This window comes from Pelodiscus sinensis, chromosome 24 (assembly GCF_052426305.1).
Source record: "Pelodiscus sinensis isolate ZL-2025 chromosome 24, ASM5242630v1, whole genome shotgun sequence".
NCBI classification, from domain to species: Eukaryota; Metazoa; Chordata; order Testudines; family Trionychidae; genus Pelodiscus; species Pelodiscus sinensis.
Genome location: NC_143075.1, coordinates 1,891,900 through 2,018,893, shown reverse-complemented (window position 1 = coordinate 2,018,893; position 126,994 = coordinate 1,891,900). Strand labels below are relative to the sequence as shown.

Here is a 126,994-nt window from a genome sequence, read left to right as displayed (position 1 = left end):
GCGCTGCCCGTGCCCTGCTCTGCGCTGGGGGCGTCCCGGAGGCGGGCGCTGGCCTGTTTGAAAGGGCTCCCGGCTGGAGGCAGCGCCAGGCCGCGCGCCCGTGGGGAGGGGCGGCTACGCGCTGAGGAGCGACGTGGCAGGACCGTGGGGTTGCCAGGTGTCACGTTATTGGATTGTGAGGGGAGCAGCCGGGTCACTGCTGCACCCATGGGGGGTGTTCGCCTCAAAAGTGGTACAAAGGGGCCATGTGAGGGGTCAAACAAAAGCTTATTTTCTTCTGCTTCTGTATCGGCTCTTCGTGTACCTGCACAACGTCTGTGTGCGGCGTTAGGGATCTGTACGCTGTATGTCTCTCTGGATGAGCTTGAGTAATGGGCTAGAAGGTTCGCCCTATGGACATGCTATTTAGCAAGGCTCCAGGGACAATAGGTCCCTTAAGTACCCAAGACCCACCTATGAAGGAATCTAGGTGCCTGGTCAGAGACCATGTGACTCTAGCCAGCTTGGAACAGACCAGGAAGAGGGGTAAATAGGCCATGTGGTCAACTCCATATAGTTACTCAGATCTGCTCCCGACCCCAGAGGCAGCCTCGCAGGGAACCAGGAGCCGGGAAGAACTGTGGACCCATCCTGGCATAGGATGAGCACCAAGGACTTTTAAGCCAGCAGTTATAACATCTTTGCTGCAAACCTGCATCGAGGACTGGGAGATTCGATGCATGTAACGTATGATACTTTAGCAACCTCACTCTCAGGCTTTTCTTTCTGTAGTAATAAGCCTTTAGACTGTAAATGCTAAAGGATTGGCCCAGCGTGATTTGTGGGTAAGGTCCAGAGGGTAAATTGACCAGGGATCTGTGGCTGGTTTCTTGGGACCGGACAGAACTTGTTTGGGGTAGGTGGGATTGGGTGCTAGGACCCCCCACCTGTGTATGAGGCCCGGGGCCATCTGGGGCACGGATATTGCTGGGGTGTCGGAGGGGTTTTGCTTGGGAGGCTTCAGGCAGGCAGCTGAAGCGCTCTGTGGGACTGGTTTGTGGCCTGTTTGGGGAGGTCTCCAGTCTGGGGGCTGTAAGGAGCCCCGGATTCGAGCAATTCGCCCTGAGCGGACGCCCTCAGCTGTGCCCAGACACGGCCCGGTCCGTCACACCAGGTGACACCTGAGCGATTCTCTGGGAGCCCCCGGCAGGTGGCCCCGGCCCCTGGCCTGAGCAGGACGTGGACAGGTCACGTCGCCATGTGACACTCCAGTTTGGGGGCCCATCCCACCGCAGGAGGGCGGGTTCCCCGCCACATGGGCCGGGGGCAAAAGGATCCTGAGGGCGCCTCCATCGCTTCACCCGCCCTCCGCGCCACATGCCCCTTTGCCGGGGACAGAGGCCGGGAAGGATTCCCTGACCCGTCCCGCACCGGACGGGCCCAGAGACTGCTCAGCCGGCAGCGTGTCCCCCCCCGCTCAGAGCCTGCGCCGAGCCCTGGGGACGGGGGGATGCGCTTTCCCCAGCCCGCTACCCTCAGCCGCGTCTGCTGTTAATAACCCTTTGGATGCCATAGGCAGGCCCAGCGAGCTCCTTGGGGTGAGATCTGGGGTGTGAATCGCCCTGGGACTGTGGCTGCTCCCTTGGGACTGGGAGAGCCTGTTGGGAGGTGGGGGATGGGCTATAACCTCTCCCCTGTGTGAGGTGGGGCTTGGGGGGGCACAGGGAGCACTGGGGTGTGTGGGGGAGGTGGGGGATGGGTTAGAACCTCTCCCCTGTGGGGTGGGGGCTGGGGGGCACAGGGAGCACTGGGGTGTGTGAGGGGAGGTGGGGGATGGGTTATACCCTCTCCCCTGTGGGGTGGGGGCTGGGGGGCACAGGGAGCTCTGGGGTGTCCGAGGGGATTTGCTGGGGAGGCTCCCTGCTGGCCGGGTGGCGGCTGAGGTGCTCGGTGCTGTACAGGGCAGGGCTCCGGGCGTGGGATGGAAGTAGCCCTGGGTCTGAGCAATTTGCCCTGCCTGGACCCTGCGGCCCCCCCGTTATTTTCCACGGCCCCTCCCAGCCCACGCGGGATCCAGGGACCCAGGCCTGGTGCGCTGGAGCTGGCGAGCCCCAGGAGCGGGGGCGATGAGGAGACCCCGGTCACCCTCTGGCAGCTCCAGGGGGTGGGAACAGCCTGGCAGTCGCCCTGGGCAAGGCAGGCGCTTGGCAGGCAAGGCCAGGAGGGACCCGCTGTCACGTTGCTGAATTGGAGGGAAGCAGCCAGATCGCTGCTGCACCCCTAGGTGGGGGTGTTGGCCCCAGAAATTGGTGTGGGGGGAGCCATGTGGGGTATTGAATGGGAGCTTATTGTTTGTTGATCTTATGTACACTATTTATGTGAGTGTATAATGTCTGTGTGTAGGTAGGAATCTGTAATCTGTGTGGAAGCTGAATATTTCTGTGAATGTGGTTAAGCATGGCTATGGACAGGCTGATTAGTGAGGCCCTGTGGGACAATGGCACTTGATGGCCCAAGGACACACCTAAAGCAGGAGGGCGGAGACCCAAGAGCTGCCAGCAGAGAGAGGCTGAGGACCAGGTGACCGGCTGAGACCAGAAGAGGCCAGGAAGGAGGTATAAAGAGGCCATGTGGTCGATGCCATTTTGTTCTCAGCTCAGCACTTCATCCCAGAGGCAGCACTGCAGGGATCGAAGAGCCCGGAAGACCTGTGAACCCATCCTGATGCTAGGATGTGCAACAAGAACTTTTAAACCAGCAGCTGTAACATCTCTGCTAGAGCCTGCATCGAGGACTGGGAGATTCGGTGCATGTAACGTACTGTACTTTAATAACCTTACTCTCAGGCTTTTCTTTCCTGTAATAATAACCCTTTAGATATAGATTGTAAAGGATTGGCCCAGCGTGATTTGTGGGTACGGTCCAGAGGGTAAATTGACCAGGGATCTGTGGCTGGTTTCTTGGGACCGGACAGAACTTGTTCGGGGTAGGTGGGATTGGGTGCTAGGACCCCCCACCTGTGTATGAGGCCCGGGGCCATCTGGGGCACGGATATTGCTGGGGTGTCGGAGGGGTTTTGCTCGTGAGGCTTCAGGCAGGCTGCTGGAGCGCTCTGTGGGACTGGTTTGTGGCCTGTGTGGAGAGGTCACCAGTCGGGGGCTGTAAGAAGCCCCAGATTTGAGCAATTCGCCCTGAGCGGACGCCCTCAGCTGTGCCCAGACTCGGCCCGGTCCGTCACACCCGCAATGGCTGCTCCGCCTTCCCAGGGACCGGGTGGGCTGCTCTGAGCGGGACTGGGCCCGACGCCCGAGCCTCAAGTAGCTGCCAGCCTGCAGCTGCAGGCCCCCCACCGGGATCCTGTTCTACGCCCAAGGTGGCTGAGTCCCAGAGCCAAGAGAGGGACTCATGGGGCACAACCCAGCGCACAGCCGGGGGGCAGAGAGGGACACAACCCAGGGCACAGCCGGGGGGCAGAGAGGGACACAACCCAGGGCACAGCCGGGGGGCAGAGAGGGACACAACCCAGGGCACAGCCGGGGGGCAGAGAGGGACACAACCCAGGGCACAGCCGGGGGGCAGAGAGGGACACAACCCAGGGCACAGCCGGGGGGCAGAGAGGGACACAGCCTCTCCCCTGCCGCAGGCCCGGCAGACACAGCACCAGGAACACAACACAACGCTCAATAAATATGCAGCTTTATGTACACAGGCCGGTGGGCTGGGAACTGCAGGGTGAAGGAATCTGCCACACGGCCCACGCCCCTTCCCACTCTCCGCCGTGCCAGCCCCGGCTGAGAGCAGGGAGCCCAGCCAGGACCAGCCCCCCGCTGCAGTGGGGCTCAGCTTGTTGCACTGGCCGCGGGGCGCGCGCTCTGCAGGAGCTGCCTGCTGCTGCTCCAGAGCCCGGCTTGGGCGCCACGTCTGTGCACAGCGTCCTGGCAGTGCCCCCTCCCCGCACAGCGTGCTCTGCCCAGCATGGGGGAGACACAGGACCCTCCCCTCCCGCGGGAACGCTGGCCAGCACAGGCCCCCCATGCGCCCTGGTCCACAGGGCTCCCTGGGTCCGCCCCACACCCGCCCCACAGCCTCCCAGAGCCCTGCCACATCTTCCTGCCAACAGGCCAGGCTGCTGGGAGTCGGGAGCCACGGGGCTGGCGGGCCCCTCCCTGCCCACATCCGACCGCCCCCCGTCAGAGTGACGCCCCAGCTTCCCCACCTGCCTAGCCCTGCGACCCCGCCATGCCCACGACCGGCGGGCACAGCACCCACTGCCCCGCCTCTCCCTGCAGCCCTCCCGCTGCACCTCTGCCACCATTCTCCTCCCACCTCAGGACCCAGCGCACGTCCCTGGTGCCAGCCCCCATGTCCCCGCACAGCCTGGAGGCCAGGGGGCGGGCGCCTGGCTCGGGCCTTGCAGCCACTCCGGGGTAGCGCGGTGCTGCCGGACGGGGGCGTATGCTCTTGCGGGACGCTCGCCCGAGCAAGGATTTGTGGGGCCACGGCTGCCACCTCCGGGAGAGCTGCTGGTGGGGCCAGGCCAGCAGAGGGGCGGGGGCGCGGGGCCTTAGAGGAAGGGACAAGCTTGGCTGCTCCCCTCGGCCCTTTGCGACGGGCTGGGCGGATGCAGCGTGCCCCTCGGCTCCCCCGCGCCGGGCCCTCGGGCAGGGCTGGCCCCGCTAGAGCCGGCTCCGCGCCGTGGGGACTCGGCCGGGGGTCCCGGCCCGGGGAAGGTCGCTGCTCTCTGCTGCAGCCCCGCCCCGCTCACACGGCCCAGCCGGGGACCCAGCCCGCCCAGCAGGGCTCTCCGAGGGCTCGCTGCATCGTCCGGCCGGGACTCGCCATAGCCAGCGGCGCCAGAGCAGCAGGGGCCCATCAGACGTTCTCGGGCGCGGCGCCGGGGCCCCGTGCAACCTGGCGCCGGGGATTCAGAGGGCAAAGGAGCAAACGGGGCCAGCCCCAGGCGGGACAGTTCCCTGCCAGCCCCAGGTTCCTGCCTCCAGTGAGTCTGCCCCAGGCCCACGCACACCTCCCACAGCACACATGCTCTCACTCCCCAGGCGTGCACACTCACTCCCCAGGCGTGCACACTCACGCACACTCACTCCCCAGGCGTGCACACGCACGCACACTCACTCCCCAGGGGTGCACACTCACGCACACTCACTCCCCAGGGGTGCACACTCACTCCCCAGGGGTGCACACTCACGCACACTCACTCCCCAGGCGTGCACACTCACGCACACTCACTCCCCAGGCATGCACACTCACTCCCCAGGCATGCACACTCACGCACACTCACTCCCCAGGCGTGCACACTCACTCCCCAGGGGTGCACACTCTCGCACACTCACTCCCCAGGCGTGCACACACACTCCCCAGGCGTGCACACTCACTCCCCAGGCGTGCACACTCACGCACACTCACTCCCCAGGCGTGCACACTCACTCCCCAGGCGTGCACACTCACGCACACTCACTCCCCAGGCGTGCACACTCACTCCCCAGGCGTGCACACTCACGCACACTCACTCCCCAGGCGTGCACCCTCACTCCTAAGGTGTGCACATGCACACGCTCTCCATACGCCCACATGCACTCCCGATACGTGCACACACGCACATGCCCATATGTGTACATGCACAAACATGCACACGCTCCCCATATGTGCACACACGTGCACAAACGAACACTCCCCATGTGTGCGCACACGCTCCCCGTGGAGACGTGCACACACCCTGCGCCGTCTCGCCCCTGTCCACACACAGCTGACAGGCTGCTGCCTTCGGGGCCTGCCCACTCGCCTCTCCCCGTGGGGCAGCCGCTCGGCTCCATGGTGGGGGCAGCAGCCCGGCCCGCCCTGGCAGCCCCGCTGCTGCTCTCAGACCTCCCTGCAAGAGAAGAGGGGCAGAGAGGCGCTCTGAACCGCGGGCCCTCGGGGCGCCCCCCGGCTCTCTCTGCGCAGGGACGGAGGGGAGGGGACGTGAGACTGGGCCCAGAGGCTGGCCGGCCCCCCGGCCCGGGGCACTCACGAGGCGGTCAGCGTGGAGTTGAGCAGCAGCGTGGTCCTGATCCTGTACAGCTGGGCCAGGGTCAGCTTGCGGTGCTGGGCCGCCTGCGGGTCCGACAGGGTCCGGTGGGCCAGGGGGGTGCCAGGAGCCTGGCTGGGGGGGGCCGGGGATGTCGCGCGGCTGTCGGGGGGGCGGGCAGAGCCCTTGGCACATCCCATCTCGCCGGGCGCTGAGAGCTCTGCGCTGGAGCCGCTGCTGCTGCTGCCGGTGCTGGCGCAGAGGCTGGCGCGGCGCGAGCGGGTGGCCCCGCGAGTCCTCGGCGAGCCGGCCCGGACGTCCCGCCGCGAGCGCCTGCGGCCGGGGGCCGAGACCAGGTCGCAGAGGCTCTTGCTCTGGGCGAGGGGGGGCGAGGCCGGGACCAGCTGCAGCAGGCTGGCCTCCGACTTGGACTTGAGCACTTTCGCCTTGCAGGGCAGGCGCTGCACGGGCGTCCTGCGGCGCAGCCGGGGTGAGGGGGGGCGCTGTGCGTGGGGGGGGCCCGCCTCCGCCGCCGGCTCCAGCTGCTGCCCCGCAGCAAACTCCTGGAGGGAGGTGGGGGAGAGGGTGCCGTAGGCGCTGTCGATGGACGCCGACCGGCAGCCGCTGGGGTCCAGCGTCAGGCCACTGGAGCCAAGTGGGGGGTGGGGCTCGGTCAGCTCCCCGCCCCCCTCCAGGAGCTCCCGGGTGGGGGTGCTGGAGGATGCGGTGGTGCTGACGGAGGTCTCGTCCGACTGCGAGCTGAACGGCCCCACCTCCAGGTCCGGGAAGGAGAGCTCCTCGCCCGCGTCCACCGCCACCGCGATGGTCTCCGTGGAGCCGTCTGAGGGGCTGCAAGAGGAGTGCGTCAGCGGGGGGCCAAAGGGTGGGAGCAGGGCAGGAGTGAGTCTGGGGGGAGGGAGCGGGGCAGGAGTGAGTCGGGGGGCAGGGAGCAGGGCAGGAGTGAGTCTGGGGGGAGGGAACGGGGCAGGAGTGAGTCGGGGGGGCAGGGAGCGGGGCAGGAGTGAGTCGGGGGCAGGGGGCAGGGCAGGAGTGAGTCTGGGGGGAGGGAACGGGGCAGGAGTGAGTCGGGGGGGCAGGGAGCGGGGCAGGAGTGAGTCGGGGGCAGGGGGCAGGGCAGGAGTGAGTCTGGGGGGAGGGAACGGGGCAGGAGTGAGTCGGGGGGCAGGGAGCAGGGCAGGAGTGAGTTGGGGGGAGGGAGCGGGGCAGGAGTGAGTCGGGGGGAGCGGGGCAGGAGTGAGTCGGGGGGCAGGGAGCAGGGCAGGAGTGAGTTGGGGGGAGGGAGCGGGGCAGGAGTGAGTCGGGGGGCAGGGAGCAGGGCAGGAGTGAGTTGGGGGGAGGGAGCGGGGCAGGAGTGAGTCGGGGGAGCGGGGCAGGAGTGAGTCGGGGGGCAGGGAGCAGGGCAGGAGTGAGTTGGGGGGAGGGAACGGGGCAGGAGTGAGTCGGGGGGAGCGGGGCAGGAGTGAGTTGGGGGGAGGGAGCGGGGCAGGAGTGAGTCGGGGGCAGGGAGCAGGGCAGGAGTGAGTTGGGGGGAGGGAGCGGGGCAGGAGTGAGTTGGGGGGAGGGAGCGGGGCAGGAGTGAGTCGGGGGCAGGGAGCAGGGCAGGAGTGAGTTGGGGGGAGGGAACGGGGCAGGAGTGAGTCGGGGGGAGCGGGGCAGGAGTGAGTCGGGGGCAGGGGGCAGGGCAGGAGTGAGTTGGGGGGAGGGAGCGGGGCAGGAGTGAGTCGGGGGGGTGCAGGGAGCAGGGCAGGAGTGAGTTGGGGGGAGGGAGCGGGGCAGGAGTGAGTCGGGGGGGTGCAGGGAGCAGGGCAGGAGTGAGTCGGGGGGGTGCAGGGAGCGGGGCAGGAGTGAGTCGGGGGGGTGCAGGGAGCAGGGCAGGGCGAGCAGAGCGGCCTGGGGCCATGACGGCGCCATGTGCCATCGTGCCCCGCGAGCGGCCCCGTGCCGGCCAGGGCGGGGCCCGTACCAGCGCTGCGAGTCCAGGCTGTTGCTGCTCCGGCGCAGGACGGTGGGCGAGCTGGCAGTGGAGGCCCCGCTCTCCCCGCTCTCCCCGTCCTCCTCCGCCAGGCTCCGGTGCCGCTGGCTCCGCTGCCGCTCCTGCTCCTGGTCCCGCAGGCGCTGCAGCAGGTTCTGTGGGCAGGGGCAGGGCTCAGCGTCGCCCAGGTGCCCGGACAGGCAGCTCCCGTCCCCGCCCCGGCTCCAGGCGGGGCACTGCCCAGGCCACGGCCCAGGTCCAGGCAGCACGCGCTCAGCCCGAGACACGCTGCCCTCGCCCACCCGGCTCGCTGGCACCGGGGGAAGGGAGCCGTCTGCGTGGCTGACTGGTCAGATGGCAGCGAGAGGAGCGACTGCCCTAGCCTGCTCCGGGGGACACAGGCAGCGCGGGGGGGCCATGGGGGCCGTGCTCACACGGCCTGTGTCTCCCGTGCACCCGTCCCCACGCGCTGCAGGCAGAGCTAGGAGTGCCCGGGCGGGGGCATGATGCTGGGCTGTGCTGCCGCGTGGGCCCAGATCTGAGCAGGCTGGGCCAGGGGAGGCGTCTGGGGAAGGCCGGTGCCCTGCTCCGCGCTGGGGGCGTCCCGGAGGCGGGCGCCGGCCTGTCTGAAAGGGCTCCCAGCTGGAGGCAGCGCCAGGCCGCGCCCGTGGGGAGGGGCGACGCGGCAGGACCGTGGGGTTGCCAGGTGACACCTGAGCGATTCTCTGGGAGCCCCTGGCAGGTGGCCCCGGCCCCTGGCCTGAGCGGGACGTGGACAGGTCACGTCGCCATGTGACACTCCAGTTTGGGGGCCCATCCCACCGCAGGAGGGCGGGTTCCCCGCCGCGTGGGCCGGGGGCAAAAGGATCCTGAGGCGCCTCCATCGCTTCGCCCGCCCTCCGCGCCACACGCCCCTTCGCCGGGGACAGAGGCCGGTTCCAGGCATTTGGCCCCGACTGGACCCTCCGCGGTGCCCCCGGCCTTTGCTGCGTCTCCGCTTCCGCTCCTGGCCCATCTCTAAGCAGGCTCCGACCCTGAGCTGCTAGCGGAAGCCCCGGGCTGGTGCCTGCACCGGGATGGGCCGGCAGGCTCAGGCCGGTCTCAGCCCAGGCGCGGCGGAGGGGCCTGTCTGCTCACCTGGGCGTTGCAGAGGGCCTCGACCCAGCCGCGGCACAGGGCCTGCCCGCTGGCCTGGAAGGTGAAGGCGCCCACGGCGCTGCGCAGCTCGTTCAGATAGATCAGGAGGAAGGAGCCTGCGGGGACAGGAGGAGCAGCCAGTGTGAGCAAAGGCAGCAGCGGCCGCCCGGGAGCACGCGCTGACGCGGGGCCCAGCGCGGAGCCGTGCGCCTCAGGGGGGGCTGGGGCTCCGGACGCAGCCGGGAAGGCCCCGGAGCTGCAGAAGGAGCAGGACTCAGGCTCTGGCGCCGCCCCAGCAGAAGGGAGCCGGCGCCTGGGGCAAACGCAGCAGCGTCTGGCGGGGGGCAGGGGGGCAGGGCAGAGCGGTGGGGGCCAGCGGTGCTGAGGGAACCTGTGCAACTTCCTGAGGAGGCGCAGGCAGGAGCAGAGCACTTGGGGGCGAGTCCCTGTGGAGATGGAGGGAGAGCCCTGTGCCGGGCCTTAGTCTGCTGGCAGGGAGGGGCCGTGGGGCAGGCGGCAGGGCGGTGGGGGCGAGGAGCAGGCCGGCAGGGCAGGGAGGGGCCGAGGGGCAGGCGGCAGGGCAGGGAGGGGCCGAGGGGCAGGTGGCGTGGCAGGGCAGGGAGGGGCCGAGGGGCAGGCCGGCAGGGCAGGGAGGGGCCGAGGGGCAGGTGGCAGGGCAGGGAGGGGCCGAGGGGCAGGTGGCAGGACAGGGAGGGGCCGAGGGGCAGGCCAGCAGGGCAGGGAGGGGCCGAGGGGCAGGTGGCAGGGCAGGGAGGGGCCGAGGGGCAGGTGGCAGGGCAGGGAGGGGCCGAGGAGCAGGCCGGCAGGGCAGGGAGGGGCCGAGGGGCAGGCGGCAGGGCAGGGAGGGGCCGAGGGGCAGGCCGGCAGGGCAGGGAGGGGCCGAGGGGCAGGCCGGCAGGGCAGGGAGGGGCCGAGGGGCAGGTGGCAGGGCAGGGAGGGGCCGAGGGGCAGGTGGCAGGGCAGGGAGGGGCCGAGGAGCAGGCCGGCAGGGCAGGGAGGGGCCGAGGGGCAGGCGGCAGGGCAGGGAGGGGCCGAGGGGCAGGCCGGCAGGGCAGGGAGGGGCCGAGGGGCAGGCCGGCAGGGCAGGGAGGGGCCGAGGGGCAGGCGGCAGGGCAGGGAGGGGCCGAGGGGCAGGCCGGCAGGGCAGGGAGGGGCCGAGGGGCAGGTGGCAGGGCAGGGAGGGGCTGAGGAGCAGGCCGGCAGGGCAGGGAGGGGCCGAGGGGCAGGTGGTAGGGCAGGGAGGGGCCGAGGGGCAGGTGGCAGGGCAGGGAGGGGCCGAGGGGCAGGTGGCAGGGCAGGGAGGGGCTGAGGAGCAGGCCGGCAGGGCAGGGAGGGGCTGAGGGGCAGGTGGCAGGGCAGGGAGGGGCTGAGGAGCAGGCCGGCAGGGCAGGGAGGGGCCGAGGGGCAGGTGGCAGGGCAGGGAGGGGCTGAGGGGCAGGTGGCAGGGCAGGGAGGGGCCGAGGGGCAGGTGGTAGGGCAGGGAGGGGCCGAGGGGCAGGTGGCAGGGCAGGGAGGGGCCGAGGGGCAGGTGGCAGGGCAGGGAGGGGCTGAGGAGCAGGCCGGCAGGGCAGGGAGGGGCCGAGGGGCAGGTGGTAGGGCAGGGAGGGGCCGAGGGGCAGGTGGCAGGGCAGGGAGGGGCCGAGGGGCAGGTGGCAGGGCAGGGAGGGGCTGAGGAGCAGGCCGGCAGGGCAGGGAGGGGCTGAGGGGCAGGTGGCAGGGCAGGGAGGGGCTGAGGAGCAGGCCGGCAGGGCAGGGAGGGGCCGAGGGGCAGGTGGCAGGGCAGGGAGGGGCTGAGGGGCAGGTGGCAGGGCAGGGAGGGGCTGAGGAGCAGGCCGGCAGGGCAGGGAGGGGCCGAGGGGCAGGTGGCAGGGCAGGGAGGGGCCGAGGGGCAGGTGGCAGGGCAGGGAGGGGCCGAGGGGCAGGTGGCAGGGCAGGGAGGGGCCGTGGGGCAGGCTCTGAGGAGAGGAGTCCGGGGCCCGGGGCCCGGCACGGCCAAGGCCCCGCGCTAGGAGCCAGGCCTGGGGGCTCCTCACCGGGGTCCTTGAGCTCCCGGCAGATGATCTTGTCCACGAGCAGGGGCTGCCGGACGACCTTGGCGCGCTCGGCCTTCTTCACCGGCTTGGTGATGAGGAACAGGTCCGTGAAGAGGAAGCAGTAAACGTCCATCTGGGGGGGCGAGAGCAGAGGCCGTGGGCCTGCCGGGCAGGGGGCGCTGGGCGGCTGCGAGGGGGCCAGGCCGGATGCCTGCCCGCCCCTCCTCCGGCCAAGGAGGCCCAGCCGAGGGATCGGCAGCTGCCCCGGCTCTCCCCGGCCGTGCTGCTCACCTTGCTGTCCTTCCCTTCCTTCATCTTCAGGGCCCCCTCCAGGAGCAGCTGGCGCGTGTCCTCGGGGGAGGTGCCTGGGATGGGGGCCGTCAGGTCCAGGCGCAGGAACTCCTTCAGCAGCTGGGCAAGAGAACGGACACGGGCACGGCCAGGCACTGCCCACCCCTCCTCCACCTGCTCCCTGCCGCTGCCAGCCCAGAGCCCCCATTATCCACCTCCTCCGTGCCACGGCCCCTACCTCCTCCACCTGCTCCGTGCCACGGCCCCTGCCTCCTCCACCTCCTCCGTGCCACGGCCCCTACCTCCTCCACCTGCTCCGTGCCACGGCACCTGCCTCCTCCACCTCCTCCGTGCCACGGCCCCTACCTCATCCACCTCCTCCGTGCAATGGCCCCTACCTCCTCCACCTCCTCCGTGCCACGGCACCTGCCTCCTCCACCTCCTCCGTGCCACGGCCCCTACCTCATCCACCTCCTCCGTTCCACGGCCCCTACCTCTTCCACCTCCTCCGTGCCATGGCCTCTACCTCATCCACCTCCTCCGTGCCATGGCCTCTGCCTCCTCCACCTCCTCCGTGCCACGGCACCTGCCTCCTCCACCTCCTCCGTGCCACGGCCCCTACCTCATCCACCTCCTCCGTTCCACAGCCCCTACCTCTTCCACCTCCTCCGTGCCACGGCCCCTACCTCCTCCACCTCCTCCGTGCCACGGCCCCTACCTCATCCACCTCCTCCATGCTACGGCCCCTACCTCCTCCACCTCCTCCGTGCCACAGCCCCTACCTCCTCCACCTCCTCCGTGCCACAGCCCCAACCTCCTCCACCTCCTCCGTGCCACGGCCCCTACCTCCTCCACCTCCTCCGTGCCACGGCCCCTACCTCATCCACCTCCTCCATGCTACGGCCCCAACCTCCTCCACCTCCTCCGTGCCACAGCCCCTACCTCCTCCACCTCCTCCGTGCCACGGCCCCTACCTCCTCCACCTCCTCTGTGCCACAGACCCTACCTCATCCACCTCCTCCATCCTGCTGCCCACGCAGCCCCTACCTTATCCACCTCCTCCGTGCCACCATCCACCACCTCATAGGAGTCGATCCGGCTGAGAATAGCCACCAGCCTCTGCTGCTCTTGCCGCTGGCGCATCCGCGAGTTCACGTGGTTAATAAACCGCTCCACGGAATTGATCTGCCATAAGGGGAGCTGTCAGAGGCGCCTCAGGGGAAGCCCCCGCCCAGTTGGCATGGTGCGGAACCACGCCCCGTGCCCTGGCCCAGCCGGCGCAGCGAGGAGCCGTGCCCTGTGCCCTGGCGAGGAGCCCCGTGGCAGTGGAGGCTGGAGACCCTGCCTGACCCGGCAGCCCCTCCGTGGGCACATTCGCCGTGGCACTGCATGCACCCAGCCCTGCGGGGGGCCCATGGGAGCCGGCGGCCAGCCCCGAGCCAGGGACAGGGCTGCACGGCCGGGATGGGGCTCACCCGGCTGCCCAAAGAAGCAAGGCCCCGCCCCCGCACGCCCGGGCAGGTTACCATGGTGATGATGGCGTCGCGGGTGCCAGGCTCGTCTGTTTTCTTCAGCACCGACTTGAGCAGCAGCGGGTACTTGGTGAGGCGCTGGTGCGGCTTCACCAGCATGTCGCTCAGCTTGAGGCGGCTGCACTGCTTGTGCCGCTCTGCCCACTGCAGGGAGACGGGCGGGGCACGCTGCTGGGTGGGGCTGGCACAGGCAGAGCCGGGTGGCCCCCGCGGCACATGCACCCCAGATCTGAGCAGGCTGGGCCAGGGGAGGCGTCTGGGGAAAGCCGGTGCCCTGCCTGCGCTGCCCGTGTCCTGCTCCGCGCTGGGGGCGTCCCGGAGGCGGGCGCCGGCCTGTTTGAAAGGGCTCCCGGCTGGAGGCAGCGCCAGGCCACGCCCGTGGGGAGGGGCGGCTACGCGCTGAGGAGCGACGTGGCAGGACCGTGGGGTTGCCAGGTGACACCTGAGCGATTCTCTGGGAGCCCCCGGCAGGTGCCCCCGGCCCCTGGCCTGAGCAGGACGTGGACAGGTCACGTCGCCATGTGACACTCCAGTTTGGGGGCCCATCCCACCGCAGGAGGGCAAGTTCCCCGCCACATGGGCCGGGCGCAAAAGGATCCTGAGGCGCCTCCATCCCTTCACCCGCCCTCCGCGCCACACGCCCCTTTGCCGGGGACAGAGGCCGGGAAGGATTCCCTGACCCATCCCGCACCGGACGGGCCCAGAGACTGCTCAGCCGGCAGCGTGTCCCCCCCCCGCTCAGAGCCTGCGCCGAGCCCTGGGGACGGGGGGATGCGCTTTCCCCAGCCCGCTACCCTCAGCCGCGTCTGCTGTTAATAACCCTTTGGATGCCATAGGCAGGCCCAGCGAGCTCCTTGGGGTGAGATCTGGGGTGTGAATCGCCCTGGGACTGTGGCTGCTCCCTTGGGACTGGGAGAGCCTGTTGGGAGGTGGGGGATGGGTTATAACCTCTCCCCTGTGTGAGGGGGGGCTGGGGGGGCACAGGGAACACTGAGGTGTGTGAGGGGAGGTGGGGGGATGGGTTAGAACCTCTCCCCTGTGTGAGGGGGGCTGGGGGGGCACAGGGAGCATTGGGGTGTCTGAGGGGAGGTGGGGGATGGGTTAGAACCTCTCCCCTGTGTAAGGGGGGCTGGGGGGCACAGGGAGCACTGGGGTGTCTGAGGGGAGGTGGGGGATGGGTTATACCCTCTCCCCTGTGTGAGGGGGGGCTGGGGGGCACAGGGAGCACTGGGGTGTCTGATGGGAGGTGGGGCATGGGTTAGAACCTCTCCCCTGTGTAAGGGGGCTGGGGGGGCACAGGGAGCACTGGGGTGTGTGAGGGAAGGTGGGGGATGGGTTAGAACCTCTCCCCTGTGTAAGGTGGGGCTGGGGGGCACAGGGAGCACTGGGGTGTCTGAGGGGAGGTGGGGGATGGGTTATGACCTCTCCCCTGTGTGAGGGGGGACTGGGGGGCACAGGGAACACTGGGGTGTCTGATGAGAGGTGGGGGATGGGTTAGAACCTCTCCCCTCTGTAAGGAGGGCTGGGGGGCACAGGGACCACTGGGTGTGTGAGGGGAGGTGGGGGATGGGTTATAACCTCTCCCCTGTGTGAGGGAGGGTCTGGGGGGGCACAGGGAGCACTGGGGTGTGTGAGGGGAGGTGGGGGATGGGTTATAACCTCTCCCCTGTGTGAGGGGGGGCTGGGGGGGTACAGGGAGCACTGGGGTGTGTGAGGGGAGGTGGGGGATGGGGTATAACCTCTCCCCTGTGTGAGGGGGGGTTGGGGGGGTACAGGGAGCACTGGGGTGTGTGAGGGGATTTGCTTGTGTAACTTCTTGCTGTCCAGAGGGGCAAACAGCAGCGCTCGGTGGGGCTGGTTTGGGGCCGTACAGGGGGGACCCCAGTCCTGGGCTGTGCCCTGGTTCTAGGCAATTGGCCCTGATGTGCCCCCCCCCCCCCCAGCAGTGCCCCAGGCCACCCTGTTCTGTTGCCACGAGCAAGTGGGCGTGGCCCGGTCTGGCTCCGCCTACCGTCACGTAGGCCCGGAAGAGCTCGTTGTCCTGCAGCAGCGTGCGCATGTACTCCAGGCAGCCCTCCTCCTCCATGCAGTACCGGACGTAGGGCTGGAAGAGGGAGCCGAACTGCAAGGCAAGCCAAGGGCCAGTCAGAGCCGGGCGCCCCCCCGGCCCGGCCCGAGCCAGACACCGGGACCTCACACCCACCATTTTGAATCCCTTCAGGAAGCCCACAGGGTCCAGCAGCGTCTTGGTCTCCCTGGTCTTCTCCAGGACTGGGGCCATGACGCCGCCCCACAGGGCCCGGTGCAGCCGGATGATCTCCTGGATATTGCTGAACAGACGCTCCGCGTCCACCTGCAAGCACAGCGAGGAGTCACGTAGCTGGAATTAGAGAGCCTAGTCCGAACTACCTACTCCGTGCCGCGCGTAGCCGCGCGTAGCCGCGGGCCTGGAGTCCGCACTAACGGGGATTTAAAAATGGCGGCGCCCGGCAAGATGCAAATGAAGCCCGGGAAATTCAAATCCTGGGCTTCATTTGCAACTTCGACTGACCACATTAACCACCCTAGTTCGAACTAGAGGGCAGTGTAGACAGACCCTGAGTCTCTGCTGCAGCCCTGGGAGTCTCCCACCCCCCCACAGGACACCTCCCGCCCTGGGGCCCCACCTCAGCACCAGTCCCACAGCTGGGCAGAGCCTGCCAGCCAGGGAGCACTTCCCAGCAGGCAGCGGGGGAGTCTGCCCCAGGGAGCTCCTCCCAGTGTGGGGTCAGGGAGGGGGGGTCCAGGGAGCTCCTCCCAGTGCAGGAGGATGGGGGGGTCCGGGGAGCTCCTCCCAGTGCAGGGGGGGGTCTGGGGAGCTCTTCCTAGTGCGGGGGGGTGGGGGGGTCCAGGGAGCTCCTCCCACTGCGGGGAGGGGGCAGGGGGGTCCGGGGAGCTCCTCCCAGTGCGGGGGGGGGTGGGGGGGGTCCGGGGAGCTCCTCCCAGTGCGGGGGGGTGGGGGGGGTCCGGGGAGCTCCCCGTAGCTCAGGGGATGCGGCTGGCTGGGGGGCGGGTTGTGCCCACGAGGGGCCTGCAGGCAGTGGGTAGCTGGGCCCTCACCTCCCAGAGCAGCCCCGACTCCTGCAGGTTCAGCAGGCAGCAGAGGAAGAGCTGTGAAGAGAGCAGAGAGCAGGCAGTGCAGAGCAGCCACGTCCCCCCACGCACCCTCCTGCCTGGCCCCGGCCCACGGCGCACGCAGGCAGCAGCCCCGTCCCTCCCAGACCGTGTCCCCACGAAGCGCAGGCTGACGGACGCCGGGCCCGCCGGGGCTCTCACATCCGGCTCCGCTGTGCAGCCGAGAGACTCAGCTAACGGCCCCGGCGCAGGCGTGGGCCCGGCTCGGTCTCCTGGAGGCGGGGTACCACCTGCGAGCCCCCCGCCCGCCACGGGGCCCTGGCAGGCGCCACTCACGTCTGCGATCACGGTCAGTTTCCGGATGTAGGTGGCTTCCGTGTGCAGCAGCTCCCAGACAGCCTCCTGCTGGTGGCACTGCCGGCGCGTCAGGGCCTGGAGAGGGCAGGAGGGTGGCACCACGGGCAGAGGCCTTGCCCCGAGAGCCGGGCAGGGAGCGCCCAGCGCCTCCCCCGCCAGACACGTCGCATGGGCTCGGGGATCCCAGTCCCACCAAGGCAACATCCCAATGGCAGCAGAGGCCAAGGGCGCCGAAATGGATCTGGAGGACGAGGTCTGGCTCCCCCCTCCTCTGCCGAGCCACCCACTGGGGGCCCAGGAGCAGGGAGCCCTGGCCAACAGCCCATGGGTGGTATGGGGATCCCAGGAGCAGCGTAGCGCTCTGAGGGCTGCTCTACCCCAGGCTCCTGGGAAATCTCAGCCCTGGATCCCGTGCCCCACTGTCCCCAGCGTCACCTCCGTGCCCGGGACGATGTCCTGCCAGCTGCCCTCCAGGCACAGGCTGCTGTCGTCCTCCTCCTCCTCCCACGAGTCCTGGTGGAAGCGGAGCTGCTGGGGCAGCTTGGGGAGGCCGAAGAGGCTGTAGCTGTGCAGCTTGCTCTCCAGCTGCTCCATCTTGTCCAGTTCCTGGTGGGGAGGAGCAGCGCTGGCTAGGACGGCGCCCGGCGCCCAGAGCCCGGCGCCCAGAGCCCGGCGCCCAGAGCCCAGAGCCCAGAGCCCGTCGCCCAGAGCCCAGAGCCCGGTGCCCAGAGCCCGGCGCCCGGCGCCCAGAGCCCAGAGCCCGTCGCCCGTCGCCCGTCGCCCAGAGCCCGTCGCCCGTCGCCCGGCGCCCGGCGCCCAGAGCCCGTCGCCCGTCGCCCAGAGCCCGGCGCCCAGTGCCCAGCGCCCAGAGCCCGTCGCCCGTCGCCCAGAGCCCGGCGCCCAGAGCCCGGCGCCCGGCGCCCAGAGCCCGTCGCCCGTCGCCCAGAGCCCGGCGCCCAGTGCCCAGCGCCCAGAGCCCGGCGCCCAGCGCCCAGAGCCCAGAGCCCGGCGCCCAGCGCCCAGAGCCCAGAGCCCGTCACCCGTCGCCCAGAGCCCGGCGCCCAGTGCCCAGCGCCCAGAGCCCGTCGCCCGTCGCCCAGAGCCCGGCGCCCAGAGCCCGGCGCCCAGTGCCCAGCGCCCAGAGCCCAGCGCCCAGAGCCCAGAGCCCAGCGCCCGGCGCCCAGAGCCCAGCGCCCAGTGCCCAGCGCCCAGAGCCCGGTGCCCAGAGCCCGGCGCCCAGAGCCCGGCGCCCAGAGCCCAGAGCCCGGCGCCCAGAGCCCAGAGCCCGGCGCCCAGCGCCCAGAGCCCGGTGCCCAGCGCCCAGAGCCCAGCGCCCGGCGCCCAGAGCCCGGCGCCCAGAGCCCGGCGCCCAGAGCCCAGAGCCCGGTGCCCAGCGCCCAGAGCCCGGCGCCCGGCGCCCAGAGCCCAGAGCCCGGCGCCCAGCGCCCAGAGCCCGGTGCCCAGCGCCCAGAGCCCGGCGCCCAGAGCCCAGCGCCCGGCGCCCAGTGCCCAGCGCCCAGAGCCCGGCGCCCAGAGCCCAGCGCCCAGAGCCCAGCGCCCAGAGCCCGGCGCCCAGAGCCCAGCGCCCAGAGCCCGGCGCCCAGTGCCCAGCGCCCAGAGCCCGGCGCCCAGAGCCCAGAGCCCGGTGCCCAGCGCCCAGAGCCCGGTGCCCAGCGCCCAGAGCCCAGCGCCCGGCACCCAGAGCCCAGCGCCCAGAGCCCGGCGCCCAGAGCCCGGCGCCCAGTGCCCAGCGCCCAGAGCCCGGCGCCCAGCGCCCAGAGCCCGGTGCCCAGCGCCCAGCGCCCAGAGCCCGGCGCCCAGAGCCCGGCGCCCAGTGCCCAGCGCCGCAAGGGCTGCGGAGCTGCTGCCGGGCGGGAGAGGCGCTAAGGGGACGGGGCAGGTGGCTGAGGGGTGTTTTAGCTGTTACTGGGCCTGGTGCCGGGACGCTTGGCGCGGAGCCGGAGGCCAGGCCGTGGGCAGGCGGGGCAGGCCCCTGGGGAAGGCCTGATTGACTCCCTGTGGGGCCGGAGGCCAAGGGGCACTGGGAGCGGAGGGCCCTCTCCCCACCCGGCTCAGCTGCCTGCCCCAGCCGTAGGGAGGGGACTGAGCAGCCGCGTTACCTCGTGAGCTATCGTTAGTCCCCCGTTCTAGAGTCCCGGGGCAGGGCCCTGCCCTCCTGCTGCGTGGGGAGCCAGGTGGGCGTGGGTCTGCGAGGGGAACCGGGCCGGGCTGCCCCCCGCCTGGCTCCTAACACACTTTACATGCAGAGCCGCAGCGGGGGAGGGCCCAGACCCCTCGCAAGCCGGGACTGAGCCAGGCTGCTACAAAATGTCCCGGGGCGGGATGTGAGGAGCCTGGAGCAGTAACCTTGGAGCTACTGGCCTGCACTACTGCCCCCAGCCAGCCCCGGGGGCTGTGCCCCACTGCCGGTCTGCTGCCGAGAACAACTCCCCCGCCCCTTCCTGGGCCTCGGCAGCGCCCGGCCCGGCCCAGCTGAAGGAAGCTGGGTCGAGAGCCACCAAAGCCTCCTGCCAAGCGGTGGAGCCAGCTCCGGAGGCTGGCAGGATGCCTGGGGGGAGGCTATTTCTGCCCCCTGACCAGCAGGCTGCGACCTCCTGCTCCAGGACAGAGCTCGGGTCAGCCCTGCCCAGCGCGAGGGGCACTGACCACGCCAGCGGGGGCCTGGCCTGATGCTGCCCCCAGACACAGGCGTGGCAGGTGGCATCCCCCCAACCCGACCTGGCAGCTGGGAACTCCTCCCCGGGCAGCCAGAGCGCTCGGAGCGCGCTGGGCAGTGGGCGGAGCCAGGCCCGGCAGCGACATACCCGGCCGAAGGGGCCAGTGCCGGCGCCGGAGCCAAAGAAGCCGCTGAAGCGGCTGGCGGCCCGGTTCTTCCACGTCTCGGTGCCGTTGCTGGGCAGGGAGCAGCTGCAGTGCTGCAAGGGGTCCTGGCCCGGGATGCTGGCGTCGCCCAGAAACTCGCTCATGTTCTTCCGCCGCCGCCCTGGGGCCTGCAAGTCCAACCACAGACACAGATGGCAGATGAGCGGGGTGCACCCAACCCGCTGCCCCCGGCCCGGCCCTGCACCCAACCCGCTGCCCCCGGCCCGGCCCTGCACCCAACCCGCTGCCCCCGGCCCGGCCCTGCACCCAACCCGCTGCCCCCGGCCCGGCCCTGCACCCAACCCGCTGCCCCCGGCCCGGCCCTGCACCCAACCCGCTGCCCCCGGCCCGGCCCTGCACCCAACCCGCTGCCCCCGGCCTGGCCCGGCCCAGCCCTGCACCCAACCCGCTGCCCCCGGCCCGGCCCTGCACACAACCCGCTGCCCCCGGCCCGGCCCAGCCCTGCACCCAACCCGCTGCCCCCGGCCCGGCCCTGCACCCAACCCGCTGCCCCCGGCCCGGCCCAGCCCTGCACCCAACCCACTGCCCCCGGCCCGGCCCTGCACCCAACCCGCTGCCCCCGGCCCGGCCCAGCCCTGCACCCAACCCGCTGCCCCCGGCCCGGCCCTGCACCCAACCCGCTGCCCCCGGCCCGGCCCTGCACCCAACCCACTGCCCCTGCCCCTCCCCTAACACAGGCCAGGGTCAGACAGCCAGGCCAGCTGACGGGGAGCTGGGAAGAGCCAGCCGACGGGGAGCCGGGAAGAGCCAGCCGACGGGGAGCCGGGAAGAGCCAGCAACGGGGAGCTGGGAAGAGCCAGCCGACGGGGAGCTGGGCCAGGCGAGACCTGTGACTTCCTAAGTTCACAAGCATCTCTCTCTTCCCTCGCCCTGCAAAGCCAGCGCCCCCCTTGGCTGGTCTCTGCAGGGCTGACTCGAGTATGGCCATGGTGGGCAGTCACAGGGGTTCAGCCAAACTTCTCCCTGTGGGGGTCCGTTCACTCCCTCCTGGGGCTGCCCAAGCCTGCTCTCTGCCCCACTCCCATCTCCCCTTGCCAACCACAGGCCCGGCCCCAGGATGGCCAACCCAGGGCTAGCCTCCGACATGGGGCGTTCAGACCCCGGCGCTGCCCATCCAGGCGCTTTGCCCCACATGGCCCTGCAGCTGTAATGTGGCAGGGGCTCTGGGCTGCCGGCGAGGCCAGGCCCTGCCTGCTCCTGCTAGGCGGGGAGACGCCAGCGGCTGCATTTCCTCCCACTCCTGGGGCAGACACACACCCCCCTTGGCCAGCCCCAGGCGTGTGGCCGAGTGTCACCACAGCCAGCGCTGGGGAGCCAAGGCCCTGAGAGGTGGGGGGCGCCCCAGGTCAGAGGGAGTCCGGGACGGAACCAGGAAGAGCCGCATTGCGCGAGGGCCTGCCCCAGGCCCCACTGCCCCAGGCGCTGTACAGAGCCCCTCCCCCAAGAGGTTCCAGTCTAGGCCACCCTGCCGTGCCGTACCCAGGCGCCCACCCTCCCTCCTGGCCGTCCCTGAGCAGCCAGGGGTCCCACCAGGCTCTCCGCCGGGGTCGGGGACACACCGCCCCACACCCCGCTGAACGCTGAGCAGAGACCCAGAGCTGCAGCCCTGCCCGCCTCCGCCCGCCACTCACCTGGAAGCCCGCGTCCGTGGGGCAGACGGAGAGGACAGCCACGCCCCTCTTGCTCCCCGAACACAGGGGGGGCCAGCTCCTCCCGGTGCCAGAGGCCATGCTGATGCCCGGGGCTATTCTGCGCCCCGAGCAGCATGGGGCAGGGGGCCAGGCAGCACAGGAGACGAGCCCCTCTGGGGCCAGGGCTCCCTCCGGAGCTCCCACTGAGGTGGACTAGGCAGGCTCAGGGCGAACGACACAGCCACAGGTCCCAGCGCGTCCCCAGCAGCCCAAAGCGCCCGAAAGCAGCTGCTGGCCAGGCCAGGGCTGTGTCTGACCTGGGCCCTCCCCCTGTGCAGGGGAGCTGAAGAGATGGGACATGCAGCTGCTGGGAGGGGTTCAGGAGCCTGCTGGGTCCTGTCAATCAGCCGGCCAGGCAGGCGGGAGCCAGGCGCAAGCCCGGGCCTGCAGCTCGGGGCTCTCCAGGTGCTGCAGGAGCAGGGGGCCGGCCAGGGAGCTCCGGAAGGGCCCCGGGCGCCCCGCGACGGCAGCGCTAGGGGCCTGGCTGCCTGCCAGCGACCGCCCGGGCTGGGGGAGGAAGGATGCAGAGGGGAGGAAGTGGGGAGGCCGGGGCTGCCTTGGCGGGTGGGCGGGGGAGTAGTGAGAGCACGGCGGGGGCGGGGGGAGCACCGGGCGGGGGCGGGGAAGCCCGCAGGGAGCCCCATGCTGACTCAGGGAGCTCCCTGCCCAACTCATTCGGGGCGTGGCCTGCACCCACCGGCTCCCACGTGCCCCTCCCACACGGGCGCCGGGCTTTGCCGATGCCCCAGCCTGAGCCCCCCACCCCGCCAGGCGCTGCATTGTAGGGCCAGATCCTGGCCGCCACGGGCCCCAGCGACACAGCCAGCTCGGGAGGGACTCCTCTCTGGCGGCTGGCACGTCCTGGCCGGGGGCGGGGGGCCCGGTGCCGTTAGCCAGCTGAGAGGGCGTTTCGCTCCTGTGCTCTCAGAGGGGCAGGAGAGCCAGGCTGGGACGGGCGCTCGAGGGGCCTGCAGCCACCGGCCACGAGTGTCTGGCACGTGGGACCGGCGTCTCTGGGCGCGTCTCTGCGCCGGCGTCGGGGGCCGTTTCGCTGCCGGGCTGGGCCGGGGGCGCGCAGACTCAGTGCGCAAGACCCAACCCCTCAGTTCCTTCCCTGGACCGCGAGGGCCCCATAGCGTGGGGGGGGGGCAGAGCACCAACCAGGCCTCATGCCCTCGCTGCCACGGCGAGGGACTTCTTCACGTGGTGCCCGGGAGCAGCAGGGCGCCGAGTCTAGAGGGGGAGGGGCTGGGGGCCCTGGCAGGGCCATCTTAGGGGACAGGACCGTCAGCAGCTGTTGCCGTTTCCCCCGGGCTGCGGGGAGGGTCTCTGGGCCTGGTGGCAGCTCGGCAGAAGAGCTCCCGGGACGGGGCAGGGCATCGGCCGGGGGCGGAGGCGAGCCCTGAAATTGGCCCCGGGGTCCCACTGCATGGGAGACGGAGCGGTGGCAGAGCCAAGGCTGCCATAGCAGGGTTGCCGGCAGGAGGCTCGGGGTCTCCTCTGTGCTGGGAGCAGGCAGCCGGCGAGTCCATCTGCTTGCCCAGCACGGGGTCTGGAGCCAGGAGCCGGAGACAAGGCCGCCCAGGCTGGACTCGGGGATGGGTGGGTGCCGAGAAGCGGCCGTCGCGGTACCGAGGAAACTGCTGGGTCTGGCTGGCGGGGAACTTGCGCCGGTGCCCGGGTGCCCGGAGCCGCTTTCGAGCCGGGAGCACGGATGCGGGAGGCGGTGCCGGCGGCGGCGTCACTCTTGGCTGGGCTGTTTTCTGCACCAAGTTCCGCCTGGAGTTGCGGGCGCGGCGGCGGAGCGGACGTCTGACTCCCAGCAGCGCTTGGGGCCGGCGAGGGGAGAGGCCGGAGGCGCCGGGGGCCTCGGCGAGTCAGCAGCGAGGCACAGACCTCACCGGGCAGGCGAGCCGGGGCCTGGCGGTGGCCGGGAGGTTCCTGAGGAGGCCGCCGGGACTTGTCCAGGAGCGTCGTTCTCAAGGGAGGCCCGCGTCCCCGCTTGCCCTGGCTCCGGCAGTGGGGCAGCGTCCCGGCTCCCTCGCGGTGCCGCTGTCCCGGGGGGCCCTGCCCCCATCCGCAGCCGGCAGGGAGAACGGGACACGGCGTAGCTCAGCCGTGTCCCAGGAACCGGGAGCAGTCAGTACAACCCAGCTTGGAGGTGGGGGGGGACAGAGCCCCAGCTCTGAGCCTCTGCCCCCCCCACCTCCAGGCCAGCCAGGCTCCCTTCTCCCTCAGCCAGCAGAGAAACTAGCCCCCACTCCCAGCCACTGCTCCCAGCCCCCAGGCAGCCCCGCCCCCGCTTTGTCCTGCTCCCCGGACCAGGAGGTTTCTGCTGTCGCCTGGCCCTCAGGCCATGAGAGACTGAGCATACCTCCCCAGTGAGTCAGCCCGACCTTCCCTGCTAGTGCTGCAGTGCCCAGGGAAACTGAGGCACACACAGCGCTCCTCCAGAGCACAGGACAGTGGAATCTCACAGCACAGCAAGCAGGGCATGCAAAGCCAGAGAGCGCACGGCGACAGGAGTGGACGCATGCGCAGAGGGCTGTGCGGACGTGCACCACTGCCGGCTGGGGGCGCTCTGCTAATCAGCTGAGCGGCGCCTGAATCTCTCCCGGGCGGCCGCCCAAGCACCAGGCTTCCTGCCGCGCACACGGCCCTGGACGGGACAGGGAGGAGTGGCTGGCAGAGGCTGGCAGAGCTCACGGCAAGTCGAGCTCTTTAAAAGCAGGTGACTCTGGCCCAGCGCCCTCAGGGTCCCCGGGCCGAGGGACACAGTGCAGGAGTCGTCTCAAGAAGGGAGCCCTGCAATTGGCTGGACCCACTGAGGAGGACTGAGGGGTGGGGGCAGTTTGTTTTTGAAAAAGGCAGAACCAAGGAAACCAGGAAGCTGCCTGCCGGTCCCAGCCACCCTGCCAGCTCCATCCTGGCGGCGCTGCCCACCGCTCCATCTGCAGCCGAACCGAGAGGCTCAGGTCGTGCGTGGCATGCGGGGCACCCAGGCACCCTGAGACAGCACGCACGGGCGCCCCGCCCAGCCCTGCTGAGAGAGGCCGAGAGCTCAGTGCAGCGCCCACGGGGACGCCACGCGAAGCCGAAGATGCGTGGATGGGCAAAGGTGTCGCAGGGCCGAAGGCTGCACTGGGCCACTGTGTCCCAAGCCCGAGGGGCTGCCTGCCGACCCCTGCTGCTTCCCAGCCATGGCTGCCCCCCGTTCTCTCCTGGGACCCCGAGATCTCCCACGACACCCGTGGCTCTGTCACCGAACCCTGAGACAGGGCCTGGCCAGGCCGGCCAGAGAGGGACCAAGACGGCTCCCACTCGCGCCCCCGTACCCTGGGATCAGTGTCACTCCCAGCCCATCCTCGTGGAATGAGGAGTACAGCTAGTTAGGATTAGAAGCCTAGTCTGAACTAGCTACTCCGTGCCGCGTGTAGCCGCGCTGCACGGGGTTCGAACTAGCCGGGATTTAAAAATGGCAGCGCCGACTTTATGCAAATGAAGCCTGGGAAATTCAAATCCCGGGCTTCATTTGCAAGTGCGGTATGCCTCCATTACCACCCTAGTTCGAACTAGGAGGGTAGTGTAGACAGACCCTGCCTTTTGCCAGCTCCGCCCCTTGGGCGCCCATGGGAGCCAGGAACAGCAAAGGCCCAGGCCACCGGAGGCTGGAGGGAGTTGGCCTGGGCGTGGGGCGGGGGAGCAGGCCGTGGGCTGGGCCGGTGGCTTCCCAGGATGGATCAGCCAGAGCCCGGAGCTGCGCTGGGCTTTTCCCTCCCCTCCCGCCCTGTCTGCTTGGTCTTGTCGGACACGGGACCAAACCTGAACGGCGCTGCCAGCCCAGCCCATCCCCCACAGCTTCTCTGGAGCCTGGCTCCTCCTGGGACTCCGGCACCTGCCCCTCTGGTCCAAGCCAGCTCTGGCCCAGGGTCCCCGCCCAAGGCCCAGGCCCCAGGCCCTGCACACGTCCGCAGACACCCCCACGCCCGCGTGGCTGTCGCTGGCGAAAGGACCCTGCCCAGCAGTGCTGCTGCAGCCCCGCCCAGGGCTCGTGGGCCGCATGCCAGGGCTCGTGGGCCGCATGCCAGGGCTCGTGGGCCGCATGCCAGGGCTCGTGGGCTGCGTGCCAGGGCTCGTGGGCTGTCCAGCACTAGAAAACAAGCCAGCGTCCTTGTGATGTAGTGGGGGGCGCTGTCCACCCTGGCTGGCCATTCCAAAGGCCCCCTTGTCGAAAAAACCACGTCGAATCTGCAGGGTCGGTTTTGAAATGGCGCTTGTTTGAAAGAGCGCCATGACGCCATTGTGCACGTGAAGCGCGGGGTATTTAAATCTCCACTGCATTTGCACTTTCAAAACGCTTCATTTACATCCCTCGGCTGACAGAGGGGTGTAGCTTAGACATAGCCACAGAGGCCCATTGCGATCCTCCCGGACACCCGCCTTCCTGAGCTGTGGGCTGGGCCACGCCGGCGTTCCACGAGACCCTCCCCTCTCCACAGGCTGGGCCACGCCGGCGTTCCACGAGACCCTCCCCGCACCACAGGCTGGGCCACGCCGGCGTTCCACAAGACCCTCCCCTCTCCACAGGCTGGGCCACGCCGGCGTTCCACGAGACCCTCCCCTCTCCACAGGCTGGGCCACGCCGGCGTTCCACGAGACCCTCCCCTCTCCACAGGCTGGGCCACGCCGGCGTTCCACGAGACCCTCCCCTCTCCACAGGCTGGGCCACGCCGGCGTTCCACGAGACCCTCCCCGCACCACAGGCTGGGCCACGCCGGCGTTCCACGAGACCCTCCCCTCTCCACAGGCTGGGCCACACCGGCGTTCCACGAGACCCTCCCCGCACCACAGGCTGGGCCACGCCGGCGTTCCACGAGACCCTCCCCTCTCCACAGGCTGGGCCACGCCGGCGTTCCACGAGACCCTCCCCGCACCACAGGCTGGGCCACGCCGGCGTTCCACGAGACCCTCCCCTCTCCACAGGCTGGGCCACGCCGGCGTTCCACGAGACCCTCCCCGCTCCACAGGCTGGGCCATGCCGGCGTTCCACGAGACCCTCCCCTCTCCACAGGCTGAGCCACACCGGCGTTCCACGAGACCCTCCCCTCTCCACAAGCTGGGCCATGCCGGCGTTCCACGAGACCCTCCCCTCTCCACAGGCTGAGCCACGCCGGCGTTCCACGAGACCCTCCCCGCTCCACAGGCTGGGCCACGCCGGCGTTCCACGAGACCCTCCCCGCTCCACAGGCTGGGCCACGCCGGCGTTCCACGAGACCCTCCCCGCACCACAGGCTGGGCCACGCCGGCGTTCCACGAGACCCTCCCCGCACCACAGGCTGGGCCATGCCGGCGTTCCACGAGACCCTCCCCTCTCCACAGGCTGGGCCACGCCGGCGTTCCACGAGACCCTCCCCTCTCCACAGGCTGGGCCACGCCGGCGTTCCACGAGACCCTCCCCGCTCCACAGGCTGGGCCATGCCGGCGTTCCACGAGACCCTCCCCTCTCCACAGGCTGAGCCACACCGGCGTTCCACGAGACCCTCCCCGCTCCACAGGCTGGGCCATGCCAGTGTTCCACGAGACCCGCCCCACTCTATAGAGGCCATGGTGCCCATCGTGCCCTGCAGTGTCAGCTCCCAGGAGGCGTGCCCAGGACGGTGCTGGCTCAGCACTGCTTGGCACCCACAGCCCTACCCACCCACACTGGCCGTCCTTGCTGCCCAGCGGCGCCCCAGCTCACCACGGGCTCCGTGCTCTCCCGACGGAAGGGCAGCTGCTCCGGTCTCTCCCCGGCGGGGGAGCACCGCAGGATGGGCAGACTCAGCGATTTGAAATCTTTCACCGCCTGCTCCACCTTGAGCTCGTCGCCGGGCTTGGCTGTGAAGGGAGCAAGTGCAGGGCCAGGGCTCAGCCGACGGGCACCAGCCCAGTTCCCCGGGGACGGCTCCGCTCAGCCAGGAGGCTGCCAGCTCTCCAGGGACAGACGCTGCTGCTCTGCTCCGAGGGTGACCCCTGCTGGCCACAGCAGGAACACTGGGCCCTGCCTCCTGCAGACGGACTGGAGCCACTTTGGGCAAACTCCCCCCACCCCCACCCAGCCAAGGGAGCTCAGCACCCTCGTCCTTGAACCACGGCAGCCCTGAATGGGACTAGGCGGCCTGAGAGGGGAAGGTCCCAACCGACCCATTCCCTACGCAGCCCAGGACGCCACAGACCGAGGGGCCACAGCTGACACCCCCTCCCTCGAGCAACGTCCTGCAGGGCAGCAGGCAGGCTCTGTGCTGGGTGCGTCCCCTCCCGCCGAGCCATGGGGGGGGGCCGGCCAGGCGCACCTTTCACCCGCAGGTAGTGCCCCCCGAAGCGGTACGCCTCGAAGCCGAGCGACAGCGGCGTGTTGGACTGGTCCAGGTAAATATCCACCTTCGCCAGCTCGATGCCCTTCCTCTCAAACACCGGCAGCAGCACCTCCCTGCAGGGCAGAGGAGACGTCGGCCCGGCTCCCTCCCTGCCCGCTCGGAGTAGGGGTGCTGGCCCGGCTCTGTGCCAGCCCGGAGCTCGGCGGGCAGCGCTGGAGACACACGCAGGGCTCCCGCCGCCACGGCCAGCCTGCTGCAGGCCGACCAAAGCACCCCACAGCCAGCTCCGCTGTGGCTGGGGAGCGGCCACGCCGGACAGGGCAGGGGCACGGCAGGGCAGGGCAGCACGTCACTGCTCCCGGGCACGGGGCAGGGGAGAGGGCTCAGAGGTGATGCTTGGGGGCAGCAGGCAGGTGGCAGGGACCCGGGTGGGGCAGGCAGCTGGTGTCTCCGGGAGCACCCGGCAGAGTCACGTGCAGCAGCCTCCCCGGCGCTGGGTGACAGCTCTGGACACGCCCGGCAAAGCCCCATGCAGGGCAGTGTCAGTCCGGCCCCGCCAGGGCTGCCGTGCAGGGTGAGCCAGTGGGCACGGGGAAGGGCAGCCCAGGGAAGCAGGGAGGGGGAAGCGCCTGGGCACACCAGCTCTGAGTCTGGGTTGGAGCCCTCAGCAGCCCGCCCTGGGACCCGGCTGAGATGGCCTCTGTGGGGCGCCTGGAGTCCCTGGCAGGCTCCGTGCCCGCGCCCAGGAGCGGGCCCCACGCAAGCGCAGCCCAGTGCCAGCTCGGGGGCCATGACTCACCCCAGGGATCTCTTCTTCATGGCGGGGACGATCTCTGTTTCTACGTCCACGTTGAGATCGAACTTCAGGGTGAAGCACTCTTTGCTGGGGTCCTGGGGGAGGGGAGCACAGACATTCCCCATGTGCCTCGGCCAGGCGGCCGGCGCCCCCCCCTCCCCACTGGCCCGCACGCCGCAGGGGCCTAGCCACACAGCAAGAGCCGCTGGGGCTGGCCGAGGCACAGAGCCCTGCTAGAACCGGGCAGCCACCCTCTGCTCTCCTGGAGGAGCTGGGACAGACGGACAGACACGGGCAGCAGCGGAGCGAGGCCCCTGTGCTCCGGGCCCAGGCCCGTGCCCAGAGCCAGCTGCCAGGGCCGGCGCGTCACAAGGGGGGCTCCTTACATCAGTGTGTCTGCGCCGGGCTTTCTTCTTGGGGAGCTTCAGGGCCGGGCTCCTCTTGTCCCTGCAGGGAAAGCATGGGTACAGGGTGCGCCGGGCACACGGGGGTCAGAGCCCCACCGGCCACCCGCCGGGCACGCGGGGGTCAGAGAGCCCCACCGGCCACCCGCCGGGCACACGGGGGTCAGAGAGCCCCACTGGCCACCCGCCGGGCACACGGGGGTCAGAGAGCCCCACCGGCCACCCTCCGGGACCCAGTGGCTGAGCAGACTCAAAGCCACAGGTAAAGCGGCAGCGGCTGCTCCCATTCCTGCCCCTGCCGAGTTATGGCAGCACGTCACCCGCCACTGCCAGAGGGAACGGACGCCCTCGCCGGAAGGAGCCCCCCCCCGGTGCCAGCGCGGGCTCTGCCGGCTTCAGGGCTCCGTGGCAGCGAGGAGGGAGGGGGCGCGGGGCGGGTGGCAGTGGGGCTGGCGAAACGAGCCGAGGTCTCAGCCCCGCAGGGAGCCCGCCCGCAGCAACGGCTCATTCAGCCTTTTGCACGAGGCCCCGGAGCCCTAGAGCCAGTGTCACGATGGTGACGTGCAGCTGCCAGGCGCCTCCCCCCCCGGGACCCTGGGACACACTCACCCTTTCCCATCCGCCAGCCCCTCGTCCTCCTCCTCCACGTCGGAGGCAGGGCTGGTGCGGGGGGGGCAGGACCGCGTGGAGACGTTCCGAGCCAGAATGGAACCTGCAGCCAGCAGAGACGGAGGAGTCACCTCACCCAGCCACCGGGCCCAGATTGCCTCAGCGGCGCCGGGCTGGGAGCCGGGGGCCTTTGCAGCAGTGCAGGGCAGCCGCGCCGCCAACAGGCCCCTCAGCGTTCCCCCCACCCGCTGGCCGTTTCCCTCCCGCCTGGCGCTCTGCTCCGAGCAGCCCGTGTGACGTAGTGGGGGGGCCTTGCTGGTTGCTGTGCTGGGCAGTGGGTTGGGAGTGACCTCCACTGGCTGCAGCACGGCCCAGCAGGGCAGGGGATGAGTCAAGGGGCAAGGGGGCTCCGAACCTGTCTGACCAGTGATCTCCCAGGGAGTGGAACAATGGGGAGAAGGGGAGTGGAGCCCTGGCTGGGGGCAGGGCTGGAAGTGAGGGAATTTCTGTCTGGGATCATGGAGGAAGCAGCCTAGGCAATGGGCTGGATTTAGGGGCCCAGGCTCCCCCATCTCAAGGGGGGCTGAGGCATCCTAGGCCTGCCCTGGAACCAGATGACATCTGTGCTGTGCTGTATCCTGGAGGAGCAATAAACTCCCTCTGTTCTACCGGCTGGGGGAGTCTGTTTGTGCCACTATGGGGGTGCAGGAGACGGGAAAACCCCAACGCGCCATCACACCCGGCAAGGGGCATTCGGCCTGGGGGGGCTCTGGAGGGGGGGTTCTGGGAGGCTGAGGGAACAGGCCCCCCGAGAGGAGAATGGGGCGAATCCCCACCTTCTGGGGCATAAGGCCCGAAGGCAGGACGGACGCAGCCCGTCCCGCCCCGCCCTGCCCTGGCAGGAGGCGAGCCTGAGGGAGGAGGCAGGCCGAGGCGGGAGCCCCATGCCGCAGAGGAGGAGGGCTGCGTCGCCAGCGGAGCGGCCGCTCGCTCACCTTGGGGGGGCAGGTCGAAGCGGATGTGCCCGTCGAAGTGCATGGTGCTGTGGAAGGTGCGGTCGCAGGCCTCACACAGGCGGAGGGGCTGGCTGTGGTTCAGCTGCTGGCACTCGGCATGGTGACACACCTGCCAGGGGGAGAGGCCATCAGAGCCAGTGGGCCGGAGACAGGGGCTGCAGAGACCCGGCTGCCTGTGGGCGACGTTGGGCCCCCTGGGGCAGCGGGGCCAGCCACTGGGCCTGCCAGCAGGCAGGGAGCCAGACTCCCCGGCGGGCCCAGGCTGTGACCACAAGGCCACTGCGCTGTGTCCCCGTGGCTGGGCAGGCGGCCAGGCTTCGCCCGCAGGGACAGGGCTGGGACAAAGCATCCAGTGCCGGGGCTGGCAGTGAGAGGGGCTAAAGGCCCCTCTGGCTGGCGACTGGGGAAGGAGCAGGGGGGCAGACCACAGCCAGCCTGCCCCGGGCACGAGGAGCCACGCCTGGGAGAGGGCCGGGGATTTCCCTCCACAGATGGCCAGGAGCTGCAGCGAAGGGGGCGTGCCGGGGATTGGGGCTGCCAGGAGCAGCAGCGCTAGCCGAATCTCCTGGGAGTTAGGGCCCCGGGAGACGCCTTCGTTTGCCTGGGCTCGTGGGACCCGTCCAAGGGGGGAAACTGAGGCAGGTTGCCTGTAGCGGGAGCCAAGGGGACATTCAGGAGGCCCGTTGACACCAAGCCACAGGAGCTTTCTGTGGGTCTGTGGTCTCACCCGTCTGTTCCCAGCCACAGGTCCCCTCCCCCACACAATGCCTCCCCCGGGGTCAGGGCTGGCCGGCCACACCAGGCCGCCCGCAGCCGGGCACAGCTCAGCCCCGGGCAAGGGAACTTTGCGCCCTGCAGTCCGATCCCCGGAGCCGTTAGACACTGCCCCTCCCTAGGTCTGGGCATGGCCCGGGTGCTGAGCCTGAGACCCACAGAGGAGCTGCCTCCTGCAGCCTCTGGGCTAGGAAAGAGCACCGCCCGGTGCCTGCCCCTCTCTCGGAGACCCTGCCCCGGCTCCGCGCCAGCGGGTCCCCAGCTAACAAAGGGCTCGTCCCCCAGGTGACTGACGGAGCCGCAGATGGGCGTGAAAACGTTGCCGGGCGCTCACTGGAGACGAGAGGAAAGCGCAGGAGCGAACAGGGACGTGCTCCAGGGAGCTGCCTTGGACCCCTGCTGTTAACTCTCCGAAACGGGCGTGGACGAGGGGGAACCAGGGAGGCGGCAGCATTTGCAGATGACACAAAATTACTCAGAACTGTGCAGTCCAAAGCCGACTGCCGAGAGGTCCCCGGGGACCCCCCAGGACTGGGCCCGGCAGCTGGAATTCAGGGGTGAGAGGCGCAAAGCAAAGCACGTGGCAAAGTACAATCCCAGCTGCACATACAGCAACCATGGGGCTCAGGAAAGAGAGCGTGGAGTGTGGAGCGTTCCCTGAAAACACCCGCTCTGTGCGCAGCAGCAGCCCAAAGCTATCAGGCTGCTGGGAATCATTAGGAAAGGAATAGATACATAAGCACAGCCGGCTGGGTCAGACCAAGGCCCATCCAGCCCAGCGTCCTGGCTGCCCACAGTGGCTGATGCCAGGTGCCCCACAGGGAATCTTCCCGTGATCTGTCCCCCGTCGCCCATTCCCAGCCCCTGACACACAGAGACTAGGGACACCCTCCCTGCCCAGCCTGGCTAACGGCCATCGATGGACCCAACCTCCAGGAATCTCTCTAGCTCTTTTTGGAACCCTGTTAGAGTCCTGATCTTCACAACGTCCTCTGGCGAGGAGTTCCACAGGTTGACGGTGCGCTGAGGGAAAAAAAATTCCTTTTGTTTGTTTTAAACCTGCTGCCCATTAATTTCATTTGGTGACCTCCAGTTCTTATGTTGTGGGAACAAGTAAATAACTTTTCCTTAGTCACTTTCTCCATAGCTGTCATGATATTCTAGACCTCTATCACAGATAAGACAGAAAATATCATATTGCCTCTAGATAAAGTCATGGTGTGCCTATGTCTAAAGTACAATTTGCAGATCTGGTCACTCCATCTTAAAAAAGACATACTGAATTTGGAAAAGGTACAGACAGGGCAACAGAGATGACGAGGGGTAGGAACAGCTTCCATCTGAGGAGAGATTAACGAGACTGGGACTGTTCAGCTTGGAAAAGAAATGGTTAAAGGGTGGGGGCTATGTTAGAGGTCTGGACAACCAGGAACGGTGTGGGAAAATAGAATGAGGGAATGTCGTTCAGCCCTTCGCTACCTGAGCACAAGAAGCTGACCCAATGGAATTTATAGGCAGCAGATTTAACACAAACAAACCGAATTATCGCTTCACAGGCGGCTTGTGGAACTCGCCGGGAGATGGGGAAAGGCCCAAGCTCTACCGGGCGGGTCCGTCAGCGGGGAGGGGTCCCTAGTCTCTCTGCCAGAGGCTGCGAGTGGGCGACAGGGGAGGGATCATGGGATGACTCCGTGTTCTGTTCCCTCCCTCCGGGGCTCCTGGCCCAGACCCCTGTCGGCAACAGGACCCTGGGCCAATGGACCTTTGGTCTGGCCCAGTCTGGCCGTTCTGATGTTCTTATACGGAGCGGAAATGGACCTGTCCCAGCTGCAGCCCACTAGGCCCCCCCCCCCGCCCTCCTGCCCCCTCCCTCTGCAGGTTAGTAACAAGCAGACACGACACTTGTCAGGGTAACTTGCCCCAGGCTGTCAGTCCGTGTTAGTGTCAGGGCTCAGGGAGTCCGACGTTATCGAATCGTCCGTCTCTTCTACAGGACTTGGATGCCGTGCGCCTGCCCGCTCACCCTACGCTCTCCGCCGAACCCAGCGTTTCCCGGTGCCTACGTAGCCCCTGGACAGCGGTGACTGGGACGTAGTGGGGGGGCTGTAACCCGGTGTCCCTGCCGGCTGCATCGTGCGCTGTGTAATTCCCACTGACTCACCCCACGTGTGCATTGGCCCGGACACCTAAGTGCCAGCCTGGGGAGATAGCAACCCTGTTCCCAGAAGAGAGGCGGGGCCGGCCCCAGGCTGGGGGTAGGGCCGGGCGGTGAGTCAGTCCCGGCTGGGCTGGGGGGGGGTGAGGATGTTTTACCCTCCCCCCAAGAGGAACAAGGCTCTGCCCTGGCTCCCGTGTGAGCATCGCTCCTACGCTGAGCTGTGTCTGAGAAGCAAGAACCCTTCTCCTCTGCTGGCCGGCGGAGTCACCTCTGGCTGCGGAGGGGTGCAGGGTCGGGGGCTCCCCGACGCGCCGTCACAGTGATGTGGGGGGGGGGTCAGTCCTCCCAATTTGCTGGGTGGCTTGTTCTGAGCATGCTCAGTAACCCTGCTGAAGCCAGTGTCCTGTCTGCCCCCCATGCGCTCATTCTCCCCCCCAAAATCTGCAATGCTGCCCCGGCCCAGTGCTCTCCTGTACCCCGACTGCCCATCCGCATGACGCCAGGCCCTCCCTGCCCACAGCCCCTCGCGAGACCCACCCAGCCCTACTCACGGCCGCGGCAGGAGAGGCGCTCAGCCTCTGGTGGCCAGGCGCTGCCCCAGGCCGCTGGCTAGTGTATCCCCCGCCCGGAGCGGCTCTGGTTGGAAATAGCAGCGCCCCCATGGCTGGGCCACGGAAACAAGTGTCTGCAGTAAAACAATGCCCGCGCGCCGCTCCGTTTCCTGCCATTGTGCTGGGCCTGAGCCGCCGCGGGGGCCGCGTCACGGCGAGAGGGGCTATTTTTACACCCCCCCCGAGCCCTGAGCCCCGGGGCCGGCACTCACCTGGCCGCCCGCCGCAGAGAGAGGCTTCCCCTGAGGCCCAGGGGTCTCGGCAGCCCAGCCCCCCCGTCGGGAGGGCACCACACAGGGCTCAGGCCCAGGGACCCTCGGGGCGAGGTGCCTCCTGCCAGGGCCGGCCAGCAGTCCCCCAGCTGTCACGCTGCCTCAGGGAGCACTCCCCAGCCACAGGCAGCCTGGCCCAGCCCTACTGTCCCCCCCAAGCAGAGACCAGCCTGGGGGGTGGGAGCGCCCCCGGCCCTGCCCCCACAGTGGCTCTCATGGGCCCCCAGCCGCACGCCAGCCTCTTGGACCAGGGTACCCCCAGGAGAGAGGCGCAAGGCCGGGTGCCGTCTCGCCGCCCACTGCCAGCCCAGACAGCAGCCACGGCCCCCAGGGGCACCCGCTCGGAGTGTCAAACCCCCCAGCCCCTCGGCCATTGTGAATTAACACCCGGCAGAGGCCCCGTCCCAACCAGCTCGCTCCCCTTCCCCGGCGTAGCTCATCGGGGGCTCCCCGACAGGCCTCAGAGCCCCCCAGCTTTCACGCCACGAGGTTTCGCAGGCGCTGCCGTTTCCGCCCTTCGGACACCTGGGGCGAGGCCTCGGGGGCCAGGCGGCGCCTGCGACGGCTCATGCCCCTCGGGACGTTTTCCACCTCAACTGGTCCCGCCGGGGCTGGCAGGCGGCTCGGTCCCCCGGCCGGAGGCAGGACTCCTGCGGGGGGTCCTCTGGGTCTACGCGCTGAGGAAGGGGAAGGGTTCACCCCACACGCCTCCAGCCCCCCCACTTCCTGCCCCCGCCATGCACACGCTGACAGGGCTGCGTTCATCCTGTCCACTCCCTGCCGGCATGCTGGGGCAAGCCCAGGCCTTCCTGCACCCGCTGGGTGCGACTCAGGGCGGCCCCGCCCAGCGAGCCTCGGGCTGGGGGGTGCCAGGAAGAGCTGGGCCAGGCCAAAGCCATCTTCCCCAGTCCGGGCGCACAGCCAGCTGGCTCCCTCCCCCCCAGGCTGGGTGAGGCGGTACCATACCAAGCCGAGCCCAGCAGGAGCTGCCTCCCTCCCCGTCTGGGTTGGGCGGTGGAGCCGGACCAGACCGGACCGGGGGGAGCTGGGCTGGCTAGGAGCTGGGTTGGGCGGTGGAGCTCTAGTGGACCAGACCGGACCGAGCCTCTGGCCCCTCTCCCCGGGTCGCAGTGTTCGGACACACACGGCTCCGCAGCTGGGTTTCCTGAGCACCGTGTGGGGGCAGGGCCGGCAGGGAGCCCGACGGGGACCCGTTACCCGGAGGGTCCCTAGGAGAGCGGCTGGAAAGGGAGGGGGCGACGGGCCGTGCAGTGCAGACCCCCGGCCCCGGCCCACTCAGAGCGCGAGGGGACAGCACCTCTGCTCACGCTGAACCCTTGCGAATGCCGCTGGGGGGGCGCGACGTGAGCACGGCAGCGCACTGGAACGCACAAGCACGGAGCTGCTTCACCCACCCCGGGGGGCACGGTGCACACGGCCCCTTTCCTGGGGGCTGCGTCGTGCGCATCAGAGCGCTGCATTCGCGCCTCAGGGTCGTGTACAAACCCCCCCAGCGGGACGTGAATGCAAACGCCCCCAGCCACGCATGCCAAAAGCCTGCTGGGGAGCTGCCTCAGGGTGCCCGCGTTCACTCTGGAGCCTAATGATGGCTGCCCAAGGTCGGCATTGCTAACTCCGTCTCTGCTGATCCGAGCCAGAAAGGACAATCCCTGTGAGGTGAACGGGGCAGGCTGTTCTGCGCCTCCCCCACGCTGGCGCGCTCAGGGGTCTCCTGCCCCGGGGGGCACTGCAGGGTCGCAGTAGCAAGGTGGGTAGAGCGCAGGACTCCCGGGCGATAGTCTCAGCTTTGCCACAAATACCTTGTGTGCCCCAGGGAGGTGAGTCTGACTCCAGGGGACCGTCACCTGGCGCCCTGAGCTCCTGCAGCGAAGGCGTCGCCCTGGCTACCTCCCCCTCCCTGCCCAGCCCAGTGCACTGCCAAGCACCCTCCTCCCGCCGGGCTCTCGGGCCAGCCCCCCCTCCCGCCGGGCTCTCGGGCCAGCGCCCCCCCCGCCGGGCTCTCGGGCCAGCCCCCCCTCCCGCCGGGCTCTCTGGCCAGCGCCCCCCCCCCCCTCCCGCCGGGCTCTCGGGCCAGCCCCCCCTCCCGCCGGGCTCTCGGGATCTGTGGCTGGTTTCTTGGAACCGGACAGAACTTGTTTGGGGTAGGTGGGATTGGGTGCTAGGACCCCCCACCTGTGTATGAGGCCCGGGGCCATCTGAGGCACGGATATTGCTGGGGTGTCGGAGGGGTTTTGCTCGGGAGGCTTCAGGCAGGCAGCTGAAGCGCTCTGTGGGACTGGTTTGTGGCCTGTGTGGAGAGGTCGCCAGTCAGGGGGACTGTAAAGAGCCCCGGATTTGAGCAACTCGCCCTGAGCGGACGCCCTAAGCTGTGCCCAGACACGGCCTGGTCTGTCACACCAGGCTCTCGAGCCAGCGCCCCCCCTCCTGCCGGGCTCTCGGGCCAGCGCCCCCCCTCCCGCCGGGCTCTCGGACCATGGTTCCCCGTCCTCCCCTCACCCCAGATGTCACCCAACACCAGGCCAGGCCTCTGGTGGGGGCAGCAGTCAAGGGATCAGATCAGCCCAGCCAGCAGCTGGGAAGCCCCACAAGCCTGGATCTGGCTGACGGTTTGGCAGCCAGGGAGCTGGTCGCACTGCAGCGTACGAGATTCCATGCACAGCAAGGAGCCGGGCAGAGGGCTGGCTGGGTAAGGGCACAAATATGGCCTCAGAGCAGCTGAGGGGGGCCCACAGGCATCACCCCCCCCCCTCCAGCCACGTGAATACAGAGCATGGCACTGGCCCAGCTCACGGCTCTAGCTCACGGCTCCCACTCTAGGTGCTGGCCCAGCTCACGGCTCTAGCTCACAGCGCTGGCCCGGCTCACGGCTCCCACTCTAGGCGCTGGCCCAGCTCACGGCTCTAGCTCACGGCGCTGGCCCAGCTCACGGCTCCCACTCTAGGTGCTGGCCCAGCTCACAGCTCTAGCTCACGGCGCTGGCCCGGCTCACGGCTCCCACTCTAGGCGCTGGCCCAGCTCACGGCTCTAGCTCACGGCGCTGGCCCAGCTCACGGCTCCCACTCTAGGCGCTGGCCCAGCTCACGGCTCTAGCTCACGGCGCTGGCCCGGCTCACGGCTCCCACTCTAGGTGCTGGCCCAGCTCACGGCTCTAGCTCACGGCGCTGGCCCAGCTCACGGCTCTAGCTCACGGCGCTGGCCCGGCTCACGGCTCCCACTCTAGGTGCTGGCCCAGCTCACGGCTCTAGCTCACGGCGCTGGCCCGGCTCACGGCTCCCACTCTAGGTGCTGGCCCAGCTCACGGCTCTAGCTCACGGCGCTGGCCCAGCTCACGGCTCTAGCTCACGGCGCTGGCCCGGCTCAAGGCTCCCACTCTAGGTGCTGGCCCGGCTCACGGCTCTAGCTCACGGCGCTGGCCCAGCTCACGGCTCCCACTCTAGGTGCTGGCCCAGCTCACGGCTCTAGCTCACGGCGCTGGCCCAGCTCACGGCTCTAGCTCACGGCGCTTTGGCCCAGCTCACGGCTCTAGCTCACGGCGCTGGCCCGGCTCAAGGCTCCCACTCTAGGTGCTGGCCCGGCTCACGGCTCTAGCTCACGGCACTGGCCCGGCTCAAGGCTCCCACTCTAGGTGCAGGCCCGGCTCACGGCTCTAGCTCACGGCGCTGGCCCAGCTCACGGCTCCCACTCTAGGTGCTGGCCCGGCTCACGGCTCTAGCTCACGGCGCTGGCCCGGCTCACGGCTCTAGCTCACGGCGCTGGCCCAGCTCACGGCTCCCACTCTAGGTGCTGGCCCAGCTCACGGCTCTAGCTCACGGCACTGGCCCAGCTCACGGCTCTAGCTCACGGCGCTGGCCCAGCTCACGGCTCCCACTCTAGGTGCTGGCCCAGCTCACGGCTCTAGCTCACGGCGCTGGCCCGGCTCACGGCTCCCACTCTAGGTGCTGGCCCGGCTCACGGCTCTAGCTCACGGCGCTGGCCCAGCTCACGGCTCCCACTCTAGGTGCTGGCCCGGCTCACGGCTCTAGCTCACGGCACTGGCCCAGCTCACGGCTCTAGCTCACGGCGCTGGCCCAGCTCACGGCTCCCACTCTAGGTGCTGGCCCAGCTCACGGCTCTAGCTCACGGCGCTGGCCCGGCTCACGGCTCCCACTCTAGGTGCTGGCCCGGCTCATGGCTCTAGCTCACGGTACTGGCCCAGGTCATGGCTCCCACTCTAGGTGCTGGCCTGGCTTATGGCTCTAGCTCATGGTGCTGGCCCAGCTCACGGCTCCCACTCTAGGTGCTGGCCTGGCTCACGGCTCTAGCTCACGGCACTGGCCCGGCTCATAACTCCCACTCTAGGTGCTGGCCCGGCTCATGGCTCTAGCTCACGGCACTGGCCCAGGTCACGGCTCCCACTCTAGGTGCTGGCCCGGCTCACGGCTCTAGTTCACGGCACTGGCCCAGGTCACGGCTCCCACTCTAGGTGCTGGCCCGGCTCACGGCTCTAGCTCACGGCACTGGCCCAGGTCACGGCTCTAGCTCTAGGTGCTGGCCCGGCTCACAGCTCTAGCTCACTGCACTGGCCCGGCTCACGGCTCTAGCTCACTGCACTGGCCCGGCTCACGGCTCTAGCTCACGGCACTGGCCCGGCTCACGGCTCTAGCTCACGGCACTGGCCCGGCTCACGGCTCTAGCTCACTGCACTGGCCCGGCTCACGGCTCTAGCTCACGGCACTGGCCCGACTCACGGCTCCCACTCTAGGTGCTGGCCCGGCTCACGGCTCTAGCTCACGGCACTGGCCCAGGTCATGGCTCTAGCTCTAGGTGGTGGCCCGGCTCACGGCTCCGGCTCACGGTGCTGGCATAGAGGCAAACCCAAACCCTGCCTGGCTGAAGCAGGGGAACGAGGCAGCAGCTCCAGCTTGTTTAATTTTTAAAGCCTGCAGCGACCAGGAAACCCAACACCGACTGCCCATGGCCCGAGCAGCGGAGCCGGCCCCAGGGCCCATGGAAACAACCACCTCCCCGGCGCCGGACTCACCTCTGCTCACAGCAGCCAACCAGGAAAGCAGCAGCTTCCGCTCAGCCAGCAGCCCAGGGTGGCTCCACGGGCCCCAGGGCCGCTGGCTTCTCCCACCCGGAGGCGCGCGAGCCAGCTGGCCTGTGTCCCGCGCAAACCCACCGGCTCATCGCGCGGGGGCTCCCAGCCGGGCCCCGCGGTGACTCAGCAGGTGAGGCCGCTCCGGGGCCGGTGCGAGTGAGGTTTGCAACGTGCTCCTCCTCCCTGGCGCCCAGCCCAGCCCCGGCGCGGGGTCTGCCGCTCCCTGCCCCCCGGCTCTTCCCTGCCTCCCACCCGAGAGGCAGCCGGGAACTCAGCCTGCCGGGCTCCTGCCAGTCACGTCTCCCCGGCGAGCCGCGCCTCGGAGCGACCCCGGGAGCGTCGGGTTTCTGGCCACCCCTCAGCCCAGCCCCTGTGGCCACGTGTCTGGGGCGCGCCGGGCCGGAGCGTGGCCCCCGCCCGAGGGGCCATGGAGGGATCGGGTGACCCCAGGGCTCACGGCCTCGGTGCACGCGCAGCCGGGCGTCCAGGCCCCGAGGGAGCGTCGCGTGAGCCTCACTTTGCCCCGGCCTGAGCCTGCTCGGCAGCACAAGGGCACAAGCCGCCAGGGAAAGCAAATCTACCGGGGACCTCGCCTACCGGATTTCAGACAAAAACGCCGCGTCTGCCGCGTCTCCGAGCCTCGCACGCGCTGTGCTGAGCAGCCGGGCCTCGCTGCCCCCGCCAGCCCCCGGCCGGCCCCTCTGCGCAGCCAGAGCTCGCTGTGCCCCCCGCCCGCCCCTCTGCGCCCCCGGCCGGCCCCTCTGCGCAGCCAGAGCTCGCTGTGCCCCCCGCCCACCCCTCTGTGCCCCCCGCCCGCCCCTCTGCGCCCCCGGCCGGCCCCTCTGCGCAGCCAGAGCTCGCTGTGCCCCCCGCCCGCCCCTCTGCGCCCCCGGCCGGCCCCTCTGCGCAGCCAGAGCTCGCTGTGCCCCCCGCCCGCCCCTCTGTGCCCCCCGCCAACCCCTCTGTGCCCCCTGCCAGCCCCTCTGCGCAGCCAGAGCTCGCTGTGCCCCCCGCACGCCCCTCTGTGCCCCCTGCCCACCCCTCTGTGCCCCCTGCCAGCCCCTCTGCGCAGCCAGAGCTCGCTGTGCCCCCCGCCCGCCCCTCTGTGCCCCCTGCCCACCCCTCTGTGCCCCCTGCCAGCCCCTCTGCGCAGCCAGAGCTCGCTGTGCCCCCCGCACGCCCCTCTGTGCCCCCTGCCCACCCCTCTGTGCCCCCTGCCAGCCCCTCTGCGCAGCCAGAGCTCGCTGTGCCCCCGCCAACCCCTCTGTGCCCCCTGCCAGCCCCTCTGCGCAGCCAGAGCTCGCTGTGCCCCCCGCACGCCCCTCTGTGCCCCCTGCCAGCCCCTCTGCGCAGCCAGAGCTCGCTGTGCCCCCCGCACGCCCCTCTGTGCCCCCTGCCCACCCCTCTGTGCCCCCTGCCAGCCCCTCTGCGCAGCCAGAGCTCGCTGTGCCCCCCGCACGCCCCTCTGTGCCCCCTGCCCACCCCTCTGTGCCCCCTGCCAGCCCCTCTGCGCAGCCAGAGCTCGCTGTGCCCCCCGCCCGCCCCTCTGCGCCCCCGGCCGGCCCCTCTGCGCAGCCAGAGCTCGCTGTGCCCCCGCCAACCCCTCTGTGCCCCCTGCCAGCCCCTCTGCGCAGCCAGAGCTCGCTGTGCCCCCGCCAACCCCTCTGTGCCCCCTGCCAGCCCCTCTGCGCAGCCAGAGCTCGCTGTGCCCCCGCCCGCCCCTCTGTGCCCCCTGCCAGCCCCTCTGCGCAGCCAGAGCTCGCTGTGCCCCCCGCCCACCCCTCTGTGCCCCCTGCCAGCCCCTCTGCGCAGCCAGAGCTCGCTGTGCCCCCGCCAACCCCTCTGTGCCCCCCGCCCGCCCCTCTGTGCCCCCTGCCAGCCCCTCTGCGCAGCCAGAGCTCGCTGTGCCCCCCGCCCACCCCTCTGTGCCCCCTGCCAGCCCCTCTGCACAGCCAGAGCTCGCTGTGCCCCCGCCAACCCCTCTGTGCCCCCTGCCAGCCCCTCTGCGCAGCCAGAGCTCGCTGTGCCCCCGCCAACCCCTCTGTGCCCCCCGCCCGCCCCTCTGTGCCCCCTGCCAGCCCCTCTGCGCAGCCAGAGCTCGCTGTGCCCCCCGCCCACCCCTCTGTGCCCCCTGCCAGCCCCTCTGCGCAGCCAGAGCTCGCTGTGCCCCCCGCACGCCCCTCTGTGCCCCCTGCCCACCCCTCTGTGCCCCCTGCCAGCCCCTCTGCACAGCCAGAGCTCGCTGTGCCCCCGCCAACCCCTCTGTGCCCCCTGCCAGCCCCTCTGCGCAGCCAGAGCTCGCTGTGCCCCCCGCACGCCCCTCTGTGCCCCCTGCCCACCCCTCTGTGCCCCCTGCCAGCCCCTCTGCGCAGCCAGAGCTCGCTGTGCCCCCCGCCCGCCCCTCTGCGCCCCCGGCCGGCCCCTCTGCGCAGCCAGAGCTCGCTGTGCCCCCGCCAACCCCTCTGTGCCCCCTGCCAGCCCCTCTGCGCAGCCAGAGCTCGCTGTGCCCCCGCCCGCCCCTCTGTGCCCCCTGCCAGCCCCTCTGCACAGTCAGAGCTCACTGTGCCCCCCGCCCACGCCTCTGTGCCCCCTGCCAGCCCCTCTGCGCAGCCAGAGCTCACTGTGCCCCCGCCAACCCCTCTGTGCCCCCCGCCCGCCCCTCTGTGCCCCCTGCCAGCCCCTCTGCGCAGCCAGAGCTCGCTGTGCCCCCGCCCGCCCCTCTGTGCCCCCTGCCAGCCCCTCTGCGCAGCCAGAGCTCGCTGTGCCCCCCGCCCACCCCTCTGTGCCCCCTGCCAGCCCCTCTGCACAGCCAGAGCTCGCTGTGCCCCCCGCCCACCCCTCTGTGCCCCCTGCCAGCCCCTCTGCACAGCCAGAGCTCGCTGTGCCCCCGCCAACCCCTCTGTGCCCCCTGCCAGCCCCTCTGCGCAGCCAGAGCTCGCTGTGCCCCCGCCCGCCCCTCTGTGCCCCCTGCCAGCCCCTCTGTGCCCCCTGCCAGCCCCTCTGTGCCCCCAGCCAGCCCTCGGCCGGCCCCTCTGCGCAGCCAGAGCTCGCTGTGCCCCCCGCCAACCCCACTGTGCACTCTGAGCTCGCTGTGCCCCCCACCCGCCCCCTGTGCCCCCTGCCAGCCCCTCTGCGCAGTCAGAGCTCGCTGTGCCCCCGCCAACCCCTCTGTGCCCCCTGCCAGCCCCTCTGCGCAGCCAGAGCTCGCTGTGCCCCCCGCCAACCCCTGTGCCCCCTGCCGGCCCCTCTGCGCAGCCAGAGCTCGCTGTGCCCCCCGCCAACCCCTCTGTGCACTCTGAGCTCGCTGTGCCCCCCACCCGCCCCCTGTGCCCCCTGCCAGCCCCTCTGCGCAGTCAGAGCTCGCTGTGCCCCCGCCAACCCCTCTGTGCCCCCTGCCGGCCCCTCTGCGCAGCCAGAGCTCGCTGTGCCCCCCGCCCGCCCCTCTGTGCCCCCTGCCAGCCCCTCTGCGCAGCCAGAGCTCGCTGTGCCCCCCGCCCGCCCCTCTGTGCCCCCGGCCGGCCCCTCTGCGCAGCCAGAGCTCGCTGTGCCCCCCGCCAACCCCTCTGTGCCCCCTGCCAGCCCCTCTGCGCAGCCAGAGCTCGCTGTGCCCCCTGCCAGCCCCTCTGTGCCCCCCGCCCGCCCCTCTGTGCCCCCTGCCAGCCCCTCTGCGCAGCCAGAGCTCGCTGTGCCCCCGCCCACCCCTCTGTGCCCCCTGCCAGCCCCTCTGTGCCCCCCGCCCGCCCCTCTGCACAGTCAGAGCTCGCTGTGCCCCCCGCCTGCCCTCCACCAGCCCCTCTGCGCAGCCAGAGCTCGCTGTGCCCCCCACCCGCCCCTCTGTGCCCCCCGCCAACCCCTCTGTGCACTCTGAGCTCGTGGTGCCCCCCGCCTGCCCTCCACCAGCCCCTCTGTGCAGTCAGGCCTCACTGCCCCCCGCCAGCCCCTCTGCGCAGTCAGGCCTCACTGCCCCCCGCCAGCCCCTCTGTGCAGTCAGGGCTCGCTGGTCACAGGTGACGCCCACCCCGAGCGCAGGGGCTCTGCTAACCCTGGGCTAGCGCCGTACGCCAGGCCCCCACCGTGGTACTAGAGCCCGCGTAGGTACCCCCCCGCCAGCGGGAACCTCCGCCCCGCCCCCCCAGAGCTCACCCAGCAAACCCTGCGCAGGGCAGTGTCACCCGCCCTTCCCGCGCACTCCCTGTGCGGCGCGCACGCCCAGCCTGGCAGGGAGCCACAGCCCGGATTTCGGCCCCTCCTCACCAGGGGCCTTTCTCTCTCGGCTGTCGGCTTCCCTGCCCTGCACCAAGCTTTCCCCACGCCCCACAACCATGCCCAGCAGTGTCCCGTGGCAGCTGCCCTCTCGCCCCCAGCCCCCCCGCAGGACGTGGGGTGTCCCCCCGCCAAGGCCCGAGTGTTCCCCCTTCGGCCCTGCGCAGCCAGCAGAGCGGCCCTCAGTCCGTGTGGACTCCCCCCCCCCCATCGCAATGCCCGGACCTGCCCCTCTGGCCACGGCGCAGCCACTGGAATTCAGCCTCGACCCCAGCGGGTGCCTGCACTAGCCACGGCCAGGCAGACGTGCGGGGTGCTAAGGCCTGGGCAGCCCTTGTGGGCCCAGCCAAACGGGGAGACGGAGACGGCCTCCCCAGGCAGCAATGCCCAGCTGTGCCCCACGTCTGCAGCCCCCTGGCCCCTGTGAGCTCGGGGAGGAGTGGGCGCTTCCCCGCCCCAGCCCCGGGGGGGTGATTTCACACTGCGGGCTGGAGGCCTGGCTAATGCCCCCCACGGACACGGCCGCAGGCTCCTCGGGGCCTCCCGGAGACTCACCCCGACCCTCGGTTGCTAGTAACCGTGTTCCCGGGGCCGGCAGGGCCTGAGCCCCCCGGCTTGCTGCAGCCACCGGCTCTCCTGGGCCCCACAGCCCCGGCTCCCATGGGGCTAGGCAGAGACCAAGCTCCGGGCCTGGGAGCTCCTGGGTTCTTGCCCGGGGCAGCCTGCTCGGCAGGGACGTCATGGTCTGCTGGCGTGCCGGGGCCTGCCCCACCGCCTCACATCCGGAGCGGCGAGGGGGCGGCCGGGGCAGGGAGCAGCAGCCCCTCCCTGGCCGGTGGGGGGGAAACGCGCTCCTGGAAGCAAAGCCCTTGGGGGGGGGGGTCTCCCACAGGACAAGCCTCTCTGGCCGGCAGCGTGAGGAGAGGAGCCTGCGCCAGGGCAGCACGGGGGCCTCGGGCGAGCGCGCCATGCGCCAGGGCAACACGGGGGCCTCGGGCGAGCGCACCATGCGCCAGGGCAACACGGGGGCCTCGGGCGAGCGCGCCATGCGCCAGGGCGACACGGGGGCCTCGGGCGAGCGCACCATGCGCCAGGGCGACACGGGGGCCTCGGGCGAGCGCACCATGCGCCAGGGCAACACGGGGGCCTCGGGTGAGCGCGCCATGCGCCAGGGCAACACGGGGGCCTCGGGCGAGCGCGCCATGCGCCAGGGCAACATGGGGGCCTCGGGCGAGCACGCCATGCGCCAGGGCGACACGGGGGCCTCGGGCGAGCGCGCCATGCGCCAGGGCAACATGGGGGCCTCGGGCGAGCACGCCATGCGCCAGGGCAACACGGGGGCCTCGGGCGAGCGCACCATGCGCCAGGGCAACACGGGGGCCTCGGGTGAGCGCGCCATGCGCCAGGGCAACACGGGGGCCTCGGGCGAGCACGCCATGCGCCAGGGCGACACGGGGGCCTCGGGCGAGCGCGCCATGCGCCAGGGCAACATGGGGGCCTCGGGCGAGCACGCCATGCGCCAGGGCAACATGGGGGCCTCGGCTGAGCGCGCCATGCGCCAGGGCGACACGGGGGCCTCGGGCGAGCGCGCCATGCGCCAGGGCAACACGGGGGCCTCGGCTGAGCGCGCCATGCGCCAGGGCGACACGGGGGCCTCGGCTGAGCGCGCCATGCGCCAGGGCAACACGGGGGCCTCGGCTGAGCGCGCCATGCGCCAGGGCAACACGGGGGCCTCGGGCGAGCACGCCATGCGCCAGGGCAACACGGGGGCCTCGGGCGAGCGCACCATGCGCCAGGGCGACACGGGGGCCTCGGGCGAGCGCACCATGCGCCAGGGCGGCACGGGGGCCTCGGGTGAGCGCGCCATGCGCCAGGGCAACACGGGGGCCTCGGGCGAGCACGCCATGCGCCAGGGCGACACGGGGGCCTCGGGCGAGCGCGCCATGCGCCAGGGCAACATGGGGGCCTCGGGCGAGCACGCCATGCGCCAGGGCAACATGGGGGCCTCGGCTGAGCGCGCCATGCGCCAGGGCGACACGGGGGCCTCGGGCGAGCGCGCCATGCGCCAGGGCAACACGGGGGCCTCGGCTGAGCGCGCCATGCGCCAGGGCGACACGGGGGCCTCGGCTGAGCGCGCCATGCGCCAGGGCAACACGGGGGCCTCGGCTGAGCGCGCCATGCGCCAGGGCAACACGGGGGCCTCGGGCGAGCACGCCATGCGCCAGGGCAACACGGGGGCCTCGGGCGAGCGCACCATGCGCCAGGGCGACACGGGGGCCTCGGGCGAGCGCACCATGCGCCAGGGCGGCACGGGGGCCTCGGGCGAGCGCACCATGCGCCAGGGCGACACGGGGGCCTCGGGCGAGCGCGCCATGCGCCAGGGCAACACGGGGGCCTCGGGCGAGCGCACCATGCGCCAGGGCGGCACGGGGGCCTCGGGCGAGCGCACCATGCGCCAGGGCGACACGGGGGCCTCGGGCGAGCGCGCCATGCGCCAGGGCGACACGGGGGCCTCGGGCGAGCGCGCCATGCGCCAGGGCAACACGGGGGCCTCGGGCGAGCGCGCCATGCGCCAGGGCAACACGGGGGCCTCGGCTGAGCGCGCCATGCGCCAGGGCGACACGGGGGCCTCGGGCGAGCGCGCCATGCGCCAGGGCGACACGGGGGCCTCGGCTGAGCGCGCCATGCGCCAGGGCGACACGGGGGCCTCGGGCGAGCGCGCCATGCGCCAGGGCGACACGGGGGCCTCGGGCGAGCGCGCCATGCGCCAGGGCGACACGGGGGCCTCGGGCGAGCACGCCATGCGCCAGGGCGACACGGGGGCCTCGGCTGAGCGCGCCATGCGCCAGGGCGACACGGGGGCCTCGGGCGAGCGCGCCATGCGCCAGGGCAACACGGGGGCCTCGGCTGAGCGTGCCATGCGCCAGGGCGGCACGGGGGCCTCGGGCGAGCACGCCATGCGCCAGGGCAACACGGGGGCCTCGGGCGAGCGCACCATGCGCCAGGGCGACACGGGGGCCTCGGGCGAGCGCACCATGCGCCAGGGCGGCACGGGGGCCTCGGGCGAGCGCACCATGCGCCAGGGCGACACGGGGGCCTCGGGCGAGCGCGCCATGCGCCAGGGCAACACGGGGGCCTCGGGCGAGCGCACCATGCGCCAGGGCGGCACGGGGGCCTCGGGCGAGCGCACCATGCGCCAGGGCGACACGGGGGCCTCGGGCGAGCGCGCCATGCGCCAGGGCAACACGGGGGCCTCGGGCGAGCGCGCCATGCGCCAGGGCAACACGGGGGCCTCGGGCGAGCGCGCCATGCGCCAGGGCAACACGGGGGCCTCGGCTGAGCGCGCCATGCGCCAGGGCGACACGGGGGCCTCGGGCGAGCGCGCCATGCGCCAGGGCGACACGGGGGCCTCGGCTGAGCGCGCCATGCGCCAGGGCGACACGGGGGCCTCGGGCGAGCGCGCCATGCGCCAGGGCGACACGGGGGCCTCGGGCGAGCGCGCCATGCGCCAGGGCGACACGGGGGCCTCGGGCGAGCACGCCATGCGCCAGGGCGACACGGGGGCCTCGGCTGAGCGCGCCATGCGCCAGGGCGACACGGGGGCCTCGGGCGAGCGCGCCATGCGCCAGGGCAACACGGGGGCCTCGGCTGAGCGTGCCATGCGCCAGGGCGGCACGGGGGCCTCGGGCGAGCACGCCATGCGCCAGGGCGACACGGGGGCCTCGGGCGAGCGCACCATGCGCCAGGGCAACATGGGGGCCTCGGCTGAGCGCGCCATGCGCCAGGGCGACACGGGGGCCTCGGGCGAGCGCACCATTCGCCAGGGCAACACGGGGGCCTCGGCTGAGCGCGCCATGCGCCAGGGCGACACGGGGGCCTCGGGTGAGCGCGCCATGCGCCAGGGCGACACGGGGGCCTCGGCTGAGCGCGCCATGCGCCAGGACGGCACACGGGCCTCGGGCGAGCGCGCCATGCGCCAGGGCGACACGGGGGCCTCGGCTGAGCGCGCCATGCGCCAGGGCGACACGGGGGCCTCGGCTGAGCGCGCCATATGCCAGAGCGGCACCTGAGTCTCTGGCGAGCGCACCATGCGCCAGGACGGCACACGGGCCTCGGGCGAGCGCGCCATGCGCCAGGGCGGCACACGGGCCTCGGGCGAGCGCGCCATGCTCCAGGGCGGCACACGGGCATCGGGCGAGCGCGCCATGCGGCAGGGCGACACGGGGGCCTCGGGCGAGCGCGCCATGCGCCAGGGCGGCACGGGGGCCTCGAGCGAGCGCGCCATGCGCCAGGGCGGCACGGGGGCCTCGGGCGAGCGCGCCATGCGCCAGGGCGACAAGGGGGCCTCGGGCGAGCGTGCCATGCGCCAGGGCGGCACGGGGGCCTCGGGCGAGCGCGCCATGCGCCAGGGCGGCACGGGGGCCTCGGGCGAGCGCGCCATGCGCCAGGGCGGCACGGGGGCCTCGGGCGAGCGCGCCATGCGCCAGGGCGACACGGGGGCCTCGGGCGAGCGCGCCATGCGCCAGGGCGACACGGGGGCCTCGGGCGAGCGCGCCATGCGCCAGGGCGACACGGGGGCCTCGGGCGAGCGCGCCATGCGCCAGGGCGACACGGGGGCCTCGGGCGAGCGCGCCATGCGCCAGGGCAGCACGGGGGCCTCGGGCGAGCGCGCCATGCGCCAGGGCAGCACGGGGGCCTCGGGCGAGCGCGCCATGCGCCAGGGCGACACGGGGGCCTCGGGCGAGCGCGCCATGCGCCAGGGCAGCACGGGGGCCTCGGGTGAGCGCACCATGTGCCAGGGCAGCACGGGGGCCTTGGGCAGAGGGGACGCACGAGGAGAGGGCGTGCAGGCAAACGGGGCACGGCTCCAGCTGGCGGAGGAAAGCGCTGCCCCAGACCAAGGCGAGGAACGTCCGGGCCATGGAGAGCTGCACACGGGCCAGGCTCTCGTGCCCAATGGGCTGCTCTGCTTGAGGGTCGGCAGCCACCGCCGTGCTCTCACTATACAGAACCACCCCGAGCTGCGGCGCCGGCAGCGACTGCTCCCTCTGCCGCTGAGCTGGGCGCTCACCCACATGCCCTCGGGCCAGCCGGGACTAGCCCAGTGCCAGCCTGCCTTGCCCAGGCCAGCAGCTGGCACCTTTGGGCATGAACCCAGCACTCAGGAGCAGCTAAGGGGCCCACGCGATGGCCCCTGGGCAAGCTGGCGGGGGGGCACACGAGTGCCAAGGCCGAACCGTGGGCCAGGGCTGGGAACTAGTTGGCTGAGCCCTGCACAGGGGCAGAGGGATGCTGGGGGGGGGGGGGTGGCTATCCCTCCCCATTGCTCTGGCGGCGCTGTCCCAGTCCCTTGGCTCCGGCTCTCCATCTCCGGCTTCTGTGCCAGCGGCAGAGACACGCAGCCCCCAGGCGCCGGAAGCAGGGGAGTGGCACACGCGGGTGCCAGGTGCTAGTGGAACCCACACACCTAGCGTGGATAGTGAGCAATGCAAGTGGTACCTAGACCACAGCAGACCTCTACAGCATGGGCTGGACACCGGCTGGCTTTGAGCTCGGAGGGTAGAGGCGCCTGTACTCCGCTGCAGAGAGCCCAGGGTCAATCCGCCTGGCGGTGGTTACACCAGGAACGTCCCAGCAACAAGCCCAGCCAGTCTCCCCGGGGGTGAAACGCGCCACGGTTGGGCTGCATGGACAGTCGTGAACCCCAGGGAGCTGCAGGGCCCTTTGGGGAGCCCACCCCGGGCTGAATTCGGGGGGAACCAGCCATGGCACCGAGCAAGGTCCTGGTGGGACACCCCACACGCATTGCCCTGCTGCATCAGCCGCCCGGCAGCAGCCAGCACCAGCGGGCCAGAGCCACTTGGAAACGGGAGCTCGCCCGCCTCCAGAACGTGCTGGCAATCGGCTAAGAAAGGAGCCCCAGGAAACCTGACCAGGCACGCCCTGCCCGCTCCCGCCCGCCCCACGCAACGCGGGCCAGGCCCTGCCCTCCTGTCACGTTACTGGATTTTAGGGAAGCAACCAGATCACTGCTGCACCCATGGGGGGTCCCCAGAAGTGGTACAAAGGGGGTCATGTGAGGTGTCAAATGAAAGCTTACTTGCTTCTGATTCTGTACGTGCTCTTCACAGACCTGTACACTGTCTGGGTGTGACATTATCAATATGGACTCTGTGTCAATATTGGAACCTTCTCTTTGTGGCTGAGCAATAGACGAAGAATGCTCAGCCTATGGACATGCTAACGAGCAAGTCTCCATGGAACAACGGCCCTCTATAGGGCAAGGACACACCTCAAGAATGGGGACTGATACCTAAGAGCTACCAGCAGGGGACACAGGGTTAGGCCACTAGGCAGGTGACCTGCTGCAGCCAAGAAGAGACCAGGAAGGAGGGATATAGGGGCCATGTGGCATCCTCCATTTGGTGCTCAGCTCAGCCCTTCATCCCAGATGCAGGACTGCAGGGAACGAAGAGCCAGAAAGAACTGTGGACCCATCTGGACAAGGATTTTTAAGCCAGCAGTTATAACATCTCTGCTGCAAGCCTGCATCGAGGACTGGGAGATTCGGTGCATGTAACGTATGATACTTTAGCAACCTCACTCTCCTGCTTTTCTTTCTAGCAGTAATAAACCTTCAGATTTTAGATTCTAAAGGACTGGCCCAGCGTGATTTGTGGGTAAGGTCCAGAGGGTAAATTGACCAGGGATCTGTGGCTGGTTTCCTGGAACCGGACAGAACTTGTTCGGGGTAGGTGGGATTGGGTGCTAGGACCCCCCACCTGTGTATGAGGCCCGGGGCCATCTGGGGCACGGATATTGCTGGGGTGTCAGAGGGGTTTTGCTCGGGAGGCTTCAGGCAGGCAGCTGAAGCGCTCTGTGAGACTGGTTTGTGGCCTGTTTGGGAAGGTCTCCAGTCTGGGGGCTATAGAGAGCCCCGAATTTGAGCAATTCGCCCTGAGTGGACGCCCTCAGCTGTGCCCAGACACGGCCGGGTCCCTCACACCTCCCTCCGCCCGCACACAGCACGCCTTGCTAATGGCAGCGCGGCCTGCGAACCACGCACCCCGCCAGAGGCCCCTGGGGAGTCAGGGGCTGGGCCAGGCAGCTGGGGGCCTTGCAGACGGGTTCTTTCCCGCTAGCTGCCTTCCCAATGAACCGGTCTCTGCATGCGCTTGTTCCAGGAGAGCGCAATTGCCCAGCACACACCCGCTGCCTAGGCCGCAGGGGGTCCAGCCAGGGGTCCAGCCATGCCCATGGGAGCAGGGCGGAGCTGTACGGTTTGTGTCTGGAGGGCACCAGGGCTACGGCTCAGCTGTGACACACACTGGGCCACAGGCCCCTCCGGCCACCTCACTGAGAACACCCTGGCATGCCCGCCTGCCTGCGCCGGAGTCGGCCTGCCTGGTAAACCCAAGCGCCACCACAAGTTAGAAGAACAAGGAGCCGGCTGGAGCTTGTCCCTGCCAGCCGCAGGCCCTTGGAGTTGTTGCTGATTAGCCTGGCATGGCTGTGGAGAGGAAGGGGCAGCCTGGGTGCCCTGCGGCAATGCAGCTCCTGAAGCCGGCCTGCTGCCCCGCTCGCTGGCCGTCGCTGGCTGCTGCCCTGTTCTCTGCACAGCCTGGAGTCCAGCTCTGGGCGCCGGCGAGAGAAGCCACCGAGACAGCAGCTCAGCTGGTGGCTGCCCTGAAGCCGCTCGACTGAGCCTGCTTCACCCTCCGGCACAGCGTCTAGCGTCAGCTCTCGCCCAGCCGGGCTCCCCGCCGGGGGACGGGGCATTGGCCCTGAGCCCGGGGACAGGGGCTGCCGCATGTCAGAAGAGCCAGAGAGCCGGGAGGTCCCCTGCGTGCTGCCGGCTGCCTTAGGAACGCCCGCGACCCGCTCTCTGCCCTTCCCACGCACCAGCCACGGGGACCCCCGGGAGCCCCTGCTCCAGCCCTGAGATGCCGGAGCAAGACCGGAGACTCACCGATCCACGGGGGTCCCAGGGGGGCTGCTCCGGCCTGTGCGCCACTCGCGCTCTGCCTCATGCCAGCGCTGTGCTGTGCAGCGCCGAGCTGGGGGGGCAGGCACAGGCGGGGCCTCAGCCCCAGGGGCCCCCTCGCCCGGGGCGAGCGCTGCACCCCCCTGCAGCCCCCCGTCCCACGCAGCCCGGCGGCCGGCAGGGACAAAGCCATGCGAACAGCACGGCCGGAATCTACCACCTCCGCCCGGGAAGAGGCAGCCAGCTGGAATGTACCATTCCTCCAGCAGCGTCTGCCTGCGGGAACGGGAAGAGCCGCAGGCCGGGGGAGGCGGCGCAGGGCAGCTCGGAGCAGCCGCAGCCCCGACCCCCCTGTGCCCAGCCCCCCGAGGGCCGGTGGAGAAGACAGGGCGGGTCGTTACAAACTCCTCACTCCGGGACCTGGGGCTTTAGGGACACCGAGCCGGGCAACACGCTCCAGAGCTGCCCCCAGCTCTGCAGGGGCCTGGCGCCTCGATTTCCCGGCTCCACGCCCTCCAGCCTGGCCAGCCAGGAGCCGCTGGGCCCCACTGGCCAGCAGGGGACGCACCAGCCAAGGCCCCTCCAGGCGGAATGGCAGCTCGACCCGGCACGTCCCGCTGCCCGAGCGCACAGCTCCCTGCCCCTAGCCCCATGGCACAACGGCCTGGTCTCCAGGCGGCAGCCAAAGCCCCCAGCTCCCAGCCCTGCACTCAGCCACAAGGCTGGGCTCCCCCTCTCCGGACCATGGCCCATGTCCCAGATGGGCCCCGGGCCCCTGCCACCCCCTGCGGGAGCCTGGGAGAGGCAGGAGCTGCAGCCCCCAGCGGAAACCCTCAGCACCGCTCCCGGGCTTAACAGCTGCCAGGCCCATCACCCCACGGAGCAGGAAGCAGCGGGACGGGGGACGGGCCTGGGGCAGGCAGCGCCACATGAGCCCAGAGGCCCCGGGACTGACCCAGGCCCAGGGAGCAGGAGTCAGGCTCACGCCCCATCGCGCTGCAGCCGCTATCTGGGGGGAAGTGTCCCGAAGGGGCTCCCTGCAGCCGGGCCCGGGCCGGATCCTGCCGCACTGAAGGGCTGGGAAAGCCAGGCCCCCGGCCCACAGCCCACAGTTTGGGAAACGCTGAGCTACAGGATCCAACCCACGTCCCCACCCCGGAGCGGAGACCCCCTAGGAGAGCATGGCAGCCCAGACGCCAGCGCCTCCCGCCCCGGGCACCACTTCCCGCCCCAGCCCGCAGCCCGAGCAGACCTGTCCCAGAGCCTTTGCCTGCTGCTGGGCCACGCACCATCGGGCCTCCGGCCGCCCCGGGACAGACACAGCAGCTGGTGACTGACAGAACCCGGCCTGCCGGCCCAACACCCCAATGCTGCCATCACCCCCGGGCACCACCCTCGGCCAGAGAAGAGCCGCCTGCTCCCTGTGGCCGGCTGCTTTGGGGGCTGATTCGCAGCCTCCTGTGGGCAAAGGCTGTGCGGCGGAGCGGGGCTGGGCCGAGCGAGGGGCGTCCCGCACTGTGCGCCGACCGCCAGATCCAAGCGCAGCGCTGTCCAGTCACAGCCCGCTCTGGTCGCACCTACATCCCCTCCTGAGCCCCGCCGATGCAGCACTCACCCGGCACAGAGCGGCGAGCCGAGCGTGGGTCTGCCCGTGGCTCCCATTCCGGAGTACCTGAGCCCCTCAGACCCAGCGTGGGGGGAAGCCCTGATATCCCCATTATGCAGCTGGGAAACTGAGGCACAGACAAGCCGAACTGCGCCAAGTCCGTGGCGCAGCCAGGAATTGAACATAGTCTGCAAGGCCAAGTTCTCCCCCTAACCATTGGGCCATCCATCCTCTCGTTTCCCAGCCTGGGGCTCCACGCGCAGAAACAGCCAGGCCAGCCCTGGAGGCTGGGGCGAGGACAGAGGGGTCTGAAGCAAATGCTGGGGCGCGAAAGGCCAGGACCACCGGGCCCTCGTCCACATGCTGGGAGTGCAAACCTCAGAGATCGGCGCCCGGAGCCGTTCGGCTCGCCTGGCCCCTCGCAAGCCACGCAGCCAAGCCCAGCGACCGAGCCGCTCCGCCGCCTGTCTGGAAGCAGAGCTCCTAGTGGCGCTGCCCAGCCGCTAAGACTAAACAACAATCTCCCTTGTGGGGGGAGAATTCCCACCGCCCGGGCCAGGAGCCAGCGCACGGGAGAGCCAGCCCAGTGCCCGCCGCTCCCAGGCCTGGCTCTTCATTGTCTGAGCAGCCAACTCGCCCGTCGCCTTCGGGGGCGGCCGCCCACAATCCCTCCGCGGCCCCAGGCGATTTGGACGTGGAGCCCCGGGGGCGGCGCTCGTGCCCAGCAGGAGCAAGTGCTGCGGGTTGGCGGGAAGCATCCGCCAGGCTGATGAAACCTGCCCCGCTTACCTGGGCCACGGCCGGGGAAGAGCCAGCGCCTGGAAGGCCGGCAGAGTGCAGCTGCCTGCGGACTCAGCGCAGGGGCCCAGCGCTCCAGAGCAAGTCCCTGAACCAAGCCAGCTGCTTGATGAGCAGAGATAAGAGCCCTCAATCCACTCAAGCTTTACATTAAGGAGCAATTAGAGTAAGAGGAGAGCTCCTGGCAGACCTATTTCTGGGCTGGGCAGGTGGAGACAGAGGAGTGGCCGGGCCGGCCCCACCCGGCTGCGGGGTCCGTAACTCCCATGTGCCAGCAAGTGAACCATTCAATCAGCGACAGGCTCAGGGAGCCCAGCCCTGCCCGCCAGGCTGGGACCGGCGACCGCTCCCCCGAACGAGCCCCCAAGCGATGGCAGAGCTGCCGAGCCCTCGCCGCTCTGTGCCAGACACCCCCGCTAGCTCCGGCTCCCAGCATGCCCCGGCGCCCAGAGCCAGGACGGTCACACGTCCCAGACACGTGGGGAGAACTGCAATGGGGAGGACACGTGCTCGGGTCGTGCCCGCTGCCGCCCTTGGCCGCGGCCCTGCACCGCACAGGCTGCCTGGGAGCGGCCAGGGAGCCAGGCCCAGCCCTGCAGCCCCTGCCTCTCCTGGCCCGCAGCTCTGGGGCCCTGCCTCCATGTGGCTGCACCTCGCACACGGGGCTGAAAACTCCCGGAGACTTTCCGGAGGCGTGGGGCAGGCGTGACAGACCCCGGGGCAGGGTGCGGCTGGCTCCAAGGCTGGTGCTGGGTTTGGGGGCTTTTCACTCCCAGGCGCCACCCTCTGACGCCCCTTTCCTTCTCCCCACTGGGCACAGAGCCCGGCACGGCCACGGGAATCCCGCCAGAGGAACGGGACACAAATGGGGAAAGCAACAGGCCTCCACAGGCCACAGAGAGCCCATCGGCCGCTCTCCCGGCTCCCAGCCCGGGCCCTGCATCTCCACGCGCCGGTGGGGGCACGGACATGGGGCTGCTTTCGGCTGCCAGGACACTCTGGCGAACGGGTGCCAGCTGGCGGGGGCCAGGGGGGCTGGTACAGGTGGCACAGCGGGGAACCCCGGCATGGGGAGGTTGTTGCTGCTTCGAGCCAGGGGCTGCGGCAGGGCGCCCCGCACCGTAGTGCCAGCACCGCGGGGGGCAGTGTGATACCGTGGAGCAGAGTCCTGCACCCCGTGGCTGGTGTCCAGGGGTACCCCCCTCCCGGACGTCCCTCCTTCGCAGCCCGCGGCAACACGCAGCTGATCCCCTTCCGCAGCTAACCCGGCTGAACAGGCCCAATTGGATTAGCTTGAACTCTATCGGCTCAGGAACAGCTGCCGGGGGGGATGAAATCCCAGCTGGGCTCCGGCGGAGCTCTCGCACGCCTGCCTGCCCTCCAGGGGCTGCTGCCCAGGCATCTCCCCGGGCTCAGGCGGGAGCACAGACACGGCACCCAGCGCCTGTCCCAGGACCCTGCCCGGCCTGGCCTGATCTCCGCCCTGGCTGGGGCGCTGGCAGCCCGCTGGGCCGGGCACTGTCAGGATAAAGGCAGGCTTCCAGCACACGCCTGAGAGGAGCATTAGCTCATTGTCCGTCTCCTTGGCAGCAGCCTCTTGGGAACGCTCCAGCCAGCCCGAGGAAGGGGCCTGGCGCTCAGTGGCCCCATGGGGCCTGGCCGGTCGCCTGTGGCCCGGGCACTGCTCCCCGCACGGGCCGGGCAGGGAGCTCCGCACCCCGGCGCGTTCCCAGGCAGCTCTCCTGGGACTGGGAACAGGCTCCAGCCTGGCTGGTTTCCATGGCGGCCACAGAGCCAGAGGCCCGGGGCCGTGGCGACAGCAGGGATGTTAGATTTGATGACGTGGCTAATGGAAGAGCCAAGGCCATTTGCATCGACTGGTCGCCAGGCGCCTCTGCTGTGGGCTGTTCCTGCTCTTCAAAGGCGGAAGCGCTGCGGGAGCACGGGCCGGGGTCACTCAGGCAGCGCCCGCTGGCCCGTGCTCTGAGCGTTTCAGAGCGGCAGTGCCGCGTGGAGCCCGGGGTCCCCAGCTGCCGCTTTGAAGCCCCCTCCTCTTGGCCCCCCTTGAGAGAGGCAGCCGTGGGGGAGCAACTCGTCCACATCCCTAGTCAATAACCCGCCCGAGCCCGGGAACGTGGCCGCACTGCTATACCACGGAGGGCACGACCAGGCCTCGCTCCCCTGCCCGCTGCTCAGCCACAACGCTCACCCCAGCGCTGCTGCCCACAAGCCCCCTGCCAGGGGGTCGGGGGCCTGCATCCCCAGAGCAGGGACCCGTTTCCCCACACTGCCATGCCCCTGCGGCGCGCCGGAAAACGCTCCTGCGGAGGGGCTAGCGGGCTGACCCAAACCGTGCGCCGAGGGAGGGGCCGACGGGCCCGGGGCCTTCGAACTCTGCCCTGGGCAGCCCCCCACTCCCGCAGGGGAGGCGCGAGAGGCAGGGGTCTGCGGGCTGGAGGGGGCAGTGCTCCCGCGCAGAGCGCTGCTCCAGGCTGTCGCCCCGGCGCGTGGGAGGAAGGGACCACGAGCAGCCAAGAGCGCGCAGGCCTGCTCCTCGGGGCACTTCGCACGGCAGAGCGGCCGCCCGGCCCCAGACAGAGCAGCAGCCGGGCCAGCCCCTCTGGGCCCCAGGGAGGACGGCAGCGTCGTCCCAGCGCCTCCTGTCCTGTAACGTCCGCGCTGGAAGGGGGGCGCCAGGCTCGCGCTCCCCAGGCGCGGTCTGCACCCGGCTGTCAGCGGCACGACACGGGGCTGCTCACGCTGCCCTGGCCCCGCACCTGGCCTGCTGGCCGGTTCCAGTGCGAACGCGCCGCGAGCTGGGGGACGGGGCTGGCTGCGTCCTGCGCCTCACGAGGGGCTGCACTTTGCACCCGGCCTGCTGGCCCCTGCCTGGCCCCTGCCTCCAAGGCAAGGTGCGGGAAGGCGGGCGGCGGCCTCAGCAGCCTGGGCCCCAGCCAAGAGCTGGCTTAATGCTTCCAGCTAACCGGCTCCTGGGGAGGGGCTGGCTGCTGGCTGCCTCTCTGGCCGAGCGGGACTTCAAGGGGCCAGAAAGGAAGTGCAGGAATGAGTCGCTGCTGCCAAGCCCCTCTGGCCCCACCCGCGAGAGTTACGAACGGCCAAAGGCAGGGTTGCACCCCGGTCCCTGCAGCCGTCTGCCTAGCGAGTGCTCTGCAGACTCCGGCTCCCCCTGCCAGGCGCACGGAGGGCCACGCTCCACAGCCCTGGGCGTGGCACACGCACCCACCCAGCCAGCACCCAGGCTACGGCTGTCGACAGAGGGATGCAAATCAAGCACGTCAAAATTGCTAATGAAGCCAGGATTTAAATATCCCACGCCTCATTAGCATAAACATGGCCACCGCTTTTTTTCAAAACGGCTTTTTTCGAAATACAGCTGTGATCGACAGATCCTGTAAGCCTCATTTTTTGAGGAATACAGGATCTGTCGGGAAAGGGTTTATTTTTGACAGATCCACATCTAGACTGTGGGGTTTCTTTTTAAAAAAAAAAAAACAGTTTAAAAAAAAAGCAGCGGCCATGTTTATGCTAATGAGGCGTGGGATATTTAAATGCCGGCTTCATTAGCAATTTTGATTTGCCTAATCTACATCTCTCTGTCGACAGAGAGGTGTAATCTAGACGCACCCCCAGACGCCCTCAGCGCCTCCTGGCGCCCAGCCCCTCAGCAGCCTACTGCCCCCGGAGCCTGTCTCCTTGGCCACGGCCTGTCCCAGCAGAGAAGAGAGGCTGAAAAAATGGGGAAAACACGGTGGGAAAAAGTCCACGTTGTTGCTAGACTCGTTTTTCATTTTCCACATTTTCACAGTGTTTTAAGTGAATGTATCCAAAGGGTTTGAGATTGGATAAAGCAAAATGTCAGTTACAAAGTGCCCGATATCAGCAAATGAAACATTCCACAAGAGCTGAATAAAACAGAATGGAGAAACCACAGATGCGGCTGCCCACAGATATAAAGCACGTGGACAGCCGTGGATAGAAAGTGTGCAGACAGCCACGGATTTGCAAGGCTCAGACTCATAGACTCATAGACGTTAAGGTCAGAAGGGACCATTTTGATCATCTAGTCTGACCCCCTGCACAGTGCAGGCCACAGAATCTCGCCCACCCCTCCTAGAATAATCCTCTCACCTATGTCTCAGATATTGAAGCCTTCAAATACTTTGAAGGCCCCAACATGCAGAGAATCCTCCAGCTGTGATCTGTGCCCCATGCTACAGAGGAAGGCGAAAAACCTCCAGGGCCTCTGCCAATCTACCCTGGAGGAAAATTCCTTCCCGACCCCAAATATGGCGACCAGCTAAACCCTGAGCATGTGGGCAAGACTCACCAGCCAGACACCCAGACATCCTGCCCACATTCTCTGGGAGCCCTGGCTCTGCCCTCAGACCCAGCTACTCTCATGGGATCACAAAGCTCCATCAGGAATTTTGGAGACGGCCCCTTAAAAGCGAAAGCAAAGGGAACAGGCTGCCTGCCCCGGCAGGAACAGTCTCTGCTCGGCCGGCTCCAGCCAGAGGAGCCATCAAGCCCCTGCAACCAGTTTGAAATGACTCATTTGCCAGCGGCCAGCGCCCGGCTCCTGTGCCGTTCTGTGGGCAGCGGCCCCAGGGGAGAAGCACGGGACGCGATGGAACCTTGATTTGCAAGGCCGGGAGGGGGTGGGAAAGGGAGACCCCCTCCAGCTGGGCCCGGGCTTCTCTTGGCTCCCTGGCTGGCTGGCGAGACAGACACGACCCTCCCTCACGCTGCCGAGCGCACGAGCGCTGTGGGAACCCACCGCAGGGTCTGGCAGCCCTAACTCCAGGGAGAAGCCTCGAGCCCGGCTCGCCCTTGGGAGCTGTTCAGCCAGACACCACGGCGGTGGTGCCACGGCTCCGGGAACCCGAGTGCTGGCCACGCGCACAGCGCCCACCTCAGCCCACCTCCCCAGACGGCCTGTGGCTCCCCGCGCCCGGGGGCAGGAACAGGTGCCAGCCGTGTCCGTCACCCCCGTGAGCTAGAAATATCCCTGCCTCCCAGGGCCCCCCGTCCCCAGGGCCCCCCCATCCCCCGGGCCCCCCAGGGCCCCCCCGGGCCCCCCAGGGCCCCCCCGTCCCCAGGGCCCCCAGCCGTGGTACCTTGAGAGCCCTCCTGTGGGCAACGCAGCCGGGATTTTGGCAGCGCCGAGCCTCATCCTCGGTCAAGGTCGGATCGCCTGGAGGGGGAGGGGGAGGAGGGGGAGGGGGAGGTTAGCCGTGGCAGAGCGGGGGACGGGACGGCCAATGGGCAGTGCGGCGCCAGCATTCCGGCCCCCAAGCTGGACTAGAGCCGCCCCCCCCCCCGGTCACTGTCCTTGGAGCCAGCCAGCCCCAGGCCACAGGGCCACGTGCCCGCAGGGCTCCCTGGGAACAGCGGCAGCTTCGCCATGGGGCTCATCGAAAACCCAGCAAGAGCTGCTCCTACATGGACAGAGCTCTGGGGGGGTGGGGGTGGGGGTGGGGGTGGGGCCAGCTGGGAATCCCCCCCCGGTTCCCGCGGGGACAGAGCTCTGGGGGGTGGGGGTGGGGGTGGGGCCAGCTGGGAATCCCCCCCCGGTTCCCGCAGGGACAGAGCTCTGGGGGGGTGGGGGTGGGGGTGGGAGTGGGGGTGGGGCCAGCTGGGAATCCCCCCCCCGGTTCCCGTGGGGACAGAGCTCTGGGGGGTGGGGGTGGGGCCAGCTGGGAATCCCCCCCCGGTTCCCGCAGGGACAGAGCTCTGGGGGCGGGGGGGGAGGCGCTGGCTGGGAATCCCAACTCCCCGGTTCCCGCAGGGACAGAGCTCTGGGGGGGTGGGGGGAGGCGCTGGCTGGGAATCCCAGCTCCCCGGTTCCCGTGGGGACAGAGCTCTCGGGGGGTGGGGGTGGGGGTGGGGCCCGGCTGGGAATCCCCCCCCGGTTCCCGCGGGGACAGAGCTCTCGGGGGGTGGGGGGGAGGCGCTGGCTGGGAATCCCAGCTCCCCGGTTCCCGTGGGGACAGAGCTCTCGGGGGGTGGGGGTGGGGGTGGGGGTGGGGCCCGGCTGGGAATCCCCCCCCGGTTCCCGCGGGGACAGAGCTCTCGGGGGGTGGGGGGGAGGCGCTGGCTGGGAATCCCAGCTCCCCGGTTCCCGTGGGGACAGAGCTCTCGGGGGGTGGGGGTGGGGGTGGGGCCCGGCTGGGAATCCCCCCCCGGTTCCCGCGGGGACAGAGCTCTCGGGGGGTGGGGGGGAGGCGCTGGCTGGGAATCCCAGCTCCCCGGTTCCCGTGGGGACAGAGCTCTCGGGGGGTGGGGGTGGGGCCCGGCTGGGAATCCCCCCCCGGTTCCCGCGGGGACAGAGCTGTGTGTGTGTGGGGGGGGGGGGGGGGGAGGCGCTGGCTGGGAATCCCAGGTCCCTGGTTCCCGCGGGGCAGACGGCTTTACGAGCAGGCCGAGAGCAGACCGAGCTCACACACGAGTTCCAGCGGAGCCCAGCTCGCCAGCCCCCGGCAGGGGGAAGTGCCTCAGGCAGTGGAGCCAGGGCCCCGCGTGGGAAGAGCTGGACGCGTCTCCCTCCCTCCCAGCTCGGAGCAAGCGACCCGCAGGCCCCGCAGGGAGCGTGGGAAGCAGGGAGCCGCAGCTGAGCTGGCTGAGCAGAGAGGCCCATAAAGTCGCCCCCCCCAGGCCCCACATCCGGGGCATGGCAGGCGGGGAGGCTCGCGGGGGTGGGGAACGGCCCAAGCACTTTGCCTCGTGGGGCTGGGCCATGGAAATGAGCCTACGTTGTGAAGAGCCGCTCCCCGCCGTGCGGCGACGCTGGAGCCTGCGGAAACGGCTGGGGCAGCGGCTCCGGCATGCGGCGCTCAGGAGCTTTGGCGCTCCTAAGGTGGCCCAGAAAGTGCCCCCAGACCGCACGTGAGCCCCCAGGCTGGGCAGCTGTAACGGGGGACAGGGCTGAGCCCGGCACAGAGCCCACGGGGTGGGAGAGCTCAGCTAACCAGGTGCAGCCTGTGCCAGCCCCAGCCTCCCCCGCCGGCCCAGGGAACCCACGTGCCCAAAGCTGAGCTGCATGGTGCAGGGCTGGCAGGCTGCTCCCGGGCTGGGCCCTGGCGGCACCACCCAGTCCCGATTCAGAGCCTCTGGCTGCAGCCCTGCGCCCGAACGAGCCAAGATCCGGAGGAGAGAGCGTGTAAAAGGCCGCTAGCCCAGCCCTCGGACAGCGCCAGGCCGCAGCCCAGCTGCTCCGCAGGACCGACTTGCTGCAGCCCCGCCCGTCTGCTCTGAGCGCCAGCTCCCCAGGGCCGGCCCAGGCGCCCCGCGCTCTCTGGTGCCCCCTCCTCGTCCCCCCGCCCAGTGCCGGGCTGAGCCTGCCACGAGCCAGGCTGGGAGCAGCTTCCAGCAGACGCACGGGGCTCCCTGCTGGGCTTCCAGAAAGCCCTGGGTAGGGCCCGGCGGCTCGGCGCCCATCGGCTGTGCCCCCGTTAGCCCCGGCCCGGTGCCCTGCCGCCTGCCCCACCCTCCGCTTGGCTCCTGCGTCAGGCAGGGCTGGCCCTCGCCCCGCCCCCGAGAGATCTCATCCTGGCCGTGCCTGAGTCCCTGCTCCTCCACCCCCAGCCGCCGGGTCCCTCTGGGACGCTGACCAGGGCTCGGAAACATGCTCAGCAGGTCTCGGGCTGGGAGGGAGGCTGCACAGCCAGGTGCTCCAGCCGCCCCACACTCACCCCTGCCCCCAGCCCCTGCCCCTCTCTGCACACAGGGCTCCAGCGCAGCAAGGCCAGACCCCCGGGGCAGCCAGCGTCCCAGCCCAGCTGCAGACTGCTCGGGGCTGAGACTCGGGGCTGCATGGGCCTCAAACGGCCACGTTTCCCAATGCCACATGCTAGGCCCATCAGCTCCTGGGAGCACAGGGGAGTCAGACTGTCCCCGGCCCCTCCAGGTCACCCCGAGGGGCTAGCAGGCCGGGACGGATCCCGTACAGCCGCCGGGCGGTGCCGGGTCAGAGCCCCCCCGCACAGCCGCCGGGCAGTGCCGCGTCAGAACCCCCCCGCACAGCCGCCGGGCGGTGCCGCGTCAGAGCCCCCCCGCACAGCCGCCGGGCGGTGCCGCGTCAGGGCCCCCCCGCACAGCCGCCGGGCGGTGCCGCGTCAGAGCCCCCCCGCACAGCCGCCGGGCGGTGCCGCGTCAGGGCCCCCCCGCACAGCCGCCGGGCGGTGCCGCGTCAGAGCCCCCCCGCACAGCCGCCGGGCGGTGCCGCGTCAGAGCCCCCCCGCACAGCCGCCGGGCGGTGCCGCGTCAGAACCCCCCCGCACAGCCGCCGGGCGGTGCCGCGTCAGAGCCCCCCGCACAGCCGCCGGGCGGTGCCGCGTCAGAGCCCCCCCGCACAGCCGCCGGGCGGTGCCGCGTCAGAACCCCCCCGCACAGCCGCCGGGCGGTGCCGCGTCAGAGCCCCCCCCCCCCCCGCACAGCCGCCGGGCGGTGCCGCGTCAGAACCCCCCCGCACAGCCGCCGGGCGGTGCCGCGTCAGAGCCCCCCCGCACAGCCGCCGGGCGGTGCCGCGTCAGAGCCCCCCCGCACAGCCGCCGGGCGGTGCCGCGTCAGAGCCCCCCCGCACAGCCGCCGGGCGGTGCCGCGTCAGAGCCCCCCCGCACAGCCGCCGGGCGGTGCCGCGTCAGAGCCCCCCCGCACAGCCGCCGGGCGGTGCCGCGTCAGAGCCCCCCCGCACAGCCGCCGGGCGGTGCCGCGTCAGAGCCCCCCCGCACAGCCGCCGGGCGGTGCCGCGTCAGAACCCCCCCGCACAGCCGCCGGGCGGTGCCGCGTCAGAACCCCCCCGCACAGCCGCCGGGCGGTGCCGCGTCAGAGCCCCCCCCCACAGCCGCCGGGCGGTGCCGCGTCAGAGCCCCCCCACACAGCCGCCGGGCGGTGCCGCGTCAGAGCCCCCCCACACAGCCGCCGGGCGGTGCCGCGTCAGAGCCCCCCCACACAGCCGCCGGGCGGTGCCGCGTCAGAGCCCCCCGCACAGCCGCCGGGCGGTGCCGCGTCAGGGCCCCCCCGCACAGCCGCCGGGCGGTGCCGCGTCAGAGCCCCCCCGCACAGCCGCCGGGCGGTGCCGCGTCAGGGCCCCCCCGCACAGCCGCCGGGCGGTGCCGCGTCAGAGCCCCCCCGCACAGCCGCCGGGCGGTGCCGCGCCAGAGCCCCCCCGCACAGCCGCCAGGCGGTGCCGCGTCAGAAAGCCCCCCCCCACAGCCGCCGGGCGGTGCCGCGTCAGAACCCCCCCGCACAGCCGCCGGGCGGTGCCGCGTCAGAGCCCCCCCGCACAGCCGCCGGGCGGTGCCGCGTCAGAACCCCCCCGCACAGCCGCCGGGCGGTGCCGCGTCAGAGCCCCCCCCCACAGCCGCCGGGCGGTGCCGCGTCAGAGCCCCCCCGCACAGCCGCCGGGCGGTGCCGCGTCAGAACCCCCCCGCACAGCCGCCGGGCGGTGCCGCGTCAGAACCCCCCACACAGCCGCCGGGCGGTGCCGCGTCAGAGCCCCCCCGCACAGCCGCCGGGCGGTGCCGCGTCAGAGCCCCCCCGCACAGCCGCCGGGCGGTGCCGCGTCAGAACCCCCCCACACAGCCGCCGGGCGGTGCCGCGTCAGAGCCCCCCCCCACAGCCGCCGGGCGGTGCCGCGTCAGAACCCCCCCGCACAGCCGCCGGGCGGTGCCGCGTCAGAGCCCCCCACACAGCCGCCGGGCGGTGCCGCGTCAGAGCCCCCCCACACAGCCGCCGGGCGGTGCCGTGTCAGAGCCCCCCCACACAGCCGCCGGGCGGTGCCGCGTCAGAGCCCCCCCACACAGCCGCCGGGCGGTGCCGTGTCAGAGCCCCCCCACACAGCCGCCGGGCGGTGCCGTGTCAGAGCCCCCCGCACAGCCGCCGGGCGGTGCCGCGTCACAGCCCCCCACACAGCCGCCGGGCGGTGCCGCGTCAGAGCCCCCCCGCACAGCCGCCGGGCGGTGCCGTGTCAGGGCCCCCCCGCACAGCCGCCGGGCGGTGCCGCGCCAGAGCCCCCCCGCACAGCCGCCGGGCGGTGCCGCGCCAGAGCCCCCCCGCACAGCCGCCGGGCGGTGCCGCGCCAGAGCCCCCCCGCACAGCCGCCGGGCGGTGCCGCGCCAGAGCCCCCCCGCACAGCCGCCGGGCGGTGCCGCGCCAGAGCCCCCCCGCACAGCCGCCGGGCGGTGCCGCGTCAGAAAGCCCGTGACGTAGTGTTGGTACCTTGCTATTTGCTGGGCTTGGGCTGTGGGTGACCCCCACTGTTTACTGTCTGGACCACGGCCCAGCGGAGTAGCTGATGGGACAGGGAGGTGCCTGTCCGACCGGTTACCCCCCCAGGGAGAGGGACAAAGGAAGGTGGATGCCGCCCCTGGCTGGGGGCAGGGCTGGAAGGGACGGTCTTGTAGTGTCTGTCTAGGAAGCAGGGGAGAAGGGGCTAGGGAGGGGGGCTGGGATTGTAGGGCCCAGCCACCCCCCATCTCAAGGGGGGGCACTGAGTCCTCCTAGCCCCAGCTGGGACATCGATCTCGTACCCCGGGGCTGCGCTGCTGGGCCAGCCCGTCAGCTGGGATATTAAATGTAGATGAAATAACTAATGCAACAGCTGATGGGATTTCCGCCGACTATTCGATTAGCTGATAAGGCACCTCACCATTGAACTGTAGCAAGAGCCTGCTGGGCCCTGCCGGGCACTTGCTACAGTTCAAAAGCAGAAACTCCGCAGGGAGCGTCTGCAGGGAGCACGGGGCCGGCGGGGGACCGGCCCTGCAGGGAGCACGGGGCCGGCGGGGGACCGGCCCTGCAGGGAACACGGGGCCGGCGGGGGACCGGCCCTGCAGGGAGCACGGGGCAGGCGGGGGACCGGCCCTGCAGGGAACACGGGGCCGGCGGGGGACCGGCCCTGCAGGGAGCACGGGGCAGGCGGGGGACCGGCCCTGCAGGGAGCACGGGGCCGGCGGGGGACCGGCCCTGCAGGGAGCACGGGGCAGGCGGGGGACCGGCCCTGCAGGGAACACGGAGCCGGCGGGGGACCGGCCCTGCAGGGAGCACGGGGAAGGCGGGGGACCGGCCCTGCAGGGAACACGGGGCCGGCGGGGGACCGGCCCTGCAGGGAGCACGGGGAAGGCGGGGGACCGGCCCTGCAGGGAGCACGGGGCCGGCGGGGGACCGGCCCTGCAGGGAGCACGGGGCCGGCGGGGGACCGGCCCTGCAGGGAGCACGGGGCAGGCGGGGGACCGGCCCTGCAGGGAGCACGGGGCAGGCGGGGGACGGGCCCTGCAGGGAGCACGGAGCCGGCGGGGGACCGGCCCTGCAGGGAGCCCGGAGCCGGCGGGGGACCGGCCCTGCAGGGAGCCCGGAGCCGGCGGGGGACCGGCCCTGCAGGGAGCCCGGGGCCGGCGGGGGACCGGCCCTGCAGGGAGCCCGGGGCCGGCGGGGGACCGGCCCTGCAGGGAGCACGGAGCCGGCGGGGGACCGGCCCTGCAGGGAGCACGGAGCCGGCGGGGGACCGGCCCTGCAGGGAGCCCGGGGCCGGCGGGGGACCGGCCCTGCAGGGAGCACGGAGCCGGCGGGGGACCGGCCCTGCAGGGAGCCCGGGGCCGGCGGGGGACCGGCCCTGCAGGGAGCACGGAGCCGGCGGGGGACCGGCCCTGCAGGGAGCACGGAGCCGGCGGGGGACCGGCCCTGCAGGGAGCCCGGGGCCGGCGGGGGACCGGCCCTGCAGGGAGCACGGAGCCGGCGGGGGACCGGCCCTGCAGGGAGCACGGAGCCGGCGGGGGACCGGCCCTGCTCTCCTTGCAGCGCCTCAGCCTTTGAAATGTACAAGAGCCCCAGCGGGGAACCCCCCACCGGCCCTGGGGGCTTCTGCTTTGGAAAGGCGCAAGAGCCCCTCTGGGGCTGTACATTCTAACAGCAGAATCGCAGCAGAGGCGGCTTCAGTCCCAGTCGCGCTGTTTCCCGCTACCCCTCCTACCCCCGTGGAGACTGCCAGGGGAACCGGCTTTTAAGCCAGCTCCCCCCAGCACCAGCTCCTGCTCCCCGCTTGCTGGCTGGCAGCAGGAGGGGAAGCGACTGGTCGCAGCACTAGTTGACTATCCCATAAGGCTGGTGGACTAGTCCCTTCCACCCCTCCGGCCGGCCGGCAGGATGCGAGCGCTGGAGGCGGCTGGCGAGGGGCTGTGCTTTGGCCTGCGCTCTGGCACGGCTAAGCAGATGCAGACGGCGTCTCATTACTTGGCCAGACTGGGCTGCGCCTGCCCCGACTCCAGCCCGCAGCGCACACAGGCATGGCGGCGCTCAGGAAATACTCGGCGCTCACCTGCTGCCAAAGTCCTCGTTAAGTAAATAATGAAGCAGCCCCTTCCGAGGGCGGAAACAGCCGGTCTGGGCCTCCTTCCTTTCTCCCTCCGTCCCTTTCATCTCCCCCAGCCCGCGAACCTCCGCCCGGCAGGAATTAGGAGCCACCGAGCAATCGCCCAAGCCAGACAACTGCTGGTGCTGCTGGCTGAGCAGCCGCCGTTCGCTAGGTAACAGGCAAGGAAGAGGGTGGGGAGGCTGCAGCGGTTTGGTCTGGAAGACGCAGTAGGAATCAGCCCCCCCAGTGGAAATCTTTGTGGCGGGGAGATCCCAGGGGGCTCCCAGGTCCTTGGCTAGAACACACTTCCCAGCCACCGGCCCCGCAGCAGAGGACTGGCCCTGGAGGATGCCAGCACCCAAAGGTGACAGAGCTGGGTGCACGGGCCCTGCCAGGAAGGCTCAGCCCTAGGAGCTGGAGCGCGACCGGAGCAGGCGGTTGAATCGCCAGCCCAATTCACGCACTGCATCGGCGCCGATGGCTCTGGCCACCCCTTCCCTGGCGCAGCCTTGGGGCAGGGAGGAGCCTCCCTGGGCATCTAGGTCCTGTTGTCATGGCCGCGTCCCAGGCAGGGGCTCCTCGCAGGCCGCTCCCGGACGGCGCGGGACCAGCCAGCCCCTCACCTCAGCCAATGGCCCAGCGACCTCAGATCCTGGCACGGCGCCAGCACCCAACTCCGGAGGCCTCGCAGCCCTCGAGGTCGGTCAGACTGGCCACCAGCTTCACGGTGGCCCAGCCCTGCCGGTGGCAGCCCAGCTCAGAAGGGAAGGAGGAATGGCGGATGCCCAGGGCCGTTCCCAGGCTGCGCGGGCCAGGACTGCAGCGCCAGGAAGCCCCAGGCCAGCAGAGATGGGGCAAGCGGTACTCGGGCCAAAGGGGGCTGGGCGGAGCATGGCGCCGGTAGGGTTGCCAGATGGTTTGACAAAAAATACTGAACACTCCTCCCCTCCCCCCCATAAAAAAAAACCCTGGGAAAAAATTCTGTTGGAAAAAAAAAAGGGGGGGGAGACCGAAGTTGTTGAGCAAAAATAAAAGGGCCCCACGCTCCTCACTCCCCCGCCAGACGCGGCAGGGAAAAGTCTCCGTGCTGGGCTGCCGGCCGAGGGAAACAGGAAATACCGGACATTTCACATGTCCGATATTTCCTGTTTGTTTACCGGACGGGGTGTCAAGATATTGGATTTTAAAGATCACTGCTGCACCCATGGGGGGGTTGCCCCAAAAGTGTGTACAAAGGGGGCCATGTGCGGTGTCAAATGACAGCTCATGTTCTGCTGATTTTATGTGTGTGACTCTCGTACTTGTGCGATGTCTGCGTGTGGCGTTATAACTATGGACTCTGTGTCGACGCGGGACGATTCTCTGTCAGAGAGCACTGGGCCAGGAATGGTCAGTCAGTGACTGTGCTAATTAGCAAGGCTCCAGGGACGAGGCTCTCAGAGGCCAATACGCACCTGAGGAATGTGTCTGGGACCTGCAGACCAGCCAGAATATTGACTGCTGACTTGGGACACAGGGATAAGTCACTGGGCCATGCGACCCGCTCCAGGTTGGAAGAGACCAGGCTTGGATAGAAGATGCCATGAGGCAAACTCCATTTCATCTTCAATTTTGCTCCTGATTCCAGATGCAGCCTTGTGAGCAACAGAGAACTCATCCTGACGTAGGCTGTGCACCAGAGACTTTCAATAGAGCAGTTTGTAACACCTCCGCTAAGAGCCTGCATTGAGAACTGGGAGATTCGCTGCATGTAACGTGTTCTCCTTAACCTCACTCTCAGCCTTTTCTTTCTTTTGTTAATAAACCTTTAGGCTGTGTCGAGACTGGCAAGTTTTTCCGAAAAATCATCTGCTTTTCTGGAAAAACTTGCCAGCTGCCTACACTGGCCACTTGAATTTCCGGAAAAGCACTGACCATCTCATGTAAAATCATCAGTGCTTTTCCGGAAAAACTATGCTGCTCCCGTTTGGGCAGAAGTCTTCTTCCGAAAGACTTTTGCGCAAGAGGGCCAGTGTAGACAGCACAGGACTGTTTTCCACAAAAAAGCCCCGATCATGAAAAAGGCGATTGGGGCTTTTTTGCAGAAAACCACGTCTAGATTGGCCACGGACGCTTTTCTGCAAAAAGTGCTTTTGTGGAAAAGCATCCTGCCAATCTAGACGCGCTTTTCCGAAAATGCTTTTAACGGAAAACTTTTTGGACATATTCGGGGACCCGAATAACGGACAGTCCGAGCAGAAACTGGAACCTGGCAGCCCTAGGCACTGGCCCCGGCAGGTGCAGGGAGGCAGGCTCGGAGCACAGACCCAGGTGCTGTTGCTGGGAGAATTTCACCCCACAACAAAGCCCGGGGGAGGCCTGAGCCCGCCGGCAGGCTGGCCCCAGACAGGTTAATCCCCAGCACAAGCCCTACTGCGACGCTCCGCTGATGCGCCATGTCCGTAGCGCTGCCGCAGCCGCCCTTGGCCACTCGTTACAATCCAGGCAGCAGCGACGCCAAAGCACCGACCCGGCTCGACGGAGGCCTGGACCTGGCCGGGGGCGGGCGGGGGCGGGGGATGCCTGACGTCACTCAGACCCTACCGCTACGGAGCCCCAGTGCATTTGGCCGGCCGGTCAGGGCACCCGTCAGCAGCAGCCTCCCGGCTCCAGCTCAAGCGGAGGCTGGAAGAGCAGCACCGGCCGCTCACTCGACTCTCAAGGGAAGCGGCGCCCTCCGAGGCCCGGGCCTGAGCAGGGCCCATTCCCAGCGCCGCGGGCAGGGCAGGCTGAATTGGGAAGCAATGCCTGTGAGCTGAGCAGGCAGGGAATGAAGAGGCACGTCCCTGGGCCCGGCCCGTGCGCACGGAGTGCAGGGGGAGGCCCAGCGCGTGCAGCGCCACAGGCGGAGCAGGGCACGCCTGGCCACTAACCCCAGACAGAGCCCTGGCCGGGGGACCCAGCGAGGCCCATGGGCGCTCTGCTGGGACGCGCAAAGCAAGCGGGCACCCCTGAATGTACCCGGGCCTGACGGGGCTCCCTGTGTATGGTGGGGGGTGGGCCAGGTGGGGGCACTAGCCCTGCACATCCCTTCAGCTCTGCTCCGGGTGGCAGGCACCAATCTGACCGGCGTTTTCAGGGAGAGGCGCTGCCCGCCCCTCCCGCACGGGAAGAAAGGTGCCTGTCGCCTTCCACTGCTCCTCCCCGGACACAGGGCCCTCAGCGCTGGCCACTCGCTTCGCCCTCAAGGGACGTGCCGCCCCCCGAGGGCTGGGACTGGCCAGGGCCCCTGGCAGGGCAAGCTGACGCGGGTAGCAGTGTAGACGTTCCTTCTTGCGCAAGAGCCTCTTCTGAAAAAAATGGTGGCTCATTAGGTATGCAAATGATGCTCGGCGATATTCCACGCTTAGCCTCATTTGCATGTTACTTGCACAAGAAAGTTCGATTTATAACCGTGTGGGTATGTGGTGTGATTATAATCGGTCTGATGTTGTAACAGTCCCAAAGCAGGTATGGGGTTTATGAAGGAGGTACAGGCGACTCTGGGAAGTTTTCTGGGGCTAGTCAATCTTATTGCAACTGAAAAAAAAGTCTCTTAGGCTACGTCTAGACTACAGGCTTTTGTCGACAGATACTGTCGACAAGCTTCTGTTGGCAAAGAGTGTCTAGACCAGTGGTCCCCAACCTTTTGAGGTTGTCGGGCGCCAGGGGGGCGTGGCCATTTACCCGCCGGGCGCCAGGGGGCGGGGACACTTGCGCGCCCGGGGGGCAGGGCCCCCCCCAGCTGCGCGCCCGGGGGGCAGGGCCCCTTCCAAGGGCTGTGCGCCCAGGGCCGGCGCTCCCCTCCCCCCCTGGCCGAGTGCCGCGCGCCCAGGGCAGGCGCTCCCCCCCCCTCCCGCCGAGTGCCGCGCGCCCAGGGCAGGCGCTCCCCCCCCACCCCTTCCCGCCAAGTGCCGCGCGCCCAGGGCAGGCGCTCCCCCCCCCCTCCCGCCGAGTGCCGCGCGCCCAGGGCATGCGCTCCCCCCCCCCGCCGAGTGCCGCGCGCCCAGGGCAGGCGCTCCCCCCCACCCCTTCCCGCCAAGTGCTGCGCGCCCAGCGCTCCCCCCGCCAAGCGCGCTCCCCCCGCAAGCGCCCGTGCACCATGTGCCCGGGGCCAGGCCAGCCCCGAGCACCTGGCGGGCACATTGAAATGGCGCCCGCGGGCACCGTGTTGGGGACCACGGGTCTAGACTACATCCAGTTCTGTCGACAAAGCAAGCAGCTTTGTTGACATAACAGTGTAGACGCAAAGGACAGTACAGATGCAATAAAGCCTTCTGGCGACAGACTTCTGTTGAAAAAAGGTGTTATTCCTTGTAGAATGAGGTTTACAGCTGTTAACAAAACTGCTGAGTTCTGTCAACGTTCTGTCGACAGAACTCAGTGGCAGTGTAGACGCAGGTCTAGTTATCTCGACAAACGTCCACTTTTGTTGACAGAACCCTGTAATCTAGACACACCCTAAATGTTTGCCTGTAGCAGACAGCCGTGTGTCTGAGTGAGGCTTTTAGGGGCCTGTCTAGTGCCTCAAAGGTGAGGCTGAAATCCAAAAACAGGGTGGAAAAAGCCCGGAAGTCAGAGAAATGTTTCTCAGGGGCAGTCTGGAGTGGCTGGCCAGAGTGAAGTTTTAGTTGAGGAAAAAGATAAAGTTCTGGGGGATGAGGAGTTGTTGGCTGGTGAGGTTTGTAGAACTGAACCTGCACAAGGTGAGAAGGAGTGGTGTGAAGCACAGTGTGTGCAAGCTGGTAATTTGGCTGGTGGAAGTAGCTGTGGGGCAGTAAAGGAAGCTGTCTCAGTGTCTAGCTGTATGCCTGAAATTAGCCAGGGGTGTTGGGTCAAGGGAGAAACTCTCTCTCTGCTTGTCTGTGTGTGGGGAAGAGTTTCTTCCTTTGTCTGAGGAAGGTGCCCCACAGCCTGTGATGGCTGAGAGCAGGGCTGTTGTCCCAGAGTTGGGTCTGGATACAGCTAAGGCCCAGAAAGGAAGTGGCCCAAGGTGTGTGTCTGCTGGGGAGAAGGAGGCTGTGACCTGGGTAGATCCAGGCAGTGTTCTGCCAAGACCCCAGAGATCAGACAGTGGTGACACTGACGCTGCTGTGTTGCTCGAAGAGGGGGGGAAGCGACTCTGTGGGACCAGGGTGACCCCTTAGCCCGGACACAAGGAGAGGATGATGGCATGTTAACTCTGGTGCCTAATGACGGCAGGGAAGTTTACAGCCATCTAGAGAACTGCAAAGAGAGAGAAGGTCTCTGCCCTTGTATCTTGTGAGTCTGTGTGCCTGAGAGGGGATTGTCTGTGAATCCACCTGAGGGGTCAGAGATGACCCAGGGAGTAAGGGAATTGCAGGAGGAGTTGGTTGTGGCTCAGCAGGGCAATGCTACTGCAGAGCCAGAGAAGGGTGAACTGCTGCTTAAGGAAGCTCATAGGGAAGAGAGTCCTGGCAGTGCTTGTAGCAAGCAGTTTGCAGTAACAGAGAGAGGTGACGATGCCTGGCTTGGAGAAGGCATTCAGGAGAAAGCTCTGCCTGAAAAGGCAACAGCTTGTTGTGTGAGGCACTTGTGCATTGGGAGGAGCAGCGGATTGTACGAGGCAGCTGTTTCTTCAGTGCCGCCCAGCTGATTGGCCAGGCAAGGACCCCACGTCCGTCCGTGTCCCTGAACACAGGAGGAGCCAGTGGCAGCAGGAAGTGCCAGAATCCCACATTTGCCATTCCAGGAAATATGGGAGGCCCAAGAATCTCTGACTCTCAGCTTCCTCTCAGGCCACGCTCATCACTACGTAGAATCATAGAATCATAGGACTGGAAGGGACCTTGAGAGGTCATCGAGTCCAGCCCCCCGCCCTCAAGGCAGGACCAAGCTCCGTCTACACCATCCCTGACAGATGTCTGTCTAACCTGTTCTTAAATATCTCCAGAGAGGGAGATTCCACCACCTCCCTTGGCAATTTATTCCAATATTTGACCACCCTGACAGTTAGGAATTTTTTCCTAATGTCCAATCTAAACCTCCCCTGCTGCACTTTCAGCCCATTACTCCTTGTCCTGTCCTCAGAAACCAAGAGGAACAAATTTTCCCCTTCCTCCTTGTGACACCCTTTTAGATATTTGAAAACCGCTATCATGTCCCCCCTTAATCTTCTTTTTTCCAAACTAAACAAGCCCAGTTCATGAAGCCTGGCTTCATAGGTCATGTTCTCTAGACCTTTAATCATTCTTGTCGCTCTTCTCTGTACCCTTTCCAATTTCTCCACATCTTTCTTGAAATGTGGCGCCCAGAACTGGACACAGTACTCCAGCTGAGGCCTAACTAGTGCAGAGTAGAGCGGCAGAATGACTTCACGAGTTTTGCTTACAACACACCTGTTGCTTACAATACATGCCCCCTTGTCCCCGGGCGCCCCTCTCTCACACATGCCCCGCCCCTGCACTTGCCGTCAGTACCCAGGGAACCACCTTAGCCTTTGCTCAGATCCTGCCGTGCTCATGCCTTGGGCGGTGGCTTCTCAGCTGCCAAGTGGCACTGAATTGCTCCTTCATTTAGCCTTCAGCGGAATAGCACTAAGGTCAGGGGAATCCCTGCTAAAGCAGAAGAAACAAGGAATGTGTCGACGTGAGAGAGACAGGACTAGTCTCTCTCCAGCACAGCCGTGGGCGACCTAGTGACCGCACAAGTGGCCCTCCGACATCTCGGTGTCTGCACGATTGTCGTAAGCAACACTGCCTCCGGGACAGGGCCGTTTCACTAACAGCACTTGCCTACCTGGAGTTCGCGGGGGTGCCGAGTAAACAGTCGCCGCGCTGTGACTAGACGCAGAGGGAGCTCCCGGCTCTCACCGCCACCGCAGTGCGCAACCAACATGCGGCCCCCTGCACATGTGTGTCACTGACGAATACCGGCAGGGAAAACCGACATGCAGGGATGCCTGAGGAATCTGGCAACTCGGCATGTGGGCAACAGCAAACAAAGTCTGGCGGCCACACCGAGACCCTCGCTGGGCCACAGGGGGCCCGCCCCTGCTCCAGAAGCTGCTTGGAAAAGGGAGTGTGAACTGAACACAGAAGAGGGCGACTAGGCGAGGGCAGGGCCAGCAGCTCAGAAGCCAGCCGGCTTCTCGCTCTCCACTCGCCTCTGGCCATGGGAAGAGCTCGCTTAGGGGTTCCAGGCTGGACCGGCAGGTACCAGCTCAGGGAATCCTTCGGCTTGGTCTGGCTTTCAGGTTCCTTCCCCCCAGCCGAGAGGAGACGAATGCACACACACAACTAAGCACCACGTCTTCACGTCTTGTCAGAAGAGCAAAACCCAGACAAGGTGTCAGCTGCTGCCAGCAGAGGGGCTGAGGGCCCTGCCCCAGGTCACAGCCAGCCTGGCGGTTACGAGCCTTATAGAAACTGGAGAGGCAGCTAGGCCCAGGCTGGGGCGAGGTGAGTCACCAGGAAACACGTAAGGGCACGACGGGCCGTTTTCTGACAGCCCTGAGCAGCAGCAGGAAGCAGGGGCTGCGAACGGCACCGCACGGAGCCAGCGCTGCGCTGGAAGGCCGGTCCTGAGGGCCAGGGCAGACACGGTTCTGCAGGGGCTAGTGGCGGAGGCCTGGACTCCAGCAGGCGGGTTTGGGTCAGAGGCGCGGAAGCAGGGTGCTGAGCTGTAGCCCGCCCTGTAGTGGTTTCCATTACACGCCGGGGTCACAGCGCCACGAGCACCCCTCCACTAGCTGTCCCACGCTGGCGGGCGAGGGAGATTCTGCGCACAGGGAGGTGGGACTCCTTGTTTGGGGCAACGTGCCCGGGCCCACAACAGAGGCACAGCCTACAGGGAAGCTGCCCTGCTCCCTCCAGCCTCTAAGCTCTACCGCCTGGGAGCTGGGCCCAAACCTTCGTGCTGCCCCCAGGAGCCAGCGGCGGGAGGAGGGGACGCAACGTGCAGCGACAGGAAGCCGACAGGTACCGCCGTGGCCAAGCCAAGAGCCCTGGGTCTCTGGAGTCAGGCCAGGGCCCAGCAGGTGCGAAGGCCTCGGCACCGAGCAGACGCCAGCGAGCACCAGATGGGCCAGTCCCACGACCGTGGCAAAGGGACCAGAGAATTGTGCCGGCTGCGAAGCTTTGCTGCCCACACGGTGCAGCCACCCCGGAGAACACAACGATGGCTCTGTGCACGCGGCCTCGCTGGGGCCCTGCCAGCCTAGTAACGGCCTCCCCATTGGCCGGCCCCCGGGTTGGCATTTCCCTCGCCGTTAGGAACAGCGATGGGAGCAAGGCCGGGAAGGGAACGTGGCTCGCACAGGGAGGGCTTGCGCTGGGATCTACTGGGAGACCTGGAGGCCTGTTTTAACCCAGCTCTGCCCTCTGAGCAGGAGAAAGGAAATGAAGGAACTTCCCCCCTGCATCCTGCCCTACGCTGCCCCAGGCTCCCTCCCGCTGCTCTACAGGGAGCAGAGGCGCTTGGGATCTGCTGCTTTGTTTCACGCTCCGGCCCCGAGAGCCGAGGCAGCCTGGCCGGCTCAGCATTGCCCCATGGGGCAGCGAGGGAGGGAGGGAGGGCCGAGGAGACACAATCAGATGTGTTCTGTGGGCACCACGCACCAAGAGACCTGCCACGGAGCAACCCCAACCCTCACCAGTCACACAAGCCACGAGCGGGCAGCGATGACCCCCACCCACCTGGGCCCAGACGGGCTTTACAGACCCGCAGGCGAAAGGCTCCGTATGCAACCCTGCTGGGGGGGGGGGTTGCCTCCCCATAGACCCAAGGCAGCGTTGAGGGGCAGGACCTCCTGGGGACTCCACCAGCGGGGGTACAGCCAGCACTTGCTCCAGCTCATCCTTCTCCATCATCACACGAGAGAATCCCTCCTCTGAGCAGCAACACCAGCCCAGCAACCCGCTTCCAGGACTCTCCACCCCACCAGCCCCGCGCAGAGCCCATCCCAGAAGGGGAACGCAGCCTTACGGCCCCGCCCGCGGGGTGACCTCAGCCTGCCTCGCACGCGCCCTCCACACACACACACAGGGCTTTGACCTACCCCCAAGCTGCTTGGTGATGTCCAGAGTGGAGCTCCAGGAGAAGCGTTCCACCGCCCCATCCTCCAGCTCCCTCAGCGCCGCCGGCAGGGTTTCCAGCTCGTACGCCCCCCGCTTTTTCCAGTACAGGAACATCCTGGGGAGGACGCAGGAGGCCTGCCGCAGCCGCCGGGATTGCTGCCTTCACGGCTGGGCGGCCAGGCGAGGGGCAGCTCTCCCCGCCACACGGAGCCGAGCCCGCAGCCAGGCCATGGTGGGACTAGTAGGAGGAGACCAGACTTGGGCTCTTAGGCGCAGGGCCTGGTGGACGGACAAGTGCTGCATTCATGCTGAGCAATGGGAACTGTGGGGTGCTGCTAGAGACGGACCAATGCGCTGGGCAGCGGGCAGACAAAGGGCCTTTCTTCCGCCTCCCACAGACATTTCCCAAATTTCACTTTCCATCGTCTATGAAAGAAATTCGGCTGTGGAGACAAGACACATTTGTGAGGCTTTTAAGCCCTCGACAGAACGGGGCTGCTCAGCTATTTTGCTGTTATGAAAAGTTTCCAGAGAAGAATGCATCCCCCAACCCCGACAAGGCACCTTCCTTCCTCACAGGAGGCTCACTGTGCAAAGCCGAGGCTGGCGTCATCGGCCGGCGGGCACGGACAACGGGGGCTTTGACGTCCCCTGTGCTGGCCAAGAGGCTCAGCGGCCATGTGCAGCTCTTTGGAAGCGTGGCTGGGGCCCGGCTGGCGGACAGCAGGCAGTGCCGCCGGAAGGAGCAGTGACTGACGTGTGCAGATGCCCCGCCGAAGGAGCTTCCGCGTGGGGGCTGCCCGCTTGCCTCTGGAGAGAGAGGAAGGGACTCCAGCAGAATTCACCCTCTGGCTCATCCCCGAAGAGCCAGCCACCTGGGCTCCTGAGAGCTGCCCACCCTGGCTGCAAGGAGCGGCCAGAATCCAAGCTACGTGGCGAACGTGCCATAGCCACAGGCAAGAGAGGCCACTGAGCAATCAATGTGACAGGGCCGCTTGGCCACTGTGGCAAGCTGGGTCCCGCTCTCCTAGCTAGGTCTCTTCACACGGCTGGTGGGAGTAGCTAACGCCCCCCGGCAGGGATCCCGGGGGAGACGGGAGTGCGCAGGCTCTTGCTTTCCTTTGGTTGTGAGTCTTCTGCTGGACCACGAAGCTCAGCCACACCCATCTCCTCATGGTGCGTGGGAGGACAGAGCCCCCGAGGCACAGTGGTCACAGCACTGCCATTTACACCTGCCACAAGGCAGGGCGTCCGAGGCTGGCACCCTGAAGTCTGGGCTCCGATACTGTGGACACGCGTGTGGCATGCACACGAAAGCTGGGCCCGGAGCCTGCCTCTCAGGAGCAGCCGTGAGGTGTCGGACAGCACACCGGTCCGAGCGCAACGACCCTGCGTGATCCGCGGACGGCTCACTGCAGCTGTGGCTCCCCTCCACTGTAGATACGGGCCATGCACAGGTGTCGGGAGAGCCCGAAGTTTAACTCTGTTTCTCCTTAACGAGGCTCTGACTTCCCAGACAGGCAATTAAGGAGTCCCACAGCCAGTATATGAGAGTACATACCACTGGCCAGTCCAGCAGCCTACTGCAAACTGCAGACAATTTGCATTTTGAAACCAGTCACTGGTCAGGCACGTGTTAAATATAAAATATAAAACACGTTGCCAAATGTTAATGACCATCGCCCTTGCAGACGAGTCGCTCGTGTCCGCTGCATTCCCCGTGTGCCCCCACGTGCACAGCCGCTGAAGTTTTGCCCGAGCGAGACCCGCTGGCCTGGCAGGAGCACCTGCTAGCATGCTGCACACGTACCAAAGGATAGCGGGCGCCGCCAGCCCACACCAGCAGAGGGGCAGGAAAGCAGGCAATGGGATGCCACAAGCACACCCCTCGGACGAGGTACGAGCAGTAGCAGCTTGTTTTCTTCGAGGGCTTGGACATGCTGATTCCGTTCCCGGGGACTCCAGCGGTACCCACTGAGGTGGGCTTGGCAGGCTGTTTGCAGCACAGCTCTGCCACAGCCAGAGCTGTCTCTGCCTGCTGGGTCAGTGCCCACAGCCGCTTCCGCCAGCTCGCCACAATGACACACACAGGCCGTGACCCAAGACCAAACTCTGGGCTGAACGGAGGCAGCCCCTTCTCCTGGCTGGGGCAGCAACAGGCAGCTGCCTGGACTTGTGGAACAGCCGCACGGTAACCATGCAGCTGGCCAGTGCCACTCAGCGTCTGCAACCTGCTCTCCTCACCTAAGACGGGGGGTTTGGACAGAGGACCTGGCCCACATGGAACTGGGCAGAAAGGAAGGACACGGGCACAGCTGGACCATGTCCCTGTAAGGATGGTCTGGGGGCCCTGATCTCAGACACCCGCTGTGCCGACGGTATGGGCACCAAGCCAGACACAGGCCAGGAAAGGAGCAGGAGGAAGCAGGACGTGAGGGCCCGAGAGCTTCGAATGCACCAGAGTCAGGTAGGTACAGGGGCTCCAGAGTTTCCAGGAGCTGCGCCGTCATGGGATGGGCAGAGACCTGCCCTGCAGCGGAGGGGAAGGCGGAAGGGCGGCCAGGCGCACTGAGCGACGAGCCCTGGAGCATGAGGTGCAGCGAGTAGTCAGGGTGGACCTGCAGCACGGCCTCCTCGGGACGAATGTTCCTGTCCAAGGTCCAAAGGGTGAAGCTCCTCCCCTTGGCAAGGAGGCTCCCCGGGGGAGGGTTCCCGTGGGCCCGCCCACGCACAGTGCCAGGGTCTGGGACAGCACCACCGAAAGACGCAGCAGTGTGCCGAGCCAGTGAGAATGAGCCACGCTGTCCTGCTCCCCTGCAGCAGAGCTCTGAGCACCGGCAGCAAGCCAGACAGCGGCTAACCAGGCAGCCAGCACGGTGCCCTCCAAGCCCTGCCTTGTCCCATAACCCGCCAGTCCCCAGCTCTGGCTCGGAGCCTCTCCTGGGGCATGTGCTTCACGTGCGCGGCACCGCACGATGGGCGCTGCTCCTAGACTGGGGGGCTCCGCGCTGGGCCACACCGGCAGCTGACAGAGACAAGGGCGCTTAGCACCACAAATCCCATGCCGCAAAGGAGCCCCATCCGCAGCCCCTCCTGGCGCTGCAGTGAGGGGACCGGAGGTCAGCGCAGGGAGCTCCCCCAGCTGGGTGAGAGCAAAGAACCCGGGGGGGTGCAGGGCCTGCAGACGGAGGGGGCACAGGGAGGAGGGGCCCCATTTAGCAATTTTATTGGCATGAGCACGGGGGAGGGGGAGGGGAGGGAAGGGCCGGGTGTGTACCTCCCAGATGCTGCCACAAGTTGCCTGCAATAGGAGCGTGCACCTGGCCTGCACCTGCCTCTCACAACAGCCCTGCCCCGTGGCAGCTCACACCAGGTTTCCCGGGCAGTGCAGATTTTAAACATTGCAAGAGGACAGGGTTGGGGGCTCCCCCGCCTGGGTCCGAGCACGGCCAGGCCATCAGGACAGAGGGAACAGGCCCGCAGGGCTGCAAAGGGCTGGGTGAGACAAGCGCGTTTTGCACCCAAGGCCCCATCTATACTTACCATGCCGGAGATCGACCTTTGGGCGTTCGATTTAGCAGGCCTAATAAGGACCTGCTAAATCAAATACCGAGGGCGTCCCGGTCCGCGCTGGTGGTACTGAGTGAGAGGAGTAAGGGAAGCCGACATGGGCGTTTGCTCCCCTCGACCTCCCGCCGCGGAGACAGCACCAAGCTTGGCTTATGGGCCATTGACCCCTGCTATGTCGTTTCCTAGCTGGAGCCACGTCCCTTCAGCCAACTGCCTGGAGGTTGTCGAGACCCACTTGATTCACTCAGCCTTCCCTCGTGTGCTCGAGGTCTGCCCGGCAGCAATGCAGAGGAGGCTCCTGCCCTGGGAAAGGGAAGAGCTGGAAGACCCTCCACTAGAGTACCAGCCGGCACATCGTCGGGAAGGGCGCCCAGGCATCAAGCAAGGGCTGACCAGAACTTGGCGCCCCCGCCAGGTGGCTACAACCCCAGGTGCTTCTTCAAGACGCCAACCCAGCCTCGGCTCCGTCCCGCAAGGCTCACTGCTCACGAGGAAGTCCTAGTGCAGCGGAAAGCCACCGTGCAGCGTGCGCACGTACGGTCTGTGGTGCACAGGCTGTGGAGCAAGGGGCGAGCGAGACATGTGCATGAGGACCACGCGGCCAGTGGAAGGGAATACTGTGCCGTAGTGAAGGAGGTGGCACTTCCTTGGTGAGCAGACACCGCGTGTGATGCTCAGAGGGCTTGTGCGCACATCCCAGGCCTCCGGGATGTACGTGTCATGCAGGTGTGTGCAAGGACCGCCTGCTACTGGATGGGGACCCGTCAGTCTTCAAACCGGAGCTCTGACAGCTTGAGCTAAAGGAGGCCGCCTGTAGGTGGGCGCTGTAGCATCCACACCCCGTGGATTGGCCGGCAGACGGAAGAACCCTGCCCTGACAGCCGCACACGCCGGCTGAGGGGGAAGTTGGTGCATTGCACACGTAGCGTCTGTCAAGGCTCCACCTCAGCGCCAAGTCCCAGAGATGCTCCAAGCCCAGGGCTACCTGAAAATGCAGCTCATGGCCCAGATGAGGCCCACAACTCTCCCCTCCCCAAACACAGGCAAGTCCTGAGCCGGTTACGCTGTTGCTGAGCAGGGACCCGGCCAACAAGCAACTGCTATCCAGGAACAAGGAAGTGCCACATACAAGCAAAAGCAGTTGCAAACACTCAAGACAATTATGTAAATACATGCAAATTAGGCACAGACTTCGGGCAAGTGGCCAACGCAGCCCTCGGTGCCAAAGTCTGGACATCCCCGCTGTGGCCAACTGCATGGGAAGCCGGCCACAAACACAAGCCTCCTGCACTCTTGGTTGGGGAGCCTTTAACCTGAGACATCAGCCCACCCTGCTAGGCCAGCTGGGCAGAGCTCCTGGCCCCCGCACCGCCTCGGGTGCTGGAACGCTTGCAGCCGAAGTCACACTCCCTGCCAGCAACGTGCTGCGGGATCCACGCCGTAGAGAAAGGCCGGGGGCCCAGGGCGAGAGCCCGCCTGCTGCCAGGCTGGAGGGAGCCAGCCACAAAAAACAACTGACGGCTGAAAGGAACTGAAGCGCCTCCCTTCCAGGTGCTGGCACGTGCGTGTTACACGGCTGCCCTGGCTTTGGGGCACGGCCTCCAGGCACCACAGGGTCACTCCCAGACAGCCGCGGACCAGCAGCTGTGACTTCCGTCCCAAGAGAGCACAAGGCGTCCGCTTCAGTGAGGAATTAAACCGGGACTCAGCAGCTGATCAGCTCAGCCTAGTTAGCGTCCTCAGTGTTAACTCCTCCTGCACGCACTGCCCTTGCCAGCCCAGCCGAGGGCGAGGACACGCCCCACACCGCGAGCCCGACTGCGCCCCGTGCGAGCAGAGCCAAGCCCCGTGTGCAACATACCAGCCCAGTGGAAAGTGCAACGGTCAGATGCCCTGGGCATCATGCGTAACACTCAGCCGCTGCAACGGGCAGCCCATTCCCCCCGCCCACGGCCCACTCGGCCAACCTCTGAACCCTTACAAGGGTCCCGCCACCAGACCCATTCTAGCGGGTTGGCCAGCTGCCTCTCACGCATGCGCTCAGGCCAGAGGCTGCCCTGTGTCCTGGGGCCCAGCCAAGCCCAAGGAGGGTCTTGCCCACAGTCACTAGACAGGAAGAAGGGGCTTAGCAGAGCAGAGGTGACAGGGCAGTTGGTGGCACACTGGGAAGACCCCACCCCCCCAGGTCAGGGCCGGTATGGGAGTTCTGGGTAGCACGGCACAATGTCCCCGTCACCCCTAAGCAAACTGCTCCCCTTCCACTCCCTGTCCCTCCCGTCAGCTTCCTCGCAGCCTGGCTCTGTTTTCTGCCGCCCCGTGGCCTGGCTGCTTTGCCGGATTCTTGTGTCGCCATCGCCGGTCCCAATGCACTCAGCTGCTGGCTCCTTGCCCCAGACGTCTCCATCAGACCACATTTTCCATACACGGAGCCACAGGAAGGAGGCGAATCCCTCCCCAGGCATGCCAGCTGGGGGGCTGGACGAGCTTTTCTTTCAGCTTGGCGCTCCCTGCTGGGTAATTGTCAAGGCCAATCTACAGACCTATGGCTGGAGCGCCTCTTGCATCAACTCCAACCCAGGCGAGTTCCTGGAGGGCTCTGAACGGAGGGGCACCGAGGCCCAGAAGGGCAGAACCCCAGGGCCGCTGGGCAGGGGCGGAGTAACGGGATGATCCGGAGCTAAGGAAGATGAAATGACAAGTTCAAAGGGCTGGGCAGGAGAGGACAAGAGGGCAGGGGTCTGCCGATACCTGGACAGCTGCCCTAACACTGGAGACCTGCTGTCCCCTTAGCCACAGACGCAGGACGAGAGCTGGGGTCAAACAACAGCTGGGCAGGAAAAGCTTCCCAGCCACGACGACGGCACGAGAATGGAACGGACGGCTGGAGAAGTGGGGGCAGGTCTTTGCCGGAGGGTTTGAAAAGGAAGCTGAGTCGCCACCTCTCTGGGGCAATTTAGACCCAGCACATTCTGCACCTTGCAGTGACTTAGGCTCCATGACCATGGGGGTCCCGTCCAAGCTTGTGGGTCTCCCCAGCACACTTGCTGCATTCGGGGAGGTAGCGCTCGGGCCTGGCCTGGCCTGGCCCCTTGGCCACTGCCGCGGATCAGGCCGGAGATGTTCACAGCTAGATCCCCATTTCTAAGGTCTGGTCCAGAGTAGGAGCCTGATGCCACAGGTCGATGCTGCTGTGCTGGGGCACGAACCAAAAAATGGGCCGGGGGGAGGTTTGAAACGGTTCAAGAGGCGTTGCTCATGCCCATTCCACAGCAGGGGCACGGCCACACAGCAGGGCTAACGTCGAGTAAGATACACAACTCGACTGACCTCAATAGCGAGCTGAAGTCGAAATCGCTTCACTCGGTGCTTGGCACTGGCTGCGCTGCAGGGAGCAGAAGGAAGAGCTCTCCTCCTCCGACCGCCCTTCCTCCTCGTCAAAGGGGGGTTCGTGGAGTCGCAGGAAGCAGCATTTCAAAATCAAGACTCATGTAGACGCACTCGTTATTTCGGAATAACGCTGCTGCGTAGACACAGCCTAGGTGTGTGCGCTCGCCACATGCACCAGAGCCGGAAGCTTTTACCCTCGGGGGGATCTTAGGCAGCCGGCTCTGGTACCCTCGGGAGTGGTGCATATATAGACTGGTAGAAGGGTGTCACTGGCCCCCTCCCTCGGTGGAACGCTGCCCCTGGGACCCAGGCAAGCCAAGGAAGCCCTAATGGCCAACAGCCCACCATGATTCAAAGGGACGGAGAGGACTTACCAGCCCCAAGGATGTGCCCTTCAGTGGTCCTCGCACTCTTTGCTCTGTCATAGTTGTAGTTAGCAGCTAGTTAACAGCTGAGCGTGCTCTAGTGATAGACAGTCCCCCAGGGACTGAGCCCAGGGATGGAGCATGCCCCGTCCCTGGGCATCAAGCCCCGTGACCCCCTGCAGCGAGAAGCCCGAGCCGACCAGCGATCCACAGCGAGGTTGTGCGAAGTGTCTGGCTGAGTCCCACATTCGAGAACACAGTCGTATTTGTAAGGCCCTCAGGCCCGAGCTGGGCAGGAGACAGACTGTGCGCACTCCTCACGGAACCAGCGCTGGCACCGGCCTCAGCACATACCAAGCAGGGGTCCCTGTAAGATGGGCGGCCACTCAGGAGGGATTCCACTGCCACCCAGCTGATTAGCACAGCGCCAACAGGTGGCTTTTTGTTTCTCCTGGTGGTGCACATCTGCACATGCCTCAGTGCACAACAAAATTCATTCTGCACATGGATGGAAAAAAATCGCACACAGAGGGAGAAGATTAGAGAACATTGGTACCGAGTACCTTGGCTTCAAGCAGCAGCACACCCCCCTTCCCGGCACCGATCCCTGCCCCTCGGTACCAGCCAAAAGACACAAAACATGCAGGGAAAGGTTGTTCCCATCCTAGGCACCAGTCAAGGCAAGGACAAGGAGCCCAGCCTGGCTGGGGCTCTCTTGCTGTCTCCGGAACCCAGCCTCAGAGAAGGAAGCGAGTCCGCCCCGTGATCTGCCTCCTGCTCTGTGGCGAGCTAGAGGTGTGCGGTACCTCACGCTTTCAGGCAGCACAAGACAGCTACTCGTGCGGGGCCACTAAGCAAAGACTCCCGTTGAGCAGACAGCCTGCCTAGCAGTCTGGGCCCCCATTTTCCAGCAGGGCAGCCCTGCTCTCGTTCACCGGGAACCGGCAACAGTTCGGAGTCTCCAATGGCTGGGAGTCCCACGAAGGGGCTGAGCCGGGAACTCGAAGGCCAGACTATGCGAGTCTCGAGGAGAACACGGAGAGGCAGAACGTGTCCAAAGGATCGAAACTTCCCAGGAACGAGGCCAGCAGGGGCAGCAAGAGAGGACCACGGAGGAGGAAGAAAGTGTTAAATTCAGAGCACCTCACGCAGCCACAAGCCTTCTTCCTGCCAAAGACCTCCAGCTCCACTGTGAAGGACCGTCCCCGGAGCAGTTTCTGAGCAGCGTGCCCAGCACTGGCAGGGTAAACGAGCAGGGAACCAGGCTGGATTGCCCTGTTTAAGCCCAGACTTGAAATACGTGCCGTACCTGGCCCTTCCTTGAGGGGAGGCCTGTGAAGAACCAACTGCCTTATAGGCTGCGAGACTAGTCAGGACCGGCGCGGTGCTCCAGTCTGACCTCCCAGGTCAGGGTGATGAACGCCCCCAGAGCAGAGCTGTCAGAGACACCCCACTAAGTCAGGGCAGCAATCCACTCCCCCATGGGCTGAACACATTCACCGGGGAGTCACCCAGGAAACTGGAGCCAGCTGCACTGGGCAGACCGGGTCTGGCTGAAAAAGGCTCTCCCTACCACCCCCTCGAAGTAACCCTTCCCAGCCCCAGCAGCCTGGTCCCTCAGCGTGGGGCACAGAGGCGGCTAGCCTGGATTCCAGGACAGCACAAGGCCCACTGCCGATCATTCAAGTTCCTCCCTGTAGCAGAGTCTCTGTCGGAAGCTGGACATTGTGCCGATCGGTTCTTGTTTCTCACTCTCAAGCTGAAAAGGAAACAGAGAACCCCTCCCTGGGGAGCCTCGGTTCATATTCAAGCCACATGCTGACCCCTCCAAACCCAGCGGGCCGGCCCATCCGTACGCACAGAACTGACGCATTTCAAAGGGCACGAGGCACCGGGCCTCATCAAAGCCTCCGAGCCAGAGATGAATGTGTTGCAAAAGGCCAGCCGGCCCCGCAAATTTCTTATCTGCTCCCAGCAGGCTCCCGGCATTCAGGGCAGAGCCAAGTTTCTGGAGGCAGGCCCGGGCTGTATCCCAGGGACGATGCATTGGTTTGCATTTCAGCTCCAGCCCCCGCGCTCTGCCAAGAGTTCAAGCCAGTGGAAATGAGCAACCGGGAGCGTGGGGACCACAGGACCACGTCTAGACAAACAGTGCAGCAAGCTGGGCTGTAAGTCCAGCCCCCCAGGCCTGCTGGGCACGGTCTGGGATGCCAGCCACGGTGCACGACGAGCTCCTGGATACGTACTGCTCTCCGCTTTCAGACAGCGCACGGGGAGAACTCAGTGCTCACAGCAAGCGGCACAGCGAAGGCCCACAGATCTCCAGCCCATGGTGCCAGCACCACACCCTGTTCGTCAGGTGAGCCTCAAACTACACCCCAGAGAGCCCCAGACCCAGAGCGGGGCCCCATGCCACTGCCAGCCACAGGAGCTGGGTCCAATGAGGCCAATTAGCATCCAGGCTGTGAGCGAGACAGGCCTGGGATGTGCCGGTCATCCCTGAGCAATCAAGGCAGAGACGTCCACAGCGCAAAGCGAAGGCATAAACCACGAGAGCTTCCCACCCCCCGGCCCAGCTAAGGTAGAATCGCTCCTGTCCCGGGATCCTGTCTGCAGATTTATCCTGTGCCACTTCGGGTCTCTGCTCACTGAGGGGCAGGCCCACACAGCCGCCTGCAAGCTGGGGAGAGGGCTCTGGGCAGCAAGTGGAGGCAGCTGGAAGGAGAGATCTGTCCGCCTATGCCAGGCCCCAGAGACCACGAGAAGCGTCTTTTCATGCCACCCCGCAGGAGCCTCTGTCTTTTCCTGCCTGTTAAAGAAAAAGCAACTATTTCTAGCTTTCGCTAACAGATCAAATCCCATTCTCCCTGCTACCAGTTCAACTGCATCAAACAGCCCTGAGAACATAACAGCCCTACTGGGTCAGACCAAAGGTCCATCTGGCCCAATACCAATGCCAGGTGCCCCAGAGGGAGTGAATCGAACAGGTAATGATCGCGTGATCTCCCTCCTGCCATCCATCTCCACCCTCTGACAAGCAGAGGCTGGGGACACCATTCCTTACCCATAGTGGCTAACAGCCAGTGATGGACCTAACCTCCATGAATTTATCTAGTTCTCTTTTAAACCCTGTTATACTCCTGGCCTTCACAGCCTCCTCTGGCAAGGAGTTCCACAGATTGACTGTGCGCTGTGTGAAGAACTTTCTTTTATTTGTTTTAAACCTGCTGCCCATTAGTTTCATTTGGTGGCCCCCTAGTTCTTATACTTGTTCCCACAATAAATAACTTTTCCTTATTCACTTTCTCCACACCACTCAGGATTTAAAGACCTCTAACACGTCCCCCCTCAGTTCCAAGCTGAAAAGTCCCAGTCTCTTTAACCTCTCCTCATATGGGACCCGTTCCAAACTGAGATACCAGAACACTGGCAGGGCGCTTCAAAAATGACAACCTGTAACTTGAAGTGCCTCAGGGTTGTTGCCCGGCAAAGGCCCAAATAGAAGGTTACTCTGTTCGTGTTCAAGGAACAACATTTGAAATTCTCTCCCCCTCCTCCCTCCATCAGGAAGAAAACAAAATCCCAGAGGCAGAGCGTCACAACACCGAAATGATTCTTTCCACAAGGACCCTAGAAACAAGTTCAAGCAACATCTTTCTCTCCTTGGCAAAATTCTGCCCCAGCGTCAACACCACTGGCTGCTGGCACTTTGTGCTAATAGAAGGTAAAACTCACACACACGAACTAAGGGAAAATTTCATTTTTTCCAATTTTTAAGAAACTAGAAGAGACACAATTAAGGCAGATGAATTCCTGAGTTGCATAAAAACATTGCAGCTCCCTAAAATGGGAAAAAAGAAAAAAAAGAAAGGGATGAAAAATAAGACAGGCTAAGAACGTTCCAGTCCAATAATTTATCAGTGTCTTCACTATTTTCTTTGAAAACGCCACGCTTGTGGAGTAGCTTTGTTTTGTCTGTACCCTTTGACAGAAAGGTAGCCCAATCCTTATCTGCTTCTATAGGAAAACCCCGCACTTACAACCATTTTTGTAAGTGTGGAAGGGGCTGAAAACCCCCAACTTACATCCTCAGCCCGTATTTACGACGGCACACGATGCCTATCGTAAATGAGGGTTCGAGTTACAACTCCCCCGACTTGCACCGCTTCACCAGGAACTGATTGTGTCGCAAGTCGGGGGCTGCCTGTATTTGCCAACTGTCTAACCTCCATGGGAAAAGAAGTCACACCACTAAGGGTATGTCTACACTACAAAGTTAGTTCGAACTTACGGACGTTAGTTCGAACTAACTTTAATAGGCGCTACACTAGCGCTCCGCTAGTTCGAATTTGAATCGAACTAGCGGAGCACTTAGTTCGAACTAGGTAAACCTCATTTTACGAGGACTAACGCCTAGTTCGAACTAGCTAGTTCGAACTAAGGGCTGTGTAGCCCTTTAGTTCGAACTAGTGGGAGGCTAGCCCTCCCCAGGTTTCCCTGGTGGCCACTCTGGCCAACACCAGGGAAACTCTATGCCCCCCTCCCGGCCCCGGACCCCTTAAAGGGGCACGGGCTGGCTACGGTGCCCGTGCCAGGTGCAAGCCTGCCAGCACCCAGCTAGCAGACCCTGCACCTGGCACGGCACAGAGCCACCCACCCGATGCCCCCCAGCCCACCCCCTCTTGCCGGGACCAGGCTGGCGGCTCCCGGGAGCTTGCCCTGGACCGCAAGAGGCAGGCACCTTCCTGGGCTAGTGCGGACATCGTGGACCTCGTCCACGATCTCCGCACTAGGCACAGGAAAGTGGCCATCTAGGGCAGGAGAGCTGCCAGCCTGGCCACCCAGGACCAGGTGTGCATGAAAATCAAGGGGGTCCACTGAGACCCCCGACCCTGAGCCCTGAGCTTACAATGGCCGTCCTGGGTCAGACCAAAGGTCCAACTAGCCCAGTAGCCTGTCTGCCAACAGCGGCCAACCCTAGGGACCCTGGAGGGGATGGACCGAAGACAATGACCAAGCCATTTGTCTCGTGCCATCCCTCTCCAGCCTTCCACAAACTTTGGGCAGGGACACCACTCCTACCCTCTGGCTAATAGGACTCCATGGACCCAACCTCCATGACTTTATCTCACTTCCCTTTAAACTCTGTTCTAGTTCTAGCCTTCACAGCCTCCTGCAGCAAGGAGTTCCACAGGTTAACTATTTGCTTTGTGAAGAAGAACAACTTTCTCTTACTAGTTTCAAGCCTGCTACCCATTCCTTTCCTTTGGTGTCCTCTAGTCCTTCTTTATGGGAACTCAGGAAGAACTTTTCTGAATGCACCCTCTCCACCCAACCCCTGCTTTTAGAGACCTCTATCCTGTCCCCCCTCCGTCTCCTCTTTTCTAAGCTGAACAGTCCCAGTCTCTGTAGCCTTTCTTCATCTGGGACCTGTTCCCAACCCCTGATCATGTTAGTTGCCCTCCCCTCTCCCAGCCTTTCTCTTCCCCTCTCCCACCTCCTTTTCCCAGTCTCCCCCAGTTTTTTTTCAATAAAGACAGAGTCAATGTTGGAAGAAACGTTATCTTTATTTTGTACATCAATAAGAAGGGGGGCTAAGGAAGGGTAAGTGGAAGGAGGTGAGGGAGGAATGGGGTACGAGCCCCCGATGGGGAGGACTGGGCTGGCTCTGCGGGCTTCTGGGGGTGGAAGCTCTCCTGCAGCCCCCCAATTACTCCCTCTCCCCAGATGGCAGCCTGCGGCAAGTGCAGCCGGGCTGATGGCCGAGTGGTGTGATGTGCCCAGTGTGGGCACTCAGGGCACTCCAAGCCAGAACTTCTTTGCAAGCGGGGCACCCCTTAGAACTGTGTGTCCGGGGTGGGGGTCGGGACCCTTTAAGCGCAGCCCTCGGCTAGCCTGAGACAGCATCTCCATGCTCTAAGTCCTCCTTTTATGCCCTGCCGGCACTGCTTCCGGCCATCCTTAAGCCCTGTTCAGAGTCCACTCAATGTGGACTTGCTAGTTCGAACTAGCAAAACGCTAGTTCGAACTAGTTTTTAGTTCTAGATGCGTTAGTTCGAACTAGCTTAGTTCGAATTAACTAATTCGAACTAAGTTAGTTCGAACTAGCGCTGTAGTGTAGACGTACCCTAACTGATTAGTCAACTGCACCAAAAAAGTTTTTGAAGTTCTAATTGATCTTTGTTTTATTACAGGTTGAACCTTTTTTAGGCCAGCAACCTTGGGACATGACCGGTGCCAAACCAGAGAACTTGCCAGTCCATGGGAGGTCCATATTGTCTAGCAGCATCGCCACTTCACTGCTTGCTGGGCTCTTAGAGGATATTTAGGGGTAAATTAGAGCTAAATAACAGCACAGAACACTGAGAGCCAGGACTGGGGGGCTGTAAAAAAACTTTATGGAAACTTGGACACACCCATGCTAAGTGGACACCCAGCTAACCAACATAACCGACCAGAGAGGTTCAACCTGTATAACTGTAAAAGCTTAAACAATGAATAGCCTAGCAGCACCTTAAAGACTAACAAGACATGTCGATGGGATCATGAACTTTCGTGGACACAGCCCACTTCTTCAGATGACCGGAGTGTTAGAAGTCCAGATCCAAGAATAAATAAGGGAAGGGGGGAGAGGGGTAGTGTGGGACCAAAACCTAACAGGCAGCCTGACTGAGGTGCCTAAGACTTAGTTTTTTAAATACAATGAATGAATAAATGATGCCGAAGAAAATGCAGAGCTCGCTAAGTGACTAAGTTACACTGGTGCAAGCTCTCCCCATTTCCCTGGCTCCTGCACACACCTCTCCTGCTCTCGTAGCAGCAGGAAGGTGCAGAGGGAGACTAACACCTGCTCAGTGTCATCTTCCAGCCTCACGAAGGGAGACGAGTAACAGACTGTTACGCACACGGAAGAAACGCACCTGAACGTTTCAGTTAGGCACGGAAAAGGCCCGCGTCAAGCAAAGGCAATTTATGGCTCAAACCACATAATCTTACGGAACAGCTAGAGCGTGTGCAGCCATTTCTGCCTCCTGTCACCTTCAAACCAGCCAGGCCAACGAGAGAGCTCCCAACTGCGGATTATTCCAGTAACCTGGCCCTGTATTTTATCCATGCACACATGTGAGTTTGCATGTACTCACCACAGCATCCGGCAGGGAAAGCGAGTCTGCAGCAGATTCATATTGTTGCATCAGCATTTTTTAAAGTTCTTCTTTTAACCTTGACTATAACCACAAGCTTCCATAAGCCAGTGTCCATACTGGTTTCAGGTTTCTCAGCTTTGGATGTCAAGGCCACAGAATAGCCTCTCTTTGCATTCCTGTTCATAGATCTGCTGGCTAACGATTCAGGGAGAAGGATATGGTGAATTAAATGCACAGGCTTTAACCAAGCCGTGTCATCAGACGCAAAGTTATTGCATGAAGGAACTTGGAGATAAACTCAGAGGACAGAGGAATTACTTGAGGTGGACACAAACAATAAGCATTGTAATAGGTAGAACCTCGATATTACAAACCCTGGGGAACAGAAGTCATCTGTAAGTCTGAAATTTTTGCAAAACTGAACAGAACATTATGGTTCCTTCAGAAGTTTAGAACTGAATGTTGATTTAACACAGCTTTGAAATTTTACTATGAAGAAGGAAAATGATGCTTTTAGCCATCTTAATTTAAATGAAACAAGTTGAGTGCCCTTAGCTTGTCCATGTTTTTAAAACTTTCCCTCTTAGTAGTTTATGCTTAACACAGTACTGTAGAATATCTGCTTTGGGGTTTTTTGGGGGTCTGCTGCCTGGCTGCACACTTCTGGTTCCAAATGAGGTGACGTATCTGTTTGTAATGGAGATTCTACTGTTCAGCTAAGTGTAGACGCATACATCTGGAACCAAAGAATGCAGGCCGGACTTTAAGAACTGACAGCTTTCTCTTGGGAAGCACAGGCTCTGAGAATGAGGTCACCTGCAGTTAATCAGCTGAACACAAGATCCCAATGTGACATGCTAGCCAAAAGGGCTAACTCAGTTCTGGGATGCATGACCAGGGAAATGTGGAGTACAGAGCATGCAATGGTGTTGCAGCCATGCTGATCCCAGGATAGTAGTGAGACAAGGAAGGTAGGGACAAGATTTTATTGGACCAACTTTTGTTGGGGAAAGAGAGCAGCTTTCAAGAAGTTAGTTTACCTCTGCACTTAGCTCTGTTGCAAACCCTGCTGGAATCATAGAAATTAGGTTGGAGAAGACCTCAGGAGGTCAACTAGTCCAACCTCCTGCTCAAAGCAGGACTGAGCCCAGCTAAATCAACTGTGTTCAGTTTGGAGAGCCGCAATCCAGAAAGGATAACTAGAAAGAGCTCAGAAAATGGCCACAAGAACAATTAAAGGATTAGAAAACCTGCCTTACAGAGAGTGATTTCCTTGAGTCCATCTACTCAGCTTAACAAAGCAAAGGTTAAAGGGTGGCTTGATTAGAGTCTATAAGTATCTGCTTGGAAAACAAAACCTTAAAAATAGGCTCTGCAGACTAGAAGAGAAAGGTGCAACAATCCAAAGGCTGGAAATTGAAGGCATGGATTTTTAACCTAGAGAGCAAGTAAGAATTGGAACAATTTACCAAGGGTCCATGGTGGATTCTCCATCACTGGCAAGTTGGAAATCAAGATTGGACATTTTTCTAAGAGACCTGCTCTGGGAGTTCCTTCCCTGGCCTGTTACACCCAGGTCAGACTAGACGGTCCCTTGCGGCGTTGGAATCTATGAAATATAGACAGTGCATCTAAGAGGGTACAACTAGGAGCAGAGAGGAGGTGAGCAACAGAAAATTCAGGCTCTGTCTCCCGAGCGTCCCATGAGCCCTGCTACACTGCATTCGGATCAAGCCCCAAGGAAAGCGGAGGATGCCGCATTGTTCAATCCAGTTAGAAACAGAGGTGGCATCTTCTTCGAGCAACCCTTGGGAAGTGAATGGAAAGAAGATCTAGCGCACATCTCACCAGTGGGATAGGAACCCCAGATCATGGATATCCACGGAGGTCAATGCGGATACCTGCAGCTCATTTCTGCAGATATACAGATATACAAAAATGCAGTTTTGCTCCTTGCTCCCCACCTAAAAACCGGCCCCTTCACCTCCTTAAAATCCGAGGCGGCTTCATTGATGTAACGTGCTCTTTTTATGGAAACGGGGCTCATGGATTAGGTTACGGCTAAGGCCCAGCACATGCTGCAATGATTTCAGGTTTAGTTTTCACAGACTGATTCTTAAAGAAAAATGTTCTCAGATAAAAATCAAGGTTTGAAATCTGTTTTTATCCATCCTGGTGGGGATGATGCTCCCTGCTGTCCCCATGGATTGAGTTCCCCTCCTCCGAAATTCACAGCCCCTTATTCAGGGGTAAGAATCAGATACCAGAGATTAATGTTCTGCCTTGGGCCTTTGCAAAATGAGATGTGGTGCAAGAAAGAGAGAGAGGTGCCTACAGCAGCAGCCACAGAAGTGAGATTATAGCTCCACTAGCCCAGGGGCTTCCGAGCCCGAAGCGTTTCCTCATCCTGCGAGGCCCGTCTCCTTTTCTCCCTTGCTGTGTTGTGAGCTAAAAGTTCTTTGCTGCAGCCTGTTGTTAATGCAGGACACACACACACACCCTCCCTCCCCTAGGCTGTAGAGAAACCCCCCATGACTCAGAATCCTAGGGCTGGAAGAGCCTCAGGTCAAACCCAAGGCCTTTGGGAGTATTGCAGACAGCTCTCCAAGCTATGCAGAAGGAACCCCTTTGACAAGCCAGATACCTCAGCTTCAGTGCAGCCCCACGGCCTCAGGATATCACTCCGTCCATTTAAGTGCTGCCTGTGTGTTCCCAGTGCCATGGGCTAGGATGAGCCTCCCAATGAATGGGCGAGTAGGTGAGACGGATCCGCAGGCCTGCCCCACAGAGCCCTTCCATCAATGGCGCTGTGGCTTTGTGAAGGTGCGAGCATACTGAAACCAGCTTTGCCTCACTCGCTCACCCAACCAGAATGCCACTTGCTCCCGCGTGCCCCTCCCTGGAAGTCTGCCGCACGACACAGGCCGGGCAAGGACAGAACTAACCAAGCCACCTGAACAGCAGACACAAGTCAGCCTGCTCCTGTTCCAATGACCTTGCGCTGAATCCAGAGGGGGTCCAAGTTCCCGACTTGCTTACGGCAAACGACTGCCACCCATGCCAAGAGACCTGGAGCCGGGTGCATCAGTAGTGAACAGGGTACCCCGCCCCACCCTTTCCTAGGGGGCCACCATGTGGCTCGTGCTCACGCTGGGCCGGGCCCAGGACTCCCTTACGCAGCGCAGCATCCGAGAAGGCTGCAGCGCAAGGTTGGTCGTTCAAGAGACAGGCCAAGAGAACGTGAATCATTTCTGACAGACGTTACGTATCAAAGGCTCCAAGTCTCATCCCCCACCCTCTTGCCTGGCTTCCCCTTGGCATGTGCACAGGGGGCTGCTGTCCGTGGAGGCCAGGGATTTGGGTCTTCCCCGACCAGTCCTGCACTAACTGAAGGGGCAGCACCTGCCTTTAAGCATCAGTTAGGGCTTGCTTTGTTCTCTCCCTAGGGATGCCAGGGAGCCAGCTGCCCTGCGCCGCGCCTTCCCGCTGGAGAAGCGCTCCGTAATTTAGAGCCAGACCATCTCTCACTAGTACATCCCTGCTAATTCCCTGCAGAGCTCTCCGCTCCCACACCATTAACTCATTACCACGCCAATTAACGAGCACACCTTTGGAGCAACACAGTGAGATGCCAAGTGAGCGATTAGAAGCTATCAGAAAGCAGGCAGCTGACGGGTCAGTTCCTATCTGTCCCGAGCCCAGCGCTACAGAGAATGGCAGCTGCCTGCCTTGCGCGGGTTTTCAGTGCGGAAGAGAATTTACTCACTCGTCCCCAGGCGCAGACTGAGCCAGCTCCGAGGAGGGGAACCATACTTGGTGAAGCCCGAGTTCATAGCTGTCAGTGTGGGAGCCTGGCCTCACAGCACCAGGCCCTGCAGGAGAAGGGCCCCCGTTAACACCACGGCGCAGGGATCTGCTTGCTGCAGGAAGGAGCTCGCTGCACTGCACTGCTCTCCTCTAACAGCCACACCGGAGAGTGCGGACTTGAGCTGCTCCACTGACCCGAAAAGCAGCACGTGCTTGGCCTCCGCAGCGGGGCTCTTCCCAGACAGAGCCCCTTGGGTGCGGTCGAGTCTAGAGCTGCGCACTTCCCTCGCCTTCCCATTTGGGTTTCCGTATTTCCCCTCTCCGCCAGTCGTAACGCCTCCCTCCCCCCGCAGCTCAGCCCCACCAGCCTCCAGGCCGCAGCCTCTCACCCTGTGCCAGGCAGGGAGGCTCTGACGTTTTGTGGCAGCACCAAATTTGCTCCCCCCGGATATTTTCCTTCTCCACTGAACCAGAGCCCCTGTCCCTTTGAAAACTCAAAGCACAGGCCACTGGGCATCACCACGGCAGCAGGACGGGTTGCCACAGCAACCCAGCTGCTCAGAGGCAAAGCAGCAGCTTAGTCCCCTTGTCCCGCCCCCTCCATTCAGCGCTGACGTCACAGACAGACAGCAGACGGCCCTTTCACAACTGGCCCGTGTTTCCTTTCTGCTCCCCCGCCTTGCCTGCAAGCCTTGGCTACACCTTGAACTTGGCAGGACCCGTCTGAGGCGGCCCCGTGGTTCACAGGCGGGATTTTTCCCCTTGCTGCACAGATGGCCCCCATATTTATTTTAGCCACTGTTCAGGCGAGTTTGTCAGCCAAGTCTTTCCTGTGCTGCCAGACCCAGCCATATGGAGAGAATTAAGACTGGATTAAGTTAAAGCCTTAACTCTTTCCAAGGCAGCAGTGCAGCACGTCTTCCCGTAAAAGCAGTCCCCGTTCCATTCGCTGGCGCACACATCTCTGCATGTGACGGGGATATGGGACTCTCTTAAAGAACCGGAAAAAAGCATTTCTTGGGGGTTGGTGGGTTCTTCAGAGCAGTGTTAGTGCAGCCCAAGAGCCTGACACTCCGGACAATGCTGCAGCCTTCCTCCTCTTACAGCCTAGTGTTAGCTGTATCAGGACGCCTGCAAACAGGACCCAAGTTCCAAAGATTCCAGAGTCTCTTTCGCAGGAAGGCAACTTCGCCTCACTCAGGACTGGAAAGCTTTTCTTGGGTCTAGTTCAGTCTGCTGCTATTTCCTATACGCCCCCTCCCCCCGGCCGCCACTAGAGTCCGTGTATTACCTCCCAGCTCCCCAAACACTGAACCAGAAGCTGAGTGGACTAGGGCCTGGCCCACACAGGTACGTTTACTGTTGTTACAAATAGGATTAAGTCAAACCAGGCTTAAAAACAACTTCACTGCAAATGTAGACAGAGCCAAGCTGTCTTCAGTGCCTTTTGAGGAACTGCAGTCAAAAGCCAGAAGTCATTTTTAGCACAGACACATTAAGAGCCCATTTCCCAAAGATTGTTCCTTAGATACTATTTCTGGCTCCAAACTGAGATGAGAACAGCCAACAAGTCTACTCACCAACTGGAAAGAATTAGCACCCCAAATTGAAGACCATGAAGTATTTTCTCTACCACCAAACCAGATCATATGCCACTAAATGTACAGGCCAGCTCTTCTCAAAGGAAGCAGAACTTAGTGAGACAGTCGTTACTGCTAGTGACACAGGTACGTCACAAACGTAGTCTCCTTCTATTAACATTTTAGTCTCCATCACCAGCATAGCTGATTTAGGAAGATGTGGGTAGTTAGATGGAGAGAGACAAATCGCTTCCTCAAACATGGATACTTTCAGACTGAAGTAAAAGAAAGATCCAGGAATCAAAGACAGACCAAACCAAGATGAATGTTGTAGTTAAACAGCATGCTTTAGAAGTAACAAGTCTATTGCCATTCCCTATTGCCAACAGAACAGCTCCAGCTTCATTCTGGAGTTGCACTGGGTTGCAGACACAAGCGGTCTACGCTTTTAGCAAGCTTAGATAAAGTCTATAGTCACTTCTCTTCTCATGCAGGTTTTTCACAGCACTCACACCTAAGTGCCATCTCAATCAGATACAACTCAAGGTCACAACACTGACAAGTGACCGGTTTCCCTCTAGCGACCCTATTTGGAAAGTTATAGATCTTGAAAAACTATAGAAATATTTACAAGATGTTACTGGTTTTCAGACAGAAATGATCCAGCTGAACAAAAGACATGAAATGAGGATCAATCCAGCGGCAGTTAAATCACTGAAGATTGAGATTATCAATACACTGAAATTAGCCAGAGAGGTTTAAAAGTATCTTTCCATGGCATCCCCTTCCTATGGTTCAAAGCACAATGGAGCCTTTACTCAGGGTACATCACCTTCAGGATAAGTGGGACAGAGTGATCCCCGTTATATGTGGGTCAATGGGGGATTTGAAAGAGAAACAAACTGAAGTTTAATAGATTTTACTATAACACACAATGGTAAATAAACAGAAGTATAAAACCTGGCTGGCAGGTAAGCACTGCACAATCTGCACTGGATGCTAACTGTTCCTCCTCTCACAGTTCTTGGAACCAGCAAAGGCCACAGAATGTGCCAAGTTCTCTGGGAAGCTCCCCGGACCCTTAGGAACAAGCCTGGTAATTCATTCTCTCACAAGGCTTTAAATAGAGCTTATGGTCTACTGTGTTCTCTTCTCTTGAGATGCTTCTTCATTTTCAACTTCCCAGCTCCGGAAATGTCATAACTGTATTCGGATGTCACATAAGGGATCTCCCCCTCAGGTCCCTGCTGAGACACACCAAGACAAATGAAAGACACTGCCCATCTGAACATTACTTTGTTCCGCTTCATCTATGCAGACTGACAGAATTGGGCAGCTCTGACCATCCTGTACTGCAACACACAAGATTTTAAAAAGCAAATTTAATACTGAAAACAGAAATCTCAACTTACTGGGTTACATATGTTAACTAGCTTATACACTCAATACAAACTGTTCCTTTCTTGGGAGCCCTAAACCACAGCTAATACCCATAAGCCTCCCAGCTCATGCATGCCTCCACATAGATGATTTAATACAAAAATAGATTTTATACTTTATAACTAAAATACATGTCACCTTGCTGTGTAGGGAGAAGCCGTTGTAAAATCCTCAGAAGTTGCCCTTACCTGGTTTGTAAAGACACAATCTGGAATGGTGATGCTTCCCAGAAGCAGACAGTTGACAAGTCTTAAGTTTTCTGGAGGTACTGGGGTCAGAATATGGTAAAGCTTCCTCTCCGTGTCAACCGCTCGGATAATGCCTTTAAAATATATTTACAATTCAGTCTTAAATCCTCTGAACTACCGTGGGATGCACAATCACCGTACAGCTCAAAATCCTTACACAGCCTGGTCATTTCTTATATAGTGTGTTAGGCATAAATAGGAATCATGCTCCTAAAGACAAGAGGCCAAAATCAGAGTCTCCTGGCACTCCTGTTGGTCTTTCTCCCCAACTCTCCATCCTTCTTCAGTCATGAAAAACCCAAATACCCCAGATGTCAACACCTGGCTAGTTCTTTCTAGGAGCAGCAACAGACTCCTCAGATTTGCCACACAGAATGCTGTGTGCGTTTTCAAAACAGGAGTCAAGGCACACATGCAACTTCAGCATTGCTTTGACAACTACAAATCATTGGAGGAAATGCAAATATTTACAGTCCAATAGCAACATACACTGCGATGGTTTGTAATAAAAGGTATTTGCCATTAAATGCAGATTAAACAAGGAACATGTGCACAGCAGTGTCACGTTAAAGCTATAAGGGAAGCCTCTTCTTTGCACTTCTGGACTGATTTCCCATGTGCTAACATTGCTTCAACGGTTTCCCTCCCTGCCCTCCACTGCCAAGTTAAACTTTTTTGTGGCTATGTCCCTGCAGAGTTGGAGGGAACCCTGTATACTCCTGATATCAAACAGCTGAGAATTGTTGCATCAAAACCAGACAGATTAATCCTATGGTAAGACTCAGATTTCAGGCCACTTTTGCTGTAGCCCTGTTCAGAGAAGTGTGCTTATTTTTTCCCCTCCTATTTTTCAAGTCACATTTGAAAGAGTGATTAAAACATTAGTTAGAACAGAGGATTCCTTTATGCTGCTGTTTCAATATATGATAAGAAGTGGCAGTTTAGTTTAAGATATGCTCGAGTCTACCCAGGATTCACTCACCGAAGCCCAAGCAATCACAGACTGGTGTCTGTGTAAGCAAGATTGGCCCATCAGTCTGACACCTGACCTCGTCCAATATCCTGCAGAGACCGACCCAGCTGGCATTTACTGAATACATGATTTGTGTAGGAGCAACATCGGTGTGAATAACTCTGAGCGCAACAGCATTGAAAGGTACCTAGAAAATAAGCCATGAATCATTAGTTCAATTAGTCCGCTATTTATTTGTATCATGATAACTACATGCAATGTTGTTGTAGCCACAAATGCACATATGCTGCACTGCACTGTGTCCCGTACCTACACTAGAGACGACACAGGTTTGTAATCGCAAATGACTGACCAAGACAGGAACAGTATTTACCACAGACAGAGCTAGCATAAATATTAACCTGAGAGATGTTTTACAAGTTGGTAATTACTTTTCTGACATTGGGACGGTATTTTTGCTGACTGTTCCGTAAAACCCAGTAATCTAGATTATTAACAATCAGCCTTATGAGTCCAGGCACCAAAATGGCATCTTCAGTGTGTTCACAAATGCTTACGTTACCTGATAGGGAATCAGACTGTGTAAGGGAAGTACTGATCTCGTTTCCAGAGGCTGAAGCTGGCCAAGATAACCTAACATTGCCATGTCCCGGAGGATACTGCTATGGACCCGTCTGGAGAAATAAGACAACAAATGACACAGATGAAACAGTCATATTCCAGTTCAAACACAGGCATTCCCGCATTTCAGAACTGGAGTGTGCTATTTGTTTTAGTTAATATTTTAAACAGCTTTATTTTAAAAATTCTGCTGTTTGGCTCTATTTCAGTAAGACCAGCCATACAGGATCAGACCAGTATCCTGCCAATGCCACATGCCCCAGAGGGAGTGAACAGAACAGGTGATCCATCCCCTGTGGCCCACTCCCGGCTTCAAACAGAGGATAGGGACATCATTCCTGCCCATCCTGGCTAATGGCCATAGATGGACCGAACCTCCATGGCCTCTCCTAGGTGAGTCTGAGGGTCCCCGAGTTCAGTTACAGAATGGAGTTAGAAGGCGGTTTGCCTTAGGCAGCAGTCACTTTTCAGGATTCTGACTCTCTGCTCCTGTCCTGACAGCCAGGAGAATTTTCTAGTAGCCAATTGCGAGCAAGGAGAAAAAAAAAACCCCACGGTCTTAGCCAGTGACCCCAGTCATGCTTTATTAAATAGTCCTTCAGTGAAGATTTCTGCAGAGCCAAGTCACACACCCAGGACATGTCCAGTTGCCAAGAACCAGGAAGCAAGCGACAGGATGAGCGCAAAGGAGAGGCTACTCCTGATGCATTCAATCTTTGGATGAAGATCAGCTATTCAAGCTTGCCCTTAGACCAGAGTAGCTAAACGGCGTATTGAAGAGGTGCTGGGCTTCTTTCTGTCTGCAGCTTTACTACATCAAAACTAGGAGCACTGCTTGGCCATTACAGACTTTCAGCACAGTAACTGCAGTTCCCCAACTGTGACTCACTAGTGAAGTTGCGATTGGCTTGTGCCTGGTACATAAGCCTGCCATTCAGCCATAACCATCTTACATGAACTGATCAGAAGAACATGACAATGCTTGTCATCCAAAAATGGCTTTTAAAATGGACTTTGAAAACAAATTGGCAACACTCCGCATTTTCCATTAAAAATGTAAAACTCAGTGTTTTCATTTTTTAAAATCAATTTATCCAAATCATGAATGAAAGACTGATTCTAAGGTCATTAATGAATGTTTTGAATATTAAAAAGTACATAAAAAGCAAAAGTGTGTAAATATTAAGGCCAAAAGAGAACATTATGACAGTCTAATCTAATCTGCACAAAACATGCCACAGAACCACGCCAAGTAACCTGTGCGCGACAGCTACAATTTCTGTTTAAGCTATGGATAGCTAACGAGATTCTAGTCTTCATTTAAAGATGTCAAGTGATGACAAATCCATCCCATCCCTGCTTACGTTATTCACAATTGTTAAAAATGTGGTTTCTTGTCTGAATTTGTCTAACGTCCATTTCCAAACATTGGATTTTGCTATGCCTTTTCCCATTAGATTCAAGAGCCATCTACCATCAAATCTCTTAATCTAGCTACAGTGTGGCGCTATGAAAGTAACATCAAATAGAGAATTCTGCATTCTGCATTTACAGTTTAGTGATTGGGAATGACCAGTGCTTTTTTTGTGATGGTACGGCCCAGAACAGCATACCATCACCTATTTTCCCAGCACACAGTAAAGGAATAGCATTTCTCCCATGCGTACCAGCACCTGTTTTTCTGGGTCAGCTTGTCTCCTGACGGAATCCTGCTAGGGACGTGATGAGTTTTTTTCCAGCTCCCAATGCAACGTTTTGGCTCTTAAAGGGGCCATGACTGTATTTCGGCCCCCAACGTGGCTTTTTTTTGGATGAGGGAAGGGTACTCAACAAGTTTTCCTTTTTTTTTGGTTACCAAGTTTGAGTCTTACAAAAAAAAAAAAGCACTGGGAAGGACATGCTGAAATGCAAACTACTGGAAACACTACTTCAAGGCTAGAGCGGCGGCTTTTTTACTTACGCTTCACCAGCATTCCCCGCTCCAGGGAATTCAGGTTGTACGCACAGCAGTTTATGCCCTGTAGTCAGTGTCTGAAAGTCGCTTTCCCCTTCATACTGCTTCCAATCCTCCATTCCACTCACATCCATATTCTTACACTTGCCCTGTAATTTGGCTTTTGTATGTAGGCCAGTAGCAAGATTAATATATTCTGGGGTAAAGTGAGGCATATCCTTAAAGCCTTCCCCTCTGATTTGAACAACGTGACTGGGTGCCAGCAGTCGAATGATATCAATCAGGAGCAGCAATCCAACACCTTTGGGAATCAGGGGAGGGAGAGAGAAAACAGTTTGCAAAAGGTAGTGCAGTCACACCAGCTAAGCAGCTTGCAGATCTGAACCTTAGTTATGAGAGACTCAGGAGCAATGTTCCCTCTAATATTTCCATCCATTTGCAGAATAATGTTACGTGCACGAAGGCACACGTGTTCCACCAGTAAAACTAACACACAATTAACTGTGGGCACACAGCTAATCAGCTGGGTGGCATTAGAATCTCTCGAGGGGCCTGTCACGTTACCAAATTGGAGGGAAGCAGCCAGATCGCTGCTGCACCCCTAGGTGGGGGTATTGGCCCCAGAAATCTGTATGAAAGGGATCCATGTGGGGTATTGAATGGGAGCTTGTTGTTTTCTGATCCTGTGTACACTGTTTATGTGAGTGTATAATGTCTGTGTGTAGAGATCTGTACTCTGTGTGGAAACTGAAGATTTCCCTGCATGTGGTTAAGCATTGGGCAGGGCCGAGCCTATGGAGCCTGTGGACATGCTAATTACCTGTGGAACAATGGTTCTCAATGGGCCAAAGACACACCCAAAGAATGGGGGCTGTCCTGAGAGCAGCCAGCAGGGAACACAGAGAGGCTGAGGACCAGGTGACCTGCTACATACTAGAAGAGGCCAGGAAGGAGTATAAAGAGGCCATGTGGTCGATGCCATTTTGTTCTCAGCTCAGCACTTCATCCCAGAGGCAGCACTGCAGGAATTGAAGAGCCCGGAAGACCTGTGAACCCATCCTGATCGTAGGATGTGCAATAAGAACTTTTAAACCAGCAGCTGCAACATCTCTGCTAGAGCCTGCATCGAGAACTGGGAGATTCGGTGCATGTAACGTACTGTACTTTAATAACCTTACTCTCAAGCTTTTCTTTCCTGTAATAATAAACCTTTAGGTGTTAGATTCTAAAGGATTGGCCCAGCGTGATTTGTGGTAAGGTCCAGAGGGTAAATTGACCAGGGATCTGTGGCTGGTTTCTTGGAACCGGACAGAACTTGTTCGGGGTAGGTGGGATTGGGTGCTAGGACCCCCCACCTGTGTATAGGCCCGGGGCCATCTGGGGCACGGATATTGCTGGGGTGTCGGAGGGGTTTTGCTCGGGAGGCTTCAGGCAGGCAGCTGAAGCGCTCTGTGAGACTGGTTTGTGGCCTGTTTGGAGAGGTCGCCAGTCAGGGGGACTGTAAAGAGCCCCGGATTTGAGCAATTCGCCCTGAGCGGACGCCCTAAGCTGTGCCCAGACACGGCCCGGTCCACCACAGTGGCGTAGTCGGCAGGATCCACAGATCTTGGTCAATTGAGCTTTGGGATCAGGACCCCACGCTGTCTAAATTTGATTTTTGGTGTTGAGAGTTTGGTTGATTAAAGAGCCGCTGCGATGATCCCGGAATTATATGAGAGTCTGAGCAAAAGTGCTCTGAAGGATTTGTGCTTGGGGAGAGGCATTGCCTTTAGGAAAAGGGCCTCTAAACTAGATCTGGTAGTGTTGTTACTAACCAGAGATGTGGATGAAAGGGATCAGAAGCGAGCCAAGGAAGCTGCTGAAAGAAGGCAGAAGGCAGATGAAGAAATTGCTAAGAGACAGAAGGAGATGGATCGGGAACTTGAGGAGAAAAAGGCAGAATATGCTGAGAGACAGCGGAGGGAAGAGGTAGAGCATGCAAAGAAGATGGCCCTAGCCAGGGAGGAAAATGCTAGACTTGACCTCCAGCTTAAGAGACTAAAAGAACAAGAGAGACTGTATTCTCCTGAAGGTTCAATGTATAACTCTGTGGGTATGCGGTGTGCTTATGATATGGCAGACGTATTTTGCCCAGCTGATGTGATGACCCAACCCCAAAGCATGTGTGAATGCAAACCTTGTGTATTACCTGTAGCTAACAGGGAGGTTTGGGAAGGGGGTGCATGTGGGTATGAAAAGTTTCCTGGAGCTGGTCAGTCTCCCTGTAACCAAGGGGAAAGTGTCTCTACATGTGAGCCTGTGGGTGAGGGCCCGTCTGATGCCTCAGAGGTGAGGCTGGAATCAGAACCAGGGCAGGAAGAGCCCAGAAGTCAGGGAAATGTTTCTCTGAGGCAGCCTGGAGTGGCTGGCCAGAGTGAAGTTTTAGTCGAGGAGCTGGTGGCTGGTGAGGTTTGTGGAATTGAACCTGCACAAGCTGAAAGTGATTTGTGTGAAGAAGCACAGTGTGTGCAAGCTGGCAATTTGGCTGGTGGAAGTAGCAAGGGGGCAGTAAAGGAAGCTGTCCCAGTGGCTAGCTGTATGACTGAGATTAGCCAGGGGTGTTGGGACAAGGGAGAAGCTGTCTCTGGTTGTCTGGCTGTGTGTGGGGAAGAGTTTCTTCCTGTGTCTGAGGAAGGTGCCCCACAGCCTGTGAAGGCTGAGAGCAGTGTGGTTGTCCCAGAGTTGGGTCTGGATATGGCTAAGGCCCAGGAAGGGGGTGGCCCAAGGTTTGTGTCTGCTGGGGAGAGGGATGAGGTGACTCAGGTAGAGTCAGTCAGTGTTTTACCAGAACCCCAGAGACCGGACAGTGGTGACCCTGATATTGTGCCTGATGCTGCTGTGTTGCTGGCAGAGGGGGGAGCTACTCGGTGGGAGCAGGGAGACCCCTTAGCCCGGGCACAAGGAGAGAATGAGGGTGTGTTAACTCTGGTGCCTAATGATGGTGTGGACGTTTACAGCCATCTAGAGAGCTGCACAGGGAGTGAAGATGCCTCTGACCCTGTCTCTTGTGGGTCTGTCTATGTGCCTGAGAGGGGATTGTCTGTGAATCCACCTGAGGGGCCAGAGATAACTCAGGGAGTAAGGGAAATGCAGGAGGAATTGGTTGGGGCTCAGCAGGGCAATGCTACTGCAGAGCCAGGGAAGGGTGAACAGCTGCTTAAGGAAGCTCATAGGGAGGAGAGTCCTGGCAGTGCTTGTAGCAAGCAGTTTGCAGTAACTGAGAGAGGTGACGATGCCTGGCTTGGAGAAGGCATTCAGGAGAAAGCTCTGCCTGTAAAAGGCAGCAGCTTGTTGTGTGAGGCACTTGTTGCAGTACCTGGCAGACAGAACTTGTCTGTTGGCAGTGACTCCACTGACTTGGGTTTAGGGAAACCCAGGGTGGATGGTGGTGGAGAGGTCTCGGAGGGACTGAGGGTTGTTCCAGATGAGGCAGGAACATCCAGAGAACTGGAGCAGGCTGCTAACCCAGTGACTGTGGGTGACCAGCTTGCTGGGAAGTCAGTGTGTGTGGGACAGGATTGTTCCCAGGTGAAGGAGGAGAGTGAGAACTTAGTGTCTCAGATTCAGGAGAAGGGCTGGGTAGCCAAGTATGCAGAGCAGAACAGCTGTGTGGTCACCCTCCCTAGGATGCAGGAGATGGCAATTAAGCTCCCATCTCTAGACACGGTGGACAATCATACTCAATCAGGGAGGTGGATATCTGGTTCCATGTGGAAACAGAGGTTGGAGGTGGACAGAGGAGAGACTTGGGAGTCTACAGCTCACTGCTGTTACCCCACTGAGTGGGGAAAGGGGGAGAATTCCAGGGCCATTGTGAGCCAGGGAGTCACACCCAGCCAGCCCATTGTCTTGGTCAGGCCAGAGGTTTCAGGCCTGGAGCCCAGAGGACAAGGGGGAGGGGCAGGACTTGCTTTGGCCAAGAAGATTTGCAGTTTAAACCTGAAGGGCCAAAACTGCAATGGTGTGGGGCCAGAGAAGGGGCCTGACGGAGAATTTCAGTATACACCTGAGATAGGATTGTTCTTGTTACTGATGTTAATTCTTGTAACCAATGTACTATTGTTGCAGAGAATTGTAAAGGTATACAATGTGCATGATCCTATGAAAATACCATGTAATCTGTCTGGAGATGTACCAAATGACAGACGGTATGTAAGGGGACATTGTGATGTTGATATCTCATGGTTAACACTTGTAACTGGTCTTGGAACTTTTTACAGGACAAAAGGGGTTCCAGCCAGAAGGTCCTGTGTGAGAAGGGAAACTGAGGCACACCACCATTTTGGTTGGGGGAGGCCTGTGATGCCCTCAGTGATGTTACTGGCATCACTTCCTGCATCAATTTTGCGTTGGGGGTGTCACGTTACCAAATTGGAGGGAAGCAGCCAGATCGCTGCTGCACCCCTAGGTGGGGGTATTGGCCCCAGAAATCTGTATGAAAGGGATCCATGTGGGGTATTGAATGGGAGCTTGTTGTTTTCTGATCCTGTGTACACTGTTTATGTGAGTGTATAATGTCTGTGTGTAGAGATCTGTACTCTGTGTGGAAACTGAAGATTTCCCTGCATGTGGTTAAGCATTGGGCAGGGCCGAGCCTATGGAGCCTGTGGACATGCTAATTACCTGTGGAACAATGGTTCTCAATGGGCCAAAGACACACCCAAAGAATGGGGGCTGTCCTGAGAGCAGCCAGCAGGGAACACAGAGAGGCTGAGGACCAGGTGACCTGCTACATACTAGAAGAGGCCAGGAAGGAGTATAAAGAGGCCATGTGGTCGATGCCATTTTGTTCTCAGCTCAGCACTTCATCCCAGAGGCAGCACTGCAGGAATTGAAGAGCCCGGAAGACCTGTGAACCCATCCTGATCGTAGGATGTGCAATAAGAACTTTTAAACCAGCAGCTGCAACATCTCTGCTAGAGCCTGCATCGAGAACTGGGAGATTCGGTGCATGTAACGTACTGTACTTTAATAACCTTACTCTCAAGCTTTTCTTTCCTGTAATAATAAACCTTTAGGTGTTAGATTCTAAAGGATTGGCCCAGCGTGATTTGTGGGTAAGGTCCAGAGGGTAAATTGACCAGGGATCTGTGGCTGGTTTCTTGGAACCGGACAGAACTTGTTCGGGGTAGGTGGGATTGGGTGCTAGGACCCCCCACCTGTGTATAGGCCCGGGGCCATCTGGGGCACGGATATTGCTGGGGTGTCGGAGGGGTTTTGCTCGGGAGGCTTCAGGCAGGCAGCTGAAGCGCTCTGTGAGACTGGTTTGTGGCCTGTTTGGAGAGGTCGCCAGTCAGGGGGACTGTAAAGAGCCCCGGATTTGAGCAATTCGCCCTGAGCGGACGCCCTAAGCTGTGCCCAGACACGGCCCGGTCCACCACAGGGCCGCACAAGCGCCCAGCTTACAGGGACCCCTGATGGTCCTAACGAGACTTCAGATAAACTCACATAGAATTAGAGTCATATTTTCCAGTCTCAGCATAGCTGCAAAATATGCGTTATGGCATGTATAATGTTATGGTGCATGCTGGCATACCTTTCACCCATCCCATTGTATTGATGACCAAAGGCACTTCTCTCTTGTAGGTGTTAAACACACACTTTACTGTGTCAATATATCTTTCGGTATCCTGATCACAACTAGCTTCTCCATAATACACCATTTTACGTGGCATTCGCTGATGAGTGAACGGTGGACCTGAAAGGGACACACTGAAGATAAATAGAAACACTTGGGAGTTGTTCAGTAATTCAAAGAAATCTGCCATAAAAAGTTACCAAAAATCCCTATTCCTGAAGCACGCACGAGCCATCCTTTTCTATACTGATGGAAGTTACTCATATTCAGTCGTTCCACTTATTCCAACAAACCCTTCCTCCTCTATTAGGGGTGTCATAGTGCAGTCGATTAACCAATAAGCAAAAGCTTATAGGTTAATGCTATAAAACTACATGCATCCCCCCAGCCCTGCAGACCAGCTCCCGCCTGGCACCCTGCACTGCTGCCTCTGATACAGCATTGACCACGCTGGCTCCTGGCCCCACCTCCAGGGACTACAGACTAGTGGAGTAACCAGTAAGAATTCATTATGTTAATCGATTATTCAATTAACTGATATTTAACACCCTTATCCTCTACCCTGCAGATTACTTCTTTTCAATTCATTGTATACAGCCAAAGGTAGCCTTGATGCCCGGTATCAGAAACCTGATCAATCCACTCATGTATGAAAATGGACAATTCTTAAACACACGAGTTTATCAACGAATGCAGATGAACTACTACTCTAGAGCAATGTTTCTCAACCTTTTTTATAAAGCTTTAAAAAAATAAGTACCGACCCCAGTACCTTCAGTTTTCAGACAATTTTTTTTCCTACCATTGCAACACATTTGTTTAAACAACTTAATCGTAGCCGGGCAGATAATGAAATTTCTGGATGAAAAAAGTACAAAAATAAAGCGCTGTAAAAATTAAACAAAAATTCAGTTTTTTTCCAAATTTCAGTTATACTGACGTACGTACCCCCCAGACTTTTCTTGAGTATCCCTAAGGGTACTCATACCACTAGTTGAGAAACACTGGTCTAGAGGACAGTTTGAGCTGGGTAGCAGTTTTTGGTCAGGAAGTAAAAAGGAACACTACATTGGAATGACAAATGGACTGTGTGCATGACTGTAAACATGTTACTTTCCTCCATTCGTAAGGACAGAGCAGCCCCAAGGCAAACAGCTGATCCAAAGAGTAAACCAACTTGAACCAAACGATGTGGTAGCTGGAAACTAAAGTTCTTTGGAAATACCCAAGGCCATACCTACTAGCAGCCTTTCTACTTACAAAGTTTCACTACTTCCAATATTCTTCCCTCTTTCTCACTCCAAGCTTAACAACTTCACAATTTAAAACTGGGATGAGAAATGTTACAAGCCCAATGTCCTAGGGCCTTTTACATTTAAAAACATGTATTTCTATGACCCACACCACTACCTGCACATCTCAGACATGAATAAACAGATCCAAAAGCTTCAGTGACGTATGCAAATATTATTCCCACTTCTAGAGCTCTGTGCAGGCCGCATCCACATTTGTATCCACAAAAATGAACTGTGACTATCCACATCCACAGATTTGCAGGGCTCTACCCACTTACTCAGATGGAAAACTGAAGCAGAGAGATTAAATGACTTGCCCTCGGAGTCAAATGAAGTAACTTTGGTATACCCTAGGCCAACATCATACCAAAAAAGATCATCCACTCCCATACGTATGCAAAAACCGAGAAAGGAGAGTAACTTGTCTTGTAGTTCTGATTTCCTAGAGATATCAATTGGGAGGACTTCACTCCTGGGCCTCAGCTCATTAGCACAAGACTGGCAGGCCTCCTTCACTTCTAAGGTTTTTTGAACCTTGAATAGAGGTAACATGGCTCTGTTAAGACACAGGAGTGAGAATCCTGCATAGATAGTACCTTTATTATCTTTATTATTATTTTTTAATAGTAAAAAAATATTTGTGGTGATGCGAATATAGCAAAAATACATACCAAGACAGGGCTCTGACACATTAATTAAGGACACACAGGCAGGTGGTGTAAACTCTGTCTGTCCCAGATCACATTCCAAATACTCAACACAAGGAAGGCTATAAGAAAAGAAGATACATATTTTAAGAAGTCCTGCATATTAGCATATCAGTAAACAAAACATGGTAGCATTTTGTCTAGAATGTGTCAGGAAAAGACTGCCAGCCCTGAACACAATTAGAAACTCAGACATTGAATAAGAAAACTAGCTTTCTCCCTCCTCCCGGTCTGGGGGACTGTTATGCTATAGCTAAAAGCTATAACCACCAACACCACCAGGCAGAGTGCACGGTGTGGACCAGCGACAGCCCAATACCATTCCAGCCTTGAGCAGAGAGAGTGCCAATCAAAGCCAAATCGCACAAGTAATACAGACAGATGGGGACTATACAACCAAAATCATTTAAGAAAATGAAATAATCTTGTATTAGGACTGCCAATTAATTGCAGATAGCATACATTAACATGAACAAATTAACTAGATAAAACTGCAATTAATCACAATTGCTTTTCAATCACACTGTTATATACTCTTATCTTTTATGCAGTGAAAATATTTGTAATAAAATTATAAAGTGAGCATTATATGTTTTGTATTCTGTATAACTGAAATCATTTGAAACTGTAGAAAAACATCCAAAATACTTATTATACATGTAAATTATTATTTTATTATTAAAACTGGTTGTAATCTTTTTAAATCTTGTGATTATTTAATTAACGGCCCTAATTTTAACCACAGGACAGAGTAGGGAGACCTGGATTCTACTCCCAGCTCTGGCAAGAAACATGGGAGACTTTGGATGAGTCAAAAACTTCTACTTAAATTTCTCTCCTGCAAAATAGGAGTGGTCATATTCCCTCCTTGTATTTCACTCTCTCATGCCCAAAAAGCTTGTAAATACTCAAAAGACATAGTTGTCGTCAAATTACAATAGAATATTAGTCTAAGAGTCTATTCTACAAACAACATGAAGCAAATCTTATGTTGTCAAAAATCTCCAAATCCGCGCTAATTATTTATAAATAATTGCCTCAATTTTCCTTGCCCAGATCATAACACATTTGAAAATTTGAGTCTTATGGGATGAAAAAAACTCACTGATTCAGCAACAGGTTAATAAGATATCTGTTAAATGTTGATTTTCCAGTACTTTTTGGGCCACACACCAGAATGACAGGGCAACCATCATCTTCCTCTGGAAAAATAAACATACCCTGATATAGATCATTACTATAAATTAGTATGATGTGTCCCTATGCCACAGAATCTCAGGATTTGCACATTTGCATTGATAAAGCAGTTTACACAAAACAGGTTTATACTTGCACTTGGGAACCAGAACAATATAGCTTTATATAAAGGGGAGAAGGGAATCGATTTACAAGCACAAAATAAAAAGCTTTCTAAAAAGCAGACTCCAAAATCTATAGACACAGAACCAGCCTTGCAAAATTCTACTTGCCCTAGGGGAAACTGCTTTTGGGAGGACGAACAAGAAAACTGCCTCCACACCACGCAACGCACACACTGAAAAGTGGGCATCATAAAAGCAGGCACATTAGTCTTGGTGGCAGACCAGTAAGGCTGCAAAAAGTCTTATGGGAGATATAAACACTCTCTCCTCCTTCTAACTCAAAATGAGGTGATTCAGATTCAGTTGGGTTCAGAATCAGTTCAAGGCTTGAAATGAGAGGATATGACCCCAGCTTTTCACTATTGTCAAGGCACAAGCATGAACTTAAGACACAAAATCTCTCTTTTTTTTTTTTTTTTTTTTTTTAATAAAAAAGGAGCTTTTGCTCCCTTTAGATCACAGCGAAGTTTAATATTCTGGTCCATCAATTTCAGATACCCACCACAACATGCTTGGATTAACTCTTCAACTGCCAAAACTGAACTTTCAGACAAAAGCAGGCCACTTTCAGAATCGCGTTTCCCAATACCAGTAGAAGCTAGAGCTGCATCTTCAGGTGTGAAGCAAGGACCCTTTTGTCTCTAGAGATCAGCAAGCAGATAGCAGAAAAAGGTCATCACTGCAAATCATACAAAATAACTCCTACTGTGTTATTGGACTGGACAGTGGTACTAGCCTAGAATGATCTAGTCACATGAATTGTCTTTTTTCTAGGACAGAAGTCTTAAATCCAGGTAATAGGAAGGAAATGCATAGGAACATGGTCTCATCTTCACTGACAACATAGCCCCTACTTACCACAGCAAATGGCACCTTATAAATACCATAAATGTGTCTAAAATGGGGAAAATGAGACTTCCTTTTTAAAGAACATGGAGATCTACTGATGAAAAACCGTAAGAGCTATGTATTATTATATATAAATCTACAGTGATCAGATCAGTGCAATCCATGAGAAGCCAGCCTTATAATTCAAAGGCATGGCAGCGCACCTGAAAGTCACATGACAACACAGGAAGACAACATGACTGAAGCATGAACCAAGTGCTCTGTAAACAATAAGGGGGCTAGGCCAGTCAAGCTGCACTACCACCAGCTGCAGCTAGAATAGGAAATACTAGAAGGCAGGGGAGTGTAGGGAGAAAAGTATGTTAAAACAGTAGGAAAAAACTGACCAGAACAAAAGTAGTAAAAGAGAAGTTCTGGCAAAGGACACTCCCATGCATCATAGCCTCCCCCCCCCCAATTATAACTAATTTATAGGATTATAATTCTATCACTGCTTCAGCAAATAGATTAATGTAATATCTGTTAAATGTGCTTTTAATGACTACTAGTTCAACCACTCTAGTCCAGCGCCCTTGGGACCTGACTGGTGCTGAACCAGAGAATTTGTCGAACCATGGTAGATAAATATTGTCTAGCAGCATTACCACTTCCAATGCTTACAGGGTTCTTAGAAAAAATTTAAGGGTAAATTAGAGCTACATAACAGCCCAGAACCACAGACCCAGGACTCATGGGTATAAACAAACTTTACGGGACCACAGGTAGCTTGCCACACTCATGATAAGTGAACAAGTGACTAACTAAAATCATACCGGACCACGGATGTTGCAGGACTAGATAGTGCTGGACTAGAGAGGTTCTACCAGTACACGACTCAAGATTTGGTTTTATGGTAAATAACCCAGAATACCTTCATAGACCTTAGCCCCTTAATCACACTTCCCTGGAAATTAGTCTGAATTACACACACACACACACACACACGCACGCAATACAGTAAAACTCCGATGGTCCGGCATCTGACGGTTTGGCACTCCTGATGGTCCAGAACCATCAGGAACCCGGAAGTGCTCTGGGCAGCTGGACCATTGGAGCTGCTCTGCCCCCAGCTTCCCCGATTCAGCCGCTGCTAAAACTGACCAGTGCTGAATCCGGGAAGCAGGGGGCAGAACAGCTGGAGTGCTGCCGGGTAGGTCCAGTAGCGCTGCCCCTCAGGGCTGCGGGACCAACCCGGTAGCACCCCAGCTGTCCCGGATTCAGCCGCTGCTGAAATTGACCAGGGCTGACTCCAGGAAGCCCGGGGCAGAGCAGCTCTACCTTTCTGGAGTCAGCCGCTGATAAGTTTCTGCAGCGGCTGACTTGGGGACACCTGGGGCAGAGCAGCTGAGGTGCTGCCAGGTTGGTCCAATAGCGCCAAGGAGCGGCACTGCGGGACCAACCCGTCAGCACCCCAGCTGCTCTGCCCCAGGCGTCCCCAAGAGCAGCTGGGGTGCTGATGGGTTGGTCTCACAGTGCCAAGGGTCGGCACTACCGGACCAACCCGGCAGCACTCCAGCTGCTCTGCTGCAGGCGTCCCCGATTCAGCCGCTGCTGAAACTGACCAGCAGCGGCTGAATCAGGGACTCCTGGGGCAGAGCCGGACTATCAGAAGGGAGGGCTATGAGGGGGTCTGGGGTAGCATCCCCCCACCCCACCCCTCTCATAGCCCCCCTTCTGATAGTCTGGCATATCTGATAATCCGGCACCCCCTGGGTCCTAAAGGTGCTGGATTATCGGAAGTTTACTGTACATGGTTTTCTGACCCTATTTTTATTGTTCCATTTACAACTGACCATATCCTGAAATGATGCAATTTTTTTCTGCCTCTTAAAACAATTTCCACAGAAATGAACAAATGCAACATTTCTAATAAATAATCAAATGAAAAATGCATTTCACCTTTACTCGGAAGATATGGGAGAACTCTGGGTGATTAAGAATGAATCTTGTAACTGAGGTATCGAGACTTTCCAAAAGCACCACGGAACACAAAGGGGCAAAATTTTTCAGCAGTTTAATTCTAGCATCTGTAATGTGACAAAAGTTAGTCTTAAAACACTGTATTTCATGCAAATTAGAATTTGTCCAAAAATGGTACACTGGGGCAAATACTTTCTATATTATCTTTCATAATACTTGTATGGCAGATAGCACCCTCATGTGGACAAATGTGGAAAGAGAAACACATTTTATGAGATTTGCCAAAGAAATCAGTGATGTGCAGAATTCGAATTCATGAGTTCCTATTTTCCAATCCTGTACTTGAAGGAATAAACTACAGTGCTCCATAGAAAATGAGGTAGAATATTGCATCCTAAAGTAAAGCAACTACAGTCAGTCATTTTCCCTGCCAAAAAATGGTAAAGGCAATCTTTACCTTGAGAGTTTGCCAATGGTTGCCAAGGATGTGAAAAGTTAACAGCATGAGTTCCGGTTAACTAGTAGGGGCTGGAGCAGCTCCCCAGCCACTGTGGGAAGGGAGTTTCATTGGTTAACCAGTTAAACATCAAGTTTAACCATTTAACCAATTAAATGGGACTTTACATTCCTCATGATTACATGTACAACTATATGCGAAATGTTCGTCTGTATAAACGTAGTGTGAGAAAGATGCTGTCTGCACAGCTTGATAGGCTATAGTGCCCACTGGACAGACACTGCATGGAACACAAAGTTCCAACATGCCTCAGTCCAGGTGAGCTATTATGGTTATGTAGTCTGACCCCTTAAGTTCCAACAGGCCACAGAATTTCAACCAGGGATTCCTGCATTTAGCTCAACAATTCATGGTTGAATAAAGCACATATTTTAGAAAACCATCCCGTATTGATATAAGGACTAATGGAAAAATTACCATCAATGGAAAAATTACTACAGCATTTGTTAATCTATACCAATGGTTAATTACACTCATTGTTAAAAATGTTATTCTAATGGGAACTTATTCTGCTTTGCCTCTACAAAGACAGCTAGAAAAGGCATCAGCAGCAGTAGTGGATATGTAGCTAGGCTCAGACCACCCTAACTCATTTCAGAGGCCACTGAGTAGTGTCATGTGACTTTGAATCACTACTCTAGTCCTCATTCAGAATGGTGACAGATAAAAAGGCTTCTTTCACTACAAGGCCTCTGGAATTCTTAAATCCCCCCTAAAGCAATTGGTTAAGGGCAGCCCTATATGTAAGCAGCTCTAATAGCATGGCTCTTCACACGCCCCAATAGGAGACTCCAAGGCACATTGCTCAGTCCAACATACCACGGGGCACGTGATGGGCTCTGAGCATTGCCCTAGCTGACATCCTCATCTCCTTCTTGGATTTCTCCAATGTCTCGTAGGTCACCGCTTCGATGGTCAGGGCGCAGTGGGTCTGCGGGGAGAAGAGGTTGTAGGGAGGCTGCTCCTGAGTGATGGTAAATCCAAACACCCGAACTGCACCGTAGAGGCAGGTCAGGCGGCATTTCCCAGTGAACGTCAGTTTCTGCAGCGAGAACAGGAAAGGATGAGATGCTGAGTGAGCCTGAGACAGGGCAGCGTCTGGCAGACAATGAGACAGCCCCTGTCATGGCAATTCACACATGGGGGAGCAGGTGTGCCAGGCTTATGCCCCCTCCCGCTCTGCCCAGGAGTGGCCACAGCACCTCCACCCTGCTCCTGCATCGCCTGGAACCGACACAATGCCCCCGCGCATCTCCAGCTCGCCCCGCCCCCGCCCCCACAGACCCCGCCCCCGCCCCCACAGACCCCGCCCCCGCCATAGCCCCCCACAGACCCCACAACCGCCCCCGCCCCCACAGACCCTGCCCCCGCCATAGCCCCCCACAGACCCCACAACCGCCCCCGCCCCCACAGACCCTGCCCCCGCCATAGCCCCCCACAGACCCCACAACCGCCCCCGCAACCGGCCCCACAGACCCCGCCCCCACCATAGCCCCCCACAGACCCCACAACCGCCCCCGCCCCCGCAACCGGCCCCACAGACCCTGCCCCCGCCATAGCCCCCCCCAGACCCCACAACCGCCCCCGCCCCCACAGACCCCGCCCCCGCCATAGCCCCCCCCAGACCCCACAGACCCCGCCATAGCCCCCCCAGACCCCGCCCCCGCCATAGCCCCCCCAGACCCCGCCTCCCACAGACCCCGCCCCCGCCATAGCCCCCCACAGACCCCACAACCGCCCCCGCCCCCACAGACCCCGCCCCCGCCATAGCCCCCCCCAGACCCCACAGACCCCGCCATAGCCCCCCCCAGACCCCACAGACCCCGCCTCCCACAGACCCCGCCCCCGCCATAGCCCCCCACAGACCCCACAACCGCCCCCGCCCCCACAGACCCCGCCCCCGCCATAGCCCCCCCAGACCCCACAGACCCCGCCTCCCACAGACCCCGCCCCCGCCATAGCCCCCCACAGACCCCACAACCGCCCCCGCCCCCACAGACCCCGCCCCCGCCATAGCCCCCCCCAGACCCCACAGACCCCGCCCCCGCCATAGCCCCCCCCAGACCCCACAACCGCCCCCGCCCCCCCCATGGCCCCCCCGCCGAACCTGGGCGTGCGGGAGGAGCAGCACCGCGGCGCCCTCCGTGGCCCCCACCGCGGCGCAGGGGGGCGGGGCCGGGGGAGGGGCCGGCGCCCGCAGCAGCCCCGCGCGCTCGAAGGAGGCGGCGAACTCGCGCCACCCGTCCCGCTGCCGCCCCTTGCGGGCCGCGGGGCCCGGGGCTCCCTGGCGGCGGGCGCGGCCCAGGCGCTTCCGCGGGGGCGGGGCCCAGCGGGCCGCGGGGAAGCGGCGGGCGGCGGGGAGCCGGGGCATGGCAGCCTCCCCCGCCAGTCTCGCGAGAATTGGGACGGGCCGCGCAGCCGCGCGAGACTAGCTCCACCCGCCCCAGGCAGGGGGGGGGGGGGCACGGACCTATCGCGAGATCTCCCTGAAGCCGCGGCGGGAGCCGGCAGGGGTCGCGGGTTCGGTTCCCGGGTCCGCTTGGCGCGGGGCCGCGAGCCCTTTTCAGTGCAGAGCGCACCGTGACCCCACGTGGGTCAGGACACAGGCCCCGCCCCTCCCCCGCGTGGGTCCGTGCACGTTTCCCCCGCCCCTCCCGGTGGTCAGGACACGTGCCCATCCCCCTCCCCTGCGTGGGTCCGGGACACGAGGGCCCACCCCTCGTGGAATAGTGATAGAAACGGAGCCATGTTAGTCTGGTGCAGCTGAAGCAAAATGCAGGACAATGCAGCACTGTAAAGACTAACAAAATGGTTTATTAGGTGATGAGCTTTCGTGGGCCAGACCCACTTCCTCAGATCAAATAGTGGAAGAAAGTAGTCACAACCATATATACCAAAGGATACAATTTAAAAATGAACACATATGAAACAGTCAAATCACATTTCAGAACAGAAGGGGGATGGGGGGGGAGGAAGGTGAATGCCAGTGAGTTAATGATATTAGAGGTGGGGAAGGGGAGATGTCTGTGAGTTAATAGCAGGTGCAGGCAGGCGCTGGCGAGCGCCCCATGGGATGGCGCTGGCCTCGCCCTGCTCCTAGGGCTGCCAGGGGTCCGGTTTTGAAGCTTTCTGCTGGGGAAACGAATTGAGACGCTAGAGCTGTCAGGTATTTTCTAACTCCGGTGCAATGTCAAGTGTGGCCGCTATCCTGGCAATCCTGCAGCTCCCGGCTGGCGCAGAGCCACTCGATCTGCGGTCCACAGACCACATCTGAGGGGTGTGCAAAAGACAGACTGAAAACTGACTGAAAACTGACGGAGCAGGATTCAATGAGAATGTTTCCAAAAACACCTGCTGCCGTACCTCGGCGTTCTGTGCCTTGGTACCTTCGGTGGTCTGAACTGTCAGTGTCAGCGTCGTCTGGTCAGGGTCTTTCCATTGTTGATTTGTACTGTGGTGTCCAGGAAGTGGATCTCTCGTGTAGAATGGTCCAGGCTGAGGTTGATGGTGGGGTGTAGGTTGTTGAAATCTCTGTGGAATGTCTCCAGTGTTTCTTGGCCATGCGTCCAGATCATAAAGATGTCATCGATGTAGCGTAAGTAGAGAAGGGGTGAGAGGGGACGGGAGTTGAGGAAACGTTGTTCTAGGTCAGCCATAAAGATGTTAGCATACTGTGGGGCCATGCGTGTACCCATGGCTGTGCCGCTGATCTGGAGGTATAAGTTGTTCTCAAACTGGAAATAATGGAAAATTAGACACCACTCTCTACAGAAAACCCACTGACTCATACAGTTACCTACATGCTTCCAGCTCCCATCCAGAACACACCATACGATCTATCGTCTATAGCCAAGCCCTTCGATACAACCGCATCTGCTCTAATCCCACTGACAGAGACCAGAAGCTTCAGGATCTCTACCAAGCATTTATAAACCTCAACTACCCACCCGGAGAAATAAAAAAGCAAATTGAAAGAGCCAGACGAATACCTAGAAACCATCTACTTCAAGACAGACCCAAGAAAACCAACAATAGAACACCACTTGTCAACACCTACAACCCCCAACTTAAACCTGTCCAACACATTATCAATAAACTACAGCCTATACTGGAACAGGATACCATACTCCAAGAGGCTCTGGGAGACAGACCCATAGTCTCCTATAGACAACCACCTAACCTCAAGATCATTCTTACCAACAACCACAGGACATACCACACTAATACCAACCCTGGTACCTTCCCTTGCAACAAACCCCGTTGCCAGCTTTGTCTGCATATTCATTCTGCTGATACCATTATTGGACCTAACCAAGTGAGTTATAAGATCAAGAACACATATTCCTGCGCATCCAGAAATATAATTTATGCTATCATGTGCCGAAAGTGTCCGTTTGCTATGTACATTGGACAAACGTCTCAGACACTTCGCCAAAGGATTAATGCCCACAAAACAGATATCAGACAAGATCACAAAGAAAAAACCATTTCTTGCCATTTCAACCAGAAAGGACACTGTCTCAACGACTTCACCACCTGCGTTCTTCTACAAAGACCTTTTACATCTGCACTTGAAAGGGAATCCTCTGAACTGTCATTCATGTTAAAATTCGAAACTCTCTGGGGGGGGGGGGCGGATTGAACAAAGACCCCAACTATCTTACCCATTACCAGGATAGCTTCCCCAATTATCACCTCTAATACCATTAGCTCACAGACATCTAACTTTCCCCACCTCTAATATCATTAACTCACAGATACTTACCTTCCTTCCTTCCTTCCCCACCCCCCATTCCCCTTCTGTTCTGAAATGTGATTTGACTGTTTCATATGTGTTCATTTTTTTTAATTGTATCCTTTGGTGTATATGGTTGTGACTATTTTCTTCCACTATTTGATCTGAGGAAGTGGGTCTGGCCCACGAAAGCTCATCATCTAATAAACCATCTTGTTAGTCTTTAAAGTGCTACATAATCCTGCATTTTGCTTCAGCTACACCAGACTAACACAGCTACATTTCTATTACTTTATCTAGAGTGTTAGACCCCGTGCACTTGGGTCAACACAGGAGATCTCTGAGAGGCTCCGGAAACGACAGATGCAGGCAAAGTTTGAAATCAATCGAGCAGGTTTATTGTCAAATGCGAAGCTCTACCAGTTGGTAACAGAGATCAGTGCAATGTGACACCACTGGGCACTATGGCCCGCATTGACAAGGTACCAACACCGGGCAGGCCTATTGCCATAGAACAGATATTAACAGCAGTTACTCAGAGTTAAGCTACTGTGCATTCTGTAAGTTTAGGCAATGACACCTGCCGTTCAGGCGCCTAGTGCGCCCCCCCCCCCAAGGTCAGCCGAGAGCACCCTCTGCGGTGTCCTTTTATAGACAGGTACAAACAACTTACATCACTTCTTTACGTACCAGGTTGCCACCCTCTGTTGCTTAGTTACCACCCCTCACCTTATGCAAGGGGAGGCTTACCTTGTATTTGTCATCCTGTCAGTTCCGACCTGGTCCTGAACCTAGGTTGGTACGTGCCTAACTCCTAGGGAGTTCTTGTCACGTTACTGGATTTTGAGGGGAGCAGCCAGATCACTGCTGCACTCATGGAGGGTGTGGCCCCAAAAGTGGCACAAAGGGGGGCCATGTGAGGTGTCCAGTAGAAGCCTACTTTCTTCTGATTCCATATATGCTATTCATGTGATTGTATAATGTCGGTTTGTGAAGTTACAAGCATGTATTTTGTGTGGATACCAAATGTTTCTCTATATGTGGTTGAACTATGGGCAAAGCAGCTGTGCCCAGACTCGGCCCGGTCCGTCACAGTTCTTGTACCAGGACATTCCTTAAGATGTTCCGTTACTCCCTTTTGGCTTACAGTCTGTACTTGGTGCTTCCCTGTGTCCTTCCATGCTTCACTAACTTACACAATGACACAGTTATCAGTAGGGCCTCTTTCGTGGCTCCTGTGTTACTGAACCAAAGTCTTGCTCACTAGGTTGCAGGCCTGTTGCTGTTTTCATGTTACAGGCTTCTATCTAGGCCTGCTGACTCCATGTTACTGACCCTCAACTTACTACACCTGCACCTCCATTTGGAATAGTTAAGGGTGTGCAAAGGAACAGACATTGAGAACCACCGACAGAGCAGGACAGAGCGGAGTATCACCTGTACTAGGCCTAGCCTAGCTGAGCCTGGCCTTGACCTTTTCCCTAGTGTAGATGCAAAAGAACATCTTGTTGCTCCATTTAGTTGGATCACGGGGTTGCCTCAGCGCAAACACAGGCCTAGTGCCACAGGCCAGGGAAGGGGCGCATGAGGTCTGGGAGATGTGTGTTCACCAGGTCACTGACCCCACGTAGGGGAAGGCGGTTGTGGGCACTGGGACATTAGCCCCACATGGGGAGGGGACTGTCACTGACCCTACGTGGGAGAAGGGGGTTGTCATGATAATTTATCTTTTATGACCTTTGTGAGCCTTGGTGAAGACATAGTTCATTAGCAGAGATGCTGATGTGCATCCCATGCTGGCTTTCTTCTCCCTTGTCTCCCTATTACATGCAGAACACAATGCAACATGTCACAACACTGCAAAATGCCTGTAAGAAAAGCCCAGGCAACCCACTTTACCTCCTGAAACACTCTGACATGTCTGACCTTGTTGGATGAAACAAACTGCTAAAGTGAGGGCAGTGGACCAGAATAACCCAGAGAGAGCCCCCTCCATGAAGATCATGACTTAGTTACCGGTAATTTGTCTGACCACGGGTTTGGCAGAGCAGCACAATAGATACAGCCCTGGTTGGTTTGTTATTTTTACCTCAAACCAAAACTTCCTCCCTTCTAGGGAAAGTGTGAAGTTCTAGTTCCTGAGTGTATGTTGTATCCGTGATATTTGCAGATGCGTAGGCTGGTTATGTAAATAATCTAAGGTACTTTAGAGTCTGAGATTCTCTCAACTGAGAGGCAGTAAGAGTCCATTATATACTTCCCTTCTCTGAGAGCTTTGTTCCAACAGTGTCATGCATTCTCCTCCATTCCTTTTATATTGGTATCTCTTGGCTTCATGTTATGGGGCTTTCAGATGCCAGAACACGGATCTGTCTTCGGAATTCAGGATGGACGGGGATTACACAATTGCAGGGTTTTTCCAAATGCACAGCTACTCAGCAACAGCGAAACCTAGACCAGAAGTTGACATATGTGACAGGTAAGTCAGAAGGGTAGGACTTGGGGCTGCAACAGATTCTATCTATTGCTACCTCAGTACTCCAATTAATATGCTTTGGGGGTGTGCTGTCATTGCTTAATATGCTTAGAGTCTTGCAAATCCACAGATATCTGCTTTATATCTATAGGTATCCATGTTATGCTTATAAGAAGCACATGAGATTTTTTTCGGGGGAAAGGTAACGTGACATTTATTGAAAACACAGTCTGAAAAGCAGCGCACGCACGCACACAAGTCCTGCAGATGTTCTTATACTTTGCAGTCTGTTGTGGCTTCAGTCAGTCTGGCGGCCAGTTATATCGAAGACGAGTGAGGAGCCGGCTCTGTCACTCATCAGCCAACGCTCCGGAGTAGTATGACCCAACCCAGAAAACATGGCAAAAGTTCCCTATTTATATACTGGCAAGATCCTATTTGGGTCTATGGGGTTTGCAGTGTCATGCTGCAGTCCTTGATCTTTCAGTGGTGTGATATTGGGGTTTTCCCACAGTTATCCTTTGATGGTTACTGTGGGGCTTCCCATCCGTATCTCTTGTTTGTGTCACTTTTGGGAGGGTCTGCCTGTCTCCACGGTTCGCTTCAGGTACAATGCATGTTCTCCAATCATCTCCAGGTTTTTGCATCTGCTTAGCTATCTGGCCATTCGCGATGGCTTCCACACACATTCTTCACTCAAACCAAACAATTCTTAGAGAGGTAGCCATGTTCGTCTAATCTTGGTAAAACAAAAAAAGCAGTCGTGTAGCACTTTAAAGACTAACATTATTCATTGCCTAATAAACTATCTTGTTAGTCTTTAAAGTGCTACACGGCTGCTTTTTTTGTTTTACCAAACAATTCTTACAGAGAATTTCAGACAAAGGATACATAGTTACTGAAGAAATAACAAAAGACCTTTACATGACTTAGTTTGCAATGCAGACAAGATGACAATTTGTGGTGTTAACAAGAAGCAAGGGTGACTTGCAGGGTGAAACAGAATCATACAGGACTTAGAAACAAATCATTGTACAGGACTTAGTACCATTGTTATAGTTGTCATCTTATACCAGCTCTAAACCACTACGTGTTGGCTACATCCCCGTCTGTGGACGTCAGTAGCAGTGGCTCATTTTTGCAGATATGGATGTGGATACAAATTTTGTATGTAGGACCCTACAAATGTGCAGCTACTCATGGATGTGAATGCAGATATCAGTGGCTCATTTTTGCGGGTGCAAATTTGCAGCTATTCATGGCTCATTTTTGCAGACACTACTCATAGCTCTATAGATGATGCGCAGGATTATCTCCTTACTTCCTCATGTTCATGGTCTTGTGTACTTGATCCCCCGGTTGCCCCTCATCCTTAGATTTTCAACTCTTGTAGCTGGGACCATTCTGTGTTTGTACAGCAGCTAGCACAGCGGGGGGTCATGCAGCCGAACGCCAACAATCGCAATACAAACCAGACTAGCTGTCGGACACACAGAAGGAACTCGGGCTCAGCAGGACTAGAAACAGGAAGGGAAGGAAGCTGGAAAAGGAGGTGGAACAAGCTGTAGGAAAGCAGGTCTGGGACGAGACCCACCGCAAATAGGAAGCTGAGCAGAGAAGACACACGGTGGGCTGGGGACTGGGGCAGGCAGGGCTCCCCTCTCCTTAATAAAATTGACAATAGTCCATAATCACAGCTTAGCTAGAGCAATTGCAGCTGTTTGCTGAAGAAAACCTCTGCTGCAGCCAGATGCGCTATGTTCAGCAGCGGGGGCAGCCGCGAGCTAGGGAGATGCAGGCGGTTTCTCTTCCTCTCATGCCACCGGGGCAGAGCGAGGCAGTGACTCTGCCCCCAGCACATCGCATACGCGGTTGCTGACTAGGAGGAGAGCAGTGGGGATCTGAGTCAAGATCAGACCCGGCGTGTGATGTGCAACAAGGAAGATCAGCAGCCTCGAAGCAGCCACACAGAAAGGGGGGTGTTTATGGTGCTGGACTCCTCACGAATCGCCTGTGAGCCACTGCACTTGTGGCAGAGGGGGGCACAGGCGGGCCCGTGACTTATCTAAGGTCACCCAGTGCAAGAACATGAGGTGGCCTGGCTCCGGGACCACATTGTTCTTGGGCCGGGCAGTGCCCAGGGTGCACGTCCCAGGTGCTGCACAGCCATCACACCTCTCTGTTTCTGCAGCGCGGGCTCTGTAAACAGCCACGGCTACCACCTGTTCCAGGCCATGCGCTTTGCCATTGAGCAGATAAACAACTCCAGCAGCCTCCTCCCCAACGTCACGCTGGGCTACGAGATGTTCGACACGTGCTCAGAATCTGCCAACCTGCACGCCACGCTGAGCATCCTGGCCCCGAGCGGGCAGCACCCAGTGGAAGTGCTCAGCGACTTCACCCGCTACCAGCCCAAGGCCGTGGCTTTGATAGGGCCAGATAGCAGCCAATTCACCCTCACCACCGCAGCGATCCTGAGCATCTTCCTCATGCCCGAGGTAACCGGGCATGCGGGGCAATGGCAGATAGATTGCAAGCCGGCTCGAAGACGGGCGAGAACGCTGATCGATCAGAAGGGAGGGCGGGCCCGTGGTTCAGGCCAGCAGCGGTGGGAGGCTCAGTGCTGAGCAGATGACACAAACCCCATGGTCTTTGTGGCATGTGGGACCCAGCCTCAGTCTGACTCCACGCTGGACAGGCTTGTTCCTGGCACCGAGAACATGACTGTTTACTTGGCTCTTTTTCCACAGCTAGCACTTCCCTGTCCCTCCAGCTCCCAGGTCCCCTCGTGCCCACCAGAGTCAGGGCTGAGGTTGGTTCCCCCCCCCCCGTGTGGCTGCTCGGTGCCCTCCCCCATGTGTAATCACTGCTCAGCACTGACCCCCAGGGGGTGCCAGTAATGCCCATCCCCCACAGGAAACACTGTCTTTCCTCGCTTCCCTGTTGCAGATCAGTTACGAAGCCTCCAACGAGATGCTGAGCCTGAAGCGGACCTACCCCTCGTTCCTGCGCACCATCCCCAGCGACAGGCTGCAGGTCGAGGCGCTCGTGCTCCTGCTGCAGGAGTTCGGGTGGAACTGGATTGCGGTGGTGGGCAGTGATGATGCCTATGGCAGGAACGGGATAAAGACCCTGCAGGAGGTGATGGGGAAGCACGACATCTGTGCTGCCTTCCAAGGAGTCATCCCCGCAAAGAGGGGCACCAGCCGCCAGGAGCTGAAGGAGATGGTTAGAGTCCTCTTGGGGACCGGGGTCAATGTCACCATCGTCTTCTCCAACGAGTACAGCGCTAAAGACTTCTTCGAGGTGGTGGGGCAGGCGAACGTGACGGACAAGGTGTGGCTGGGCACCGAGGCCTGGTCTCTAGCTTCGGTTGTCTGGGGCATCCCCGGCATCCACAGGATCGGCTCAGTGATCGGCTTGTCGGTCAAGCAGGCGAAGCTTCCAGGCCTGGAGGAATTTGAATCTGCCCATGGGAACGCCGAGCAGCCGCAGGCAGCCACATGTGCCCCTGCCCCAGATGCTACTGGGAGCAGCCGCACTGACAGCACCCACCAAAGCTGCAATCGGGTCTGCACCAGCTGCAGCTTCCAGGCGGATGCGCCTCAGGCGTTCGACATTTGGGCCTCCTTTAACGTGTATTCGGCAGCGTTCGCCGTGGCCCACGGCCTGCACGACCTGCTGGGCTGCGGCATGGGAGCGTGCAGCAAAGACAAAGTCTACCCCTGGCAGGTGAGTGGGCCCATGGGAAAGGGCCCCTCTCCCTCCTGCAGTGCCCTTGTGTGAGGCTGCTGGGGGACTGACCATATAGTGAGAGGCAAGAACAGACGGGTAAGGAGCTAGCGGGAGGACAAGCAGGTGCCCAGCAGCTCCAAGGGCTGCCGGCCGTCAAAGCAGCAAGTAGGTTTCAAAGCTGATGGAGTCAGTCTCAGAACAGGCCAGGGGCCAGGCCCTGCCCTGGAGAGGCCCCTCTCAAGCGAAGAGAGGGCGGACAGTACGCTGGGGGTAGGGCACCTGGGTTCGACTCCCTGCTTCCCTGTAGGCACCACGTGCCCTGGAGATGTCAGTTATGGCCAAATGCTCAAAAGCCCCTCAGTGACTCCGGTGCCTCAATCTCTTCACTGTCAATGGGACTTAGGCACCAGGTGTCTGGGCATCTGTCACGGGGTAACAGACCTGCCCTGCCCCCGGGGCGGGACACTCCCAAGGAAGAGGCGAGCAGCACAGACACGGACCCTCCCAGCTCAAGGCCCTAGCTGCCGCCTGACGGGTCTTTGCCCACGTGGTTGACGCTGCGTGTGGGAATCGCGGGTCTTTTCTGTCTCGCGCTTTCCTGTTTTCCAGCTGCTGGAAAAGATCAAGCGGGTGAATTTCAGCCTGCAGGACAGCCAGGTGCAGTTTGATGCCAGTGGGGACCCACTGACAGGCTACGACCTCATCGCGTGGAAGTGGACTGGCCAGACCTGGGCTTTTGATGTCATTGGGTCTTTCCTGCGAGAGCCAGACAGACTGATCATCGCCCGAGAGGGCATCCTGTGGCACACAGCGGGGAATCAGGTACCACCGTGGCTACGGGGTAGGTGGGGCCTGAGGCGGTAGGGCCGTGGCCACTGTGGTAGCGTCACAAACAAGAACCTCCCTTGATTCCTGAACCTCAGCCCCGCAGGAAGCTTTGTGTCCCCAGGCTTAGGGGAGCAGAATCCTACAGGCTGGGAAGGGCCTGCCCGCCCCCCCACTGCTGCACCAAGTCACCTTTTCTGGCCATGCTCAGGTCGCCACACCGCAGGGGGACGCTGGGGTGTCCAGCATGCCGGGCCTGGCTGCGGGCTCTCACAACCGGGCTGGCACGACGGGCAGAGAGCTGAGAGGCTCCTGCTGCTCGCATCTTAGTTCTTAGAAAAATCTCCCTCTGGAAGAAGCCCCCGCAGGCTCTTGAGCTGCCCCTGGCCAGGGGCTACCGGTCCCTGCATCCCACCTGCAACCCGACCCCTTTCCTGGGCACGGAAGGAGCAGCCTGTGCCGGCGCGGGGCTCCGCTCGCTGAGCCGGCCGGGAGAGGCTCCCTGCAGCCCTGCCCCTCGCTGTGCTTCTGCCCAGGTGCCGGTGTCTACGTGCTCCCAGCTGTGCGCCGAAGGGGAGAAGAGGCTGCAGGTGGGGTTTCACCAGTGCTGCTTTGACTGTGCGGCCTGCCCCGCGGGAACCTTCCTGAACAGCAGCGGTAGGTGGCTCCTCAGAGTGTGGGGAGGGGTCACAGCCAGGGCAGGCTGGCTCCCTTCCCTGCCATCCCTGCCCTCGGTCCCTGGCTCCAGGCACTCCCTGTGCACGCTCACTCCAGCCCCCTCAGTGCTCCTTGCCTTCTACCCCCCCCCCAGCCTTTCCCTGCCTCTTGCACTCCTGGGGCGATGCAAATGGCCCAGTGCGGCTCGCTCTCTGTGGAGCTGGCCAGAGGGCAGCAGTGGGTATGGAAATGCCGGATCCCCCCCGCAGCAGGTGCCGGCTCTGTGGTTTCACAGGGCTCCCGGCTGGGACTCACACGGCCAGGTGAGCTGAAGCTGCCCGACTCCCCCCGTGTAAGCTTTGGCGGGGGGCGACGGGGGTGCCAGCTGCTGCCTGCCTGGGGGAAGATCCTGGCAGGCAAAGCCTGACCACAGGAGCAGCCCCGGGGAAGTGCTCACCGCAGCGGGACTGGCTGGATATGGAAATGCCTGGACGCCAGCTGGCCGCCAGGGATCAGCTGATCCCTCCTGTGCCAGCTCCACATGCAAACCTGTGGCAAGGGACCCTCCTAGGCCCTGGCACTCAGATGCCGACAGCCCCTGCAGCCTGCTAGAGCAGCCTTGGGCCATCGCAAGGGCAAGGAGCCTCAGGAGTAAGCTACTCAGCGGCCTGGCCAGGCTGAACTCCCCCGCAGGGAGAGGGGCGAGCCGCTGCTGCAGACATCCCGGCTTCTGTGGGGCTGCAGGCTGGAGCCCCCGCACACGCCCCCTCCAGAGGCATCTGGCTGCCTGAGCTGTGCTGCAGAGGGACCTGGCCCTCTCTGAGCTTAGCTCCTCCAGCTAAGCCAACAGCAGCTGAGCGGAGCTCACTCTACGGACTCCAGCTCTCTCATTTCGACTCCTTTCCATATCCCCCCACGGCCTCCCAGCGGGCTCGTAGGACCATCACTGTCCTCAGAGCCGCACCAGGGCCGAGGCCTCAGGGTCTGTCCCTGTCGCGCTGTCTCCCTGAGCCTCGTTTGCAGGCGGCGTGTCCGTCCCGGGTCATTAGAGACCCAAAGCACCAGCAGAAGGACTGGCTTGTCTGCAGCAGCTCCCTCCGGGTGGGGTGATCCTTGCATGTCACTTGTTAGGGGCTCTGGGATTCTTCCCATCAAGAGGTGCTAGAAGGCAGCAAGTCATTCTTACCGTCCTGAGAGGGGGTGCGAGTGGCCTCAGCTCCTCCGTTCCCTTCTTCTGCAGACCTCTACAATTGCCAGCCCTGTGGGACAGACCAGTGGGCCCCCGTGGGGAGTGAAATCTGCTTCAATCGGACCACGGAATTCCTGTCCTGGGACGAGCCCGTCTCCTGGGCCCTGCTGGCGGCCATCACGCTGCTGCTGCTGCTGCTGGCTGGGACGGCTGTCCTCTTCGCCCAGAACCTCCCCACACCGGTGGTCAAGTCGGCAGGCGGCAGGTCATGCTTCCTCATGCTGGGCACGCTCATCTGTGCCTGCTGCAGCCTTTACTGCTACTTTGGGGAGCCCACCCGGCCCACGTGCCTCCTGCGGCTGCCTGTCTACTCCATCAGCTTCACCGTCTGCCTCTCGTGCATCGCGACCCGCTCCTTCCAGATCGTCTGCGTCTTCAAACTGGCTTCCAAGTGGCCTGCCTTCTATGGCGCCTGGGTAAGGCACAGCGGGCCCAGCCTGTTCATCGCAGCCTGCACAGCCACCCAGCTGGTCGTGTGCCTGGTCTCGCTCAGCACCAGCCCCTCCGTGCCCAGGAAGGACTACACAACGGAGGATACCCTGATCATCCTGCAGTGCTCGGAAGACAGCTCTTCGTGGGGCCTGCTGTACAACACACTGCTCAGCATCTGCTGCTTTGTCATCAGCTACCTGGGGAAAGACCTGCCCGAGAACTACAATGAGGCCAAGTGC

The 126,994-nt window shown here is 62.3% G+C and overlaps 3 protein-coding genes across 13 annotated transcripts in view; 1 reads left to right on the top strand and 2 right to left on the bottom strand.

The window, feature by feature from the left end:
- Positions 1-5,723: 5,723 nt before the first annotated feature.
- Positions 5,724-95,862, bottom strand: PLEKHG5 (pleckstrin homology and RhoGEF domain containing G5). 9 transcript variants are annotated; one of them, XM_075906547.2, is made up of 22 exons: positions 93,485-95,862; positions 58,964-59,040; positions 30,238-30,367; positions 29,243-29,345; positions 28,616-28,676; positions 28,233-28,324; positions 27,410-27,546; positions 26,818-26,954; positions 19,308-19,493; positions 16,918-17,088; positions 16,462-16,557; positions 16,111-16,161; positions 15,215-15,364; positions 15,023-15,133; positions 13,006-13,155; positions 12,527-12,664; positions 11,480-11,599; positions 11,189-11,321; positions 9,135-9,250; positions 7,989-8,152; positions 6,008-6,853; positions 5,724-5,866 (listed from the first exon to the last, which is right to left on the bottom strand). In XM_075906547.2, exons 1-22 carry the CDS (start codon positions 93,549-93,551, stop codon positions 5,857-5,859), a joined length of 3,246 nt encoding a protein of 1,081 aa, XP_075762662.2. In that variant the 5' UTR covers positions 93,552-95,862; the 3' UTR covers positions 5,724-5,856. The 9 variants fall into 9 exon arrangements, with proteins under 9 accessions (XP_075762662.2, XP_075762670.2, XP_075762660.2 ...); XM_075906555.2 differs by having other exon boundaries at positions 93,915-93,932; XM_075906545.2 differs by lacking the exon at positions 93,485-95,862 and adding an exon at positions 75,233-75,950.
- A 146-nt stretch (positions 95,863-96,008) lies between these two features.
- On the bottom strand, positions 96,009-115,038 carry NOL9 (nucleolar protein 9). 3 transcript variants are annotated; one of them, XM_075906556.2, is made up of 12 exons: positions 114,754-115,038; positions 113,466-113,688; positions 112,109-112,236; positions 109,824-109,962; positions 109,066-109,162; positions 107,925-108,022; positions 105,917-106,078; positions 100,348-100,642; positions 98,329-98,440; positions 97,776-97,953; positions 96,734-96,867; positions 96,009-96,352 (listed from the first exon to the last, which is right to left on the bottom strand). In XM_075906556.2, exons 1-12 carry the CDS (start codon positions 115,015-115,017, stop codon positions 96,236-96,238), a joined length of 1,947 nt encoding a protein of 648 aa, XP_075762671.2. In that variant the 5' UTR covers positions 115,018-115,038; the 3' UTR covers positions 96,009-96,235. The 3 variants fall into 3 exon arrangements, with proteins under 3 accessions (XP_075762671.2, XP_075762672.2, XP_089629280.1); XM_075906557.2 differs by having other exon boundaries at positions 96,009-96,349; XM_089773154.1 differs by lacking the exon at positions 96,009-96,352 and adding an exon at positions 96,354-96,457.
- A 4,538-nt stretch (positions 115,039-119,576) lies between these two features.
- Positions 119,577-126,994, top strand: part of TAS1R1 (taste 1 receptor member 1) — an 8,113-nt gene continuing 695 nt past the window's right edge. Inside the window, exons 1-6 of the mRNA XM_006123118.5 lie at positions 119,577-119,860; positions 122,049-122,355; positions 122,807-123,589; positions 124,202-124,414; positions 124,954-125,074; positions 126,315-126,994. The exon at positions 126,315-126,994 is cut by the window's right edge and continues 695 nt beyond it. Coding sequence (XP_006123180.3) covers positions 119,673-119,860; positions 122,049-122,355; positions 122,807-123,589; positions 124,202-124,414; positions 124,954-125,074; positions 126,315-126,994 — 2,292 coding nt within the window. The 5' untranslated portion in view covers positions 119,577-119,672. The remainder of the gene's footprint in view (positions 119,861-122,048; positions 122,356-122,806; positions 123,590-124,201; positions 124,415-124,953; positions 125,075-126,314) is intronic.

Bases quoted from the DNA above. Each gene is read 5' to 3' on its own strand.
- PLEKHG5 (XM_075906545.2), bottom strand. From the start codon at position 75,365: ATGTTCCTGTACTGGAAAAAGCGGGGGGCGTACGAGCTGGAAACCCTG. The intron at 28,677-29,242 runs GTGAGTGTGTCC...CTTTCCCTGCAG, and splicing joins GGGCTGGCGGATGGGAAAGG to GGACAAGAGGAGCCCGGCCC. The intron at 9,251-11,188 runs GTGAGGAGCCCC...CTGTCCCCGCAG, and splicing joins CCGGGAGCTCAAGGACCCCG to GCTCCTTCCTCCTGATCTAT.
- NOL9 (XM_075906556.2), bottom strand. From the start codon at position 115,017: ATGCCCCGGCTCCCCGCCGCCCGCCGCTTCCCCGCGGCCCGCTGGGCC. The intron at 113,689-114,753 runs GTTCGGCGGGGG...TTCTCGCTGCAG, and splicing joins TGCTCCTCCCGCACGCCCAG to AAACTGACGTTCACTGGGAA. The intron at 106,079-107,924 runs GTATGTATTTTT...TGTCCCTTTCAG, and splicing joins TGTGTCAGAGCCCTGTCTTG to GTCCACCGTTCACTCATCAG.